This window comes from Vipera ursinii (genome assembly GCF_947247035.1).
Source record: "Vipera ursinii genome assembly, chromosome: 1".
NCBI classification, from domain to species: Eukaryota; Metazoa; Chordata; class Lepidosauria; order Squamata; family Viperidae; genus Vipera; species Vipera ursinii.
In genome coordinates, this window is record NC_139512.1 from 178670498 (window position 1) to 178814676 (window position 144179).

The window sequence follows — 144179 nt, forward strand, 5'->3', positions numbered from 1 at the left end:
CCTCTGTTGTCCTCCAACTGTACAGTAAGATGATTCTCTTGCCGGAAAAAAAAAGATCTTGAAGATGCCTGGCAAATGCTTAGCAGCCAGAAAGGCTGAGGAACAGCCATTCCACAGCTTCTAGGAATGTGCCATTATATCTTGCATGGTGAAATTATCTAGCTTCATATATCATGCTAATTTAATCAGTCAATACAGATTTATTTGATTTAATTATCTGAGACTAAAACATGACCAGTTAAAAGTGCAGAAGAGTTTTAAGCATACAAACTGCAGGTACACAACTATAATTTCAGACAACAGGTTTGCATGATGCATTTACGAAGGTTCAGAAGGAAGTCAACACATTGCACTTCCTGCTTCAGAAATCTTATTTTTACCCTGATGCCAATTTGGCAGTTTAATTATTTCTTCAATTAAATATGGTTCACTGAAAATTAATTTTATTTCAGATTTATTGTGCATATTTGCTTAGTAGTATATCTCATTACATTCTTATCATTTTCTGTCTAGAATATATATGTATTTTGTCTTTTAGAAGAGGTAAAATGCAAGTTTACAAACTACATAATTTATAGCTGTTGGTTTGATTTAGCATAAAGGTTCAACATTCTGCTACTTCTTACTGAAATGGTAAACCTGTTTCCGGAAGAATGAGCTTTATTTCTCTTCATCAATTTTGGTTGAAACCTATCTTTGTTCCAGTTGATTCTGAATTTTGGATGAAAAAACCAAGTCCAGACCCATAAGATATATATGTGTGTGAATAGGTGTATGTGCCACACCCCTTCCTTTTTTTAGCACCTAAACCATTGTCAGTTTTTTATATTGATCTATATTAATATTTTCTTTTTGTTTTCAGCAAATCTAGAAAAAAAGTATTTTCAGACTAACAGCTTTTCATCTGAATTTCTTGTTTCATTTGGTCCTGAAAATGCTAGAAGAGTTATTAAGCAAGAAATCTGGGAAATGGAATTTCAAAATATTCATGACTGATTTTCTGTCATTCCTATGTTGGGGGATCGCCAAAAACAAATTTACCTCTGTCTCTGACTTTTCAATTTATTATAATAATGAAATAATATTGGGCCTCCACATATCTACCTTGTGAATATGGATTTTGCCACTCAAATTCCTTTACATTATCCCTTAACAAGTATGTGACTTTGACTGTCCCACTGCTATGAAGACTAATTTTTGTATGTTATTTATTATTGGATCAGAATCCAACAGCATAGTTAAATTTTGCTCTATTAGTTGCCTTACAGACCAGTTGCTAGTAAAGACAAATTAATGTGCTATACTTGGTAGCAAATTGCATTGGGGGGGGACCTTAAGAGATGAAGCTTGGTTATTTGGAATTAGAAGTTCTTTGCCACCTTTGAAAATCAATTCTTTCTTTGATTAAAACAATATTATATATATAGTATGATTTCCTGAAGTACATAAATGCTCACCACTTTTGTTTCCTACCCTGTTTCCTAGAAATGTTTTACTTGTATAATGTTTCCCATCTGGATTCTTGACATTTTACAAATAATACAAACCTTCCCATGTAAGAATATAAGGTCTTTCTAATTATAATTTCCTTGAATAAAATTATATTACATATGTATGTATGTGCATATGTATGTGTGTAGATGGATGGATGGAGAGAGAGAGAGAGAGAGAGGGGGGGGGGGAGAAAGAAAGAGAGAAGGAGAGAGTGAGAAAGTGTGTGTGTGAGAGAGAGAGAGAGGGAGGGAGGGAAGGAGAGAGGGAAGGAGGGAGAGAGGGAGGGAGGAAGGGAAGGAGAGAAATGTTGTGGCCTGATGGTGAAGACGCTCACCTGCCACTTGGAAGGTTGAGATTTCAATCCTAGGTAGTAGCAGAAGTTTCTCTCCTAGGGCGCAAAGAAAAAAAATCTGCTGCAAGCTGTGTACATCATATATGTGCATGCATGTATGCCTGTGTACATAGACACAGATACACATATAATATAGACAAATACACACACATACATGCACATATATGATTTTGACTGTTCAAAGATGCTGCAAGTGGATCTATTTCTTCATGATAGCACTAAATCAGAGTTTGTCATGTTTTCAAAGATGTTTCTTTCTATTTTTATTTATTGCCATTTTTGCTTCTGTCTATATATAGAAACTAACAACTTTTTAGACTTCATCTTCTTCTGTTTTCAGTTAATGTTTTCAATAATGGGATCTATTTGAATTTCCTGACTGATACTTTTACCCATTTCTACATCTACCACGCGCTCTTTGAGCACTTCCACCACAAATGAAAAGACATGGCCTCCCCTTTGCAGTTATGCCAGGAATTTATAGATTTATTTTTGGTTATACATGCCAGTTTCATTAGTCATATACTATGTGTACTGTGTACATTGAAAGAAAAGATTTTATTTCAGTTCCTTGGAAGGACTCTTTGCAGACCATTTTCCCAAAATTGTTTCAGTTTAATGGGGGAAAAAATCTTCCAAAAAAATAATGTAGAAGTTAAACATACTGTAATTGAATATATACAAATTTAATAAGATAACTGTTGCTTATTTGTTAGGAAGAAAAAATATATTTGTAACAAATAAATCTAGATAAACTGAGGGCAAGACTTTTTTTGTTGTATCTGAAACTTAATGCCCCTCATTCTAATTCCCTGATTACTGTTTGCCCTATCAGGCTCTTCAAAGTCCACAGAAAAGGGATGAACCAGCTCTTCCCAGTGCTAGTATGTCCTCTATTTTGTTTTTACTTCAAACAGCTGCCTCTCAGTTTCTATAATGGAAAACAATTATGTCACAGGAGTCAGAGGACTAGAAACAGACAATCCCTCATTGTCAAGGATCCTATAAGCAGCAGCTGGCTATTTCCTTTGAAGAGCACTTCCTCTGGACCAGACTTTCCAAACTTATGTGCTCAGATGTGGTAGTGTGCAAGCTCCCATAATTTCCAGCAAAATAACTGTGGGACAGCAGGTGATCACTGTGGGAAAATTGCCCTATGTTGACTTCCAGAGGCTGCAGCTCTTGTCACCTTCTCTATTGGGGTCTCTATCCGTTGTAATAACTAAAGACCAAGCAAAAAGAAAGGGGAAGGAGAGGTTAACTACAGCTATCTAGAGAAGCTTAATGACCAAGTAAAAGATTCCTAGATTTCTTATATGAATGTATTCAGAGAATATGCCTGTTAGTTCCTCTATTTCTCCACCAGATAACTCTGCACCTGATTAAGTATCCCTTTTCTTCTTTACAGTAGCCATTCAGCTCACAGATCCAACAGTGAACTCCAGAAGGAGAGAATGGGATGGAATAGAATATTTTGGATTTGATTTTATGAAGTCATGGCATTTCACAGATTTGCTCAGCTCTGATCACTAGAGCAATGTGTTTTGAGAAAGTGCCTGAATCCCCAAGCAGGAAGTACTGACCTCCATGCCCTCAAGTGAGTGGGTGGGCTGTGACGTAACTGCCAATTGTTTTGCAAAGCAATCTGAAAGGTATACTTTGGTTAAAGCTGTTATCAAAGTCAAATGCCTGTGTCTTTGCACAACTACAAGTGGCTTGTTATAATCCTGAACAAGAGATGAAAATAATCTGCAGCCTGCTGTATTAACAGAGGGATAGAATCAAGATCACGTGAAGTGTCAATAGCACTTTACAATGCCTTGGTAAGGCCACACTTGGAATACTGCATCCAGTTTTGGTCACCATGATGTTAAAAAGATGTTGAGGCTCTAGAAAGAGTACAGAGAAGAGCAACAAAGAAGATTAGGGGACTGGAGGCTAAAACATATAAGGAACGGTTGCTGGAATTGGATATGTCTAGTTTAATGAAGAGAAGGGCGAGGGGCGACATGAGAGCAGTGTTCCAATATCTCAGGGGCTGCCACAAAGAAGAAGTCAAGCTATTCTCCAAAGGCAGTACAAGAAGCAACAGATGGAAACTAACCAAAGAGAGAAGCAATCTAGAACTAAGGAGAAATTTTCTGACAGTTAAAACAATTAATCATGGAATAACCTGCCTCCAGAAGCTGTGAATGCTCCGACACTGGAAGTTTTTAAGAAGAGACTGGACAGCCATTTGTCTGAAATGGTATAGGACCGTGGTGGCGAACCTATGGCACGGGTGCCACTGGTGGCACACAGAGCCCTCTCTGTGGGCATGTGCACCGTCGTCCCAGTCCTAGACCTTCAGCTGGGTTTTATAAAACCTTTTTGCTTTATGCCTCTGCCGAGTGCAAAAAAAGAAAAAGAAAAAAGGTTCAATCAATCAATCAATTTCAACTTCTCACGGAAAAAAAGTTCTCGCAAAGTTGGAATTGATTGATTGAACTTTAGTCCCACCCAGTCTGCTGTTACCGCCGCAGCCACGCCCACCCAATTGGCCACACCCACCCAATTGGTCACGTCCACCCAGCACCTGATGATACATAAGAGGGTTTTGGGTTGCAGTTCGGGCACTCGGTCTCTAAAAGGTTCACCATCACTGGTATAGGATTTCCTACCTGAGCAGGGGGTTGGACTAGATGACCTCCAAGGTCCCTTCCAACTTTATTGTTGTTGTTGTTGTTGTTACAGGCTGACATTTCATTTTGTACTATCAGTAGATTGCTTTGGAAGACTCTGTAGAGGCAAAACCCACTGGTATTGGCCTTGAAGTTAAGCCAAACAGAAATTGCAGCAATTTATTTTGGCTTCCGCATGAAATGACCCTAAATAACACCAAAAAACAAGAAGCAAGCAGATGTTCAGCCTACAGCACTGAGATAAAATTGTAGCAGTTACCCAAACCAAGAGGTGAATCAACAGCCGCTTTGACAGTTATGGTTATATCGGTAGGTTGGGTTGTGGAAACATTGGTTCTGCAAATCTTGTTAAATCACAACTCCTGGCATGTCTTAACATTGACTACAGTTTGCTGGCTGAGGACCCTGAGAGTTGTAAGTGACCAACATTATCCTTACTCGTAGACCAGGCAAAGTAGGTTGTGTGCCCTACCAAGAGAAAAAAGCCTTCTCTATTTAGTGTACAGTTTTGTAGCTTTGGGGTACTTTTAATGAATAACATCCTACTCATCATGAAATTTTCATGTTAACACGTGGGACACACAAGCCAAAGTTGCTAGAGTTCTAAACAACATCACTGGCACCAGCCACTTGGTAGACATTTGACCTCATACTGGTGACTTCTGCTTCAATCTCAGAGCTCCAGACTCCTGCTCAGGTTGTCTGTCTCTAGCTTTAATCTTGAGCTATGCTGCAATATAGAGATTTACTTCGCCTCTCCCCTGCTCTAATTCTATGACTTATCTTTCCCGAGGATGAGACAGGCACAAATGATCATTAGAAAACAATGTATACTTTAAAATCTATGATCAACTGTGCAGCGCAGAGAAAAATAACTTGCAAAGGAACTCTCAGAGGCAAACAGAGCATAGCCCAAAAAACTCCATCATCAGCATCTTTGGCTTTCTAACTTCAAAGAGCCAGTGAGGGAAACAGGATGCTCATTTGATAAACGAAGCATTGCTTTGGAGAAGGCTGTTTAATTTTGTATCCCCCCCCCCAGTTCCAAAGCCAATAGCAGCTGGGGAGCAGTTTAGATTGGCTTCTACAAATCACATAAGTAGACCTTTGAAGAAATGGCATTGGGCAGGAATGTGGCAAAGATTTAATCAGAGATCCCATCATGCTTTCTTTTTCTCAAAGAGAGCAGTAGTGAAAAGGTTAATAGCCATTCCAGTTGAAAATAACTTTTCAGAATGCAGCACTGTAAACAATTATTTCTTAACCAATCTCTGAGAAAAAGGAAATGGGAATGTGGCAAAGGAAAAGAAAAAAGGCACTAAAGCTCAGAGAGGTCACTGAAGCACATGAGAGAGGGAATCCCTTCATTTTCATAGGCTGTGAAAGAACTGATCTGACACATGGAGTAAATTTCCGCTAGAGTATCACTTCGGCTGCTAGAGCTCGCTTGATCCCTTCAAGGATTGCCTGCTGCTTACAGAAACTGTTCAAAAAGCTACCTTCTCAGCTTGATTGAAAATGAAAACAACTAGCATAAGGAAGTCAATGCTGGGCAATTCTGTTTTTTGTTTGTTTGTTTGTTTGTTTTTGCAAAATAAGGATATGGGCCATAGCTGCTACTGTCTCAAAAGAAATATGCTTTGTAAAAATAAAGGCATTTTGTGTTCTGAGAATGAAGGGACAATTGGGGAAAGCTTCTTCTGAAAAGGTCACCTTGTAAGTAGGAGAAAGTGACTGCCACCAGAGTGTTTCGGGAAAAGACAAATGGCATTAAGGGACATTCTGTAGACCAACATAAATTTCATCATTAGATTATAGACTTGCCTCCCTCATAAAGTGCCTGAAAGAGCTTCTCTACAGCTAAAGCTAACTCCCATCTGCAAAAACAAAGCAAAACAGAGTAGACTTGGGCCTTCAGTTGAAAAAAAACAACAACATCATTAATTGTGTGGTATGTGAGGGGGAGCTGTTTAGGAATTCCAAACCTGAGAACATAACAATCTTTCCAACAGTCCTGGATGGAAAGGAAGGAAATGAGTCTACTTTTAATCACTGCCTGACTTGGTGGTGAGCTTCCTGACATCTCTTCCTGCTGGTGCTCTCCAAGAATTGCAGGAAATTAAGCATCTACTGTGGAAAGAAGAAAAAGAAACCACACTACACTTAGTGAATAAGTTGTAAACATCTCCACCCTGGAGAGGGAACACTTAGTGTTGGTGAGAAAATGACAAGTGAGATTATTTTAGTAACAGTTCTCACGGCAGAAACATCTGATTTCCACACTGAAAATTCCAGTTGCTTTAATCAAGAGAAATAAAGTAAAATAGATGTTTCAAGATGAGACAAGGTGAGCATCATTGTGATGATGTGTAGTAAGGTAGTAGAAACACAAAGTTCTTTTTTTAAAAAAAAATTCCATGTGAGGGATTTTGTACACTTCAACCATCTACTACGTGAGAAGTGAGACTTGCTCCATACCCATGTTTAACTACTTCTATTTTTTTTAGTTCAAGCTATCCTGATTGCTTTACAATTTTTAAAAGGTCTAAAAATGACATAATCACAACTGTTTATGGAAATTGTCTAAACATCATAAGGCGTAGAGGTATGGAGAAATCATTGAGGAAGATATGGGACAGCCATTAGGAAAATATGAACTTAGTTCAGAACACAGGAAGGAGTGAGAAAGAAACTCAGGACAGGTTAGCCTGACCCTCTTTAATGTAAGACAAGGGGAAAGAGAAACACTGCCAGACTATCAAGAATTTATTTATAACCTCATATCAATAAAATAAAACTCTATTGTTTCTTGTAGCCATTTCTTGAAAAGGTCTGTGTTGAAAGAGTGGCCAACGTTCATGGTTCTGTAGCTCTTCGGCCACTATCTGTGAGGAGAAGGGGATCAAAAAGATCCAAGACGGCAACTGTAACTATGCAAATCACAAGTAAGCAACAAGGGGTTAGGACAGTGATGGCGAAACTTTTAGAGACCGAGTGCCCGAACTGCAACCTAAAACCCATTTATTTATCGCTGGCTGCCGGGTGGGTGTGGCCACCTTGATGATGCTCGTGGGGAGGGACATTGTGGGGGCCAAGCAGGGTTGGGGGAGATCCAGTGGGTGGGGTGGTGGGCCAGAGGCTCGTCCTGTGGGGTGAGGCGAGGTGAGGCAGGGTGGGTGTGCCAATTGCTGTGGTGGAAGGCAAGGCGAGGCAGGGGCCAAAGCAGCTGCTGCCTGACCATCGCCCCCCCACCCCAGAAGCAAGTGCATGGGGGCCAGCAGTGTCCATCAGCAGACACAGCCTGCTGGCTGTCCTGCATCATGGCAGCCCCATTGGCATGAGCGGAGTGTAGCCACATTGGCATGGGCGGAGACGGCTCCAGGACAGATGGAAAGGACCCCTCACCTGGTGCAGGCCCTGTCTATACGGTGGCTCTGACGGGGCGGCTGCTGCTCCTCCTGCTGCTCTGAGCCCCTTGACTAGCCAACCACATAGGGAAGCAGGAGGTGGTAGAGGTGATCCCTGCATCGTGAGCCCAGCCAGAAGCAGAGCTGGAAGTGAAGCTGTGCTACCCATCCTCACGCTGGTGGAGGCAGCGGCAGTGGAAGGTGAGCTGTAGCACACACACACCCCTCCCCACTGCCACGTCCTGCACGCACATCCTGGAGGCGCACACGGGACGATGTGGGGCAGCAGCGGTAAAGGGTGGGCACATGCCAGATCCCACCTTCCCCCACTGCCGCCTCCCCCACCAGCACAAGGATGGGAGGCACAACTTCGCTTCCAGATCTGCTGCCTGACACCATTGGCCCCTGCACACAGAGGCCAGTGAGCTCATGGGGGCCGATGGTGTCTGGCAGCAGCCACAGCATGCTGGCTGTCCTGCATAATGGAGAACTGGCCACGGAGCCCCATTTGCAGAGATGGCTCCAGGACTGCCGGAAGGAAGCCCTTGCCTGGCCTGGGCCCATCCACTCCACGGCTCTGATGGGGGTGGCTTCTGCTGCTACTTTGACCGGTCAACCATGCAGGGATGCAGGAGGTGGAGGGGCAGCTGGGAGTCTGGAGCTGCCTCAGCTGCTTGCTGGCAGCCCGACAAGGCAGTGGATCTCATGCACCAGCTGCCTCTCCTGCTTCCCTGCATGGTTGACCGGTCGGAGCAGCAGCAGAGGCCGCCCCTGTCAGTCGAGTGGATAGGCTGGGCTTCTTTCTGGCCATCCCGGGGCTGTCTCTGCCCCTGCCAATGGGGTTCTGTGACCAGTTCACCATTATGTGGTGGTGGGGGAAGGAGGGATCTGGCATGTGCTCACCCTTTGCCGCTGCTGCCCCACATCATTCCCGAATGCCCCTTCGGGATGTGCATGTGGGATGATGTGGGGTGGCAGTGGGGAGGGGTGGAGGTGCACCACAGCTCACCTTCCCCCACCTCTGCCTCCACCAGCGTGAGGATGAGTGGCACAGCTTCGCTTACAGATCTGCTGCCGGCCGGGCTTGGCGATGCAGGGATCACTGCCGCTGCCTCCTGCTTCCCTATGTGGTTGGCCGGTCAAGGGGCTCAGAGCAGGAGGAGCAGCAGCTGCCACCCCCGTCAGAGCCACCATGTAGACAGGGCCCACACCAGGTGAGGGCTCCTTTCCAGCCATCCCAGGGCCATCTCCGCTCACACCAATGGGGCTGCACTGCGGAAGGGAGATGGCAGCTCTGATTCCCCCCTGCTGGCCAACTCCCAGACCCCTGCCAGGTGCCCCTTCTATGCAATCCTGCATGACCACAGTGTGGATGAGAGGCTTTGGCTGGCAGGGGGAGCTTTCCTCCACAGAGGCATCCTGGCCCTCCCGCCCCCTTTAGCCACCTTTCCTCAGCCTGGACCTGAAGACCCCCACCCTCCTGAACCCACCACAGCCGACCCCCCAAGCAGCCCAGCCCAAGATGGAGGGAAGGCGAGACAGAGAACTGGTTGTTAAATGATTTGAAACCCACCACTGGTTGCTTCCAAAGGCCACTCACTCTCCTGCTAAAACCTGCTCCTTTTATAGGTTTCCCTCACCCCGCTCAGCTCTCGCAGCTGTTCCTGGACTCTGCATGCATGGAGAGGGGGAGGGGAGGATCCCGGCCCTGCATCCCTGTCTGTGGCAATGGCGCATGTGCCCACAGGGACGGCTCTGCATGCCGCCTGTGCCACACATGCCATAGGTTCACCACCACGGGGTTAGAACATTGATTGCACAGTTATGGCTGCTGTTTTGACCCCCACTCCAGGTTTCTCTTTAATTTTCCTACCCTGTCCTGTTTCTTGAAAATATTCTGTACAGAAAGTTGGCACTTGTCTTTGTGATTTGAAAATTACCAAGAACCACAGAAGAGGCAAGAATAGTGTAAATGCCAAAATCTAAATTATATAAAGTGAATATTCTGCCCAAGCGCTGTAATCAAGCTTTATCCAATGAAGGGGCTTAATTTAACATGACACACAAGCTTCTCAAGCAACAATAACCTGGAAGAGAAGAAGTGTTGCTGTTGAGCTACACTACAGAATGAAGTGTCAGAGTTGTTTTCTTTGTATTAACTGCTATTCTTCCACCAGAGTAAGCTATTTCTTTATATGCACAGCTATACTGGTCCTTGAATCATGCCTCTTCCTCTCCCCCCCTCCCCAACATAGTTAGAATGAGATTCCATTAAGAGAAGAAATCTAGCAGCTATAGGAGTCCAGCTATACTGGATTTAATTCATATCCACTGTGTCAATGACATTATCCAACCATGTCATCTCTGCCATCCCTTTCTCCTTTTGCCTTCAAACTTTCACAACATCAGAGTCTTTTCCATTGAGTTGTCTTCTCCTCTCATTTGGTATCCAAACTATTTGAGCTTCAGCTTCACTAACTTTTCATTCCAAAGAACAGTCAGGGTTGATTCCCCTTTAGGATTGACTGATTTATCTCTTTGCAGTCCAGGGGACTCATGTTTCTTCTCCAACACATTTCGAAATCAAGATACATTAAGTACATTGCTGGAAAAACACATACCTAAAGTTGGCTCTAAAACAGTAAGTGAGTGGCCTTATAAAGCATGCAGTGTGGTGGATTTTCAGGGAGTATGTGGCACAATTCATCTCTCCCACAGATACAATAACCTACTCTCCAGAAAAGACCTACAACTGAAACCAAGAGTGGGATGAACCCTTGAAAATAGCAAATATCTGTGTCAGTAAATACATGCCACAGAAACTTTTTCTTTAAAGCTGAACAGAAGAAACCCACAGGTAGCATAGGACAGGTCTGTCAAGAAAGGAAGGGCCGAATAGATAGCAAAGACAGATCAGGAAAGCTGATCAACTACTTCACTTCACCTTATCTACTGTCCAAGGCCATATTTCTTGCTTTGGGGAACTCTCTTTGTCAAACCTTTGTCAAGCTGTCTTAGCCTGCCAAGAAGCGTGCCTGATTATAGAAAGAATTAAGTAAAATTCTGAAACAATTCCTTTCATGTACTGTATTTGTACAATATATGCATTTGTATAGTTCTAGGTGCTGTCCAAATTAAACTCCATGAATCTTCTATTCAAGAATGAGATTTTTTTTTACATTATTTATCAATAAAATTACAAAGAAATGTGAGAAAATGTGTTGTACATTCATCAATGCTTTCAACCAAATCAGTACCTGAAAGTAAATTTGGTATGTTCCTCAAGGGAATTCTGAGACAAGCTAAATATGGTTTACTGTAAACCATTAAACCTTTTCAGAAGGTTTGGATAAATAAATCTATTTCTTGTTTGGAACTTTATTTATTTATAGATTTATTCCCTTTCCTTCTATATTATAAATCCATCAGTATAAAGAAGAATAGGAACTTTGCTCTAGTAGAAAACCAAATGCTACAGCATTCTAAATCCTATAATACAGATTATGAAAAAAGGGGGGTCCTCCTGTAAGAGGGGAGTGCTTTGAGCAGAAGGAGGTTTTCACCACAGTATGTGCTTGAATGGAGGAGCATGTCTGAGGATCCTCTGGTGCAAACAGAAGCACTTTTTATTTGTGGAAGTAACTATTGGATATAATCCAGAAAATTTTGCTTCCTCATTGTTATGAGTTACTGCGAGATACAGCCCTGTTTCTATCTTTATATTAGGCAGTTTTCTCTATGCTTCAACAAAAAATACCCAGGATGCCTTGAACCATTTTCAGGCCAAACACATTCTACTTTTTATTACACATATTACATTCTTAAATAAAAATGCGTCACATAACTTTTTTTGCATAGATATCTTACAATATACCAATTTAAAAAAGAATTATGAAACAGACCAGTAACAAAAATAAATCTTCTTTTTCATTAATAATCTTGTAACATTAACATACCACCATCATATAATACAAATAATATTTTTAAATCTTAAGACTTTTGTACAGCCAAAAAAATGGACAAAGTAATATATTCATATATTTATATTTATATATATATTTATATATATAAAAAGCATAAAAAAAATAAACACCAACCAAAAAAGGGAGAATGGAGGGCTACCATTTTGGGTACTTCTGTGATATACTAGAGCCATGTTTTTCAACTTTGGCAACTTTAAGATGTGTGGACTTTAACTCTCAGAATTCCTTAGCCAGCGAGGGGGATTTCTGGGAGTTGAAGTCCACATATCTGAAAGTTAGCAAGGTTAAGAAACACCGTACTAGAAATACCTGAGAGAACGAGGCTGAAGGTTCCTCCAAATGCACTTGGCAGAAACGTCTGATGAAAGAAAAGCTGTAGTGCAAAAAGAAAGTCCTTCAAGAGTTGTTGGTGGTTACGCAGGTATTGTTTTAAAAGAATGACTGGATTATATATATATATATATAGATATAATTAGAATCCAAAAAAGGATCTGGTGAATCTGTTACAAATACACCAATCCTTTACTTCCCTAAGCAATATTCATTGTACCCATTGTCTAAATTCTGACATGCTTTTCCCTTGATATAACTTTAGAAAGATTTAAAGGGGGTTGTTTCAAGGGAGTAATTTCTCCTACCATGCTCCTGGAACCTCTTGTCAAGGGTTCCAGTTCTGGAGGTAATTAACGTTGCTCATATATATCATCAGTCTTTAAGTCAAGACCAGAATCACTGTGGAATCAACTGCTTGGAGGATCTAACTGTATGATGAATGTGTGCCTCAGCAGATTGAGCACATTACATGTGAAGGATGAAGAACCACTAATCCATGAAACCCAGTACCTCCTTATAGTATGAACTACAGCTGGAAAATTGACTGGAAATGGGAAGTGTGGATCTTTGGACTGATGCCACTAGAAGCTAATCTTGATCACGAGGCAATCTTACCAGGATTGTAGCTAATAAGGGGTAAGACAAGCTTGCCTACTTGATTATTCCTTTGGATATTTTTCTGAACTTTCTTAGAATCCAATTTTTTTGTTTATTTGGCAGAACTGTGGAATAGGAGGGACACGGGTTTAGTGCAGTGCTGCTTGCTAATTCCATCCCTTCCCCAATGAAATTTAGGAAGTAGTTGGGACTGAGAACTACTTCTGGAAAGTGTTACTGCAGACAACAGGATACAGGAGAGATTTTATTTTTTTAACCTGTATGCAGCCCATTTTGCCTAGAAGGCGGGACCTCTTAAACATATTCTCAAACCTTATGTTTTGCCTTCCAATTCAATGCATCATCTCTGCATGTTTCCTCCCTGTCAAAAATATATACTTCACAAGAATAACCTTGCTTTAGAAGCAGCAAATGACTTGATTATGAAGATTGGCAATAAAGCTCAGCTTTGGCTAACCTTGAATTGGGGTGAGATTTCTATTTTTCCTTCCCAATTCAGATTCTGATTGACTTCTGATTGTTGATTTGCAATTTTTCTCACATAGGAGGGTGGAAAAAAGGGCAATTGCTTGACCAGCTGCTCAAAACATCTAAATATTGTTCACTTTGTAAGTTTGTGCACAATAATCAGCAGACGAGCTTATGCATCTGGTAAGGGTCATGTGAGGAAGAGACATGATTCTGGATTTGGGGCAGTATTTCTCTTCATCAGGAATGAAGTATTAACTTGTCCATTCTATCCCCAGAAAAGTTATTTACTTGTTATAACCTTTTCATACATTTGTGCATCCAGGCTTCTAGCCTTGTCCTATTGCCCTCCAAGTGTGTGGCCTCCATGGAATTGGCAGCCATGTAAAAGGCATAATCCCAGCTCTGATGCAGAATTCCTTCAAGTGCAGATGACTCCTGAAGGAACCAGACATGAGCAGAGCCCTACTGTATCCCCACTGGAAGCACTACTCTAAGAGAAGGGGCAGAGAAAGCAACACAAGGCAAGGAAGGAGATGGGCTGAAAACTACTACTACCTTGTGTGCTCAGCCTCTCCGCTCAGCCAATATTTGTGGTATTCTATAGTGTGTTTTTTTAAAAAAAAATCCCTCAAACATTCTCTTTATACAGTGCTCATTTTGGGATAAAATACTGTTCTCAAAATGGTACCACTATAGTACTCTCAATTTGTTGAAGAGACCTTTACCATGTATATACTTACAGTGTTCATTTGCTGATGATACATGCTAGCATAACTGAAGTGCTGTTTAGTTTTTTCTTAGAACTGAGCAACTTCACACAAATTTCACTATCTGTGGAACTAAAAAAATTAAAAAATAATATAATGTCTATCAGGTAGTGAAGGATCAATAACAAATGAGTGCTTAAAAACAGTGTTACAATTTTGGTGTTCAGGGATTAGCAGATACAACGTTCAGAAATGCATAAAATACAAATAACAACGAATAACAATATACTGGATATACTGGACCAGATATATATTCTGGTCTGACCATATGGCCTTCCAGGGAACCATTTATTAGCCACAGGAATAGTAATACAATAAATGAAAATATTAAGTGACAGACCTGTAAAAATATTACTTTAGGAATGGCTTCCCAAATGGACCTATCAACCATGCTGATCTATTTATCCAGCTAATAATCTGTCACACAGGAATTTAAAAAAAGATGTCCAAGAAATTGTATGCTATATTGATAGGTGGTTTTTGCACACTGAAGCCTCAGCAGATAGATAGGTCAATTTAATGTCACTTCCCTCCATGTGACATAAAACTCGGGGTACTTTTGTAAACATTCATTCTGTTTTCTCATGGTATACAATAAAGATACACACAAGCAAAATTATTCCAAATAAGCCAACATTCTTTTAAAATTCACTGTCAATAGTAAGGGCCCTCACTCAAATGAAACAGAAATAGGGATTGTTGATTACTACATCAGGCAGAGTTGGATTTTACTTCATTTACATGGGCTTATATTTTAGATATATTCAGATGTTTTAGCATATGTGTAGATACAGAGACCCTGGGAGTGTACGCTTGCAATTTGGCTGTATGCCCAATCAACAAATTAAAAAAAATATATAAACATAGTTCAATTTAAAAATATGAGTATGCCAACATTAACTTTCAAATCTAAGAATAATTTAGTGTGCTTTTGAAATTACAGCAGGTTAATACATTCTTGATACTTTTCCCCTATTGTTCGAGGGTTTTTAAGAAAAATGAAGCCTTTACTATATCCCTACTGAGAAAGAGAGAGATCCTTGTTGCTGAAAGGGGTCAGGTGTGTGTGTCAATTCTTGCTATTTTTCTGAAGATAGCCCCTATCTTATTTTGGCAAGGAAAGGCAAAATCCTTAACACATATATATACATATACTCACACACATATATACACACACACAAACAAACCCACAGAGATGGCCCTCTGTTAAATGTTTAAAAGAAAACAAGAGTTTTCTTTTGAATCCAATTATCATGGGGTCTACCAGAAATGTGTAGTACAAGTTAGCATGTAGAGTGTGCCACACAATTAACCAAATCTAAATTTTCCAGAGCATATTGTAAACTGGCATACTGAAAACAGGATGCAGCATACACGGCTGCTGCTGAAGCAACAAGAATACTGCTCAAAGGCAGGGCTGCCTGAATCAAATGCCTGATTGCTTTTGCCTGTAGTTTCTATCCAAGCTTCCTTATAGTAGACTAGGAAATTAGCGACTCTGTCTTGCCTTGCCATTTCCTCTCCTTGAGACCATTAATAAAGACTGGGTGGTAAAACCCTGCCATCATTGCTATGTTAGAAAATCCTTGTATAGGATGGTAAAAGCCAAACTAAGGTCTGCTACATGATGTAATTAAGTCCTTGAAATATTTACACACATTCTCCCTCAATTTATGTTGAATTTGTAACAGAAATACAGAACCCACTAAAAATCATTTTTGGTATGGCACACCCATCAGACATGATTTTCTTTTGGTAAGTGGCGAAAAGAAAATCTCAAGAACAAATTACCATTTGTGTTTGCATTTCCCATGGCTCATTGTCCTGAATTCTTCCTCCTCCTTCCTGCCTCCCACGCTTGTGAGACTGTCAGTATGATTAGGATTGCAGACAGATCCCATCACCAACAGAGGATGGGGTGGTTCACTGGGAAGTAAAGAGGCTCCCACTGACAAGTGCCAACAGCCTTACAGACAAACATTGCAAACTAGAGGCAGAGGCAGAAGGCTAAGCTGTGATTGATTTGCTGTACCAAGTTATAGGCTTCTGATTATTTGTTTATTTGGTGGTGCTGGCCAGCTAATAACCATATAATCTACAGTGGAAACATAGCAACCTTATGCATTCACTATGGACCTACATCTCTTCCTGTTTTATCTTCTCACAGGCTGAGAGCAGATCCCTTTCACATTTACTCAGGAAGAGGCCCTTCTTACTCCCAACTAAATCCTATACTTCAAATCTACTTTGAACAGGGAGAAAAGAAACAAGCTTTTTGTTCCCCAGATTATTTCAAGTCCTGTTAACAGAAAATTTTCTGAGACTTCTAATATCAGTAAGAGTTAGATGAACACAATTCCTTTTGGTTTCTCTGGCTTCCCATTCACATCTGCTTCAGATTATTTAAGAAAGCAAGCTTATTTTAAATTTGTCCGTAACTCTTATAGTCTCAAATGAAATTCTAGATACAACAGAACTGAATATTTTAGGCTATGGGTATTACTTAAGGACTATGTCATGACAGATACATATATATATATTTGTGTGTGTGCGTGCGTGCACATACACACACACACACACACATATATATATATACATACACACTTATCTATATACATACACCCATACGCACAGATACATGCATGCACATTATGCAAGACTCTACAAGAAAACAAAAAAATCTTGACAGTAGAGATTTTTCAGCTAATACGTTGTCTAGATGTTCAGTCTTCTCTCTTCTCTGATATTCTAAAACTGTCACACAACAATATTCCAATACCAAGTTACAGAGTTCTCAATTTCCCAGTGAACACCTCCATAGAACAGAAAAGATGCAAACACAGTTAAAGAGAACTACAAGATTGTCAGCAAACAATGCTCCAAGATTTCTTCACCACAAATCTTTGGAATAAAACTTAGATCTTGCCCTTATTCTTAAATCCTAATGTTAATTGCCTCTGTAAAGATTATTCAGGTTTTGGTCCGTATCTCATCCCATCATTAAGGGCTAGACTTTGTATATAAATGGTTGTTGATAGTCACAGTATGTGCAGGGATTATCTGAGCCCGAGGAGAGGACTGTTTGGAACCTCAGTAGCTGAATGAAATTACAGATGGAAAGAAAACCCCAAGAGCTAAATATTATGTATCAGTGTCTGTACTTCCATTATATATTTGAAGATATAAAAAGTTATTTTAATGTTTCTGCATCCTAAACATGAATTAGGAAATTAGTGAACAGTCAACAAGTCAAAAACAGTCCAAAGTAGGGCAGTGAGCTAGTTTAGTGAGTGGAAGAGTAGCAACCAAGAGAGTTACAGGCCATTCCGTTTCTCAGCACATCTTGCAGGGATGGTCCCAAATTAACTATACACAGCCATTCTGAATCACTATCTCTTTACCTGCATGAGAGATAGTTTGAAAAGGCAGTCTTTGGAATAGTGCCAGCTCCAACTAGCTAAAAATAAACGTTATGCATATATAGAGGAAGGAAGAGGTGTGTGTGTGTGTGTGTGTGTGTGTGTGTGTGTGTGTGTGTAGATAAGTACAGAAAAAATAATCTAATTTGACCACAACCATCAAACTATCTACAAGATCCAAGCATGAGCCTGATGCCTTCATTGTTCATTAAATAGTACAACCATTGCTTGAAGTGGACCCATGCATCTACTTTTTTTTGTTTTTGTTTAAATTAGTTGTTTGGAAAGAAGTCCGTGCTTACCAAAAAGCCAATCCTTTCATTTAACTGCATTGTGTTGGACAAGTGGGAATTTCATCACTTTAATAAAATGGGAAAGGAGAATCTAGGTAGGCATTTTCTCTTTTAGAAGAAAACATGTAGGAGACTAATATTAAAAGCAAGAGGTTCTCACTCCTAACTTACATGATTGCAAGTATTCTATTGATCTGCTTAACCCAAAATATTTCTTTTGCGAGTGCCAGACACACATATGTTACCACATATTTCACCAAGTAAAAGGCTAGCAACAACAAACAACCAGAATTGCTAACCATTTTTTGTGGGTTCCCACAAGCATGCTCCCCAGGGTGCAGAAGGAAAACCTGAAGTCAGGCCTGAGTGAGAGAATCCAAGACAGATATCCAGGTGTGTAAATGAGTTCTCAGAAACTTGGAGAAAAGGTTCAAAGCTTCAAATAAGCTTTCTTTCAAGTTTTCATTAAGTAATTAAATAGGAAGTTCGAACTATGGCAATATGGTGATGCCTCCAAAGATATACTGTGATCTTGCTCAGGGATTTCGCTTGTCAACCGTTATGCAATCATATCAGCAGTTTTCACAGTTTCTCTGTGCACGTGATGTGCAATAACCAAATACCAAAATTAAAGGAACAAAACAGTATCTCTCTCTCTCCCTCTCTCTATATATATATATATCTCCTTGACAAAGTCCATAACAGCTGAAGCAAGAAAACTGGTAGGTGTATCCTAGGATCGCTGCAGAGTGTACTGCCAATTAAGGCCATTGGTATTGACTTAAACAGATCTTGACAGCTCAGTTCTACGAAAAAACAAAACAGAGCAGATCAAGAAGTTCTTGAGGAATCTTGATAAATCATTAAGGGTGCCTTAAAACAAAATCAGCAGAAAGGAACCAAGACAGTAATGTTTTGGCTACCAAACTGGAATTTGGTTTTTCTAGGGCATTAGTTTTCCTTCCAAAATTATCTCCAAAGAAAAGTTAGTGCTACAAATATGCAAGTCCAAAATAGGTTTCCCCCCTCCCCAGTCAAGTTGCACCAAGAAGCAAGTTACTATATGCTGCTTCTATGCTGTTCACCTGCAAGGAATCCTCTTCCATCTGCTTTGATTTCCATTGGCAATAAACAGGAACAAAGATTTTCAAGTTCTGAAGTGCTGTAAGCAACTGTGTCTTAAAGACTTCCCCTGCATCCCTTTTCCTAATCACATGTCTTCTGCCTTTCAGATGGGCAAGGCATTGGAAACAGATGAACGTACTGCTGAGTGCATGACAGCATTTACTGCATGTTGTGTGAATAGAGGTTTACATGTGATCAAATTCTCTTCTTTTGGAAGGTAGCAAGAGACAGGCAATTGGGTTCCATGCTTCTCCCCATGACGCTATGGTCTAACTGCATCCGGGTCACACTGTATTTTCCCTATTATTTAGATGTGCCTCTTCATATGGAGGGCAAGATGATCAGACCTTGAAAAACACCTGCAAAGTAAACACAAAAATAAAATCAGTATCAAAGACAATTATATAGTTTGGATTTCACTTCTCACAATGTCCAAGTTTGTAATCAGCTGGAAAACTCTCTACTTATTCCTGCATAATAAAATTGCAGAAATTGTAAAGCACCTGATATGTACTAAAAATGGTATGAGTAATAAATGAATACAGGTTTAGCTGGCAATTTTAAATCTATTACATCTGTTTCAGGATCTACTTATTCAGCTCTCATGGTAATGGAAGAATCCTTCAGAAGAAAAATGGGTGAGATAATCTCATAATTTTGAAATATATATGTATATATATCATATATATAGTCAGTGGCTTATAACTGAAAAGGATGACTGGGGGGAAATGCCCAACTAATCATGGTCCAGCCAGAAGGAAGCACAATAATCATTGAGAAAAAAAAGACACAAACTTGGTCCCATTTATGGAGAAGCCATTCTCAAACAATATGTAGTATTTTAAAGGACCATTGTGTGCTACCTATTTACAGGCAGCTCCTACTGCAATAAAATTTGAGTCCACTAAAATACTTTAAACAATCTTCTACCTAAAAGCAAATCATTCAGAAATATGCATATATTCATAGTTCAAGCTGATATCACTTTTAAGAGTTTCATGTCGCCAAGGATGACCATATTTGGGCTGCAGAAATCCATATGGTCACTAAATAGAAAAGAGAGACATGAAAAACTACGGTATAATTCTTTTTCTCATTCAGCAGTCATTTGGTTTTTGGCAGCCCAGCTATGGTAACCCCAAACAAAAGCACTGTGATAATTTATGTCCTCTTCCTCATTTGCCTCTAATCACAGCACAAACTTTGCCTCAATATCTGCTTTTTTTTCTTCCATGTCTTCCTGACGTTGTTTAAGTCTTAGCCTATATCTGAGGCAACTTAAACTCATCATGAGTTGTTCCAGCTTTAAAGGAATATTTTCTCTCTTCTGTCCTCTCAATAGATTTTTGCAAGAAGTACAATCTGGCACACTTCACTGACCATTTGACTGCTGACAAGGTTGGGAGCTGGGATCAACCCTGCCTCTTTTTAGCCAGTTTAAATGTTGGTGACCACAGCCCTCCGTTCTGGTTTCTTGGCATTGCTTTCCACTGTCAGGATAGTTTAACCTCAGGACAGACAGGTCATCTGACTTCCACTTTATTAATACCTGGCTTGAGCTTCCAATAGGGCTTGTCAGATCATAGGTGGACTCCTTATACAAAGCTGTTTCCTGCTTCTTCTGAAAAGAGCAACAAACTTATTTTAAAACACATATTTCATACTCTTCTGAAAGAGCACCAATCCTTTATTGCACAGAAGACAGAAGTGAGTGCTAGGTACTGTCAGGTGTGTACTACTTTTGTCTCCATTGGGTGCATTGCTGGTATTCATTGCTTCTGCTGTCAAGAGAAATTTGTGTGATCATATTTTTTACCCTTTTTATTATCTCTGATAACTTTTGCACGAGCTCTACAACTATCATACTAATCAGGCAAAGCTTTGATTTAATGGGAATATGATTTTGTCTACTCCATTTTGGCTTTCGCAGCTCCCAGTGCCACAGTGATGGCTGTCGTTATTATTTGCATGGCAACACACTGTCCCAAAGATGTTTTTACATGAAGCAACTGGACTTTCTTGTTTTTCTTTGAAGACGTTTTGCTTCTCATCCAAGAAACTTCTTCAGCTCTGACTGGATGGTGGTGATTGGAAGGATTTATACTCCTTGCAGACAGCTGCTCTTTTGCATTCTTTTAGAGAATCATTGAGGCCACCTGGAGTTTATCTGTGTTGTCAGGGTCAGCTGAATAGTGCAAATGGGTACCAAGCCTTCTTGGAACTGTTGAAAAGACTGTGTTGTAGACTGGAAATAAATGATGTCATATATCTCCCCCTCTGTTGAGAGTAAAAGGTAAAGGTTCCCCCGCACATGTGTGCTAGTCGTTTCCAACTCTAGGGGCCGGTGCTCATCTCCGTTTCAAAGCCGAAAAGCCAGCGCTTGTCTGAGGATGTCTCCGTGGTCATGTGGCCGGCATGACTAGACACCAAAGGCGCATGGAACGCTGTTACCTTCCCACTGTAATGGTCTCTATTTTTCTACTTGCATTTTTACGTGCTTTCGAACTGCTAGGTTGGCAGAAGCTGGGACGAGTAACAGGCGCTCACTCTGTTACGCGGCACTCGGGATTCAACCCGCCAAACTGCCGACCTTCTGATCGACAAGCTCAGCGTCCTAACCCACTGAGCCACCACGTCCCTTCTGTTGAGAGAGGGCTGTTCAATTTTGACATAGATAGCCTCTTTGACCCCTCTTTCAAACCAACGGTTCTCTCTGTCCAAAATGTGGACTTTGCTTTCTTTGAAAGAGTGGCCTTTGTCTTTTAAATGCAGATGGACTGCTGAATCTTGTCCTGATGGGTTTGTTCTCCTGTGTTGTGCTATGCGTTTATGGAGTGGTTGTTTTGTTTCCCCAAAATAAATGCATGGCACAACATAGAACAAACCCAACAGGACAAGATTTCTTTGGTCAAGTTTAACAGATTTACATCTACCTAAAATTTATCTCAGAGCTGCCTACCTTCACCCCAAACCACTCCATTTTGAGGAGAATGAAAGGTGGTTGTTTTCCCATGAACGTTTGGTGGAAGTGAAGCCAGGGGAATCTACCAATCCATTTCCTTAATTTGGCTTGCCCTATGTAGATTATGGCAGTGCCAGTCATTAGTCTTGTTATTATGGCAGGATGAAGTTTGGCAATGTGGTCATACTTTTATGCAGGCATACTTTTTTGCCAGCTGAAGGATGGACGGATAGTGCTTCAATAGTTAGGAGGAAAAAGCTTGTCCATTATTTGTTGGTCCTCATAAAGACAGTGACTGATTTTAGAAAGGATAGAAGGCTGTAACAGTCACACCAAACCGACTACACAAACAAAAAAAATTCTACCTTCACTACCAGTGAATCCAAAACAAAGGAATTAACTATGACTTGTCATGATACTTAGTCATGACCCAGGTGATTTAGAAACGCTTATGCAAAAAAAAAATGTCAAAGCATGCTGAAATGAAGAGTTAGCATGAGCAGCTGAGTATTCACTGAAGTTAAATTTAATTTTTTTAAAAAACACCTTTAATTTTCAATAATAATGTGTATTTACAGTTTCTAAAGTAAAAATAAAACCTGCTTGTGATTTCCACTTGCTAAAATACTATATTTCATTCAGGAGCAAAAAGGATATAAAGTGCTCTCTCTTCCTATTTCCCCACCTCACAACAACCTTGTGAGGTAGGAGAGAATGAGTGGTCGAAAGTCATCCAAGTCAGCCAGTTCTGCACGTTGTTCTGAGGACCAGATGGGGGAGTTCCATACTGGAAGCGGCTGCAGGATTGATGGCAGACTCCAACCCCCTTCCCCTTGCTCTCTGCTCTCCATCCATCCATTTTTTTGTTATCAGATTGATGCATTCTTGTGCTCTTTTTCACTGTTTATTTTATTGTTCTATTATTTTACTTCTGTTCAGTTTACATTCTTTTCATTTCTCCCTTTTTATTGTTGCAAACTGCCTAGTAGCCCAACAGAAAGATAGGCTGCAAATAAATTTAACAAAGAAACAATTACATCCCATAATCTTTTGTGACTGAAAGAGGACTAGAATCTGACTCACCCCACTCCCAATCCGAAACTTTTAACAACTACATTAAACAGACTTTCTATATGCTAGATATAAGATACAGGTAGTCCTCAACTTACAACCACAATTGAGCCAAATCTTTCCTTTGCTAAGTGAATTTTGTTCCATTTTATGAACTTTCTTGCCACAGTTGTTAAGTGAAACACTGCAGTTGTTCAGTTAGTAACACAGTTGATAAATGAATCTGGCTTCCTCATTGACTTCGCTTGTCAGAAGGTCACAAAAGGTGATCACATGACCCTGGGACACTGCGACCGTCATAAATATGAAACAGCTGCCAAGCGTCTGAATTTTGATCACGTGACCATGGGAATGCTGCAACGGTCATAAGTGTGAAAAATGATAAAAAATGGTGAATAGTGTAAATCGAAGACTACTTGTAATTTTTACTGAAGAGATGTAACTGCTACTTCTATAAGGACACATATCTTGCTCCTCACACTTGAATTTTACTGGAAGAAGAAGGAAAAGAACAGGGCAACGTACTAAGTCCTAGCATCATGGAAGAAGCACACCTCACAGTTCTGAACAAGTGGATTGTAACTCCCATTAGAAATTCTGAATGTCCAAGCTGAGTTAGCATCACTGCTGTTATACAGAAAAGTTAAATGGCAGAGACACAGAAAAATACCAAGTTGCATTGAGAGTCTTCCTGACACACATGGTCTACTATTACTCCAATTTCAACAATCAGGATTGATTAGTGCCACTTAACCCTACTTAAAGGTTAGGAGCCTTACCAGAGAACAAAAGTCTCTGGGAACAGCAAGAAACTGGAATAATTTCTATAGCAGATCAACTTTTTATATGGCTGTCTTGATTTCCAAACCATGTTGGTCTACCCAGAAACCTCCATTCTTCATTTGGACCTTACAATGTTTTCTACTCTGCCTTACAGAATTTCGGCCAATTGTAGAAGAATGGCATGACATGGCATGGCATGACATAGAATAGAATAGAATAGAATCTAGAAGGAACCATGGAGGTCTTCTAGTCCAGCCCCCTGCTCAAGCAGGAGAATCTATACAATTTCAGACAAGTGATTGTCTAGTCTCTTCTTTAAAAACTCCAACAATGGAGCACCCATGATTTTTGAAGGCAAACTGTTCCACTGGTTAATTGTCCTCACTGTTAGGAAGTTTCTCCTTAATTCCAGGTTGCTTCTCTCCTTGATTAGTTTCCATCCATTGTTTCTTGTCTTGCCTTCTTTCTGGTGGTTTGGAAAATAAGCTGACCCTCTCAAATACTGGAATATGCTATCATGTCACCCCTAGTCCTCCTTTTCTTTAGACTGGCCATACCAATTCCTGCAACTGTTCTTTATATGTTTTTGTCTCCACACCCTTAATCATCTCAGTTGCTCTTTGCACTTTTTCTAAAGTGTCAACATCTTTTTTGTAATGTGATGACCAAAATTGGATGCAATATTCCAGGTGTGGTGTTACTAAAGTTTTATAAAGTGATACTAATACTTCACATGATTTTGATTCTATACCTCTGTTTATACAACCAAGGATTGTATTAGCTTCTTTTGGCGGCGGCTGACTCATGTTTAAGTGATCATCCACCAGGACTCCAAGTTCCTTCTCACAGTTACTGTTTTTTTGAGCTAGGTTTTGCCTAATCTGTACTTGTACCTTTGGTTTTTCCTGCCTAGATGTAAAACCTTGCTTTTCTCCACATTAAATTTCATGTTGTTGGATAAGGCCCATTGTTCAAGTCTGTCAAGATCTTTTTGGATCCTGAGCTTGTCTTCCGGGGTGTTGACTGTTTCTGCCAGCTTAGTGTCATCTGAAAATTTGATGCGTTCCCCTTCAATTCCCTCATCTAAGTCATTGATGAAGACACTGAAGAGTACTGGGCCTAAGACGGAACCTTGTGGTACCCGACTGCTTACTTCTCTCCATGTGGATATAGTGCCATTAAGAATGACTCGTTGAGTATGGTCTGTCAGCCAGTTACAAATCCATGTGCTGGTGATGTTGTCTATCCCACTATTTTCTAGCTTACCAAGAAATATATGACAATCTTCATGCACAAACTCCCCTCTCCTAAAGATTAAGTTTTGTATCCAAGATTTCTAACATGAAAAAAGAAGCAGTCTGCTTGACTACACACTCTCTCTCTCTCTTCTCTCTCTCTGTGTGTGCATGCAACCATGATCACAAATTGTCATCAAGATGTTTCAGAATCCCCAGAATAAAGTGTACTAGAAGAAATCAAAAGTTTAATGAAGACTTTATTAGAAATCAAACATATAAATTAATATATCCCTGCAAAACAGTAGAAAATTATCCAGCAGTCAACTAGTAGATCTATCAACTGCCCATTATCTGAATGTGTAGCCTTATTGTTAAGAGGAAAACCATCAAGCTTAAGAGCTAGTTTATACTGAATGCTAGCTCAGTGCAACAATACAGAGCCTTTGGACTGTCTTTTGCTGATAAAATTGTACTATTGTAATTCTATTTTAATCTCATTATATTTTCTTTTTAGAGTAGTAATATGACTTTCCTCTCTTGTTTTTATCCATGCAATTCTGAAATATGGATTGGATTCAAGAAAATGTCCTAAGCTTGAAGCTACCAGGTGCCTTCAATGAGGTTTGGATGGCATAACAGATCTGGTGAGCTGCAAAAATAGTTGTGACAGTTAGCACCACTGCCAGTTGTAGTAGTAACATTTTAGATACGCTTTTTATTTGACAAATATGTTGCATGTATCTAACAATAGTGATCTAGCAAGTAATGCGACAAATAAATAAGCATACTCTGATAAAGAGCAAATGTTCTATCAGTAACAACTACAAGTTAATATATGCAGTCTGCCACAGCTGTTGTAGTTTATACAACGGCAGGGTTGAAATATACCACCACAGCAAAGTAACAGTGGTTTAGAAGGCAATTGGAAACTACTGTGCTATGAAAAATCATCATAGTTGAAAACAAGTACAAGTACAAGTAGCATCATGGGTTGTAAACCCCCATTAAGAGGCAGCATTCAAGAAGAAAAGAATGTGTGTCATATTTGGAGCTAGGATTCCCCTGAAAACATGTGGAATTTAATTAACATCACTATGCTCCACTAACAAGGGACGTGGTGGCTCAGTGGGTTAGGACGCTGAGCTTGTTGATCAAATGGTTGGCAGTTTGGCGGGTCGAATCCCGAGTGCCGCGTAACAGTGAGGGCCTGTTACTCGTCCCAGCTTCTGCCAACCTAGCAGTTCGAAAGCACGTAAAAAATGCAAGTAGAAAAATAGGGACCACTACGGTGGGAAGGTAACAGCGTTATGTGCGCCTTTGGCATCTAGTCATGCCGACCACATGACCAGGGAGACGTCCTCAGACAAGCGCTGGCTCTTCGGCTTTGAAACGGAGATAAGCATCAGCCCCTAGAGTTGGAAATGACTAGCACACATGTGCGGGGGAACCTTTACCTTTATGCTCCACTAAAAAAATAATGCAGGAAGATTCTGATCTAGAAAGTGAAATGAAAAAGGGAGCAAAAGAGGGGATGAAGAAATCTTGAGAATAATTGCCTAGCTCATTCTAAAGCAAGTGAAAAGATAAGAACACAAAGTAACTCTCTTACCATATATTTTGGAAAATAGCCTAGTAGTCCATTAAAAATGGAATGTATGTCAGTGGGGAAGGAAAGGACCAATCAGAATAATCTTTCTCTTATCCTCATATCAATCTATGTATCTCTGACACTACAATATAAAAGGACAACTATCCTAAGAGGAAATGTGAGGTATTTTGAATGGCAAATGTGACATACATCCATATCAAGCTGCCACAGTTTCAAATATAAATATAAATATTCACATTGCAGAAAATATTCTTGTTTAATCATATAGATGGAATCTTCCTGGGCATGCAGAATTAGTGGGGTTCTTCCATACTAGTTACTGTGGAATACAGATATCAGTATTATCAACAGATCAATTGCTGTAACACTGTGATAAAGTAATATGGCATGGATTGATTGTAGCAACGAAAAGGTTGGAATGAATCGAATTCTGGATTCCTCTTAAGAATAAAGATTAACAAGAAAGCTCCACTCCAAGAATACAATTTCCTGGCTGTTTCAAATTAATATTATTTCCACCAACATCAATGAAATGGCAATTGTCTGAGTATTCTTCCATTGCTTCTAAAGCAGAGAAAGAAAATATTTCTTTAGTTAACCAAATTAAGCCAAATTCTGGGGTTATGGGAAAACTAAGTATAGTCAAGGATCCAGAGATAAAAAGCAAAGGAAGGCAATGCTTAATTAATTGGTAATGCAAAAAACCTCAGAACAGAGATGTGAAAAAAGATCAGATTTTTTTCCTGTTAAGAAACAGGAGACTGGTTCTTTCAAATGCATCTTCTTCGTGCATGGGTTTTGGCAATCTCATGTGCTTAGGAGGGAAATAGAGCTTTGATTGTATTATAAACATTTTCTTATTATAGCAATGGACTTGAGGCTGCATGAAAAAGGATGGGTAATTTTCTAAAACCTGCCCAGAAAGCTACTTTTATAAATAGGATTTTAAAGCATGTCAAAGCCAGATGTAGCTATATTATTTGATTAGTCCCTCAATAGGACTTTAGTCTTAAGACTGGCATAGTCCATATTTCCAATTAGGTAGTCTACAGCTTGTTTAGCAAAGACAGACCTATTATGTTTTATTACCCCAAAATCTATTAAAGGATTTATTTTATCAGCAATATGCCAAGATAACTAAAGTAAACAATGAAGTAAGTTTTCAGTTATAGATTTCTAAATCAGATTTCAAAAATATCAAGGACTTTAACAGTTGCTTGTATAACCTCTTATCTAGATATGTGAGTTCATACAGCTAAATAATTATACAGTTGTATATTAATATGAGATATATACATCCTGCCTTTTATTCAGCTATTATATAGCTTTCTTACCTCTTTTTTCCTATATGAAATAACCCTACAAAATAGGTTGAGCTGTGAAGAAGTGACTGACTCAAAGTCACCCTCTATCTCTGCTTCACTGCTCTCATAAACAGACCAAGAGAAAATGTGTGTGTGTGTGTGTAACAATTACTTCAATATTAGCTAATTTTTTCCTTTCATGAAGAAACATTCATAATTATTTTCAGGTATTGAAAACAGTTTTGGGCTTTGCTTTTGTATTTTATTATTTTTTCTTTCTAGTTTTGCTTCATACTTCATACTGGAGTTAATTGTTAAATCAGGAATATTTTATACTTTTCCTTTTATTTATTGCAGCATTTCCTATTACTGCTTTGATCAAAATCTGCATCCATGTTAACTTATTCATAATTTTATTTTTGTGGTTGTAGCTATATAGTTAGCAGTTGTTAGTCCTTTGAAGCTTTGCATATCCACACTTGCTATACTGAAACAAGATTTCAGTATTTGCAGAGAAGGTTCTCATTGGATCTGTGGTTTTTGACTACAATGACAGATGGACTTTTGCATAGGTGTAGAATTTTTTTTTTACTATGCATGGTTTGATAATATGCAACTGCAAGGCAAAAGTGTATAATAAGGATGAGCTATAATTCAAATTCGTAACATTTCAAGATGCAACAATTTTAAATATGGCTTTTTATTTCTTTCAGTGCCTTTGATAAAAATAAAACCAAAACGTTTGCCATTTTATGCATCTGATTTGGAGGCTGATTATTTACTTTAAAACTGGTTTGCAATTTGGCTTCATCTTTGATTAGAGGCCAACAAATTTGTTAATACATTTCCCCCCAGTTTTTCACTTTTGCAATCCTGAGCGAAAAAGTAAGCAGTCTTTGGGACTAATGGATATATTTAGAAAGCATGTTATAAATGTTTCATAAGTACCTTATTAGATGAGTATAAAATGGCTGACATTAGGCAGCATTCATAGAGACACACAGGAATAAAAACATCCATTTCCCAGTAAGAGTATTGTGAAAGTTTGTTTTAACCATCACCTCTAGTCATAGGTTACTCTCAGGAAGCTAGCATTTTGTTTTGCAATTTGTGTTGGTTTTTTTTTAGATAATTAAGGAAATGTGTTAAAGACGGCGGGGAGGGGGAGGGGGTAGAATCTGATAGAGAAGTATGCAACATCCCTGGATAGGGCACTGCCTATTCTTGCTTAAATTCATTCCATCCAGTTTTTACATCCATTTGCAACATTTTCAATGTTTCTATAAATACTATAAGGATTTCTCTGAATATCTTTCCCAATATCTGCATTTTTTCAATACCTTTTTCCTAATATATACCATACAAGTAGCTGTTCTTCATTTAATAGATCTTTTCCATAAATATACATTTTATACATATTCCCTATTTTATTAAATCTGTTGTATATTTGTATATGAGCTGTGGTGGTGCAGTGGTTAGAATGCAGTACTGCAGGCTAATTCTGCTGACTGCCGGCTGCCAGCAGTTTGGTAGTTCGAGTTTCACCAGCTCAAAGTTGACAACCTTCCTTCCTTCTGAGGTCGGGAAATTGAGGAGCCAGTTGGGGATTCATGGGCATCTTGACAGATGCCTATTACTGTTTATGCTACTGAATTTTAAATTAGCTATAGCTTCCAGGCTGCTCCATGTATGGTGCATTGCAATAACCAGTTGTGAGGTGATCAGAGTATGAGTTACAGACTGAAGGATCTCCGAATTGAAGAAAGGGTGCAACTGGTGCCCCAGATGAACCAATGCAAAGGCCTCCTGGGCATAGCTGCCACCTGCTTTTGAGCAGTAGCTGTGAATCCAGGAGTTGCAGAATATATTATCTTTTCTTTAGAATCTGTGCAGAGAAGTCATAAAAGTACAAATGTATACAAAAGTATACATTTGAAAGAAAAAGCCAATACATTTTCACAAAAATAAGACAGGTGCTGTATTTAAATAATGATAACATCAAAAAACAGAGGCAACACAATAAAAGAGAAATAACTGGAGAAAATAAAATCAAAGACCTGCAAACGGAAATAGAAAAACTGTGGCAAAAGAAAGCAAAGATAGTACTAACGGTAACAGATATTGTAGGTGCAATGCTAAAACACCTGGAGGACCATCAGGATTGACTAATTTACCATCAGTCAATTGCAAAAGGCAGCTTTACTTGGATCAGCTTATATCCTGCCATAATATCTTTAACGCTACCAAACAACATCTGCCTTTCCCAGTTCCCAGGACTCGATAGGTGGATAAAAATGCCAAATCCAGCCTAATCGTCTGGCTGACTGTGGGACCAATCATCATCATAATATCTTAATTGCTTTGAGAGCACTTCTTGAATTAAGAAGTGGGATATAATGTGAAAGAAAATAGTAACTGTTACCTGTCACAATGGCTGCACTTAAAGGGTTTTGCTCCCGTGTGCTTCCTGTAATGCCGTGTGAGTTCATCACTTCGTGCAAAACGCCACTCACACCCTTCCCATGAACACTTGTAAGGCTTCTCACCTGCGGAGATTACAAAAGTCTTGTTAATGCTGAAAGCAAAATTTGCATTGCAAGACACACTTCCCATTCATACCAACATTCCATAAGCCATTGAAAGTGGTTGCCCCGATGTAATGATTGCTATCTGAACAAGGACATCTGATATGATTCTGTCCTGAACCTGCAACTTATTATAACCACTTCCTGTGCAAAGGTAAATTGAACTTGCAATGCTACGAGCCTTGGTGGAGCAGTGGGCTAATGCCTCTTTAAGTAACACCAGCTGCCTGCAATTAGTGCAGGTTCGCATCCCACCAGGCTCAAGGTTGACTCAACCTTCCATCCTTCCGAGGTAGGTAAAATGAGGACCCAGATTGTTGGGGGCAATAAGCTGACTTTGTAATAATGCCGCTTGGGGAGGGGTGTGAAAGCCCTAACAAGCAGGCATATACATAGAATGAAGGCTACTGCTAAGCTTGTAAGCCGCCCTGAGTCTTCGGAGAAGGGCGGGATACAAATGTAATAAAAATTAAAATAAAATAAAATAAAAAAATAAAAAATTCTAAACCAGGTATTCAGAGCACTGAATTCTCATTGCCATGGCTATCTTATATTTGTTTTTACATATATACTGCATAAGTCCTTGCACACATTTTGTAAGTGATAATTTTTGAGACTGGAGAATTGGTAGCACTTCAACATAGCAGCAAAATCCTAAGTAAGTCTGATGATGATGATGGAACGGACCTTGGAGGTCGACTAGTCCAACTCCCTGCTCCGGCAGGAAACCCTATACCATTTCAGACAAATGGCTGTCCAGTGTTTTGCCATTCTTTATTGTCCATTCCTAAGGCCTCTATAAGTTGTCTGTTTGGATCCGAAAGTCCCACGAGATCTTGACTTGTTCATTTTCAAGAACTTTTGTCAATTTGGTGTACCCAGTAATTTTTGTGGCATTCAAACCCAAACTTCTGGCAAAGCTTCCAATGTATGATTTTGGCAACTTGATTGTAACGTTTGTAGGTAACCACTCTGTGAGTTTTTGCTGCAGCCTCTGATAAGGTGATCCACTGTCTCATCTTCCTTGTTGCACAAGGGACATTTGCTGTTGTTATTGACATGCTGAATTTTTGCTTTCATGGAATTGGTCTGCAGGGCTTGTTCTTAGGCAGCCAAAATGAAGCCTTCACTTTCTTTCTTCAGCATCCCTGACCTCAACCAGCCCCATGTTAGCTTTGTATCTACCTTTCTTTCAATGGCTTTCAGGTATTGACTGTGCACAGGCTTCTTTTTCCAATTAGAAACTCAATGCTCAATTGTTTCCTTTCAATCTCATTGTTTTCAAGATTTTTTACTAATTCACCTCCTTCAGCAAAGGCTCTTTTGCTTTTTTTATGTAGTCATTTAAGCCATATTTTTCCTCTTCCACAGTTTGTTTCACTTATATGAGTCCTCTGCCACCCTGAGATCTAGGCAAGTACAACAGATCAATATCACTTTTTGAGTGCAGAGCATGGTGCATTGTCATTAGTTTACTTGTCTTTCGATCCAAGTTATCAAGTTCTAGCTGTGTCCAATCAATTATTCCAGCTGAGTATGGTATTACAGGCCCTGCCCAGGTGTTAATTGCCTTTATGATATTTCCTCCACTTAGCTTTGATCTCAAGATTTTCTGGACTCACTTTATGTATTTTGTTATTATTTAATATTTAATATTTAATTCAATTCACAGTCTGGAACTAATAAAAACTTAATAGTTCAAGTCCTAACCAAGGACCTATTGTTGTTGTTGTTGTTGTTATCATATCATTATTATTTTCATTATTTGATTAAATTTATTGACCACCCAACTCCAGTGGACTCAAATTGCAAAGGCAGTAAACATATGCATGTACATATGATTTTCATGGAATTTATTAACCTCTGATTTGGACAGATCAGCATCATTACTCAGAAACCTTTTAAGCATTTTTTTCTTTGCAGTTTCTGTAACTCTGAACAAATGATTCACTATAGACAAACAATATTAATCCATGGGAATAAATAATGGTTATAATACAAATTAAGGCTGTGCAATGCCCCAAAGGCACTTTTTACTTTATTTGAAACTCTGATCCTTTTACTGGCTTTTTAAGCATAAGCAAGTAATGAACAGAAGGTACTGTCACTGACTTTGTACATTGATTCTCACTCTTTTATAGGTATTTTTTTCTGATATTCTTTAATCAATTAAAAAATTAAGATCCATTTTAAGCAGTTTTAGATCCACTTTTATAATTTTTAGATCTGGTTTTGGTCCTGAAACTATCCCAGTGGCCCAGAAAAAAACAGTCCTACATATCAAAAACAATACCGTAAAAGATAGATTAGGAATGCAAGTCAAAGTAGGCAAGAAAATGGTAAGAAAACACTTATCCACTCTAGATGAGTTCAAATCACCAGATCCAGATGGATTACATCCCAGGGTTCTGAAGGGACTGACAGATGTGATCTCAGAACCACTGAACCACATTTTTCAAAGATCCTAGAGGGCCTTAGGGAACTACAAGAGGATTGGAAAAGGGAAAAAATGGATCCAGAAAATTACAGACCTATCAGCCTGACATCAATACCTGAGAAGATCCTGTAAAAGATAATCAAGCAACAAATCTGTGAACAGCTAGAGGCAAGCAAAGTTATAACCAGAAGCCAATGTCGGTTTGACAAAAATAGATCATGCCAGTCAAATCTTATTGCAATCTTCAAAAAAGTGACTAAATTAGTGGACCAGTGAAATGCTGTGGATATAATATACTTGCACTTCAGTAGGGCATTTGATAAAGCAGATCACAACCTACTACTTAAGCTAGTAAAATGTAGGATACAGCATCACCACCATATGGATTCGTAACTGGTTAACAAATTGTAAACTTGTAGTCCTCAATGGAACTACATCTATATAGAGGGAAATAAGCAGTGGGGTACCTCAAGTTTATGTCTTAGGCCCAGTCCTCTTCAACATCTTTATAAACAATTTAGATGAAGGAATAGAAGGGGAACTCATCAAATTTGCAGACAACACCAAACTGACAAGGGATAGCCAGAAGATAGGTTCAAGATCTAGAAGGATCTTGACAGACTTGGGCCCTAACTAACAAAATAAAATTCAGTAGTGAGAAAAGCAAGGTTTTAGGTAAGAAAAACCAAATGTGCAGGTATCTGGCACATTAGCAGTAACTATATAAGAGAATTAGGAGTGCTAATGGACAACCAATTAAATATGAGCCAGCAATATTCTGCAGCTGCCATAAAAGCCAACACAGTCCTAGGCTACATTAACAGATAGAATCCAGATCACATGAAGTGCTACTACTGTTTTATAAGGCCTTGGTAAGACCACACTTGGAACACTGCATCCAGTTTTGGTCACCACAATATCAAGACTCTCAAACGAGTGCAGAGAAGAGCAACAAAGATGATTAGGGGACTGGAGGCTAAACATATAAAGAACGGTTGCCGGAATTGGGTATATCTAGTTTAATGAAAAGAAGGACTAGAGGTGGCATAATAGTAGTGATCCAATATCTATGGAGCTGCCACAAAGAAGGGGTCAACCTATTCTCCAAAGCACTTGAAGGCAGGACAAGAAGCAATGGATGGAAACTAATCAAGGAGAAATAAGGAGAAATTTCCTGCCAGTTAGAACAATTAACTAGTGGAATGTCTTGTCTTCAGAAGTTGGGGGTGCTCTATCACTGGAGGTTTTTAAGAAGAGATTTGACAGCCATTTGTCTGCAATGTATAGTGTCTCCTGCTTAAGCAGGGGGTTGGACTAGAAGACTTCCAAGTCACTTCCAAATCTGTTATACTGTTCTGTTCTGATTATCTTTCTTAGGAAAGAGATAAATGAGATGCACCCTGTCCATTCTCTTAAGAGTTCTCTGGAGCTTTCAGATATCCTTCTGAGAAAATTCTTTACATAGGTCAGGATGAACTGCTTTGTAATGGTTAACATATCTAGCTCCAATAGTGGTGCTGGAAGATTTCTACTCAACCTATTGACATTCACAATAGGGGAGATTTCTCCAAGTTTCTCATGTTATAGAATGCCCACAGGGAACAAAGGAACATAGGAAACATCATTTGGAGATGTGGAGTAATGTGTCTTCTGCATGCAGATGTTCTTACTCTTTTTTCAGGAATTTCAGGTAAGGAGATGGAAGTGGTCAACCAGCACTTGACTACACTGAGCGTTTGGATAAAAGCCAAGAAACTGAAGCTCAATCTAGGCAAGACAGAAGTGCTATTACTGTATTCTCATTTTGGGAGGATCAAGTTTATAGCTTCTAATTCTATTTTATCATTATACACACATGTCCTTTGTAGAATAATACACAGTTTAGGCTGCAGTGCTCAGTGTGAAAGGTCTCGTTGCAGTAATCCATATCCTGATAAACGTTTCATTAGGTTAATGCTACATGCTATATATACAGCTACCCTTGAAAACAGCCTAAATTGAGGTTGACTCAGCCTTCCATCCTTCCGAGGTAGGTAAAATGAAGACCCAGATTGTTGGGGGCAATTAAGCTGACTTTGTAATAATGCCGCTTGGGTGTGTGTGAAAGCCCTAATAAGCAGGCATATACATAGAATGAAGGCTACTGCTAAGCTTGTAAGCCGCCCTGAGTCTTCGGAGAAGGGCGGGATATAAATGGAATTAAAATAAATAAATAAATAAATAAATTATTTGGTCCAAAAACGATGCAGTCAGAGCGTTGAATATACTTGGATAACAAGAGTATATTTTGCAAGTTTTATAAGGTTCTTTTCCAGCTCCAATTCATGTTACTGGCATTAACCCATAAAGTTCTAACAAATATTTTTTTCCTTAGTTATTACCAACCATTCCATAAGATCAATATCAGAGGTCCTCCTCTGGGTGCCTTCCCTGCCTGAGATATAGGAATCAGCCACTGGAGAGAAAACTATTCCAGTAGCTAACCAAATACGACCTGGCTCTTCCTCACAATTAAAGCAAACTGACTGAAGGTCTGAAAATATCTTCCTGCTCAGTTACATGTTTCTTCATTCAGTGAGTGGAGTACTACATAATCATCAAGGCTACACAATGCATTTTAACTACATGACTTCAAGAGGATAAAAATTTAAAGGAGGGCACAAAGGAATTTATGTTTATTGATAAACTATTTCTAAGCTGCTGTAGATCAACTGATCTCAAAGTGAAACATGCTCAATAAAATGGGTTAACATAAAAAATAATCTGTAATCAAATAATCAAATGAGTATGAAATGCTGCCGCTACTGCAAAAATTGTTAGAGTTCTGAAAGGCTTTCCTCCATGATTTACTTGGTGAGCTGGATATGTTTTATCTAGGGACATCCTAGATAAAAAAAAATCCTTGAAGTACACCATTCTTTGCAAACTTTATTTTGCTTTTGATATCTCTTTATATTGCTATTTCTTCTATTAGAAAATGTCTGGGTATGTCATATTGGTGGGGCTGCTAAGCCATTTTTGTGATCCATACATTTTGGACTAATGCTTAAATTTGAATGGCACTGTCCAGTGGATAAAAATGGCATGGATCGGTCATAAGACATTCTGCTCATTCCCAAGTGCTCTTACCTACTTATTGTTTATCTGCACCTTTATTACACTGTTCCATTCCTCCATTATCCCAGGATATCCTCCTTAATTAAATGGCATAATTCACAAAAATCCATAATTCTGTGTTTAGGAAACAAAAAGTAATTGCAGAGAGAATTTTATTTAATCCCCCTCCTTCATATTTTTCCCACATTCACTGTGCATTTGATCAGCCAATGAAGATCTAATTTAATGCAACTATGTGATATATTTGTTTCTTTGCCACCATAATCAAAATCAACCTTCTTGGCAGCTCAAATACAGCACAAAAATGCAATATAAAGGACTCCCTAGAAAAATAAAAACATAGAGATTCCAACAATCCAAAGAAGACGGAATAAAAAAAAGGCAACCACAATTCAGATCAAGGGAAGGCTCTCCAGTCTCAAAGAGCTTGCAAAAGATGCACACAGAAGGAAGAACTTCCGGTTTGCCGCGCGGCCACCATGGACACCTGGAAGATGAGTTCTGTCTTCCCCGTCCAGTTTCATATCGCTGGGGGACCCTGAAAAGGGTCAAAGGTCACCCCATAGAGGTGACCAACAAGGAGGGGCCCTCGTTGGATCGGGGGAGAGTGGTAGCTCTCCTGCTACAGCTGGCGAATCCCTCCAAACCGGCAGACGAAAGACCGGCCATAGAAATATGGCTTGTCACTAGGCTGCAGACAGCCGAAGCCCCACTTACCATCTGGCAACTTCAAAGCAGCGTGGAAAAGACTGGGTGAGATCTACCTCTCTTAAATCCTAATTACTCTCTGTACCTGCATAAGCTGCTAAAGTATTTTTCCCCCTGTGGTGAAGGGAGATCTTAGCCGTCCCTCCAGAAACAGTGGAGACGGACTACCCAGGGGAGTTTAAAACGTTGAAAAATAACTAATCAGAATTGTATTTTCTAAAATTTGTGGATTAAAAGACTCTTTATCTTCTATTCCTTATTTTTCTCTAATTTTTATTCTTTACCTTTACTGAAGATCTGGGTTTTTTCTTTTACAATAGAAGAAAAAACTGAAAAGATCAAAATAACTTTGAGGAGACATTTTGTGGCTAAACCTGATATTGCAATCTTTTACTCTAAAAGAGACTTGGCTGACAGTCCAGAAAATAGATAAGATATATTCAACCTTGGACATTAACTTGAGAAATCCAGCTGTGTTCCTTACTTAGTGGACTTCCTGATTGTAAAGCTTTTTGGTTTAAATATACTATTATGGAAGAAGATCAGGAATGGACCTTCCCTATGGAAGAAGAGCAGGAACAAACCCTTTGTATGCTGAAAGCGATTCTTCAAACCCTTTTCACAGCTGGTGACAAAATAAGAAATTATAGAAAAAAAACAAGAAGACAGCCTGGACATGCAAACTCAATTATGATTATAATTAAAGAATCATCTACAGATACTACAGAAAAAATGGAACAATTAAATACTATGACAGAAGATGCGACTGCTCAACAAAGACAGATAATGGAAAATAGAGGAAAGAAACTGACAATAGGGAAAGAGAAAAATACTTCCTATATAAATCAGAAGGAGTCTGAGGATCAAAAAGAAAAACAGATGAAAGAAAAGATAAATAGTTCAGGACAACTATGTCAAGTTGAGAAAACAAGGAGACGGCCTGCCAGATCTGCTAGTCCTCTCAAAAAAATGGCAACTGGATGTTTTTTTTCAACCCCAAATAATAGATATAATAATCCAAGGAGAGCTACTTGATGACTCAAAAGCAAGGACATGGAAGATGGCTTGGCAAAGAAAGAAAGCTAAAATAAGACTGAAAAAGAATGGGGTTGCTCAACAAGATGAGATGTGTACTTTGAACACAAGATATAGTTGTGAGTTGAGATAAAGAAAACTTTGGTCAAGTAAAACTTAGAAGTAAAAATATCCAACAATTAAAATTGAATATTGATGTGTGTTTAAAGGTTTTGTAAAGGTGATTAAGATACTTATAATCTAAACCTTCATTGATGAAAGTAACAAATATGTCTTTATGTCTTCAAATAGAATATACTTAAATAGTTAAGATGTGTACTTTGAATATAAGATGTTGTTATGAGTTGAGATAAAGAAAATTTTGATGGTTTGGTAAAGAAAGAAAGCTAGAATAAGACTGAAAAAGAATGGGGTTTTGATTTATATATGAGATTTATTTAAATAGACAAGATGTGTATTATGAAAACTTAAAATAGGATATACTTGAACAGATAAGATGCATATTTTGAATATACAGATATAGTTATAAGTTGAGATAAAGAAAACTTTGGTCAAGTAAAACTTAGAAGTATAAATACTAACCGTTAAATCTGAATATTGATTTGTGCATAAAGGTCTTGTAAAGATGATTAAGATACATATAAGCTAAAACTGTATTGATGAAAGTAACGAATATGTTTTTACGTCCTAAGATAGAATATACTTAAATAGATAAGATGTGTATTTTGAATATAAGATGTTGTTATGAGTTGAGAAAGAAAATTTTGATCATGTAAATCTCAGAAGTATAAATATTAACAGTTAAATTGGAATATTGATTTTTGCATAAAGATCATGTAAAGGTGATATATATAAGTTAAAACTTTATTGATGGAAGTAATAAATATACGTTTATATAGCAGTAAGGAAAAAATATTAGTTTTGAATATGAGATAGTAGATATAAAGAGGAAAAGAGCGGAAGCATTAAACAAGGCAATAAAAGAAATTTTGGTTATTAAATTTAAGATTTTAGGATACTTGAGAATTATTAGAAAATAAGAATATTATATAGTATTATTAATTTGTAGATGTAGATGGTGAGAACCTATATAGATAATATGGGTACCCTGAACACCAGACTTTGGGAGTAATTGTGATAAAGGAATTGGGATCATTTAAAACTTGAAAATGATAAACATTAAATGTTAATTTTAAACATTAATGAAAAATTAAAACTGAAAAAAAATTATTAGGTCATTGAGTGTCTAAAAGATTGAATGTTAAAACAATTAAGATATACATAAACTAAAACCTATTGATAAATGTTAAAAAGTTACTTTTTATTCAATCGCTAGAATAAAAATTGTATTAGTTTAAACATGAGACAGTATATATTTATTTATAAGGGGGAAAAAGAGGGAATGGTTATTGTAATAGTTGGAGATTTGTACTAATGATATCTATATGTAATAGAATTATTGTACTCAGTTGCCACATTGCTTTTCAAATATGTATATGTAATATTAGAAAATCACTAAAAAATTTACAAAAAAAAAGATGTGCACAGAAGGAGACTGCCTGATCCATAGGGATATTCTTCCATAATGTGTCGGCACCGCAACGAAAAGGCAGCACCTCCTTGCTTTAGCTCCCCAAATGTGAGAATTGTTGTAATTTCTTCCTGCAGAAAAGAATTTTGTACATGCCATTGTGAATTCCACATAGGGCTTCTGCACTTACACAGTCATCTATTTTAAATGTTCCACAACAAAGATTCTGGAAAGGAGTCTCACCTGCTATGCAGCATTCCAATTTAGCAACTGAAATGACTTCAATTTCTGTCCTGGTGCTGAAGTATGTCCAATCCAAACAGGGAAGATTCCTAAATTGGGTAGTCAGAAATGACTACTCAAAAAGCCACAGTTGGGGGGAAGGGTGGCTCTTCTGCACTGTGGTGTTTCTTATTCATGCATAGGGGCAATTAAAGGGCAATGTTGCTTAGTGGTGGGAAGTACTGGGAGAGACCCAACGGCTCCTTTGCAAATGAATATCAAGGAATATCAATCATAATGAGAGAGCATATCACTGGCGAAGTCAGGTCTGGAAAAACTACAGGTAACATAAACTCTTGCTGCAGAAAGAAACTCTGGTGCAACCATGGAGTGGAAGGAAATACTCATTTATAAAACCACCCTATCCTTGTGAAACATCAAATATCTGAATAAAAACATCCAAATGAAAGATACATATTCCATGGACATGTGCTGACATTGGCAACAGGAAATGCTGTTTTTCAAGTCAGTAGAGAGGAGAAAGAACTATGGGACTGAAGGGCTTAGATATTAACAGCTAGTGACAAGCTCCATGTTGAAGTAGCTAATTACCTGGAAAGAAAGGAATTAAAAATTTCCTTTCAAAACCTACTTAAAAATAAGGTGGGAGAAATACAATGGACATCTCATATTGCTGAAACTTATTATCAGCAATGTTAATAAGTGGTGGTGAGGAAAAATAGGAGAAAGATCAGATCTGGTGGACAAATGGAAAAAGACAAAAAAAGACAAATCTGGCAATGGCAAAACAAAAAATGAAGTGTAGTGAGGTACCCACTCTGGTTCTGCCTAAGAAATGTGGCTTAAAAAAATACCTGACAAAATATTGTTCCAACCTATCAGGTGGATCAATATGATAAATACTTGCAAGACATACACCAATCCCAAAAGTCAACATGGCATAGAACCATAATACAAGTATCTGTTCCAGAATAGTGCCTGCAATTGGAAATAACCCTTTTTTTAAATGGCAGATATTGTTCACACTTTTGCAAAAGGTTTATTGACTGACAGATTCTGCCATGAATTTAGAAGCACTGACACCCGCATGCCTGACTGTATTAATTTGCTGCTTAGCAATATGAATAGCCTCATTACAAAACACACTGATGACCTCTTACTTGTCATCTGTCAGATTGCTGAAATGGGGCAAAGCTTTCACCCATAAGAAATTGCTAATATTAGTCAGACAGGGCTGGTAAGTGGCTAGTCTGAGTCTCCAGAAGAATTAAGCTTCTGCCCCATTGTGTTGCATTTACAAACTGCTCTATACAGGGAGGCAGAATACTGATGTGTTTCACATAGACTAAGATACTTTCATGCTGGCAAAATTAGATTGTGGACGTTGAAACCACCTTTGTCTTGGACTCTATATAAATTATCAAGATGCTGCAATGTTGTATAAAAATGTTTTCATTCAAGAGTGCAAATTTCTGAACAGACATAAGCATAAAGACAGGATAATACAGTAAAATACAGGCTGGTTTACTTCTATGAGGGAATGTGCTGTAGGTAAGACTGGCTTGGTATAGGTTTAATTTTTGTCTGAAAATCTCTCAGCTCAGATCAGCAAACGAGTGTTGATTATTCTGATGAAGAATCAGAGATATAGGAATCTCCATCCCAAAAAGTGATCTAAATGCTACGTGGGAACCATGCCCAGATCTGAAGTCTGTACTGGTTCAGAGCTGGGCTATAAATAGTTGCCACTGCAGTGGAAATATATCAGAATACACCTGGACAGAATATCAGATTTGATTGCTAAAATGTGGAGCACATAAGATCCTGTAAAAGCAGATAGTTGTTTTAAAGTACTGAAGAGTGGTGCCATGATCACAATCTCCACATGCTCATCAAAGAATGGAAGAGCCAAGGTGCAAGTGGGATTATTTTAGGATGGAGATTGGTCCCATCATATTTGCTTTTGAGAGAGAGAGAGACCCCTGAGTCTCTCTCTGGAAACAGACCTCAAAACTTAAGGAGAGTTAAGAAGTTAGCAAGAGAAGCAGAAGCAATAGTATCGAGATTGGTAGAACAGATGAATCTTTGATATAAAGGAAAGCAACACTCAAGGGAGGTTGGGTAGAAGTCAACATTGTTTTAGTTTTTCTCCCCCCTCCCCCCAGAAACTGATCATTGGGCGTAGCAGAGCTTGAAATTGAAGCAGAAGGCTTTCAGACACACAAGATGGAAGATGCAATATCAGGTGATCTGCCAGGTTCAACAAAATGGAAGACTGAGAGGAAAGCACTGGCAAATTTGCCTGTTTCTTGAATGTTGAAAATAATGCAGTCCATTAGCTTTAGAAATGAGTGATGAAAAGGTTCAGCAGGATCCAGAATTACCAATGAACAGTCCTGGTGAAGGACTGTTACACAAAGACATATTATAGAAAGCCTTTTAAAGAAAAACTTGACAGTAAAGATAAGATTTCACTACATGTCCTTCCTCATGACAAAGGATAAAGAATGTCCATTTAAAGAATGCTGCTTGTTGCTACAGTTTTGACTGATACACAAAGGATCCTTAACGCCAAAAACACTCTCAAAGAAAACATAAGCAAAACATACTTCATTATCTCTGTATCTCTGTGTGTGCATCTGTCTGTCTCTCTGTCCTTCGCTCTGTACTTCCTTGGATAACTATGTAAAAAGGTAGCTCTAGTGTATAAAGTTATTTATAATGTATGTCTTTTTCAGTAGGAAACGAATGTAGAAAGCAACTGTTATATAAAATTCAGCTGCAAGACTGCCCTTGGAAGGATGGGTGCTAGGATAGGACTGAGCTTGCCATCTAGATAAATGATTAAATATGTAAATGTACTCATACTGATAGACATTAAAAAGCAACATTAAAAAGACAGAAGACTTAGTTCTCAGTGCTACGTTAAACACAGCACGTAGTTATTATCTAAGCAGAACCATTATTGGATAAGGGTTTGTTGGCATTAGGTTGGAAAGAGGTCAGCATTCCTCCTGCACTATTTTGTCTCTTTGAATTGCATCTTCACACATACTCCCACACTTGATTTGAATGTAACTAGGCCAAACCTGTTTCCTGAGATACAAGTAAGTTAACTATAAATTGATTTTTTATGAGAATGTTCTGCCTAGTTCTAGTCCAAAAGTGAAGAAACCATGTCCCTCCAGCTGCTGCTCAACTACAGTTCCCAGCAGCCATTGATTATGGTGAGAAATGCCCTCCCCACCTCACAGCCCTGCAGCTATGGATCTTCTGTGAGGGAAAATTCTTTGTTCCCTACAGCAACCTGAGTTTTTAACACGGTAGATAAGGGATGGGGAAATTTTGCATTCTGGTTGTCATGGTAGTAATACATTCCCTTGATGCCCAATTCAAGTTAAAATTTAGCCAATAAACCCAATAACTTGAATGCATTAATTAGAAGGATTTCAATTTTGCTAACCAAAAAAATTTATAATCCGTGATTTGATATGCTTGCATGGTAACCAACCATACTTTCTTTTCTCAGTTTCTGGTAAACCTTTAACATCTATGATATCTGAGCTCCAGGGGCAAAATGTCTTTGCCAAGCAAAGAGACTAGTTTCCTATTCAGTCTTTTTCTTTGTTAACATGAGCCGCTTGCTGCCAAATGTCAGAAAATGTCTCTGTGTTCCGGGCTCTGCAGGCTTACTTAAAGGATATTGTATAGAGACAAAAATGTAAAGACAAAGAAAAATGTGTCCTTTAAAAGGCATTTAAAGGAGTCCTTGACCTACAGATTTCAGCAAAGCCTAATTTACCCCTATCAGAGCTGTCATTACACCAAAACAAAATGAAGAGAAAGAATATCTCAAAAGAAAGGGAGAGATGAATATTTAGAGCACTAATGAGAGCCCATTTGGTGTAGTGGTTAAAGTACTAGTGAGTTCCAGTCCCTTAGGCTTGAAAGCCAGCTAGGTGACTTTGGGCCAACTCACCTCACAGGGTTGTTGTCACTGTTGTGAGGAAATAGGAGAAAATATTATGTTCACTGCCTTGAGTTACTTATGAAATAAAAGCAGTATAAAAGAAATCTAATAAATAATGTATTATCTATCTTTGATGTGCTTAAATGATTGCATTCCTACTAACTCTGTAGCCTCATGGCTATGCCAACTGGGTTTTATGAAATTGTAATTTGATGTACCTAGAGGGCATCAGTTTGGAAGAACTACTATACAAGTAGGTGCAAATCATTCCAAGGAAGTAGAAAGAGGATTAAAGAATCCAGATGTAAGCTCAAATATGGGGAATATTAAAAAGGATTGATACCCTATACGGGGCATTACTTTTATATCGTCATGGGATTTATTTTTTAAAAGCTAGGTGGGCACATATGTTTATAGTGTCACCGATCTTGTAGCACCTTTCTCTGGGAAGCTAACAGTAGTGATAAAACACAAACAAGGAAACCAATAAAAAAGAAAAGAAAAAAGAAAAGAAAAGCCTTCTACCATTGAAAGCTGTACATTCTGAAAGCGGTGGTTGCTTTCAGGCAAAACTAAGTTTGAATGTCACAGGATCTCTTGTGGAAATGGAATGCAACATTTTCTCTTTATTTATCTTATTTCTTTGCACATCTATTTTTTCTAAGGCTGTAGCAGATTAATATCTCATACAACAAAATTAGTAAGCTTGAAAAAGACAAGCCACCTTCAAAATCAATTTGCATAACTATTATTATTATTATATTATTATTATTATTATTATTATTATTATTATTATTATTATTATTATTATTATTATAATTTCTATACCACCCTTCTCCCGAAGGACTCAGGGCAATAAAAATACAATATACAAAAGTTAAAAATAAGATTAAATAGAACTAGCCCATTACAATAAATAATTAAAAATTACTAATTAAAATACCCCAAACCCATTAGACCAGGCCGGCTTGTTCAAATAGGTAAGTTTTCAGATCACGGCGGAAAGAGCGAAGGTCAGGAGCCATCCGGAGCTCAACCGGTAATTGATTCCAAAGGGCTGGCGCGCCCACAGAGAATGCTCTCCCCCTGGGGGCCGCCAGCCGTCACTCTCTGACCGGCGGCACCCTGAGGAGGCCCTCTCTGTGGGAGCGCACAGGATGAAGGGAAGTTGACACCGGCAGCAGGTGCTCCCGTAACTTTATAATTTATAAATGCTTTCAATTGGAAGAGTACTTGTGACACTGACACCTCAACAATTTTTGTAAGGGACATCCACCATTAATTCCATCCTACACAATGTGGGTAGTCCTTGATTTACAATCACAACTGAGCCCAACATTTCGGTTGACAGTTGTCAGAAGGTCACAAAAGGTGATCACTTGACCCCAGGATACTGCGATCATTATAAATACATGCCAGATATCAAGCAACCAAATTTTGATCACATGACCACAGGGATGCTGCAAGAGTCATAAGTGTGAAAAATGGTCAGAAGGAAACAGCTCAAATAATAATTAATGGTAGTTTGACAGAAGCATGTAACATTGAAAAGGGGACAAGACAGGGGTGTCCGCTGTCACCTTTGTTGTTTGTTTTAACATTGGAAATATTATTGATTAAGATAAGACACTCAAATAAAATTAAGGGAATTAAAATAAGAGGTCAAGATTATAGATTGAGAGCGTTTGCGGATGACTTGGTTATTACTTTAAGTCAACCGACCTACTCAGTTGTAGATTTGATGGAGAAAATATTGTTATATGGAAAAGTTTCTGGATTTAAGATAAATACGCAAAAAACTAAAATATTGTCTAAAAATATGACTACAGAACAAAAGGTTGTTTTAGAAGAACTAACTGGATTTGAAATAGTTAAAAAGACTAAATATTTGGGGGCATATCTTTCAGCTTCAAATGTGAAATTATATAAAAATAATTATGAACTGTTTTGATTAAAAATACAAAAAGAGTTAGATAGTTGGAAAAAATTACAATTATCTTTATTGGGAAGAATTGCAGCAGTGAAAATGAATGTTTTGCCAAAGTTTTTATTTTTGTTTCAAATGATACCTATACTTAAAAAGGATTCAAACTTGGAGGAATGGCAGAAAGGTATTAATAAATTTGTTTGGGGGAACTTCCGGTGGCTCCGCGGCGACGGAGGGAGCCTTCCCGGGCTGCCCGCGGCTCAGCTGGTGCTTTTTCGCCCGAAACAGCGCCGATCAGCTGTTCGGGCGAATCTGAAGCCCCCTCCTCGGGAGAAGAGGAGGGGGTGAGCCCCCAGGTGGGGGTTGAGTTCTCCGGGGCCGCCTGAGCTTGGAGCTTGGGCGGCCGAAGGATTGAACTCCCCCGTAGCCTGGGCTGCTCCCAGCTGACCAGCGTCTCTGCTCCGGACTTTATGGAGCAGAGCCAGGCGTCTGCGACCATCCCTGCTTGAAGGAGAGACTATGAAAGGGAAAGAGCAGGCAGAGCAGTACAAGAGGGAAAGATGAAGAGATGAAGAAGATTTTATTTTACTCTCAAGCTTGATGGACTTTGTTTAAAACTTAAAGTGAAAGTGCGTCACAATTGTAAGTAAAAGATGGCGGCTAAACCTCCCCCTAGAACTTTTCGGAGTGCTGGAAATTCTCCGGTGCAACAACAATCATTGCTGCAGGCGTTGCATTCTCCTGATGTATTGACATCGAAGGATCTTGAAAAACATACCCAGTTAATTTTGGAGTCAATGGGTGTTAAATTTCTACAGATGGAGGAGAAATTGGAGAAATTGGAGCAGAGAATGGAAGAAAGGATGGAACAGAAACTTAGAGAAATGAAGGTAGACATTTTGTCCTCAGTGCAAAAAGTTGCTAAATGTGTGGAGGTGCTGGATGATCAAGTGCAAGACTTGATTCAAAAGAATGCTTTATTAGAAGCAAAAGTATTGGAAATTGAAGATTTAAAAGACAAAATTGACAGTGAACAGAGCTTGGCCCAATTTTACCAGATGCAGTTTGCTGTGAGAATTAGAGGCCTAAAAGAGGATATTAAGGAAGATTTAAAGCAGCTGGTTTCTGAGGCTTTTGAGGGAGTATTGAACCATCCAGCATCTGAATTAAAACAAGGTATGGACAAAGTGTTCCGTGTGAATTTGTGGATTGCTAAACAGAGAAAGTTGCCTAGAGATGTGGTGGTTTATTTTGTAAAAAGGGAAATTAGAGATGAAGTTATACAAGCTGCCTACGATACCAAAGTTGTGATTGCTGGTCAACAAGTTTTGGTTTTAAAAGAAATTCCTCCAAAGATTTTAAAGAGAAGGAAGGATTTTATATTTCTTGTGCAAGAGCTCAAGCAAAGAGATATAAGGTTCAGATGGGAGATCCCAGTTGGGTTGAGCTTCATGTATGATGGCAAAAGATACTGTTTGAGTAATGTGAAGCAAGCGCATGATTTTTATAATAATGTCTTGGAAGTAACCCCATCAACACTTCTGGAAGCTGCAGAGGGATCTGGAGAAGGAGAACATCAAGAGGATGAAGATGCACAGATAGACGAGAAGGGTACAGGAGGAGTTCAAGCTGCAACTCTTTTGGATGATCTTAGAGAACAGAGGGTGACGCGTGCTGCCTTAAAACGCTCAAAAAAGAAAAAAAAATAAGACCAGTAGAAATCTATGGAACTTCCACAAAATATTTATAGTTAAGTGGTAGTTGTGTTTTTTTTTAAAAAAAAAAAGTTTTGGGATGTTATGTATGGTAATAGATTTTTTTTTTTTTAATTTGGAATTAATGGACAACTTACTACAGAGGAAGAGGAAGAAAGTTTTGTGGGTTAATGTGGGTTGATTTGTGTAAGAACTATTTATTAATGTGCAAATGAGAATATGTTAAGGTAATAGTGAATTGTGGAAGAACATAGATGGGAATGATGCTAGTTTTCTTTTATCTTAGTTTTTTATATATATTTAGTATTATTAAGGATTGGTTTACTATATACAAGCTAGAGAGTGATGGATTTTAGAGTTTATAATTGTTAGTATATGATTGTTTATGATTGCCTTTTAGATATATACCTTGTATTTTGCTCTGGGAAGTCGGGGGGGGAGGGGGGAGGAGGGGAAGTGGAGGGGGGGAGGTAGGGGAGGGAGGAGGGGGAGGGGGAGGGGGGGAGATAGGGGGGAGGTAGGGAGGGGAGGAGGGAGGGGGAAGGGGGGTTTTTTTAAAGGAAAATTGTATTTTATAAAACTTTTCAATAAAAAAAAAAATAAATTTGTTTGGGCAGGGAAAAGACTAAGAGTAAAATTTAAGATAATGCAAGATGTACGTGAAAGAGGTGATCTTAAAATGCCCAATTTTAAATTATATTACGAGGCTGCTGCTTTATCATCAATTAGTGATTGGTTTAATTCAACACAAGGGAGATTATTGAATATTGAGGGTTGTGATTTGTTATTTGGTTGGTATGCATATTTATTGTATGACAAGAAGGTGGATAATGTTTTTAAGACACATATATTAAGGTATGCTCTGTTGCGAGTTTGGAAAAAATATTGACATAAGTTAAATTATAAAATACCAATTTGGGCAATACCTAAACATGCAATAGAAAATATAAATGTGGGATTTAAACATGATGTGACTACATATAAAGAAATTCTTAGGATGGAAAGGAATGTGTGGCAATTGAAGCCATATAATATTTTAAAAGAAGGGAAAATAGTACAAACTTGGTTCCAGTACGGGCAGTTACAAGCTAGATGGAAGGAAGATCAGAAAGTTGGTATTTCGATAACTGATGAAAATTTGGTTAAACAAATTAGAGATCAAGGTCAAACACATATAAGAAGGATATATAATGCATTGATAGAAATAGACTCAGAAACGGAACTTGTTAAAGATTGTATGATAAAATGGGCCCAGAAATTTCAGTATGTCATAACAATGAATACTCGGGAAAAGATATGGGTTAGAAATGTAAAATTTACACAGGCTCAAAATTTAAGAGAATTTTTATAAAATGTTTTATAGATGGCATGTATGTATCCAAACTGTCAGCCTAAATGTTGGAGGTGTGGTTGTGATGATGAAACGTATTATTATATATGGTGGACTTGTAAAAAAGTCAAAGCTTTTTGGATTAAACTTTGGTGGAACATGCAGAAGATATTTAAGAAAAGGATAAGGTTTTCTCCACAGTTATTTCTGTTGGGTATTATTACAGATTGTACTGTTATAGATACTAAATTGATGTTGAATTTAATTACGGCAGCAAGACTTTTAGTAGCGCAATATTAGAAGAAGGAGGAACTGCCTACTATAGAAGAGTGGACTTTGAAAGTTTCAAACCTGGCGGAAATGGCAAAGATTTCAGCATATTTGAAAGAACAATCGCAACAGAGATATATTGTGGAATGGAGAAGATGGATCGAGTATATTCAGAATAAATATAGGACTAAAAAGTTTCATTTAGCATATGAATAAATATTAGTTTTATATGATGTATCATTAGGTATTCATTATTAGTTAGTTATTTAGTTATGTTTAAGGGGAGTCAAAGTGCGATAGAATTTAATATTTTTTTTAGTTAATTAGCATATTCTAGCTTTAGTTTGTAAAGGTTAATACCCTGTATTCAGCTCTGGGAAGTTGGGGGGGGGAGGGGGAGGGAGGGTAAGTTGGGAGGGAGGGGGAGGGATGGAGTTTATGTTTTTAAAATGTATTCTAAAACTTTTCAATAAAAAAAGTGTGAAAATGGTTATAAGTCACCTTTTTCTCTGTTGTAACTTCAAATGGACACTAAACAAATAGATGTAAGTCATGGACTACCTCTATGTAAGTCCAACTAATTCTGTTTGCACACCTACTGATTCCTGCAAAGAAACAGTCACATAAACAAAGTTACAAGCTTCCTAGCTCAGTAATCTTTTGCACAAATTTGGTCGCATTTTGGTAGAATTCTAATTAACTGCTGGGTTGAATATAAGTACAGCAGATTCATATGTTCAAATCGAGGTTATCACTGCTTAGCAAAAACATGTTATCACTGCAGTTAAAAAGCAAAACTGCCTTCCAAAAGATAACAAAATATAAGTTATTTAACTTGCTTGAATTTTGAAGTTTTTTTTTCCAACTTGGCATACCCTAATATATAATGATATATATTGTTAACTTTTATGCTTTTCCCACTATCTAAGGTATATTGATGGAAATATATTAGATAGCCAGAAACCTCTGAATTCAGAGTTTTATTTTCAAACATCAACTCTAATGGCAGGCCCTGGAAATGGAAATAAATACATGTTTTATTGACATAATGACTTATAATGCAATCCTCTCCTCAAAGAAATATTTTCTCTTCTAAATGTATAATGTGCTTTCTTAGATAAAAGATACCTGAATCCGTTGCTTTCTGACTGGATGTAGGGGGAGAGAGAGGAAAGGCACAACTGATGAATATATCCCACACTTAAAAATCAGAAACAGAGCCTCAGCATGGGAAAATATGATTATTGAATCAATTATACAGAAATTAATTTAAGAAATCTATTTCAGTTTTATTTTAAGAACCTTTCCTTTCTAGATGTACCTTCAGTTCATTTCAATAAAAAATCCTGGGATGTCTTAATAAAATAACAGATGCAAAGTAATGATTTATTGCACAACTCTTATTTTCTAACTGCAAGAGAATTTTAGCATTATTGCTTACTTTATTATTTTAAAAATGAATTGTTCTTTATTGATACAAAAAAGAATTCATTTACTTTGTTTTCTATTGTCTTTTATATTTTTGTTCCAAGGAAAAAAATGGCATTGTCATAGGCACCTAAGTAAGAAAATAATTCAGAATCTGACACTCAAATGATAAAATAAATTTAAAGCAGTTTCTTTTGTCCTTTGAAAGCTTTTGAGGAATAGACAAGCAGAATCTACACAAGGAGATGACTAACTTCAATACATATGTCAATTTTCACCCAGCCTCAAGCTCTAATTTGCATGTTGTAAACAAGCAATTAAAAGTCAGACCGATTTTTTTCTATCACATTATGCTACCTCAAATGCAGTGTCACTGGAGTTTGAATGCACATTTAGATATTCACATCAAAAGATATACCTCTTTCTATTTTTCTATTTGGGCTGACTGACAAATTACTTTTTAAAAAAAAAATATCTGATGAGTTACAGTAACAACAATCTCCTTTGCTACTTAATCAGAATAGCATTTCAACAGTTCTGTTAGAATGTCCGATTGCAATGGGAAATTCTCATGGCTTGAATTGCCATTAATCCAATGGTCACATCTCACAACGGTTATGATACTCTTCACTATTTTGAACATTGAGGATACAGGATCTGTGTAGGAATATACATCCTGAGGAAAAGCATTGTCAAGATGACCTTGGTTTGCTTTTCATCTGCATTAGCACCTTGTTTTTCTTTTTTTTAGCCTATCTTAATAGTCCAATTAGTTGTACTTTCAATGGTTTTTCACAGAGCTGTGTTTTAAAACATTACTTTCTCCCCCATCCCTGCCAAGCAGGCAGGCAGAAATCAATGAATAAAAACATGAAGACAAGTGACAGAAAGTGTCCTGAGAAAAGAATATTATCCTTCAATTGTCTCTGCAAGTCCTCATTTAAAGGAACAAAGGTTTCTCAATTCCAATATAATTTTAAAATGTATCCTTATGGGCTTAGCAAAAACTAAAGCTGGAGGCACCTGATGTATGCTTAGAACAGAAGGATTTTTGAGGGGGGGGGGAATTGCTTAGGGGACACAGGTGCCAGCCTTCTGTAGAATGTGCACTCCTGCTCCATTAATTGCTGACATATCCTCTACCACCCCCACTTCCATCTCTGACCCCTAGGGAGAACAGCAGAGCGGCAGGCCCAGACTGGTACCCAGCAGCAACACCAGCAGCAAAAGTAGACAATTAGGTGCCAGAAGCAAAGGGAGGGAGGGAAAGAGGGGGTAGAGGATGTAGTTGCTTAGCAACCAGGCGGCAGAAACAGCTGTGTAGCAGGCCCAGGCTGGTACCCAGGCACTGACAAGCTAGCCAATTAGCACACTGTATTTAATGCTGATGTTTCCTAGCAACAGGATGCACAAGTCTGCCTGCCACACTCTCTCTCCTCACATTCCTCCCCCACCAGCATTCAAACCATTACTTGTCCCCCTTTTGACTCAATGACTCTTATTTTTTGTCCCAGGAAAGATCAGGAAACTTTTAAAAATCCTTGGAGTATTTAGCTTCCATTTCACTTAGCATTAAGAACTCCATATGTATGACATGGTAACAAACTGCAAAACCCTCTGAGGAGTATGAGAATATCACAATTTGAGTTCAGTAAGATTTTCTTAGATTTACAGTAGCATCATTGCATTTCATTTGTGTATGTAGAAAGGGTTAATTTTCTAATTCTGCTAAGCAAAAAAGAAAACATTAATATTTTGTACATTTGCATCTAAAAAAAGATGCTATCAATCAAAAATAAAGTTCTATTACTGTTTCTCTGGATAACAAAAAAACAGAAATACCCTAACTACTGCTAAACTGAAAGCATCAGCAATATGGAGAACCGGCTCAACAGTATGTTCTACAGTATAGAATGTGACATTTGTATGCATCTTATCCATGTATTATATCGGTCATGTCCATGTGGTGCCACAAAATTGTAATCTTTTAACATTATTACATGATTTGTATACATTGTATTATACATTTCGTATGTGGGCCAAGAGAATTCCTCTTCACTCAGTGCAGTCCAGGCAAGCCAAATGCTGGACATGCATGCATTAGATCAGGCATGTCACACTGCCAGCCCACAGGCCGGACACGTCGTCCTGAAAATACGCCCACCCCATTGCCGGCAATGGGGAAAAAGTCGTGATACGTCGTGCAATGTCATGTGACATCGTGAGTTTGACATGCCTGCATTAGATGGTTCACCCTTGAGCCTCTTGATCTTGACACAGACTGCCACTTGCCATGGACTGATTTCAGTCACATGAATGTATTATATCAGGTCCAAAATCCTTATTTATTTGCCTAATATAGTTATTCTTGATGAGATTATGTTTCACCTTGTCTAATGCTGTTTACTTCAGCAGTGGTACAGTAGCATTCATATGGCTGAAACCAATGCACAACATTCCCACATATTAGGGAGACAGATAACATGATCTTGGCATTGAAACATACATTATGTGCTAGTATAAAACTCTGTATTTTTAAAGATACAATCAAGACAATCGTACCTCATCATCACTTAGCTACATTTTAAAGTATAAAGACCTTGTATCAATTCTTGATTTGTTTAGCATTCAAAACTGTGTTTACAGCTTTAAAGGAAAATATGGGTTTCAGCACTAGATCTAATATATTGGAACCCTTACTTTGATACTACTGTAGTCAATTAGATTTTTCTCACCTCATTACTGCTCTTAGAAAGTAGAATTGAGAAGAAATATACCTTCTTCTTTCATGAGGCAAAATGGCATTTTACTCTGCGTGAATAAAACTGAAAAAAACTACTCTTTTAACATTAGAAAATGTGCTTAAGAAACATGCTTTTAATTTAGATAGTAAAAAGCCAAGTTAAAACTGTTGAATAACTCCATATTATCACTTAATGCAATTTCCTTCAATTCCCATCTTCAACTGAAGAGCTTTAGACCATTATCCTGTTAGAGATCCTAAGCCTATCATTTTGTGAATTTCCACATTTTTACTGGTATCACCCAAACACTTCTGTAGGATTTCCCATAGTTGCATGAGAGTCCTCACTGCTTTCTTCACTGTCCTCCATCTTCCCTCTGAAGACGAGCACTTTTTCCAGATGGTCAAAGGGAGAGCCCACTACTATTAACAGAATAGCAGAATAACTCCCCCCTCCCAAAGCAGGAAATCCTATTTCATTTCAGACAAATGGTTGTCCTCTTCTTAAAAACCTCTAGTGTTGGAGCGCCCACATCGTCTGGAAGCAACCCGTTCCACCGATTAATTGTTCTAACAGGAAATTTCTCGTAGTTATTATATCAGTCTCTTCAATTTCCTACTACAAGTTGCTGATTCTGAATAACAGAAGCCTTTGCCCTAATCTGGATTTCCTTTCTATCAAATTCTGCAATAAAAAATTTGCTCCCTACAAGTTTTTGCTTAATGATTACATTAAGATAGGAGACAGACTAATACTTCCACAAAAAAGTCAAATTTAATTTCTAATATAATTTTTTTTCCTTTAAAGCATCTGCTTCCAATCTTGGATAATGACAAATTTATACACTTCCTCCTCCCGTTGTTCAATCTAAATTAATTCTCCTTCTGTCACTTAACTCACTGGCATTTGCTGAGATAGGTCTGGAAAAAAAAATCCCGTTTCCCTTTCCAGAAGTGGAAGTGTCATTCCTTCAGAAATATTTGCCATGCAAATGTGTTAAGGCTGAGTTTATTTCCTCACATCATTAAATATATGTTTTATAACAGATCCTTCACATAACTTATGAAATAGGTAATCTTTCTCCCAATTGCACACCTCACCTTTTCTTGCACCTAGTTCTCTTTCACACATATCTTACCATGTACCGAATGACTTCTCCATTTTACTTTAGGCCAAAATCTGAATCTATCTTTTGTCACATTTCTTTTTAACAGGATGACTTTGATGCTACATAAAAAAGCACCAGTTCTTTAAAAATCTTTTAGCTTATGGGGAAGAAAACCAAATAGCTTCTTGCTTTTTCTGAGTTAATTTCCTTTCTGTACCAAGGGGTTCACTCTACCAGACAAATTTCAGTTTTATATATATGACAAAAATCACATTAATCATAGGAAGCTATTGCTTGTGGAATACATTTACAAAGAAGTGCACTAAATGAGTTCCAAAGAGGAGTTTTCCTCAACCATAAATGGAGATGTGTTCTGGGTTAAACCTGCCACTTTTAACATGCAAAACAAGTATTCTTTAACACACACATCTCTGTCTCCCCAGTATGCTGTCCATCCATTTACTGCATGTCATTCCAGAGATTAATTGTGTCCTCTTTCAATTTTGCCTATGAAATTCTGTGGCTTTTTCCTTGAGATAATGCAAGCACTTTTTCCACAGACTGTCCAGCATGGAAAAACAAGTGTCAGCAAAACAGGATTAGTCCCGATCTTACTAGTGGTCAACCCTTGCTTTTCTCAAATCTAATCGAGTTTTGCTACCTTGTCTTCTCACATTTGAATTACTGTATCTAGCTCTTCATTTGTTGCAAGCAGCTAATGGGAAAAACAAAAATCTCAGAAACTTTTCAGACCTTCAGCTCAGCAATCAAGAGAGCCAAATGGCTGGCAGCCATTGACACTGTGAAGCTTGTTCACAACTGAATAAGGGGCAGTTCCAAGAAACTAAGCCTGTGTTCAAAGACAAAGGATCCAACAAAATGACTGCTTTATGCCTATAATCTTGGCCTTGGGACTCTTACAATACACATCAAAACTTCCAAATCCCACCCCCTTTAATATTTTTCCTTTTGGGGTTTTGGAGCCAGTTGAAATGTCTGCTTGCATAAATAAAGCAACATTATTGTTTAGAGAGATAAGGCAGTATGAACTGTAAAAAGCAAGCTAGGTAAACATAAGAGCAGTTGTTTGGGGTCATAATCTGAATTCACCCAACTCAGTATCTAGACTCCAAAAGTGAACTGCAGGAGGAAATAATAGCTCATTTGGAGATACCAAGTATATCCTAATGAGTAGTATAATTTTGTGGCAAAAGACTCAATGTGTCTCCTTTTCTGGTTCCAGATGTTGGTCATAAATTCCTTGCAAAAATAATTATGCCCAGCATTCTACTGTCAATTGATCATTGGTAGTCTAGATGGGGCGTTGTCTTACCTGAACGCCTTTTCAGAGCATGATGATGGAGAATCCGCGAATGGGTTAACTCTGTCTTCCTGCCCAATTAGACTAAGTCAGTCAAACTTGCCATGCCTCTCCTGGGCCAGGACACATCCCAGTCACGACGAAAGCGAAGCAAATGACGACAGTCCAACATGTTGGCTCCCATACCCCTGACACAGGACTTGGCCAGTGAGGTGCAACAAGTATCACTTCTGCCCGCTCTTGCAGTAACTTGCAGATGACTGCCGGGATCAGAGGGAGAGGCGGAAAGGCATACAGCAAGCCCCCGGGCCAAGGGCTGCGGAGGGCATCTGTCCCCTCTACCCCCGGAGGGGGGAACCGGGAGAAAAACCTCGAAGCTGGGAATTCTCTGGAGAAGCAAACAGATCCAGTACCGGCCAACCGACTTTGATATCTCCTCAAAGAGACCGGGATGCAGGCGCCATTCGGAGTGATCCACTGTCGACCTGCTGAGAAAGTCTGCCTGCTGATCTGCCTCTCCCGAGATGTGCTCGGCCCTGAGTGATAAGAGGTTGGTCTCTGCCAAAAAGCCCAACAGTTGGGCCTCGGCCATAAGGGACCTGGAATGGGTACCCCCTTGCCGGTTCACATGGGCTTTTGCCGCTATGTTGTCCATGAGGACCAGGACATGTTGTCTCACCACCCTGTTGTGGAAATGGCGTAGGGCCAGATGTATGGATCTGAGCTCCAACCAATTTATGTTGTGCTTCAGGTCAGACCAGGACCACCGGCCCTGAACCAACTGAGACCCTAGATGTGCCCCCCAGCCAAACAGGCTGGCGTCCGTAGTCAGGGTGATCCCGGAACAGAGAGCCCCTGGCTACCGCTGGCGAGGTCCACCACCGGAGGGAGTTTAGGGTCCGAGATGGAACCCTTACCCTTTGGTTGGAGGAGCTGGTGCCAAGTCTCTGAAATGGGAGCAAAAACCATTGCAGGTCCCTGGAATGTAGTCTGGCCCATGGGATTATTCCCATGCAGGAAACCAACTTCCCTAACAGTTGGGAAAGAACGGCCAAGGTGACTACACGCTCCCTCTGGACCTGAAGGACCAGGGCTCTGATGCTGTCTGACGTTCCTGAGATAGAACCTGCACAATTCGGTGTCTATGACCGTGCACAAATGAAGTAGGCGGGTTGAGGGAACTGTCTGGCTCTTTTGAAAGTTCACCGAGAACCCATGGTCCTGGAGAGTCTTGATAGACAAAGCCAGGTCCAATTGAGCCGCCTGGACTAATAAGAGACTGGATGAGAATGTCATCCAGATAGCACCGGATGCGTACGGGGACGGACCTCAAATGCGCGGTCAGCACCGCCAAGATCTTGGTAAACACTCTTGGGGCCGATGAAAGGCCAAACAGTAAGGCTCTGTACTGGTAATGGTGAGTCTTGTAGCAAAACCTGAGGAACCTCCGGTGGGTGGGAAGGATGGGAATGTGAAGATATGCATCCATGAGGTCGATGGACGTTAGGAAGTCTCCCCTCCTGATGCTGGCCAAGATGGACTGTAGTGTTTGCATCTTGAACTTCTTGTATGCGAGATGAGCGTTCAGACCCTATAGACTGAGTATTGCCCTCCATCCTCCAGACGTCTTCGGAACGACGAAGAGGATGGAATAGAACCCCCTTCCTAGCTGCCCATCCAGGACTGGTTCTATGGCCCTTATTTCTAAGAGGTGCTGAAAATCCTCTGACATGAGAGCCTTCCTGACCGCATTTTTTGATAGCGGACAAGGAATGAAGCACTCTGGGGGGACGGGTATGAATTCTAGGGACAGACTGCTCCTGATAGTGTTGAGGACTCAAGCATCTGTGGTGGTGGTCTCCCATTTTTGAACAAACGTCAGTCTGTCACCAATTGGGGAGACTGCCCTGAAGTCATTTAGACTTTCTGAAGGGACGGCCCCCCTGTGCCTCAAAAGGGCTGCTTTGCTTGGAATTGCGACCTGGGTCTGTCTCTGGTCCCCGGTCGGTCGAATTGACGGTCAAACCTGGGAGGGAAGGAACGGGAGGGCTGAGCAAACTCCGATCCTGACCCTGACTGCAAAAATTGTCTGTAGACGTACGGGGTAGGCCGTCTATCTGCCCGTCTAAGAAGATAAGACATCACCTTATGCTTGTCCTTGTTTTCCACCAAATAAGGTGTCAAGGCCTCCCCAAAAAGCTGACCAGCACGGTAAGGGGCAGCCGCCAAGCACCACTTGGATTTAACATCCGCTCACCAGTTTTGAGCCACAGGAGTCTGCGAGTGGTAACATTGGAGGCTATGGCCCTAGAAGAGAACCTGGCAGCATGTAGAGATGCGTCCGCCATGTACTCCCAAGAGCCACTAACTTGGCTAAGTCCTGGTGCATTCGGACTTCATCCAGGGGTACTCTGGTCTGAAGTTAGCGGAGCCAGAGAAGGGAGGTTCTGGCAAAGAAAGAGGTGGATGTGGCCGCCCTCACTGCCCATGCTGAGGCCTGGTGGGTCCTGTGGAAGTAAAGTTCAGATTTCCTGTCATCTGCCTTCAAGGTCTCAGCCATATCACCAGACACCATGGAGGAGGAGAAGAGTGGGGTCAGAGGTTCATCCACAGAAGGAACCTCTAGCACTTCCGACAAGCCTGGGTCAACATTAAAGAGCTTCTTGTCCATCCCCCCTGGAGAGGGAAAAGTGCCAGGTGTTCCCCATTGCTTCTGTACCACGTTGAGGAAGAGAGGGGGACAGGGGACGTGACGCTCAGTGACCACATGTTCTGAAAATACCAGCCTTGTGTGTTGGCTGGTGGACGGACCAGGATGGGGAACCTGTTCAGGATCAATCTTAGCAGTATCGCTGGCCTTATGAAGCAGAAATTTAAAGAGCGCTGGATTGAATAGACCAACAAAGGGAGGAGGGTCCGTAGTAAGATCCTCATCCTCCAAGAGTGGCATTTCTATCGGGTCGTACTCTCCACTGCGAGGAGACCGGGTGGGAAAAACAGGGTCAGAATATTCTGGTGCTCCCAACTGGGGAGATAAGGTGGTGTCATTGAGGCCACTGATTCGGGTGCATACCTTTGTTGACCTTGTAAGGCCAATCCCTGGGCGACTGCCTGGGAAATCAGAGCCTGAAACTGCTCCGGCGACCACACTCCCTGCGCCTCTGAGGGCCGAAGACTGGCTGCTGTGGGCCTGGATTGCGTTGCTCTGGGGACTGGAGGCATCAGTCAGATACCTGGTCCCTGGGTAAAGGAAACCATCTCCTCTTGCTCAGCCCTGGGAAGATAAGGTTGGTCATCATCATCCCCCTCTGAGACCAGACCCTCTGGGAAGATGAGGAGCAAGCTGTGGCCCAAATACAGAGTCCTCTGCCAGAGGAGAAGAGACCTGTTCAGCGCCCATCATGCCCTGTTTCTAGGCCTTGGCAAACTCTCTTTCTAAGACCTGGTGCCTCCTGCTGGCCTCTTTCTCTGCCGCCTTGGAGGACCTTTTGCCAGAGATGGCCTTGGCTTTGGCCTTGAGCTTTCCAGCAGCCTCCATTTGGGAGGACTTATGCTTTGATTGTGCAGGACTGGTAGGGTCACCGTGTGAAACCTGAGGTGTAGTGTTGTCTGCCATCACAATTGGGAGATATCTCAGTGGAATGCTGAGAGGGATCTCAAACAGAGGAGCAGAGTACTGATCTGAGGCTGTGTGCTACTCCCAGGGATCAATAAGTAGTCTATGGCAATGGTGGCTGCAGGACCAACTTAATGGACAACTGGCACACCTGCAAAGCTCCTGATGGCCTTAAGACTAGTTGAAGCACCTTTGGAGCACAGGCCAAGTCTACTGTGGCGGCAAGATCACCTCAGTGATAACAGCCAGCTCACCAGTCCTAGTTGGTGGCAGCGAGGCCAAGAAGGGCACGGCCAGCACACTTCTTCTGTTGGAATGGACAATGAGACATCTAGGTTGAGGCCTAGAGCTATAGTTAAAGCCTCCTGTACCTGACCATCTACTTTGAAAGGTTTTGGGCAAGGTAAACAATGATTGTGCTACAGTCAGAAGGGATCTGAACTCAGAACCCTCTGCAATGATTGGGAGAGGAGGACCCTGAAAAGGGACCCCTGCGACTGACCAGAGGCTCAGGGACCAACTTCCCTGAGCTGGAAGGCAAGGTAAGCCCCTTTGAAGTCTGTTTTTTTTTGGGGGGGGGCTGAAATTGACCCCTCCCTTCTCAGAAGCTAGCAAAGAAGGCTACACACGCCTTTTCAGAGTAAAAGCAATGTGATCGTGGCACCCAAAATGGTGGCTGCTACTGCTGGTAGTGAAAAAAGAAGCAACCTGTCCTTCCCCCTTAATTCTGAGAGAGGCAGTTCTGACAGTCTTCACGTGCCTCTGGTGCTATCGGCCCGCTTAAAAGGCAGCGGAGGCTTTCTGATGAAGAGCCTTCTCTTGGCCAGCTGCTGGTAAGCTGGAATTCAAAATGGCAGCTGCAACTAGAAAGAACAGCCTGGGGCTTCTGAGAGAAAGAGAAGGAACTTTGATCCTGAGAAGAACTACAACGAATGCTATCTAATTGAGAAACCTTCCCCACAGACTTGCAACAGTGAAACAGTCTGGGAGCCAAAATTACCACATCTATTCTGGGCACAGACTAAGTCATGACTGGGAAGTGTCCTGGCCCAGGAGAGGCATGGCAAGTTTGACTGACTTAGTCTAATTGGGCAGGAAGACAGTGTTAACCCATTCATGGATTCTCCACCTATCATGCTGGAGAATTGATCTGGACTAGGTTTGAATCAGAGAACCAATACTGACACCAAATCCAAACATTTTAAAACTCCTCATACCTCAATCCATGCCAAAGATACCACAATTACAGAACTGTATCACATGAAAGTATTGGATGGAGACGAACCCTCCCTTGAAATCCACTAAGAATAAATGTAAAAAAACCTATTTAATCTATTAATATCTTCCTGATATAAGCAACCATTTTAAATAAACAGAATATTCACAGGATAATTATGGAATAAATAAGAAACCTTAAAAAGTTGTGAAATTTGGGTAATTTAAACATTTTGTTTACAATTCTAGGGTTTAGTAGGCCTAATTGGTGACTCCTGTGTTATACTATATTATATTCAGTAATCCTTCCAATTCTTTTAATATTTGAAATAATAAATCGCTTTGCAACATTTAGCCAAACCAAAATCAGAACTTTTGCAAAGTACACTATAATTTGATGTCTAAACTGACAAGTCATATTTTTGTTTTTTATATTGTTCTGATTTAGTTATTTATTATTACTATTTTGTTTTGTTTCTATTTGATACTGTATGTTGCCAAGAGTCTTTGGAGATTGGGTTTAAGTATTGCAAAATACATTCATTCTTACACTTACCTGCAAGAAAGATAATTTTGAATTTAATTTAATTTCCTTCTTCTCAGAGGAAGAGTAGAAGGGGGGGGGAAATCACAAAAACTTTCCACCCCTAACACGTCTTCATGTGATGTATGTTCATGTGCATATGCCTTTGTGCAAAAACGGTTGGCCACAAAGAAGTATACTCACTGAATAATCAGAAATGGATTAGGAAAGAGTAGAAAAGGAAAGATGAGAAAACAAAACTGTGTAGAGAAGAGGCAACTGGAGAGGTAAAGAAAATAAAGAGAGAAAGAATGCCAGTCAACAGTTATCCAAAGTTCATAACCCTAAAGTTTTCCAACCCCGCCCCCATACAATCTTCTCTTAAATAGGCTATGATACTTGCAACCATTTTTAGTTCCATCTATTTCAATAGTGAATTCTTTTAAGTACACCCTGCCAGTTTATAATTTTTGAGTAAAGAAACATGATGGCTATAGGCACAGCTTTATCACTTCAGATCCTTAATAAGGTAGAAATTCATCTCTAGGAATTGTCCTTTATAAAGGTAGGACAATTGGCACTATCATCTAAGGCTGTCTTTTATAGAAAAATTGGAAAACTGACTCAGCAGTTTTGATGGAAGCAAAAAACAGCATAGCATTCAGGAAGTCCTATCATCCTAGCAAGAAGCGAAAAAAGGGAAGAGACTAGACAGCTCATGCCCCATTAGGTTATTGTTTTGGAGATATTCCATACCTAAACAGGGAAACAGAATAACAATTGCCAGAAAATATGCATGGAGCTCCTTCCTCCCTCTTCCTTCTACTTCCTTGTTCCTCCTTCCCTTCCTTTCCCAGAAGGCATGTGTCTGCTACTGGGTGCGGGAGGGAAGAAGGAATTGCAAGATTGCCTGGGAAACTGTCACAGAATGCTGAAAATGAAGATCACATAACTGTAGCCGCAGCCCAGCAGTACTGAATAACACTGAAATAGCCACAACTTCCTGAAATTTCATTCCCTCAGGAGTCATGGCCCTGGATTTTGAATATATTTTGTAAATTAGTCCATTTCAGATACCTCTATTCAAAAACTGTTGCCCTGTGATTTGATGTTTTACCAAGTTATAGGTCATAACAAGAGTTTTAGTACAGATAGGAGCTAATTGCAAGACTATAACTTTTCATAGGAGTATTTCATACCACAGCTACCATATATCAGGTCAAAGTAAGAGCACAGAATATAGGTTTTTTGACCAGGTGAATATTCAGATTGTAAATAAGCGAATAGTTAATTGACTGTGGTTCACTGTTATTAACTAGAGTTAATCAAACTTTGTTCTATCAAAATACACAACTATCACCATGTTAGGCATATAGAAAGATTCTGAATTTCTAGATATTTCTAGATAGGATGGTATTTTAGTGCTTAGTGCTTATTAAGGATTTCTTAAGGATCTTACATGTTCAATGTGGACATCAGAAATTGGTTCAAATGTGATAAATATATAATGTAAAGGTAATACAGTTGAAAGAAAATTCCGTTTTGATTACAATACCTAGTTTCAAATATCTGTTCAGCTGAGATAACTTTAATCAAAACATTCTTTCTCTGTGATACACGAAAATAGCACGAACAGTGATATATCCTACAAAGCTGTCCCTAAATAAAACTGACTGAAGTTGAATATGTTTCACACATATTCACTAAAGGAGATTGACTGATTGATTGATTGATTGATTGATTTATAATTAAACTGACAGCCTAGAATAAAAACAGCTATAACAGTAACAATAAAATGTGGCAGGCGCCCCATAAACATATTAATTCTAGAGCTGGGAACAGAGCCAGGATTTAAAAGGGCCTTCCAGAACCCCAGGAGTACAAGCATCTGGGAGCTGTTCCAGAGGGCAAGAGCTGCAATGGAGAAGGCATGCTTCCTCAGTCCCACAAGATGAAATTCAATTGAGAGGACCGTGTGGCAGAAAAAATGAAAATAGGCTGATCCTAAGTTAACCAGGTTCTAAGTCATGATCAGTAATAATCAGTAAAATCAGTAATAATGTAAAATTAACAGTAATACTTTATCTTTTAGTATGAGTAAATATAGGTGAGGGTATTTTTTTTGCAAAAGTAGGGGCAACTGAAACGCTTATGTGATAAAATTATGACCCCTTTGATGAATATGGCTTGATCTACAGTGAATTATAATTCTTTGAACAGGCTGGCTGGCTAACAAACAACAAAACTAATAAAAATTTGGCTTTCATTTCTAAACTTAATTTCATTCCACCAAATAACCTATAGAATTATAAAGCATCTGTGACATAAACACCATCATCCCTCATTGATAGGATCTCTAGGAGCATTAATCTGTATAAAAGGAGAGAATTATATCAGAGATGCCTTCTATGCTCAAGGAATGTAATTTAACTTCCTCAAATAGTCAAACACAACCTCCCTAATGAAAACTTCCTATGTCAATTATTATTATTATTATTATTGTTATTGCTATTATTGTTGCTGTTATTATTACATTTATTTGCCACCTATCTCACTATGAGGCTACTCAAAGCAGCTCATAACCATAAAAAAATGAAAATAAAAAGGAAGTTCAAACAAAAGTAAAATAATAGAACAATAAAACAAAATACGCTGTAAGATTATTTGTATTCTCAGTAATCTGAGAAATTCTGACAAAATGTTACTAATATAGGAATTATAGAGCTATATGATTAGCATTTTCATTCTGTGATAGCAAATTCTCAAACTCCTTGACAATACATGGAACACAATGTTCCAACCCAACTTTTTATACCAAGCCTGTAATTCTTATCCTCTAAAGCTTCATTTCAGTATATGATAAATAATAAATAAAAGGCGTAAGTTTGGTTAAAGAAAGCCAAGCATCTAACACAAGTACCTGTGTGAGTCCTCTGGTGCGCTTTTAGGTGTGAGCTCTTTGTATATACTTTACGGCACCCATTAAACTGACAACGATGAACCCTCTTCTTGTTTTCTGGGGATGTATCAGCCCCTGACCCTCCTTGTTCACTGTCACTGAGCGCACACTTTGTTGTGTTAGCTGGTGTTATTACACCAACTTTTACTGAGCTGAGGGTGGATTTCTTGGTCACTAATTTCAGTGTAACTGTGCCATCAACTGCAGAGATAGTTTGTGAGGTTTTTCCAAGATGGCGACCAAGTTCAGGAGAGGAAGGAGGTGTTAGTGAGGTCACTGCATTGAGTTGGGCCTGGTTAACAGCAGCATAGCCCTCTGTAGAGGAGCTGGTAGGTTGCAGGCTGAGACAAGTCTCAGACAATAGTTTGTCCCTTGAGAGAATAATGTCCATGTTGGCATTTTTGTCACAGGTACTCATATCTACAGGTAATAACAGTGAGTCCAATGGCTGAATGCTGTCTTCTGTGCTTTGAGCAGAAGAGGCATGAAGAAAACAGTCCAGGTCCTCCCCGAAGCTTTCTGAGTTCTTCCTGGGTTCTGTCTGAAGGTAGCGTTCCAGCTCAAGGCATGTCTGTAGAAACAAAAGGGAGAAACAAGCTATCACTAGACAGTCAGACCTGGTTGCAAGCACTGCCAAGAAGAAAAGAACATCTGAATAAAACAAGCTGCTATAGTAAGAGATAATAGAAAAGCAAATCAAAGTAACCATAAGACAAAAGAGGAAGAATGTGTCTGTAGCAAACATTTCAGAAATGAATTCTTGCATAGAATAAGAATACAATGGCTATTCAGCTCTGGTGTGTAGAATCTGGAAAACCAGGTACAAATCTATTGTGCAAAAATACTCAGATTGCGAAAAGGAAGGCAGTTGAAAGCACAGGTTGCTAGTTGCCTAGCAACTATAAGAAAAATCACTTGCAAATCAAGTGATTCACAAATATTACACAAGCACAACTTGAACTCTATTTGGTTAACTACTTTGGGTATTCATACTAGAGAGCAGTGTTATAAATGTTTCAAATGAATAAATAACTAGAAACTGAGAAACAAATATATAATAAATTTCTACACTTTCTTTACAGATTAATTCAGACTACAACTCAGAACTGAAACATGACTATGGCACTGATAAAATCTGTAAGTTCCTAGACCTCTAAGGAATTAATTTTATGAGTAAGTCTATCCATGCAAAACATGCCAGTAATTCCATGATCTTGTATCAGCCATTTAAATCCAAGGCAGCCTAAAATTTTACAATGGGAGGTAGTTCACTCATTTCCTTTTCTCTTCCCAATGTACCAAAGAACAGTATTGTGGATTTTCTCACACATACCATAGATCACCTACGCAACTACACTATATCACTGAGAAATAGAGACTGCTTGTGGTTCTTTCCGATGGATAGAATCAGGAGACAATAAAATGCAGTGATGTCTGAGCTGTTGGCTAGAGGACTGCAAACATCTAGCCCAGGCAAGTAGGAAATTTAACTATCCATTTACATAGATTAGTCTTTCACACTTGTTTAATCAAAGCCAAATTATATATAATAGAGAATTCAGTTACATCATAGAATTTGTCATCTCCTAAACTGCCAGTGAATAAATAATAAGCATGTTATTGTTTTCTCCAAGCTTAAGTATACTTTCACGGAATTTCTTCTTGTCACAATAGAAATACCAATCAGTCTGTATCATCTTGATTTACGCTCCTTAAAAGAGAAACCATGAGGCTCACACTATAAATACAAAGCCCATGAATCTTTGGCTAGCAAGATGGAAAAAAGATTTTCAAAGGACATTAAAACCAGCACAGGTCTTGTGAAGTCTCCAGATGATACAAGGCTGTGTTGGGTCAGCTAATATCCTGTGGAGAAGGCAGGAGGGAGCTGTCCCTGTAAGGCATTACTCCTTCTCTGATGACCACAGTGATCCTGACAGGCTTTAAGCCTTGTCATTAATTTTCCATAAAGAACCATTTCTGCAAGACCCCTTTTGGGCAAGGCCTGATGCTTCGAGAAACATGCAATTATTCTTGGATCCCACCCCCTGCAGTCTTTGCACCTGTGTCAGTTCAAGATACCAGCTGGTCAAGGCCTGCCTTCTGCCTCAGAAATAGAAAGGCACCTCATCAAACTCACCTCCTCTTAGAAGGGAAAGGGAGGGGGAAGGTGGCCCCAATCATGAAGTATAAGTAAGCAAGCAAGCTTCCAATAGAAAAAAAACTTACGTCCCTGCCCCCCCATCCCCCGGTCTGCCCAATCCCAATCTAGCAAGATTTCAGTCTGAACAACAGGGGGTAATGATGTTTAGTTTGAACAAACCACAAATTGCTCCCAGTAGCTTCTGGGCTACTGGCAGGATACAAAGAATGCTAGGGGTTTTTTTTTTTAAAAAAGAAATAATAAATTAAAAGTTACATATGTTCAAATACATTATATGAGACACCAGAATGCTAATTAAGAGAGAACAAAATACCAATGTCTTTTTAATCTTATGATTTCAAAATCCAAATTTCAATATTTTTCAGATTAGTAATAGAAATATATTACTGGGTAATAAACACTCTTGGACATCCCTAACATACAGGAATATATTTAAGTAGGAAGCTGAATAAATCTACCAAGTTCTTAAAAGTCATGTTAGTAATACCCAAATACAATGTAATACACAATATCCAAATATGCTATGCAATACAAATGTGATTATGTGATTATTATTTTTCTGTACAACACTCTGAATTTTATATTTCCCCATCCTGTCAGACAGGAATCCAGACAAAATATGTGTAATGCAGAAAAATAGAAACATGCATTGTGATAGCTTAAATTGGCCATCTTTAGGATGATGAAGCAGGATTCTTTTCAAACTGATCACAACCAAAGTCTGCGAACAATTACCTTTGAAGACTATAGAAGACACTGGAACCTTCTGTGGATTACCCATTCTAGTCAATTGGGAGATAAAACAATTCTTAATTAGTTGAATCCAGCTACCTTCCATATCACTGAGCTGACTGGCACATTCTGAAATTGACTAAATAGTTACAATGAGAACATCTAAAAAAAACCAAACTGAAATGAAGTGGATGTGTGTGTGTGTGTGTGTGTGTATGAGAGAGAGAGAGAGAGAGAGAGAGAGAGAGAGAGAGAGAGAGAGAGAGAGAGAGAGAGAGAGAGAGAGAGAGAGAGAGAGAGATTGATTTTCGCATTTCTAAAAACCACCCAATTTCTCAATAATTCCAGGCAAAATATAAATTGAAAATCAAAGAAACAAAACAACCAAAAAAGATGGTCATCCCAGTGAGCAGACATAAGAAAGCCTCATAAAAAGAGTCTGCACTCAAAGACTAAGGGAAGAAACAGGTTTTCAGGATTTATTTAAGAAAGTTGGGGCTATTCAAGTCTTAGGGAAATGGTTTTAGAGGACAGGTGCCATGACTGAAAAACCTACTTTCTGGGTCCCTTCAGTTTAATTGATGAGACTCGGAGCGTGACCACTTTCTCAGAACTTAGAGAAGAACTACTGAAGATAGGCAATTCTTCAGATAACAAGACTCTAGGACAAGGCCCCTAAACCAACACTTTGAATTCTACCTGGAAACCTACTGGTAACTAGGCAGTTCACAAAGCAGAAATGCCCATAACTGCTTGTGCCCCTGAATTCTGGATCAGGTGACCGAATGGTTTTCAAGGGCAGCCCCCAAACAGAGTGGCGTAATCATATACAGTGGATCTTCCTCTTTGTGTTAAATCAGTGGTACAAACTATGATATCATCTAATCCTTTTTTATATGCAAGTTCCAATATGCCTATTTAAAATCTCAGCTAGTCGATAAGCAATGTTGCTCAATCTATTTACCACAGCTGATAGATCTAGTTGCTCGATTTTGGTTCCTTCAGATGTTAATGGCCTACATTTTCTAACATCTTCACTAGGCCAACTGAGGCTATTAGGAGTGGCAATTTAGCAATATCCGAGGTGCAATGCCTAAATTATTCCTGTACTAAATTATGGAGTGTGATGGAAAATTGCCTCTGTATCCAGTTCAGAGATTAAAATGTTAATTATTGAATTAGTTCATTCAAAGTGAACTGGTGGTTATCTGTTACTTTTTCCGCATAATCTCTACTGTATTCAGTCTTACCTTTACTTGGTTTATAGCAACATCAAACATCATTAATATGCTTCTGTTTTGGAGAATTGGTTTTATACAGTCAGAAACTCAGTTTGGTGGTTCAGTGCTTTAGACCCAACCTTATTAAATCAAAGCTGATTCTTAAAGAGTGGGGGGAGAGAAGTTCATACTAAATGCTATTGTATTCTCACAACAAAGGCACACAGCACAGCAGGAAACAGACACACATACAAACCTAAGGAGAAGGAAAAGAAGCGCTGTTATTAATACAAAAGTCAGTACTGAACAAAAGATCCCTTAAGATAAATAATGCAGCACAGCTGCTACAGTATAAAGAGAAATTGATAAATGTTATTCACTGCCAGCCACTATTTGAAGAGATGGAGAAGATGGTCCAATAAAGAGAAACGATAATTGGGCTTCTTAATTTCCTAGCCAAAAAAAAAAGACCCTTAGCTATTCTGGAGTATATTAGAAATCTATCCAATTCATCTTCTCCATCAGGGATGCAGTATTGGAAGGATAATCTATTCCCACTCTCTGCTGATATAGGAAATCCACTCTTACTGTATTCGGTAGGTAAGCTATTCAACCTCTACTTAAAAACAGGGAAATAAGGGAAAATCCACCGCCTTCCAGGACATTGTTTTCCTCTATTAAAAGAATGTGTACCATCAGAAAATTCTTGGTTCTAATTTTTTTTACTGTAACTTGAATCTTTCACCTGAGATGTTTCTTCCTTTTAGATAAAAAAATATTTTCTACATAAACAAGCCTTTCAAATACTTTAAAGTAGTGCTTATTTCATCTATTAATCATATCCCCTCCAAGCTTTTTCAAGAAATTTCTTCTAAAGCTTTCTTGATTATATTAGAGCATCAGGCTTTCACATCTTTGTAACTCTCCCCTAGATGAATATGTTGTATTATGCTAGAACTAGACACAATACTCCAGCTGAGCAAATGTTGTACAACTGAGTACTACAACAGCTTCTCAATACTATATTATTTGATGTAGCCTTGGATACTTTAGTCTTTTTAGCTGCTGGAACATCCATTAATTCATATTTAGTTCTTAAAACCTCTGGGTCAGATTTGTATACACAGCTGTCAAGTCATCCTGCATTTGCACATTGATATTTCCTAGATCAATCTAGACCTGCCTTATCTCTGTGAAATTTGTTTTGCAAATTTTGCCCAATTCTGGAGCCATTAAAAGATGGTACCTGATGGATCAAAGCCTGAAGCCTAATATATCATATAATGTGTAAAAAGTACAGGTAGTTATCATTTGGTAACTGCCTGGTTCAGCAACTGTTTGCATTTAAAGTAGTGATGAAAAAAATAACTGTGACCAATCTTTGCACTTATGACCTTTGCTGGTCTGTAAAGCAAGGGAAAGCTGAAGTAAAATGGTAAGTACAGCCATGGTTTCACTTATCAAGTTGCCAGTCCTAATTGTGGTCACTAAATGAGGATTACCTGTACCTGAAAAGGGAAAAGAATGACAATATGCCCAATTGAGGGAAGAATCTTTCTGAGTCAGGACTTAAGATAAACTCAAGTTCAGGATGGAGGAAAACCAGATGACAAACTACTGATCTTGAAAAAATAATTAAATTTTACAATATTTGCAGAAACTAATAATAATATCAATTAGGATTATCCACTGAATTTATAGTAAACATTAAAATCACCATCAGAAAAAACACAATGCAACAGAAATCAGTACTAAAAAAGAAACAATACAAATTAATCTCTCATCTCTTCCATGAATCATGGGGAATGGCTAGATCTACAAGTGTAAAGAGGTAAATGGCATTGGTCATGTTTTTGGAAGACCTCTAGCATGTGTGGGATGGTGGATGTGCATCCATTCTTGCTTTACATGACCTCTCGGTGGCTTTCAATACCATATTTTTTATTTTTATTTAGTTATTAAATTTCCCATCTCCCCTATAAGGTGACTCTGGAGGTCTTGTTATGCTTCTTCTGGATCAACTCAGAGGAGGTTTTAGTTTTTGTGAAAGCCTCCCTAGAATGAGACGGAGCCAAATTATCTGTATTTTTGGAGACCATGATCTTGAAGTCAATACCCAAAGTTCTGAATAGGGTTCTTCATCCCAACAACTTCTGAAGGCATCTTTCCCAACAGGGGCTGCATCTTCTGTAATACTGTATTCCACAAATTGCAGCCCTGTAAGTTTGTCCAGCATTTCATCATCATCTACTCCATTTCCAGCACATCCCATCCATTAAGCCCATTCTGCTTTTAATTTGGGTTCCAAAGTGAAGCCTGAGTTTGAATGAAGCAGCCAGACAATAAGTTTCATTCAGAAAAAAGCTGAAGTCAAGAAAGTCCAGTTGCCTCATGAAAAAGTATTTTTGGGATAACTATGACCTGAATGACTGAGAATCTCCATAGACAATTAGCCAGAATGGACAAGTCTCAAATATATAAGTTGTTGTTGTTGTTAGTTGCAAAGTCGTGTCTGACCCATCACGACCCCATGGACAATGTTCCTCCAGGCCTTCTCTACCATCTTCTGGAGTCCATTTAGGCTCACGCCTACTGCTTCAGTGACTCCGTCCAGCCACCTCATTCTCTGTCGTCCCCTTCTTCTATTGCCTTCAACCTTTCCCAGCATTAGGCTCTTCTCCAGTGAGTCCTGGAATATGAATACTTTTCTCCAGTCAGCTTCAGAGCAATATGGCCAGATTTCAGCATAACAACTGTGGCAAGAAACGTAAAATGGGGCAAAATTCACTTTACAAATGTCTCAGCAACAAAAATTTTGGGCTCCAATGCGGTCATACGTTGAGGACTACCTGTATACACACAGTTGCCAATATCAGTCATTTCCAATTGCTGCTAAACTACAGATCAAATTTTCTGAAGGGAGTATTTTTTCACATCAATTTGTTTGCTGATTCCATCTTCCCTGGAATCTATGCAATCATCAGAGGATTTTAATATAGTTATCACTTAACATAAAAAAATGTTATGCTGAAATCTGGCCACATTGCTCTGAAGCTGACTGGAGAAAAGTATTCATATTCCACTTTATTTTTAAACACTCCTATTGTGAAGCAAAATCTGAATATAACCGTATCCTGACAGTACAATTATTATTAATGCACAGAGAACATCAAATGTGGAGAGGGTTCATATGGGCAGTCTTAAAAGATGTGATCCAAAAACCTCTGCTATCAATAAAGTGTCCACTTCCCATTAACATATTTTAAAGGTAGATGTTAAATGGATTCTTGTTTTCTATTCAGTTAGTAGCAATTTTAACTTTTAAATGAGGTAAGAATCATACTTTTCACCTATGTATTTGCTAAGATGAAATTCTTGTATAGTTATCAATATATTTATTTTAAGTGGAGGACAGAGCAATTTTTCTTTACACAGGATTGACTCATTTTTTTTGTTCCCTTGTGCAAAGATTTCTTGTTACATTCTGCCAAACAAAGAACTGGGAGAAGTTATTCAGAGAGAAAATCCATCATCCTCATACAGCTAGAAGCTCAACAGAAATAGCTTCTATTATCAGCACAGCATTCATTTATGTTTTAACAACACTATTTCTATTTAGCTTTTCAATTATCTTAATAAGACATTCAATGTAAGACTCCAGGAAATTCTCACATCTTAAAAATTTACAATTTACCCATTACAGAAGATTTTACTGAAGTGTTAACTATAATTTGTAATACAAAGCTCCTGAAAAACAAATGTTTCCATATGATTTGGTAGCCATACACAGGCTTATAAAACAATTGCCTAATGGTTTTGTTTTGCTTGGATAAAGTTTTTATATCATCAACCTCATGGCTTTTTCACATCTCATAAGTTCCATTTTATCACAACTTTCTTCTCAGTTGAGACAATTAGTAAATCTAACCCAAAGTTCACTTAGATGAAGTTTCTAGGAAGCTTTTATCATGAACGTGACATTTGTATCTTAAATATCCCTAGGAACTGCCCAATACCATTCTTCCACTGCAAATGTGCAGAGTTTGAAGTTGCTTGTCAGAAAGCCATCAACTGTAATCTTGTAATCACCCCAAAATTAAAATTACTAATAATATCCCAAAATTAAAACTACAAATAATAAAAGAGAGGAACTTATAGAGGAAAAACAGGAGAAGAATGCAAGTGTATGCTTTGATTTAGCTCTTTGTAGATCACCTTTCCCCAATCTGGTGCCCTCTAGACATATTGAGGTAACTGCATTGTGACTGGCTGGGAATTTTGAGAGTCACAGACCACATGCCTTTAAAGAGTGTTAACTGTGAGAAAGGCTGACATAAACATTAACATATTTTTAAAATTTCTGGGTGCGAAATATGAAGAGGGACATGGCATCTAAATAGGTTTGGACATTACACTTGACCTTTCTCTTAAGTAACCACATTTTCTTTCTCAACACTTGTCTAACTTTCGCCAGCGTGACTGAGAAACAGATGCAGAAAATGGAAAAAAGCTAAGACTCTTTTGCTCTTGTATCCAGCATGAGGATGCAGGCCTTAAGCACCTTGGAGAGCTGCAAATTTATATTCTTAATTTTGTATTGCGTCTTTACCTTTGGGGTGACCAACAGGTGTCATGGTTTCAAATGCTTAAAGATGCTAAGATGGAGAAAATAAATAAATTGCAGATATCTAACTACTGCAGACAGATTTAATAACTGCCTGGAATTCTCAGTTTATCAAGCATTTTACGTATCTCAAGACTGTTCCCAAACCCTCATCTGGTGCATCCCTTAAAAATTCCATCTGAAAAGTAATGGAAATTACATTATTTCTGCAGGATTCATAGAGTATGGTTATATACCTAAAATTCTATAAGAGCAGGTAATGGAGGATTAACCATTTTCTTTTTTTAATATACAAAAGTATACATGGGACAAAAAATGTTCCAGAAAATAAACTAAATCCTTGGATTTTTTTTTAAATTAACTGCAAATGTAACATGTTGCAATTAACATTTTCTAAAGTTGATCCAAATATATTTCTATTTCTAAAACCAAAATGGAAATCAAAATCTTTCAATAAACCTAAGGCTTTCTGCTTTGGGAAACTAGTCAAGGAGAGAAGCAACCTAGAACTAAGGAGAAACTTCCTGACACTTAGAACAATTAACCAGTGGAACAACCTGCCTCCAGAAGTGGTGAATGCTCCAGCACTGAAAGTTTTTAAGAAGAGACTGGACAGCCATTTGCCTGAAATGGTATAGGGTTTCCTGCCTGAGCAGGGGGTTGGACTAGATGACCTCAAAGGTCTCTTCCAACTACTTCTTCTTCTTCTTCTTCTTCTTCTTATTATTATTATTATTATTATTATTATTATTATTATTATTATTATTATTATTATTAATTATCATCATCATCATCATCATTAATGTTCTTGATGATGTCTATGTCCCCCCAAAAGTAGTATATAGTTATCTGGGGGGGGAAATCAACCAACCAACCAACCCCCCCCCCAATAAAAGCAGTTTTCTGTAATTATTTGGCTTTGCTTTAACATAACCACCCAAATGGGTCTTTAGGCAATACTATATTTCAGCAACCTTCCTTCTCTGTTTAAACAAAATTTCCATATTGTAGAAACCCAAATATGTGTTCATGGAGGCAAGCAAAAGACAAAATACATAAACAAGCATTCTCAACAGCCCTCTTGCTCATTTACCCCACTATCCCTATTTTTCAGCTTTACATTTCAGAGCCTAATAGTCCATTTTAAGGCAATAGCTTTTGTCAGTAATGGCACAAACATTTGTTCTTATGAGAAATGCTGCAGAACACATTAATTATGCAGGTAGAGTATATGGAACCTCTATCTGCAAATTCTCAGATCATCCTGCACAGTAATATGACCAAGGGCATGTTCATCCAACCCATGGTAACAATTATCTATAGCTTACCACAACCACCTTGTGGCTGGTAGTCGTACTTACCTTGTTTTGGGAATGAAGCCAAGGCACTCAAATGGGTAAAGGCAGAGATTTCCCAAGCTTTTTCTCCTTTGATTTTAGGAAAAGCTGAGGATTGTTTTTGGGTTTTTTTAATTCCAAGCAATCTCACTTTGGAGCTTACACTAAAGAAAAAATTGGTTATTGCACTGTTGAAATATGAGTGATAAGACGATTCTGTAAGCGATTACAAGGAATAGTGGGGTCTCATGCAAATCTGAAGTCCCAATGTATTCCAGTCTTAATCTGTTGTAGGAAGCGGGCTTTAATTATAACTAAACTAGCTTCAACATTGGCTTAAATATACAAACCTACAATAGGAATAGTATCACATTAAAAGATTTGACCATAACTATTTTCCCTTCCGTCTTGCAGATAAAGAGATCTGCTAAACAGTGTTATGCTCAACAGCTTTAAAATAAAGTATCTTGAACATTCTCTTACCCAATTTTTCTTGTCTTTATAAGAAGCTCAGTATGTCCTTTACAAGGCTACATTTATTCACATTCTTGAACCAGAAAGCACCCACCAACTACCTTCTTGAGATGCTTCATAAGAATGCAAATCATATTATAAATTTTAGAAGATAAACACCAATGAAATAGAGACAGTTTATTTAGGAGCCTCTATTCTACTGTCCTTCCATCCAGATCCTCCCCACTGGCATAAGCAAACCGATCGTTCTATTAGTATTATAAAAATACAGGTAACATATGATATTTGAGCAAAAAAAATTTCTGGCAGCAGCTGTATAAATGGAAAATATTAAAGTCATTACAATGCAGGAAACAATAAAAAGCAAAGACAACAGCAAGATCTTTAAAAATCACAAAAAAGGTAACTAAAATTAACCTTTTAAAGTCTGGGCAACATGAAAAGATGCCTGCCAGGCATCAACAGGATAACTGTTTGGGTTCCAGTTTCCTCAGGAAACTTTCTCCAACTGGAACATATCCATATTAAACAACCCCTCCTTTTCTCCTGCCTTGTCTCATCTGATGGAGTTTATCTGCAGGAGGCCATCTGCTGAAGATATTAAGCTATTGGATGTGCTGAAAGACAGGTAAATCCCTCATTCCTTACATTATAAATGGTGCTTAAGGTCATACTGCTAAGCTTGTAAGCCGCCCTGAGTCTTCGGAGAAGGGCGGGATATAAATGTAATAAAAATAAATAAATAAATAAAATAAACAGTACTTGAATTGAACTTGGAGCCAGTCCATTGGCTCCCAACTGAATGTGATGGGAATGTTTAGTTCCAGCTAGCAATCTAGCAACTACACCCTAAATTAATTGCATTCCAAGCTATTGATTAGATACTATTTTATTCTGTAGAAAAAAGAAGGATTCAGATGTAATTCATAACTTCACTTTCAACTAACTGCTGTCTATGGTTTATATTCTAACTTGGCAACTCCAAGCATGGCTGGCTGAGGAATTCTGGGAGTTGAGGTTCACAAGTCTTAAAAGTTGCCAGTTTGGACAGCCCTGTTCCAAATTACTGAAGCAAATAGGTTATCTCATTGTAGCACTTAGTGTATATAAATTGTATATAATACACAAAGCCATAATGCTTTCACATATTAATTGCTCAATATGTTGCAGTTGCTAAATATTTTTTCCTTAATGCTTCTATATAGGTGTTTCTGAAATATTTAGTTCAAAGCAAAAAATAATAATAATCAGTAACCAAGGGATTTTATGAAGAAGGGTCAAGAGTATCAGAAAAAGTATTAATTCATGTCAGTTTGCACCTCAGCCCCCCCCCCCCCCAAATCCATGCAGTCAAATAATTATTTAAAAATCAAAGCTTGTGACTGGAACCACCAGTTAAGAATCCTTTCAGACACCATCAGTTGTTTTCATTATCATTGGAAAAGCATGTTAAAGATTAGGTAGTGGTAAAGATAAACCCCAAGGTGAAAGCAAGATTCCTCTTATGTATATCTGCCATCAAATATGGGTGCCTCTAAGACAGAAATCCTCAAAGAACATGTGCTCCATAGAGAAAATGCTGTACTGCTAGTTATGGGTAATTAGATTCCAGGAATGTTAGCAACAATCAATAGAAATGACAGGAGCTTCCATAGCAACCATTTCTTACAGCTGAACTTCCCTACGTAGCTCCTGCAGACACCTCCCTTGGTGATCCTCAGACTCCATTTTTAAAGCATTCTTTAATCAATAAATAAAATAAATGGAAAATTAACAAAACAAAGGGCTATCTTTTAGCATTACCCTTATTTCAGGAATTTGTCTGAACTCATGGAACTGAAGAGGATAGCCCAATGTTTCATTTGGTAGCTTAGCCACTTGTTCAAAAAAGGAAAACTGAAAGTGAAGAAAGTATATTTTGGGGGGGAAACAGGATGGCAAGGACAACTTATGAAAAATGGACATTTTGTGACTAGCCTTGGTCTCTATGGCAGCCATTCTGTGACAGCAACTAAAATGTCTTCATAATATTTCAAATGTGTGCATTGGTCAAAAAGAATGGGAAGTCTTGATGTAACCTTGCACTAAAATCAAAGGGGAAACTCTGTTGACAAATAAGATAACTAAAGAAAGAAATAGCATATATTAAAGATTACTTCAGTGACATGCAACTAAGTCAGTATATAGACCTAAAATGAATTCCTGTATTTACTTACCTACAATTTAGTGAGGCATACTTTAAGTTTATTATGTTTGTTTGTATATTAGTTTCACATTTTGAAAAGTGTTGTAACTTGTTGTTAGTAGACCACAGTTACTGTGGCAACATGGGAGGTCATATGAATCTACTATAAATAAATAAACAGGACTGCACAATGAAAGCTACACCTTGTTGTTAGTTGCGAAGTCGTGTCCGACCCATCGCGACCCTATGGACCATGTTCCTCCAGGCCTTCCTGTCCTCTACCATCTTCTGGAGTCCATCTAAGCTCACGCCTACTGCTTCAGTGACTCCATCCAGCCACCTCATTCTCTGTCGTCCCCTTCTTCTATTGGCCTCAATCTTTCCCAGCATTAGGCTCTTCTCCAGTGAGTCCTTCCTTCTCATTAGGGGGCCAAAGTATTTGAATTTTAGCTTCAGGATCTGGCCTTTTAAAGAGCAGTCAGGGTTGGATATATTGTAAATCTATATAATGTGAGGAGTTTCAGCGTCAATATATTCAGCTGGGTTAATCCTACAGAAGAATGTTGGTCCACATGTCATTGTGGTATCTATCATACCAAGCATATTTTGATTAGAGAAAGTTCTTGTATTAAGCAATCCATCTGAGACATTATACAATGAACATAAAGATTAGATCTGTTATGGAAGATTATAGATAATAGATAAAATACAGAAGCAGAATGCTAAAATAAAGCAAACACAATGCTTAATATTTTCCCAAGTCTCACATGTTGTAAAAGATAAACATTTTTCCTCCCCTCCCAAAAAAGATAATTTGTAGGGTTTATTAGAGAATCTTATAGTATCTTAAAAGCTTATTCCCTACTGCTGATACTGCTGATTTTGTGGAAAGCACTAGAGAAAGTGTACGCATCTTTTGGTGCAATGCCAGAGTGTGGTTGGTATTTTACAAGCATCTTGTAAATTTTATTAGAATAGCCTTCATTAATAGACTATGACTTTATATTTAAAGAACAATTCTAGAATTTTCCAATAATAATTCTTTGACAAACTACAGGGAGGCCATCATTCACACCACATTGATCATGAAATGAATGCTGTGACATAAGTGGAAAGAAGGGTGTATATATAATATATATAAGCCCAGATAATTAGATGCAGCTTGTAGACCTGATAGTAAATTAGAGAAATAAGGAAAAATAACAAATTTGAATAAAATCCAGCCTGCATTTCTGTATTATTACAGAATTATGTATTATGTAGTTTTCCATAGTGAAATGGGAAATGTTAGGTCTTTTTACCATTTATGTCACAATTTAATGATGTATTTCAGTATGAATATCTTTGACTTGAGCCTCTGAATTTTACATAATTATGTAAGCCTTTGAAGACTTCAATTAAAATTATATTAAAATATTTATACAGTAGCTAAATCTATTTTTAGTAACTTTCAATGTATACATTTTCCCATAAACTAATAGCAATCATTAGATGAATTAGGTAAATTTATTTTCCTGTATCTTTCAACAAATAAAAGATTTCTATTAAGGTAAGCTAAATAATATTCATTATGGTCATTTTTACTATTTGGCTGGTTGAAAAAAATCTCAGCTTCCAGCAGAAATAGTATAGGTAAACTTCTATAACTTTCCAATAATTTTAATTATTACGATACATTTCCTCTGATGTTCTGATATACCTTGGACAAACTTTGATATCATCAGATATTCTAGACAGTGACATTGCCCATCTTAGGGTCACAACTGTATGATTCCAAATTAAAATGAATTGTGTCTTTGAGTATCCACCATATTCCAGGGTTTATTATGCTAATTCTATTAATTATATTGCTATAATAATTATTATTTTGTCATAAAACAATCTGCATCCCACCCAGTTCAAAGTTCAACCTTAAAATTTGAAGCATTAAGCTTCTTCTACTTAAAATAGATTTTAAAACTGCTAAAGGTTCTCTTTCTTCTTCTTGCTGGCTAGGCATCTCAGCAGCTGGAAATTTAACAGAAAAGGATGCAGTTAAATTTATAAAAATAATTATTCACAATTGTATTTCACATTACACTTGGATATCCTTTTCTGATGATTAACCGCTAGCCGATTTTATAGTTATTTACAATTCCTTTGAACTCTCAACTGCTCCAGCTAGATACTAAATGGGAATCAATGTGTAACAGGGAATGGATACCATTATCATGAGTCCTATGCTGTTCTTATACATTCTGCACTTGCTTGGTTTTTCTATTCTGGAATACTGTTTGTCTGGCAATTAAATTTACATGAGTGGGCTAGATAGTGACAGCATCTTCGTCACTAACTGGTAGTTCACATGGACAATTTAAAACACCAAACAATGTCTACAAATAATTTATATCAGCTACATTTAAGGAGACCAGGTCTCAATATGTCTTGGCCTAAACAATGCCAGATCATTGATAGTTTTTACTTTTACACTCCAGCATGGAAAACTAAGATCACCATCTTCTTTTCATTGCCTTTATTAGCTAACAAAGTCTTGTAAAGTCTCTATTTTTGACTCGGTGATGCAATTCCTACTCTGCTTACACAGAAACTGAGAATATCATTTAAAATGGAATACACCCTTTGTGAATACTGTTTATGAAAAATAGAAATTTGGAGATCACCATGTCTAAAGCCAATAAATAATTTTAAAAAAGGAAATCTAGGATAAATGCCAACATCAAGAATTATCTCCCTGCACCTTTGAGCGCTATATAGCACCATTTAAATACTCACTGAAACATTAGGTTAAGAGAGTTCTAGACTATCCACCATGCTTATCTCTGACTTTTTATTTTCTTCTGCATACTCTATCTCTCCTTGGGGAGGAGACAAACAAAAGATAAATAAAATGTAAACAAAAATGGGTAGGTTTTTGCTCCTTCTCTAGGATTTAGGCACAATCCCTACTTACTCATCTAGCAGCATGCCCCACTAATCTCAGCCAGCCATCCTTCTGATTTATATATTACAACTTTAGATACAGAAAGGCATGAATGCTGGACTTCCATGGAAAGTATGATGAATTAAAGGCAGCTCTGAGAAAGCAGAGCGGACAACCATGGCAAAAACCAAGGAACTGGTGAGCAGACTAGTTCCTTGGAACCTCTCTGACTAAGTTGAGGAGAGGGCACAAGATCACTCACAAGTGTTTCAGATGCTGTTCTTCATGAATAGACCAAAGATAAAGAATTGGAAAGAAATCAAATACTGTGACAATATTTAAATGAACAAAAGACTAAAACTGTTAGAAGTAAAAGAAAGGAATATAAAGTTAGTTTATTTGATCAAGGTTAGAATAAGGTACGGTATGTAATTACAAAGCCAGCAAATCTTTATGGACTTTCTGCTGATGTCTGGACTGAAAAGTTGGTGCTTTATGTAGTGGTCTATAGATAAGGGAAGGGATATAGGATGAAGAAATTTTTGTTTGTAACCTTACAGGGGGTGGAGATCTCATAAATGTGTCTATAGTAGTTCCGATGAAGGTTGGAAATAACTTATTTACATATTTTTATTATAGTTTGTGTTAATTTTTACCATTTTAATAACAATAATAATTCTATGAGTGAATGAAAATATAATAAAAATATTTTAAAAGAGAAAAAAAGGCCTGAATTCTATTATCATTAGCTGGCAAGCCCAGTCTGTAAAATAATATACCCTACAGTCTTAGCTAACATAATCTAGTGAGTACAGTCATAAAATAACACTGTGAAAATGGTCTTGCTTTTTACTTGTCCTTGTCTGCAATACTATAATCAAAATTGTGCACTTCATTGCAGAGTAAAGATCTTGACAGGCTGGCAATCATCCAGGAAAGATCAATAGAAATTGCTGAGGCTAGGAAAACAGCTATTTCTAGAGAAATCGTAAAGCATTTTATAGTTACCTTGTGACAATGCTCAGAGATCTCATTGCAGTTCATTTCCTGACCACATTAAAATATTGGTCCAAATTCTGACAGCCCAACAAAATTCATGTATTCATGTAAGTCATATTCCTCAGGTTAAGTTCTATAACAGAAATCCATAAATTTAACCAAGACCCACCTAGGTGAATAAGAGGCTATGTCTCATAATGGTTACTGGATTAAAGCCAGAGAGAAACATCCCCATAGAATCAAACTTAAGTTCTAGAGATCACATGGGCATGACTGCATTGTTTTCTTGACAGAAATCTGGAAGTGATTTGCCCCTGCCTTCTTCTGGAATATTATTCTACTTTCCGGTCTAGGTCACATCCTCAAGTTTTGTGGGGTTTGTTTTCCGTAGCTCCCCACCATGACCAGATCAAGCAAAGTCTTTAGGAGCTGCTGCTTGCTATGTGAAGACGAGAAAGACTTCAGGTGTTTGGACACCAGTCATGAAATTCAAAGGGGAACTCTAAGCCTATCACTGTTTTTCACTACAGCTTACGACCTTGGTTTGTGATTAAAACAGGTAAACAACACTTTGCATGATAAATAAACATGAATACATGTATAAAACCTTGGACATTGTTCCCATACGTTTTTGAGTATAAATATTGTAACAGTGGCAATCTACCTTAGTAAGTCCTTTCCATTTATCTGAAACCATGTTTCTTTACAGATTAAACAGCATTGGAAATTAATCTGGATAACATTAAACAGATATTTACCTATCATTTTTTGGGTTTGTAGATACAGAAAGAGAGAAGGAATCAATTTCTATAACAGAGTTCTCCCAGATTGCCGTCACAGCAATTTGTTTCCCAAAGATCATTTCCTACCATATTATTAATTATAGCACATCTGATCATTAGTATGCATGCTTGTTAACATAAGCAGAAACCCCAATATAGGGAAATTCAGAACAAAGTAAATGAAGAAGCCATAAAGGAAGAATAGGTGTGAAAATTGCATATCCTTAACTTTAAGCCAACAGCTTTTCAAATCTTATCTAATGTAGACAATACAGATTTATTAGCCTGAGTTTCCTTATCAACATTCACCTTATCAACATATAATTTAAAGAGTTGTGCACATCACAAAGGGAAGGGAAAGATCCTTTAAAATCAAGAAGCCAGATTTTTTTTTAAAATCTCATGTACATTTTACAAAGATTATCAAATTTTCAGGTACTTTTTCCCAGCCCTAGAAAAGACACTTCTTTTAAATAGATTTGATCAGATTTGATAATTGTCTTGAAGCAAATTATGATTTAAGGGTACTGTATGCACCCAGCATTTGCAGTTATTTAGTTTTTAAATGCAGCTTTTTTTCAAAAGGAATTTACATCAGATTATCACTGCCATATCAGTCTGCTTAGTAACGTGCAAAATTTGCCCTTGGTGGCACTCCTCCAGATTTCCATTAGACAGCACCATTTTTCTACCAGCTATACATCAAAGATAAAGCATTATTTGAAGGGTGCTTTTTAATGCATCCAATGTTACTTTGCTATCTTTCTTCCCTTCTCCCCCTTAGCATGGCAACTTTTTCTTTTCCAGAGTAATTATAACATTGCATGACAATAAACACACAGATTTCAAAATATTATTTCAAAGTAATTATTTGATTAAAATATTTCAAGATAAGCTCTGGTTAGGTACCACAAAGAAATAGCCCCCATACAATCATAGATAAAGCACAAACAATGTTGACATAAGAGCTCTTGATGAAAAAGTGCACAAGAGAAACATGCACAGCGCTGAGCCAACTATGGAAAATAGATTTCAAATACAATCAGAAAGCCAAGACAAGGCAACAAAAACGGCCTTGTTAAGGCTGACAGATGCTCCAGAGGTCCAATGTTCATATTACTGAAATTGGTGACTAATCTGCCATTGATTCTAATGCTTATGGATTGCACCACACACACACACACACACACGTGTGTGTGTGTGTGTGTGTATAGAATTGTCCCTATCTGCTGTGCTGCTGCATAGTATGCATCATACTTTTATGGTGATTATAGAACCCGGGAAACCCCACTGAAACAACAATTCACAATAAAGTGGTCCTATACAACTATATTTACCACTGTATTCACTGTACTGAACACTAAATCTTTCTTGATGATTACATGAGTGAGATTTAGAATCATAAACAAAACTGTACTCATAAAATATGTGCATTAGAACAACTAGTCAACTGTGAATGATTGATACTTAAAACCAGATCTTTTAGGCCTTGCAGTCCTTTTTGTAAATATTAGAATCTACGAATATATATATATATATATATATATATATATATATATATATATATATATATATATATATATATATATATATATATGTCAAATGTTAACTATTTAGATTACCTTGCTAGGCCCCAAACATGGGGCAAATCTTTATTTCCTGTTTTCAGCCTTATCTCAAAGGCTATCGAACAGGCTGTAGTCACACCGGACAGTTCATATATTTGTGTAAATTACTAACAAAGAATTAAGGGAGACTAAGATGCATTTCTGACTCTTTAGTCTTCATCAGTCAGTCATACCCTTCTGAGATTCGAACCTGGGCTGATTGCATATTAGGCAGTTTTTTACCTCTTGAGCCACAGGTTCTCTCTCGCTCTCTGTTAGTTTTTCTGCAAGGGGAGATATGAGTCAAATGTTAACTATTTAGATTACCTTGCTAGGCCCCAAACATGGGGCAAATCTTTATTTCCTGTTTTCAGCCTTATCTCAAAGGCTATCGAACAGGCTGTAGTCACACCGGCTGTAGTCACACTTATAATATATATATATATTATAAGTTTTATTTATATTTATATAAAAGCATTCAACATTAAAACACATCTTTGCTTTATATATCATTACAAGACTACAAACCATGATGAGCATAGTCCTATGTACATGACACTGTTCTGTACTTAAAGATGGTTTTCTAAAATAATAATCTATTTAAAATCATTTTTATATAAAACAAAGAAAACTGCTAAATACATCAGGAAGATGGCAATACTTCCATCTTGCTTTAAAAATATATTCTTACTTTGCAAAGCTTTTGTTTCCATTCCTATTTCATAAGTAAGTCTGAATCTGAGCGAGTATGTTTTCAGGCTAACTGGAGAATCTTACAAAGATCTCATGTGTACCAACCAAATAAAGGGGCTGCTTAAATAAGACATTTTAATTCAAAAATCATATCGTATCTTTAATACATATCAAGAGAAATAAAGCAATATGAGGAAAATAATGCAGTCTGGGTGAGGGGGAACAAAATTACTCAAAATGGGTCAAAAGACTGTGCTAGGGAGGTCTTGCTCCCCAAAGCATACCAACAGAAAAGACAACCAATGGGGGTGAAGTACGGGAGGGGGTGCATTTCATTTGTGTTAATGACCAGGCTAAATCAGCCATTCTCCGATTCTTCAAGCTTATGAATAAGAGGTGTGATACCACTTTCTCTGTATCACACCTAATTCAACAATTTTCACTAGCAACTTCACATAACCTATGAATAACAATTAAACGATGGCTCCTGATGCACCTGAACACTGAAAGAGAAGATATGAGAAGGCAGCGTTCTCATTTTCTAGCATCTGAAAAGATAGTCTTCCATTATCATTTCTAGCATGGTCTCAGCTTAAGGCGTTAGCTATTTTATGGCTGAACTCATTTTCATGCAGTTTCATCCAAGCAGTGGTTAAACTTTGAACACAGTTTTAAATGCAGATAAAGTCCTAGGATGAGACTGCCTTTCTGTTCATAAAGACATATTTCATCACCATGATTCTGGAATGAAAAGTGGAAACACTTCTAAGAGGGCAAAGTATCTGAACTCTCATTCTTCTCATTTTAGAAGTAAAATATTTTTAACACAAATCTTCACTGAATAATATGGGGCTACTCAATGGATCAAGATGAGGCCCCCCAACCTAAAGCCCTCCACATGTGTAAGAAAGACCATAGCTTCTACAATCTTCAATCAACAAAGATAATGTCCATGTTCAGTGGGATAATAAGTACCGTAGCCCCATATAGTCAAGGAATATTCTGTTGGGATTTGACAGACATTTCAAAAACAAACAAACAAACAAACAAAAAAAGAAATCACAGCTGCAGATCTGCCTTTATTTGATAATAAAGAGGAGACAAAAAAGCAGAAAAATTTATCTCTTCCAATGATTTCCAGTAGCATAAATACAAAGGAAGCAGGCTTAGGAAAGGGGTTGTTACTATGACATAGGCCTGTCACAACAGCCTGCGCTGGAATCATCACTAAAGAAGATAAGGGATTAAGCACAAGGTCTTGTTTGCCACTATGACACAACTGCTCCTGTCCAATATCATCTGCTCTAGCAGCTTTTTGATCAGAGCTGCATGGGTATGGCATTACAATTTATCTTACATTTTATTGCTGGCCAAGTGGCATTAACAACTTTATAGCATCCCCTTTATGCTACATTTGGCTTCTAAGTTGAATTCATTCCTATATGCACTTGCATTCACACAAAGCAAGCAAAGCAGTAGAAGTCTTCACTAAAAGATTTGCCAGCTGGATTCACAGTTGGAAAACAACCACCAGCACTGAACAAACCAAGGTTTTGTATTTATGAATATCCTTTCAATCCTCTATAGTTTTGAGAGAACAAAGTCTGCACCATAGGGCTGTTAAGGCACTCCTGCATTTTTCAGGCAGTCATTAGCTTTATGCCATACGGCTCCTGTACTCATCTCTATAAAGATCTCTGAAGCAGTTAAATAAAAAATATTAGCAAGTCTCTTTATGCCCCAGATTGTACTCAACTCTTTGCTACATTTGGAATCAGGCCTGGCTTCTATAGAGGTTTTATATGGGTTTGACCATCCTAAAGTCTATACTAAACTGATTTTCACAGAGGAATCTTTGGCTGCTGTAAATCTCCCAAATGGTTTTTATGCATCTTGAAAAAAAGGCATTGAACGTAAGACAACATGGCCTCTTGCTTCAATATCTGATTTCACTAGAGCCTGAGGGAGCCTATCAGAAATTGACATCTTGCTTTTGATGCATCTTCATAGTGACCAGAGTACTACTATCCCACTCTGCCTGGATAGAAGCCTTTTATTCCAACAAATTACCTAACTAACATTCTGAGTGTATCACATCAAAGAGCTTTGGCAAAATTTAACTCCCTGACTCTTGTGCTACCAGAAGGGAGCTGGAATCTTCAAGTTTGACTATGTTCTTGCCAACTAGGGAGGAACTAGGGTCTGTTGCCCATATTTTATTGCACTCTCTTTTTTATATACAGCTTGGCACACAGACTTAATAGCCCCCCAGTGAAAAATTGTTCTGGCTGGTTCAATGAGAAGTAAATTCAATTCTGGCTGATGGTTTTCTGAAACATCCAACTATCCAAGGTAGCCAAGTGCAATTGCCGTTAGGAGACTAACCGTTTAGATTTTTCAATGATTATACAGCAAACATCTGAAATGCTTATTTTTCCCATGCCACGGATAACATTAATCAGAAGCTACTTTCCTAGTTTATCTAGTTTTCCATTTTGTTTGTTTCGTCTTTATTTTATTTCATTTACCTGTTATTTTACTTAATGGATTTTTTTGTTGAAATATATAATTACATTGTTATTTGGTCTTAAACCATAAGGAAGCTATTGTTATTAACCATGGAATCATTAGGGAGGGTGAGACACAAAGGGAGCGAGCCAGGAAGATGGCCTGTCCTACAGCTGAAATTCCCTCTTGTTTCAGGTAAAAGCTTTTAGCAGTGATTACAAATGCTGGGCAGGAGCTGTCCCTCAATTTCAGGAATGCAAGCAGAGAAAGGTTGGAAGGGAATATAACCTTGTTTTAGAATAATAGGAACAAAGAGATGTTCTATATTTAAGTGATGATCTGGAGAGCAAAAGCGAAGGTGCTACAACTATGCCGTAATCCTTACACTTCTCAAATTTTCAACAGTCCTTTTGGAGCCTGAGGTAAAGAATTATATTTTCACAATGTCAGAATAACCGAGGACTGAATGCTAGGGGTTTTTTTTTAACTGGAAATCATATATAATTCCTTCTATGGAAGAATAGCAAAGGCGTATGCATCAGTCTCAAAAATATTCTCATGTTTTAAAAACAAGGTTGATAAAGAATTTAATTCAATGGAAACTATTTATGGGTTATAATATTATACACATTCTTGTACCACATCCAAATGTTGGGTTTTTCTCAATATGCTTTCATAACTAAGCTTTTGTTTCATTTATCAGATAGGGTCTTAAATTAGACATTTTTAAATTTTATTCTTCATCCTGACATGATTTACATTATATTGGCTATTGTTAATTATTGACTATCAACCTGACTTTAATAATGTTTGGAAGGCTTAAAGTGGTACAGGCTACTTTCCACCATTATTGTAATGTTGTATCAATTTTTACCTTACCATGTTTGAAAATCTCTTCTATTTTCTTTTACTTTTCTGCTTTTCTTAAACAATGCTTTAAACACATACACAACCATTGCTTGGTCATCAGTATAATTCCAGGCCTGGGTAATATTTCTTTTAATATACAATAGAACTTCGGACCTGCTATATCCTTGACTCATAACTACAATTGAGACCAAAATTTCTGTGGTCAATAGGCTATATAAAAAATTTCAATTTTTTTAAAATCAGCAAAGCTAAAAAGGAAATATAGTAATATATACTTACTAATTTCTCAGACATATGTATTTGAGAAAATAATACATATTTGCTGGTTAACAACTATGGTAGAACCTCCACTTCTGAAGAGGGGTTTGCTCTGAGCATCAGCAGATTTAATTTTTCAAATCAAAGACAGCTGTCTTTTGAGGAAGTGAGGGAACAGTTCATGGTTCAAGGCAAGGATAAAAATTTTAACTGAACCCACCAAACCCTCACTCTGCTCATTAAAACAGTTTCTATAAATTTCAAATGTCTCCAGACTCTGGCTCAAAAATGCATACAAATAGTACAGGGGAAAGAAGAAAAAAAAGTGTGCATAAATCATTTAAATGTTCATTTAAAAGTCATATGAAAGGTATTTCTGGCTGAACACACACAAAACTGAAAGACCGGAAACAGAGAGATCCTTCCTTCCCCCTTACTTTGAGGACGTTTGCATGGAGACACCCCTTTGAATTTCCCAGCACTAGCCAAAATTTCAGCAAATCAATTCTACTTGCACTGTACTTAGCAAATAGGTTTGCAGTGCAGAAAAAAATACTACATTAAATTACCGGTACATTTGTAATTTAAAGATTTAGTGGGTTACTTCTACTCTACCATTTGTGCTATTGTGAAAGAAAGCTTTTTTACTTACTTAGTCATTCTTTCTCACTGTATTACACAAATGGCATTTCCTGGAAGTTGATTCTTCTTGGAAGCTATCTACTACCAAGGCATGATGTACAACGAGCACTTAGAAATGTGTTTTGCTTTGACTGGAACTAAGATGAAATAGCAACATTGTAAGAGATGAGTTTCATTTATGGAGGAGCCAAGTATCCCATTATTCTAGAACAATGAGAGATTGCAAAAAGAAAGCAATGTCCTACAGTGTGATTTATTCCTTTCCAGTTGCAGTAGAACATTTCTGACAGACCAGCAAAACAGCCCCATCTGCCAAAGTAAGTCTGGGTAAAGGCTAACACTGTTCTGCTATATTATTTGTACCACAGTAATACTTCTGCAGCACCAAGATTTCAGAATACTTCACAGGCATCATCATCCTTTCAGTAGCAGCTCTGAAGCTTAAAGAATGCCTCCAAAATCAACACTCTATATCACAAAGCCTGGCAGAACAAATTTATCCTAATCTGACAATCTGAGCAGACATTTATTTACATTTAGAAAAACTAAACAGGAGATTATTTAGATGAGAGATTTCTAGAGAATCTCAAGACTTTAGTCTAGATTGAGAATTCCAAGTATGTCCAAGCAGTCATCAGTAGAACTCCAAGGAAATGTGACTTCTTTAGATTCACTACCACCACCCATGAGATTTATAAATAAAGAAGAATCCAGGCTCAAGAATTGCCCTTATAGGAGAAGAAAGACCTTTGTTTCCAGAGCTTTTGTTTTGCCTTCTGAAAAAACAGGTAAGCACACAGGTCCAGATATCTGCCTCAGGAGAGAGGATCATTGCATATACTTGGCAAAAAAAGTCCAATATTTAATCAGAATACATATTAAAAACCCAGTAGAGAGAAGATAAGGAATGGTCAATTGCAATTTAAAGTAAAACATATCATAGTCTTTACTAAGAAAAAACAGGCCAGACTAGGTCAACTAGAATTATCCAGGACCTTAATCCTTTTTCTTACTGGGCAATTCCATGAGACTCCACAACAAAACTTCCTTCTATCTTCTACCAACCTCTTAAAGGCGAGTGGAGTATATTCCAGGGAAGGAAACTCTGACCAAACAGTATCTTGGATGGCCAGGTTTATTCTTACCATTCATGTTTTGCATCATGCTGAGTCAGAGAAAAATCACCTGGGATTGCCTGAACATATCTGGGCATTTTCTTTGTTCAATGGAAGAGGGGCGCCTCAATCCACTGCCCAATAATAGTGCATGTTGTCTATACCAGTGTTCACTTCTAATTGCTCCAAAGTCAGTTTGGCAGCACTAGATAGCAGACATTTGTCCATATTTAGGCTGGGGTTGGGCCCAACTCAACAGCACTTAACTAAATATAGATTTTTAGACAACTAGAAGGCTCTGTGTAGATCTTCTTCTCCCCTGTGAACTACATGTGAGAACAAAACCAAATTTTGTGAAAAGTGAGTTCACATATGAGATGTACTGAGCAGGCTGTGGTATCACAGGAATGAAAAGAACATGGTTGAAAGTAGTCACTGCTTTTCCCAGGGCCAGCCTACACAGAGAGATTCCATGCATGTAATTATCACAAAGAATGTGATCACAAAAGACTGGCAATTGAAGTATACAACCAATGACCCTCTTTTCTCTACATCATCATTCTAATGGAAACACTTTGTGCACTAGAACTTTTCATTGGTTAGATCTTTCTTTTCTTCTCTTTTTTCCATACATAGGCTCCCCATGTGGTCTTATTTTCATCACCACCACCACCACTGATAGTCAATCCAACCCCAATTCAAGGTAACACAACAGTTAAGCTGTTGGATTTAGTTTGCATTTACAAATACTGGTCCAGCTGAAAAAGTTTTCCCACCCATTTATTTATTTACTTGTTTGTTTGTTTGTTTGCTTGTTTATTTATTTATATAGCTGCCTACTCACTCAGAATGACTCTAGGTGGCTTATAAACAATAAAAACACAATATAAAAAAATTATTTATTTGGGAAATAAATAAATTTGGGAAAGTCTGAAAAATCTTCCAAATTCAGAACAACAATGATCAACGTGGTTGGATAACTACCATGCTAGAATTCCATTTTCCCCTACCTTAGTCAAGTATAGGAGAAAGCAATATTTGATTAATCAGGGTGATGTATGATAAACAGAGACATCACAGTAGAAGGATAATTTATATATTATTGCTGTCAAGATGGTTTCAGTAAATAGGAGCATTTACTGGGGGGGAGGAATCCAAATATGACAGAAAACAAATTCTTCTTTCCAGAAATGACAAAAATATGGAACTCCCATGATTCTTTTAAAAAGGCAATTGTAGTTGTACTCATACTTCAATGCTAACCAGAATCTTCATTTCCACATGTTCTCCATAATCTGAAGATCAAAAGAAAAATCAGTGTGTGCTGGATGATTTGCCAAATCCAAATCCAACAAATTTTTCATTTACACAAGCAGAATTTTCAGATATATCTGCTTCTCCCCGTAAGGTAGAAAGTATATTCAATTTTTCTGGGTTTAGCCATTTGAACATATTACAGAGATGCATAACTAGCTTTGCACATTCTTTATCATATTCGTGCAGGGCAAACTAGATAAAACATACAATATAAACAATTAAGTGGCTACAAGAAACACTACAGTTATCTGTAATACCCAATGAAATCTCAAACCATGAAAAGTTGCATCTATGTCACTCACTAACCCAGGACAACTTATTCAAAAAATGTTAAAGCCCTTAATTATACTTTAAGGGTTACCTAAATCCTATGCTAAATTCAGCAACTATTAAGAAAGTGTCTGCAGTAAGCAAATGTATACTTAACAAATCTGGATATATTGTCCTGTTTCATTTAATTTATTTTATGCTTACACAGCCAGGTGAGTTATGGAAGTCACCTATGAATGCTGTTTGGTACCAGAGCACCCGCTTCACAAGCAAAAGGCCTGAAAGTCAGAACCAATTCCTGGGATCACCAGTTTAAAAAGATCAGTGGTGACAAGGAACACCCCTGCCTGGGATGACCAGGCTGAATTCTTGTTGCATTGCTGTTTGCCTCTCAACAAGTTACATTTCTGTATGTCTTGTGAAATTTTCTTCTAACAGCTCTTAGCAAACTTATACCAAAGCACACCATGGTAGTCAAGCCATCTCCAAGAACCTTTCCAAGATCCACAGACACAGGGTATAAGCAATGTGTGCAAAGGAAAGTAATTTCTGTTTGAACAATGCCCAGTGTCCATGAGAAGGGGACATTTTGACTAGAAAATATATGTGAAAGCTATGCTTGTTTATTAGATAGCAAACAACATAACTATATATGCCCAACTCTAAACATACATAGATTCAATAAATAGCATTCTAAGCCAAACTACCTCAGGGGGTTCATAAGATCTCCCCTGAGTCCAGATGGTAAAGACATGTAAATGGACAAGATATAAATTATTTCTTCCACCTCTCAAGCCACTGCAAGCAATAACTTCAGATTCCAGTCATCATTTCTAGTCATTTCCAGCTTTTGTTTATGTATATTCTAAGCCTGAACCTTGATATTTTTTCAGTCATAAAGGACATAGCTATGCTGCGTGGTAAGCCTAAAGTAATGTAACAGATGCAAAAAACCACCTATTTTTTCACACAGGTTCATTTAAAATCCTAGTAGATCCCAAAATGTCCATTACCAAGCAAGACAGCTGTTGAGTTTTGCCCCATTTTACAACCTTTCTTGCCACAGTGGTTAAGTGAATCACTGCAGTTGTTAAGTTAGTAACACTTAACCATTGTTAAGTAAATCTGGCTTTCCCATTGACTTAGCTTGTCAGAGGGTCACAAAAAGTGATCAGATGACCTGGAGACACTGCAACCATCATAAATACAAGCCAGTCTTCTGAATTTTGATCATATGACCATGGGGAAGCTGCAATGGTTGTTAAGTGTGAAAAATAGTACTAGGTCACTTTTTTCAGTGCCATTTCAAACAGTTACTAATGAATGGTTGTTAAGGCAAGGACTTTTTATTGTATTTTATTGGTGTACATACATGAGTTTTCAAGAATGGGAAGGGGGAAACAACACACACTTTGGCTATCACCAAAGCAGCTAAAATGGCACATATATCAAGAGTTACCTTGCTCACTTTCATGCTAAGAATGCTTTGCTCCAAAAGGGATTTCTAGCCGTATAGCTCCATTTCTAGGACCCTCCAATGTTTCTAACCAAGCATTTCTAGCCATATATCTATTAACACAGAAAAGACAGACGCTACATTGATACTTGCCATATTTCTTTGACCTAAGAGCAACATGGTCTTTTCTCCAAAAACTCTGAGCTGTGTAGGAACTTCCTTATAACTTTCCATGCAGCTAATTCTCAGAAGGACTTAACAACTTCCTCTTCCTATAGCACCAGGGAAGGAGGACAACAAGGAGAATGAATGGCAGCAAGTGTTTACTTAGCAACTGACATGAGTTAGGGCTGCAGTCAGTACAGTAGGGTTTTTGTTTATGACACTTGCCAACTACATGCAACTTTTCCTGTTCTGAATTCACCAGTCACAAAACTATAGACTAAGATAAGGCAGGAAGGAAGGCTACTAAAGCAATATCATCTTACTATATTAGTTTTCTACAGCTGTCACTCACACCAAAATACATGCAGGGACATCAAAAAATCTTCCACTGAAAGCAATGAGACCTATTTCCACATAATATTACCAATGGAAGTGAAGGACCATGAAATCCCACTAAATTCAGTGGGAGATGTTTTAGCAAGTAACTTTATCCCGTAACTAAAATGCCCAACTTGGTCAAAGAGTACACCATCAGTAGTTTCATATTGAGTCTCAGGGCATCTCGACATATGAGTAATATCAATTATTGTATAACATCTGTGTAAATATGAGTTTCCTGGTAGATCACTCTTGCGATAAAGAATATTATGCTATTCTGTCTTAAGGATTGCATCTGAGGAAGAAGTTCCAAATTGCTGAAGTCATCAATGTCAAGTGGTCTGTTCAACAGAGCTGTATCTTTACCTTGTTTAGGAATTCAGAGGAGAAGCAGACAGAAGGGGGGGGGATGTGGAAATGAGAAAGAATTGTGCTTTGAACAAAATGTATCTGGAATCCATTGCCAATGCTACTCACTCAGCCTCTGAAGCCAGTTTCTCAAATGTTGCTGTGATCGGACAAAGGGGAAGGGAAAGCAAGTTGAGCCTTTCTTGCTCTTCTTTCATTTGCAATATCTCCCACATGTTTTGCTAGATGGCATTTCAATAAAACAGAACACATATTTTTTTTAAAAAAAATGAGTGGGGGGGTCTAAGATTCCTGGGGCTATTCTGCTGCTTCCCAAAGCTAGCAAACTCATTTTTAGAAGCAAATATTGTTTCTACGATAGTGCTTCCTCAAAGAAATCATAACATTGGAAACTCAATTGTCTTTATAATTACAGACGTATTTCCAGAAATTACAATGTCTGGAGTAGAGTGAGAAAGCAAAATATATCCTTTGTAAAGTTAATTTAGTGTAAGTGAATTCATGCTCATTGTTTCAGGGCACTTTCCATTCACCCTCTTCCTTGTCCCATATAAGCAGAGTTTGACTGAGGTGTGTACCCTTATACTTGGAACGAGGCTCTATGGGATGGGATGCAATTGGAATTTCTTCTGAGGAGACGTGTATACATTCAGTATATTGGAGATAATTTTTATTCATTTGCTTTTAAGATTTATAAGCCACCTTAAAGCAGTAGCCTTAACAACCCAAGGGGGCCTACAAAGATACATGAATATTAATTAAAACAATTTAAGTTTCAGCCACTTCACCAGGAGGCTTTAAGGGCATGATGTTACTGTTCAGCTCCTCCCCCAGCACACACAATAGGAAGATAAAACTGGCTATCTTACAGGGATTATTTTTTAAAAAAATAGGGACATGTGAACAGAGTGCTCTACACATTGGCTACATAAATATCAAGTTTCTTGAATGTGACTTGTTCACATGGCAACCAAGATTTAACAAAAAAAATGCCTGCAAAACCTAAAATTGGTATTTAAAAAAATCCTTTCCACTTTGATTTCAGAACAGAATGCTTTTATATTGAAAAAAACAGGCAGTTTCCTTTTTCTATAGTAGAAAAATCTCCCAAAACATAGCAGACAATATCAGTGTTAGGTTGCTGAATGTGCCAACATATTATCTTGCCTAGAACGGTCTAGACTGTTATTAATATGCAACTGATGCACCAGCAAGACCACTGTTGGGAAGGAACTGGAGGAATTGTTAAGGCAAGAATTATTTGCCACTCCAACTGGATCAGCTGCCGAAAGTAGAACCATAAAGAAAACCATATGTGACTCATTAACCAATGTGTGTAACAAGCAAGCCAAACACAGGCTTCTGCCTTTCACAACCAAGAGGACCTGAATGCTTCCACCATGTATTTTTCTTTTTTTAAAAAAACACACATTCAAAAAGAAACCTGGAGCTAAATATTATACGTTAAATTTTAGTGAGAGTTGTTTAGCCATTCCAGAGCAGTAAGATCCAAGGCCCCCTTCTAGAACTGAGCTAATCAATAATATTTGGACCACAAGAGAATAAAATACAGCAAGTCATTAGCTTGTTCACCCTGTATCAGTCATGGGCATGGAAGTTACATGACTACCACATGGTGCACGTCCCTTGTCTTGTTAACTCCACAGGCCAGGGTTCATCTGCCTCTCACTTGCTAAGGACGGGAGTTTTCAGAATATACCAACAAATCATTAATCAAACCCAGCCATAAAACTCACACTACCACCTTAGGTGTCATCTTGCCCTAACAAGGGGTCTCTTGGAAGGGCTGTCCTCTCCAGCTACATTTCATCTTGCCAGCTGATAGTTAGACTGCTAAGCATTCCCTCTCATCTGGATAAGTTGGGCTAATCAGGGATTTGATGAAAGTCTCTGATCTCTCTCTAGATTCCCATCTCTCCTGACAGTATTGTCTACCAGCGCAGTTTTAACCTCGTTACCCAATTTTCGATTTTGGTAATATTTCTTAACTCTTCTAGCATCTAAGCTCTCTCTGTTGGATGTGCAGAAATAAGCTTGAGTGGCATTGTTCTAAAGCAGTATCGCTCGTGCAAGTTTTTAAAAATAAATAAAAATGAAATACAGCATGTTCCTGCAGACTACTTTTAGTAAAAACTGGCTTATTTTTATGCACCAATTACTTTTAAAAGAGGAAAATACATTATTCCATTTCTATCAGTTGTCAACACCAGTTAAAAGTGATCCCTCCTTATTCACAAAGAAGAAGGGGGGGAGGGCAATACTTTATTCCTTTTTAAAAGGAACTCAAAACATAAAAGACCTCCAAATAACTTCCACCAGTCCTCAGGATGTTCCCTTTTTTATTACTATTATTTTGATCTCGGATTTAACGCAAGCAGCTTTCAACTACATCGCTTTGTTAATGAAACTGTAACAGTGCAGCTTACTTTAAAAGGGGGAAACCAAGGCGAGAGAAAATGAGAAATAAAGGCAAAAGAGAGGCTTTGATTCATCAATGCCAGCATTTAAGAGATGTACAGGAGTAAGGTAAATGGTTCACCTGCTGCCAGTTCTCCTCCAAGGATGGCAAAGCTGAGAAGTACCCGGTGTCGTGGACAAGCTGCAGTTCCTGGAATATACTATAACTAGCCAACACATCCATGTTGTTGTTGCTGCTGCTGCTGCTGCTGCTGCTGCTGAGCAAAAAAACAAACCACAACCTTTTCCTTTTAGATTTGTGTTTGAAATTTCGTGATGGGGTTTTAGTTCTGTTCATTAAAAAGGAGGGGGGGAAAGACTCTTAGGCGTAATCAATCCAGATGTCCTTTTTTCTCTCGTTTTGCTTTTGTTTGAGAGAGACAAGAAAATATTTGAAGTCACACTTTCAAAGATAGGGGGGGAAAAATCAAGCAGGAACAAGAGTGGAGGAAGGAAGAAGAAGGAAAAAAAAAGAAGGAAAAGAGCCCCATCAACAACCCGGTAAGAAAGGAAAAATGCTCCCAAACATGTACAAGGCGAGCCGTCAGCCAGGCAACCAAGAGGGGAACTTCTCCACTTGTAGTAAAAAGCAATTGCCTTCAAGGGCTCTGTTGCTGACTCCAGCGCTTGGACCAGAGAAGGGGGGGGGGGAATGCAAACTCACTGACACGAGACTGCCATCTATTTCTGCATTGCTGCTCGCTGCTGAATGCAATCTTTGCTCTCTATTGGGGGGGGGCTCGCATTTTCTCCCCTGTGCGCGCTCCCCGGGCGCGCTCCCCACTCTCCCCCCTCCCCGTCCCTTCTCCGCGCAGTCGTGGGCTCTTCAGAGGAAACCGTCCATTAAGGCAGCGCGTGACCATGTAAGGTAAACAGGGGGAGGGAAGAGAGGGCCGCTCATGAAGTCACTGAGGCCCAATCCAGGCCTTCCTGGAGGGAGAGGGGCGGGGCCAGAGCACGGAAGAGACGGAGGGATTGGAGGAGGGTTTCATCCGACTGCCGCCTTATAAGGCAGTGTAAGGGGAGCTATTTTTAGAGAACTATATAAGCGGGTTGGGCTGAGTGCTGTGCGCCGAGGCTTGGGAGGGCTAGATGGCGCGGTAGCCGAGTTCTGGTACATGCAAATTTCCAGGGGATGTCTTTGCAGGGCAGCCAGCCCGCCCGCCCGCCTGCCTTTTGCATGACAAGGAGAATAAACGGCCGCAAGCTGGAGAACGGGGATAACGCAGGATGCCTGGCCCGCAAGGACGGCTGCGGAATCGGGGATGGACAGGAGTGACGAGGAACTGGGGCTCCTTTCTTCCTTAGCTGGTCGTCGCTCTCTTTATTTCCCTGTCAAAGGCAGGGTCCTCCTTTGAATCTAGAGATAGATCTGTATAACTGAAAAAAAGGCAGCGGGAGCTCCACGCAGAAACGGTGGAGGTTGGGGGAGGGAGTGGGGAGGGAAAGGAGACACAGCGAGTCCGCGAAAGAAGCTAAGCATCCCCGCGGCTCGCCGTTCTTGCTGGCTTCGCTGGCTACAAACTAGCAATCTAGTGGGAAGTGCGCGATACTTCCCGTTACGTAGGATTTGAGATTCACTGAACTCATCCGGACGTCCTTCTAAGTAAAAGCTGCCCGGGATGGGGCCGCATCCCTCTGCTGGCTAACGGTGGTTGACCTTGTAGCACCAAGTAAGGCGGCTCGGAGTTCGGACGCGCTTCCTTGTAGCAGAGCAGCGTAGGCGGGCTCCGCGCTGTTGCAGAGCCAGCTTGGCTCCCAGAAAGAAAATAATAGTAGCTAAGATTTCAAGTAAGAATAGGTGCAAGAGTTTTATATTAATGTTTGGAGTACTGGACAACGCAGCGATGGATAGGAGAGCAGCTGAAAAGAGATCAAAACCTTGGGAACATAAATGAAATCCTGATTTAAGGTCTTGAAAATGTTGCAATATAGCGCATGAATCCATTTGCTATCAAAAACAACAAAAAAGCAACCTACTGGCCTCTTTGTGAATTACATTTTACATAAACATCTTGACAGTTTTTCCATAAAAGGTTAGCCTGGTGACATTGTCTTTCCAAAAGTTTTTCTGGAAGGGGGGGGGACAGTAATGAGCTTTTGCCCCCAAAATACAGAGAGATTTAATTACGATGTAATTACTTCTCCACACTTCACAATATTATGTGTTTTATACACATGATCTTTGCAATGTAACGTTTAGTGAAAACTAAACTAAAGTGTTTTGCTTACCAACCCAAGTTCCTGGTGAGCTGTCTGTAATGCGGCTGGGTTTACACACATTCAGCTGAAAAAAGCTGTCTAGTTTTTGTGGTTCAATGAATTGTGCAAGCTCAGCCGGTGTGGTTATTTTATGGTTCAGTGTGTTATGCAAACTCAGGCAATTTGATTAATTCAGTAAGCCATGGTTCAGTAACCATAAGTTAGAGTGAAGTGTGAACACACTTTCAAAAGATCATATTCCTGCCATTATCTGTTTCAAACAGCAGCTCTCAATAAAATTTCGGTTATATTTGTCAAAATGATGATCAATTGATCAACTTAATAACCACTGGAGGGGAGCCAAGGATTCATTCCTCCTAGCTACAGCATAGAGGTGATGCTGATAGATCACACAGTAGAAGCTGCTGTAGATAAGTTGTTAGGTATTTCACTGGACTTATATACTACTACAGTTGAAGCTGATCTGGACTGACATACATTTGAAACATCACAAATGCAGCTAAAAACATAATGCACATTAAAGTAAAATAATAATGTATACCAGTATATAGTACAAGGAATCATTCAACAGCCATCATCAAGTAAAGGAACACTTCCAATTCTAGAGGAAACAGTTCATACCATTTCAGTTCTGAAGTCCTTATAAAATACCTAGTGCTAAAAACGGGGGGGGGGGGGTCAGTATGGATATTCAGGGAGACAGTAACTGAGGAGGCTTGCCTCCAGGATGTCTAAAGATGGGAAACCCTGAGCAAAATGACAATGTCCATCCTAACTGGATCTTATTGAATAGGAAAATATTATCAAGAGAAGTCCTGCAGATAATTGTGCTTCTGAACCATGGGAGGCTTTAAAGATTTACCACCTACACCTTTAATTGCTCCAGGTCAGATGCAGACAACTGGCAACCAGCACAGCTCTCAATATGGTGGTGTTATCCAGATGAATTGGGAAGCACCCATAACTTCTCAGGCCACTGAATTCTGGAACAAATATGGTTGCCAAATATTCTTCACTGGCAATGCAATAGTCCAATAAAGATGACTAAGTCATAAGTGACTATTTGTAGAGGCTCCCATTCCAAAACCAAGTGTAACGACCAACTAGTTAGCTACCAAGTAGGTAAAGTAATTAAGATCATTGGCTGATCAGGTACAAAATAGCCAGGGAAATCGTTGAAGCCTTGGAAACATCCCTCTTGTCAATCAAAGGAGTGCTGATTTACCACCAGCATAAGGAAACAACAGCCAATGACTTAATAGCCAGCCATCAACATCCCAATCAATAAGAAGCCACACCCAACCAGGCACCACATAAATACAATACATAGAATAGCCCAAAGTGCACATTCCAGTAGAGAGAGAGGTTCCCTAAGGATGGGGGTCCAGCACGGGTCCAAAAGCTCTGAAGACTAAACCTGTGATCCCAGTGACCTATCCAAATTGGATTCTGGAACATTATCCTTGGTCCCATTTATCTGCTTTCATTCATGAAAGTAACTACCAACCAGGTAAAGCAACCAGAACTGTATAATTAAGATGCACCTACTTGCATTAACACTGTTAAGGAGCTGGGGTAATTACTCTTCTGTCAAAACTTGTATTTGATATTTCTGTATCACTTTTAATTTCTAACTACAAGCATCAACGTGATTTACAATAAAATAACAAAATGGAATAAAAGCAATCAGTTAAAAAAATGATAAAACATTGGTAAGTTACATTGGGCAGCTAGCAATACTGGCAACCAAGATATTCACAGAAAACTCTCCACCGTGAGTCTATTTTCAATAGGGACACAGTGAGTACAACCATGAAGAATGCTCTTCTTTCCACTATTGCAAAGTGAATATTATCAAACTGGTGTCAGAAGCAAAATGTGTTCCACTGAATGTAAAGATGGAAAAAATCTTTAGTAAAGACAACTTTTCCTTACATTGCCTATCCCTTTTCAGTGTTGTAAACAAACATGAATGTAATTTGATAGCTAACAGAAAGCTAATGGGGACCAGTCTGGTCTAGTGATTAAGGCATTGGACTAGGAGCAGGAAATCTGAATTCTAGTCCCACTTTAGGCACAAAAGCCAACAGGATGACTTAGTCACACTCTCTCAGCTCTAGGAAGAAATCAATGATGAAAACCCTCTGAAAATATTGTACAGAAAACTGCAGAGAACTAACTGACCATGTAGTTGCTATGACACTTAAAGGCACCACCTCCCAAACAAGGAGAGCAGCTAATACATCCCTTTGAGCATGTGAGTAGGAGTATCCATGGCACATAGCTGCCATACTTTGTGGCAGCTCATAAAGAAAGGTTTCTCATTCATACAATGCATTACTGTAGTTCAATCTGGTTATGAATCCATGGGTCATCAGGGTCTGGCTATTTCTATCCAGGACAGATGAGAGTTGTAGCAAAAACTGTTAATTACTGTCAAGGTCTGCCCAATTTAGGAATGTGTTCCTGCTGATGAAGTGAAGTAATTGATAAATTGCCCAATTCCCAGACTTGGAAGCCATTTACCCACTGAATTTTAGTCTCAGCCCTGTATCTTAACCACAGGAATATTTTTTTAGCTACTGTATCTGTACATGTCTCTTGTATATACTGTAAAATATATGATTCTGAATGCTAAATAAAGGGGGCAAACTGGAAAAATTCTCCAATACTATTCACTTTTTGTTAAATATGATTTTATCCAAAGCATGTATTTAACAAAGCAAATATAGTCTAGTAATAAAGTAAATAAACAGTGGCATATAATTCAAGGAGCAAGCAAAACTACTTAACCAAAATGTTTTCAGAATATTTTGAAGTCTACAACTGCATTTAGCATCTAGTCATGAAAAGAAAATTCAACAATTTCATCTGAAGTGGCAATTTTCTTAACATAAAAAGTGCAATCTGATGATGTGTCTGATATTTTGCCATCTTTTTAAAAAAGGAGTGGAATATAGGTTAGGATCTGATCACACAGATTTTTAAAGGAAGTAAGGGGCACAGAATTAAGGTTAAGGAAAAAATTCATTAATTGATAGTCGCTACTTTGAAGTTGAAGATGGAAGCTAATAAATCAGTTAAAATAAGCCATACTTTGGGATACGAGCCTAGCCAACCTTCTAAATCAAACTCTTTTATTGTTTTTATCTCCAGAAATAGCCAAGAAATACAGGTAGTCCTTGACTTATGACCACAATTGACCTCAAAATTTCTATTGCTAAGCAAAACATTTGTTAAGTGAGTTTTGACCCATTTTACAACCTTTCTTGCCACCATTGTTAAATGAATCACTGTAGTTGTTAAGTTAGTCAAATGGTTGTTAAATGAATCTGGCTTCCCCATTGACTTTGCTTGTCAGAAGATCATAAAAGGAGGACTTCCAGTTAGGCATCACAACGTAGCAGACGCAGGAAGATGGGGCTCCATCTTCCACATTCGTTTTTGCCCTGCTGGGAACCCTAAAAAGGGTCAAAAGTCACCCCAGAGAGGCAACAAAGAAAGAGGGGACCCTTGTCAATCACAGAGGTTCAGTGACCCTTCTGCTGGATCTGAGAAAGCCTTTCAAACCAGTGGGGGAAAGACTGGCTATATTCATGTAGCCAATCAGAACCTGCTGACAACCAAAGATAAGCACTAAGTAGCAATTTTTGAGCAATGTGGATGGAACTGGGTGAGACTTTATCCTCTTTTTATGACCTTAATACTACTTTCCTGGAAAAAAGAATGCCCAAAGCAAAGAATCCTCCCCGATGAGAGAGGGAAGTTTTTGTCCTTCTCCCTCAGGAAAAGAAAATTAATTGCTTTGGGGGAAAATAGAGAAAACTACAAGATCAATTTGGAATTAATACAGATATATAGCTTTGAAATTTGGGGGCTAAAAGTACGTTTGAGACTTTTTTTTAGAAAAGATATTTGAAAATCTGTAAAATAGGCTTGGATTTGGAAGATGATGTCACTGACATCTAGTGGCAAATCACGGCACTACAATTTATTATGCTTAAAGGAAACTTGGCTTGAAGTCCTGACTTAGATAAGACTCTGTTGTTCCTGGAATCTTTCACTTTTGCAGACTGCAGCTGGGAAAAGGGGGGAAAAACCCTATTGGGCTACTTATCTGTGTTAGGGACCCTATTGGACTATAAAGACTATATACAAAAACAAAATGGGTGTTTCATACTTAGCCTCAAATGGTAAAAAACCATCTTTAACACTTGTCTCTGAAGCCCCCAGCTTGATATACCAACAAGAAAATGTTAATGAATCTCAGAAAGAAATTCTTTCTATGCTGAAATCAATCCAAGAGACCATTGTTTTATTTCATAAGACTAAAAATAATGCAAATGAGATAAAAGAACAATTTTCTAACCTAAACTTACAAATCAAGACAATGACTACAAAGAAGGAACTAGTAACCCAGAAAACAGAAGGAAAATTAGAAGAAATGGATCCAAAGATGGAGGACCTAAAGGAAGGAATTAACAGACAGCTACAGACAAATGAAAATGGAAAAGGTATCTTACTTAGCAAGATCTCAGAACACATTTGAGGATAAGGAAGAAGAGCTGATCGAATGGATGATAAAGCTGTTAGGAGAAATGCTGAATATTGACAAAAAAGAAAAACTGAAGAAGGATGGAGGCTGTTTTATAAATGGGTTGAGTGTTCTTCCAAAAATACTTCGATCAACTTCTCTTCCTCATTCCAAACAATATATACAAAAACAGAGGGAGAATTACTTGATGACTTGGAAAGCTATTTGGCAAAGGAAGAAAGCTAGAGTAAGACTGAAGAAAATAGAGGTTTTGACCTATTAGATGGGATATAAGGGTGGCAAGAACCAATTACTTTTCCGCCCTCATCGCGTCCGCAGATAATCGCCCGGCTGCCCTGTTTAGAGTGACTCGCTCCCTTCTGAACCAAGAGGTGAGGGAGGAGCCCTTACAGGGTCGAGCCGAGGAATTTGGTCAATATCTGTTGGATAAAATCGCTCGGATTCGAACCGGCCTGGACTCCAACTGGGCAGAGTCTGAGGAACAAGACATGGGCAGTCTTGTCGACGTCATCTAGGAGGAGTTTGATCCTGTGACTCCAAAGGAAGTGGACAGGATCATGAGGAGGTTGAGCTCCTCCACATGCTTATTGGACCCGTGCCCTTCCTGGCTGGCTTATGCAGCTCGGGAGGGGACACGAGGCTGGTTTCAGGCGGTCATCTCTGCTTCTCTGAATGAGGGTCACTTCCCCGTCTCCTTGAAGGAGGCGGTGGTGAGACCTCTCCTCAAGAAGCCCACCTTGGACCCAGCTACATTGAATAACTTCCGTCCGGTCTCCAATCTTCACTTCCTTGCGAAGGTTGTCGAGAGTGTGGTGGCGCATCAGCTTCCTCAGGTCCTGGATGAAGCGGATTATCTAGACCCGTGCCAATCGGGCTTCAGGCCGGGCTACAGCACGGAGACGGCATTGGTCGCTCTGATGAATGATCTCTGGAGGGCCCAGGACAGGGGCCATTCCTCTGTCCTAGTCTTATTAGACCTTTCGGCGGCTTTCGATACCATCGACCATGGTATCTTGCTGCGGCACCTCAGGGGATTGGGAGTGGGAGGCACGGTTCTGCGGTGGTTCTCCTTTCTCCTGGGACGCTCGCAGTCGGTGTTGGCAGGGGGACAGAGGTCGACTCCGAGGCCTCTCGTTTGTGGAGTCCCTCAGGGGTCGGTCCTCTCGCCTCTCCTGTTCAACATCTACATGAAACCGCTAGGTGAGATCATTTGTGGTTTTGGAGTAGGGTACCATCAGTATGCTGATGACACCCAGCTTTTCATCTCGACTACAAACTGCATCAGTGATGCCCTCGACGTGATGTCCCGTTGCCTGGAAGCGGTTCGGGAATGGATGGGGAGGAACAGGCTTCAACTCAACCCGGACAAGACTGAATGGCTGTACATACCGGCATGCCAGGATACTCAGAGCATTCCATCCCTTAACATAAGGGGTGAGTTATTACCCCCTGTTGATAGGGCCCACAACCTGGGTGTCCTCCTAGATTCACAGCTATCCTTGGAAGATCACAAGGGAGCTGTGACCAGGGGGGCCTTCACTCGGGTTCGACTGGTGCGCCAACTACGCTCCTATCTGGACCTGGATGCCTTACGTACAGTCACCCATGCACTTGTGACCTCTTGCCTTGACTACTGCAACGCTCTCTACATGGGGCTGCCCTTGTGATCCACTCAGAAGCTTCAGCTGGTGCAGAGTGCAGCTGCACAAACACTTTTGGGGGCTTCCCGATACTCCCATATCACACCTCTCCTCCGTGAGCTGCACTGGCTTCCAGTTGCCTTCCGAGTGAAATTCAAGGTGCTAGTGATGACATACAAAGCCCTACATGGCATGGGTCCGGATTACCTACAGGAACACCTACTGCCAGCATCAACACCCCTCCGTCCTGTGCGCTCCCACAGAGAAGGCCTCCTCATGGTGCCACCGGTCAGAGAATGCCGGCTGGTGGCCCCCAGGGGGAGAGCATTCTCAGTGGGTGCGCCAACCCTCTGGAACTGCTTGCCTACCGAAATCCGGATGGCCCCCGACCTTCGCACCTTCCGGCGCGACTTAAAAACTTACCTGTTCCAGCAGTCCGGCCTGGCCTGATAGCTCTTGGGGTTTCATTTGTTTTTTACTATTGTTTAACTGTATACTTTCCTTGCTCTGTACACCGCCCTGAGTCCCTCGGGAGAAGGGCGGTATATAAAAACAAACAAACAAACAAATAAATAAATAAATAAATAAATAAATAAATAAATAAATATTATACTATTAAACAGATGTTTGAATATGGTTAAGAAAATAGATAAATGTTAGAAATAAAAGTATTATTATAATTAGGATAGGATTTGTAACTAGAATATTATACTTTGTTATGAGATGGGAAAAATGAAAATTCTAAAAGGGTTTGAATAAGGGAAGCTTTTGGTTACCCAAATATAATTTATTATGAGAGAATTATAAGCGATAGAGATATTTTGAACATTGATGGGAAATTAAAATTTTTAAAAACAGGATATTGATTGAACAAATGGATTTTAAGTGCAAATGCAATTGAGATATATTCTAGCTAGAAAAGATATTATAAACTGACACTATCGATATTACATATAATAACAGAAAAATTGATGAAGATGTCTATATTTAATTGTATACATATTAACAGTAACAAGAATTGTATTTGCCCATTGTGGAAAAATGCGTACCACCGGAAGAAGAGAGGATCAAGGAAGCACTGGATTGTGTAGTATTGGAACTAGACTGAGAAAGTTAATATGTACGAAGGATGATTTAGATTTTTTTATAAATCAAAATAACATACCGTATTTTCTGGCGTATAAGACGACTGGGTGTATAAGACGAACCCCCGACTTTTGAGAAGATTTTCAAGATTTTTCGTCTTATACGCTGGAAAATACTTACATGCCAGTTGCCAAGTGTCCGACACAAGCCCGATTCAGCCCCGTCTGATGCAGATGGTGCAAAGCCTCCCTTTTGAAGCCCAAAGGGGCTTTTCCTTCCACCCACCCTTTGGAATAAACGTTCACATGACGCGCTCTTCCAGGCCAGACTCTGCAAACGGCACGCCAGAAGCCGCAACCATTGCGGGAACTCAGAGTCCCCGCCTTTCGGCAGCCCGCACAACCAAATGCAATCCGGCTTTGAGAGTACATTTGCAGACGGAGCAGCCGCCTCATCTGGAGCCAAGCCCCGCCCAGGAGGCGGTTGGCCAGGCGGGCCGGGAAGACGCGCTGGAGAGATGGGCTTGGGGCGGCCATGCCGAGACCGGCTGGTGAGGGCTGCTGCTTGGTCTGCGGGCGAGAGGGGCACCAGGCCGCCAAGTACCGCTGTCCAGACTGCCAGGAGAGATAGCGGGTAGCAGGGCGCGCTCTGCTTATGCTCAGATGCCGCTTGGGTGAGGGGGAGGGGCTTCCTGCTGCTCCCAGGGTCTGGCGTTTGCAAGGGGGAGGGGAAGGGGCTTAGAGGCTCTTGGGGGTGGGAAGGGAGTCACGTTGGAGGGGGGACTGGACTAAGGAGGCTTGAAGTTGCTTTGCAAAAATGGGGGCGCTCGATTGATTTATGTACTATTTTCTGGCGTATAAGACGACTGGGCATATAAGACGACCCCCCAACTTTTGAGAAGATTTTCATGGGTTAAAAAGTCATCTTATACGCCGGAAAATACGGTAGTACTGAAATTGTTTAAGAAAGCTATTTAACCAACTGAGGCTGGGGCTGTGTATTTTCGGAGGCTATGCATATTCAAAAGCAACCTCTTTTGAAGTTTGAGAACAGCCAAGCCACATACTAAGCTCAAGTTCAAACAGAGTGACCCTTTAATGCCAGAGCTTCCGCCTATGGCAGAAAACCTAAAGAGATTCAGGGTAAAACAGCATATGCATTTTCATAATGATGGTTGGGAGATATAGATATTTCATATGCCTAGATTTGGCGTGAATTTTGCAAGAAGAGAAAATTAAATTAACTTGACAGTTTGTCTTAAGACAAAACAAATGACAAAAGTGATTAAGCAATACTGCTTAAATTTAGCAGAATAATTTTGAAAGGTCCTAACTAAGACTATCTCCTGTTTTCTCATTGCAAAATAACAGGAGAGTCAGGCTTTATAACTTATTACCTTTAATTTGTTTCTTTATTCAAAGAAAGAATAAGTTCAGCTCCTTGTATTTGAGTAGACAACTAAAATCTCGATAAACACTATAATGTAATAAAGGCAGAATTTCCTTTCCTGGAACCCTTCTTCTTTTTAGGCTTTTAAAGTCTTTCTAATTTCCTTGTGTATTTTGATTGCTTCCTCTTCGACTTCTCACCTCCTTGTCAAACTTCCCTCCCTTCCCTAAATAGCATTCTTATTGAAGTGAAGTATTTATTTCTCTTAGCATTGAGAATTTTTTGTGAAATACCGCACACTTTTGTGTCGGGTACTTTAAAATACATTCCTAAAGCTCTTTGTAATATCTGCAAATGCACTACAAAGCTTAACAGGCAGAAAGGGGAAAAACAGCAATAAGCTCCGCCATCTCATTACCTGAGTTGTAAAAGTGGGGGAGGGAAAAAGGCTTCCTTTTCTAGGGCATGGAAATCCTTGCCAGACCCTATTTTTAACTTCCTGGTTTTTAATTGAAAGCTGATCTCTAGGGTATTTTTTTCATGCATGTTTTCACCACTGTAAACATTTCTCTCTTTACACCAATCTATCAGGTGAGAAGTTCATCATTCTGAAAGGGGCTAATAAGTAAGGGAGGGTCTGCTAACTAAAAAGTTTCAGTTTGCTTCTTTATTCTGCTTGAGAATACTCCAAAAGTCTTAGATAAGATGAATGACTGGGACTGACATATCACAGAAGTACTGCCTTCTTTTTATTATTCCAGCATGGGCCACTTATTATGACTTCCAATCTTTGCAGAAATTGTGCCCCATTCTATTTCTATTCCTTGGGTATTTTGATATCTCTTTTCTCCATCTCTCTATGAGCACAGTCCAGGAACAATTATTGGAGAGGAATGCAGTGACATCTGGACGTGTGTTGCTGAGATTTTTGCTCTCGCAAGGTCAGTTCCCATGTTGCTCTGGGATCTCAGCATTTGTATGTGATAAAATTGTGAAAATCTCTCTCTCTCTTTCTCTCCCCCCCCCCCACCTCCCTGCACACCTTTGAGTTAGTCTTGACTCCTGGCAACTGCCTGAATGAGCCCCTGTAATGTTCTTGGCAACTGCAAAACTTAACATTGACTTCTTCCTAGAGCTGAGAAAGGGACTGCCTTCTCAGTTGCCTAGCACTGAACAAGGGGCAAGGAATAAACAGCTGTTCTAGGAAAGAAAAGAGGTAGGGGCTCTCCCATCAAGCCTGCAGTTCCCCACATTGCTGAAATACCCTGTCTTTGATAGCTAGGCTAGTGGGGGTTTGTTAGCTGCCATGTGCCCTTTACTTATCTTCCCTTTAATTGCCTCTTTGTTTCATTTCTACAGCTTTGGTTGCAGAGCTCATGTATAATCCTTTATGAATTCAATGCCAGTTGACTGATATCTTAAGGCTGATAGCGGCCACCTTAGGAGGTTGTGACAGAATTTGTTTATTCTTCCAGGTAGGATAATACAGCAGTTAGAGAAAGGCAGGACATCTATGGGGGTTACTCAAAGACAGCATTTCTTTCTAATCTAAAAAGCATGTGATGTTTGAAGATGTAGTTTAGTTCTTAATTCTCAAGTGTGCCAATGATGCATAAGGGACCCAGGTGGTAGGGATGACCAAACCACTGCTCCAAGTGAACAGGACAAGAAATTGGCTTCCTTGTCTTCAACTCCCCCCCTCCTCCCCCCCATGTTTTAGACGCTCTTTTTAACCCTATGCTGTTGTGTTTAATGAAAGTTAAAGGACCATTTCACCCAGCATTGGTGTCTGCTTCTTTATTGTCATTACCATTGCCTTATTACTGGAGTTTACGAGAGACTGCTACCAATCTGTCTCCATATCCTTCAGCATTTTCACCCTCTTCTGTTCATGGTAAATTGTTGAAGCGCTCTGAAATTAAAGTAAAGAAAATGCTCTGAGAACAATGAAGGCAGGACGTTTTCCATCCTAGATCTTTTTTCTTTTCCAAAGAGGCAGACTGTAATGGCAAGAAAAGGCTTAGTCTGGCTCTCTGCTGCCTAGAAATCAACCTAGTTTTGCTGCTGAACATTTCAAGGACCGCCTTTTGCAGGCTTCTCATTGCATAAGCAATGCTGTGTTTTCTTATGTGGGAAACTGCCCTGTCATCTGCCATTTAATACAATCTCCTTTCCTTAGTCTTCTTCAATGCAGCAGATTGCTGGGGTCTTTGCCTCTCAACTTCTCATGGAGAAAGCTGTGTGCAACTCAGTATGTATGCAAATAAAGAAGTGTGGGAAGTCAGCCCTTGAGAGAAGGAAATATAAAAAGGGCAGAAAAATATATTTCCTCAAAGGATCTTAAAGAGGCAGAAAAGCATGCCCAGTTTTCTTAATAGCCCCAAGCTTAATAGCCCCAAGACTCCCTACCCCAAGCAGAAACCAGCTCTATAGAAATGTAGGCCATTCGGGAAGGTTGAAGCTAGAAGATTAAGAAGACAGACACCTAAAATCTACATACCCCACCCAAAGTTTAAGACAGAACATAATAGGATTAACTCACAGATGCCAAAGGGACACAGGTCAAAATACATGACACAGGAAATACAAAGCCTCAAAACAGGAACAGGAAACAACTCCAAATAAAAGGCTCAAGAGGGTATAAAAACCCACTCCCTACATGTGCTCAGCCCTTTTCCCTCTCTTCTGCCAGAGCCATCTTGCTGTCTGGCTCTCCTCTTCAATAAAACACAACCTTCTTCCTAAAGCAGTCACCATATTTATTCCCAGCTTTGACTGAACCACGATGAAGACTTCTCCTTCAACAATTTGGCACCCCAGAATGGGACTCCAAGCTAACTTCTCCAATGGACTGAGACTGGTAAGCCCCATCTTGCCGGCAGCAGACCCCTTGTGTCTGTGGATGGGTTTCCCAGGCCCTGCCCATGTGGAGCCAGGGTAGTAAAGGGAATTTTGAGTTTGAGCCCAAAGGCTGCTTTGGAAACAAGGTTAAGGTGGGTACCTCTAAATTTTAACTTTAAAGCCCAGGGGAGCAAAGGAAATGTGTGTATGTCTCTGGGTGAGAGTGAGAAGACCCTTTTTCCCAATCACAGTTGGATTTTGCTCCCTCTGGCCTTTCCTAACCGCAGAAAGGATCTGTTCAAGTGGAAGACCCTGGAAAGCATGGGGGTTTGGCCAGAGTGCAGGACCTTTTGTTAGGGAAAAGGGAGAGGCTGTGTGCAAATGGAATAAGTGAATGAGAGAATTAGATTTTGGGTAACCAGCTGGTAAGGCCTTATAAGCAAAGCCCACCTGTAGGAGGGGCTCATACTAGTGCACAAAGCACAGGTCCTCCCAGACTCCTCCTGAGTCTGAAAACTGAAGGCAGGGTGATAGAAGGAGGCCGTGTACCTGTTGCAGTAGGTCCTCCTTGGACCCCTTTTGGTCTGCAAAGTGACGGGGAGTTCCCTAGGTAGGAGGGTCCTGTACTTCATTAGGGAACCAAAGTCCTCCCAGGCAATTTTTTAAGTGCCCCAAAACTGACAGGAGGGGCGGCAGAGATAGTGTCACCAAGAGTGGCTGGGAAGTGCCACTAGGGACCTGACTAAGCCAATTGAACCCCACATTGGAAGGGGAACATGGTTAGCTGTAGTTCGAGGGTGGGAATTAGGTCACATATGGTGATTTGCTCGAGGTGTGGGACAAGGGGCGAGTGCCCATCCTGGATGGTATGAAAAAGGAAGTGAGCAAGACAAATTTGTAAAGAATGGGCTTTGCTTAGGGTTTTTCTAGGAAACCAATTTGGCTAAATAAAGGTACTTAAAGGGAAAATAAGAAATAGTGATTCTCTCTCTCTCTCTCTCTCTCTCTCTCTCTCTCTCTCTCTCTCTCTCTCTCTCTCTCTCTCTCTCTCTCTCTGCAACCACATGGTATGTTTAAGATTTGTGCCTTCCCTAATTTGAGTTAACCGAGATTTATGGTGGGAATGACTAGGATGTGTAAAACTAAGACTTCTGTTTCCCTTTTCTATTCTCGTTTCCTTGTCTTTGTGTGTATATGTGTGTCAAAGTCTTTGTGTGAGAGGTAAATGTGACTGTTAACTGTCTCTAATCCAAAGAGAAAAGAATTTTAAAATTCTGCTAGAAATTCTGCTTAAAATAAGCCACCAAAAGGAAATACCCTCACTCTGTTTGGCCAACAAATAGAGTGAAGAAAATTGTTTTTGTTTGGTTTTTTCTTTCTTTTTCCTTTTTCTCTCTGTACTCTTAAAAACAGCCGAAAGTTAGCAGGAGGGAATGTTTTAAGTTCATCTTTTTTTTAATCCCATTTATATTTATCCCATTCATCTGCTGGAAAAGTTTCACTCTTGCATTTATTGTAAATGGGTTTTATCTGTCTACCCTTTTCCTGAAACATGAGGTGTGTCTAGCTGAAGCTCAAGTTTGCTTGTGTGGGGAAATAATCTTCTTAAGTTACTTTTCTTATCCTATCACTAATTTGTCAAACTACTATGAAGCTAATCCTGGAATATATAAGCATTTTTCAATCTCTAAAATAAAGTTGTCTATTTTAGAATAAATGTTAAAGGTAGATTCTCCTGCCCCTGGCAAATTGCACACCTTAAAATATTAGGTTTTTAAATTTATTTGGAACTTTCAGCATTCTCAAGCTGCCCAGCATTTTTCAAGTTGCAAGTCCTTAAGTCTTTAATATGTTACAAATGTTCAGTTCAGAAATGAGACCTTTCATTTATATTCTCTTACCAGAATCCAGCCTTTCTTTTGTTCTCATCTGTGTTGTCCCCATCTTCTCTGTTTCTTTAACCACTGCAGTATTTTCTTTTATTGAAAAGTTTTAAAATACATTTTTTTAAAAAATAAACTCCCTCCCTCCCCCTCCCCCCCACTTTCCCACCCTTCCCCCCTGACTTCCCAGAGCTGAATACAGGGTATAAACTTTAACCAACTTAAGCTAAAATATGCTAACCAACTAAAAAAAGACACTTTAGATTCTATCGCACTTTAACTCCTCTTAACAACTAAATAACTAAATAATAATAACTAATAATACATCATATAATACTAATACTTATTCATATACTAAATGAAACTTTCTAGTCCCATATTTATTCTGAATATAATCGATCCATCTTCTCCATTCCAAAATGTATCTCTGTTGCAAGCGTTCTTTCAAATATGCTGAAATCTTTGTCATTTCTGCCAGGTTTAAAACTTTTAAAGTCCACTCTTCTATAGTAGGCAGTTCCTCCTTCTTCCAATATTGCGCTACCAAAAGTCTCACTGCCGTAATTAAATTTAACATCAATTTAATATCTATAACAGTACAATCTGTAATAATACCCAACAGAAATAACTTTTTCTTAAATATCTTCTGCATATTCCACCAAATTTTAATCCAAAAAGCTTTAACTTTTTTACAAGTCCACCATATATGATAATAGGTTACATCATCACAACCACACCTCCAATATTTAGGCTGATAATTCGGATACATACATGTTAATTTTTTAGGATCTAAATGCCATCTATAAAACATTTTATAAAAATTCTCTCTTAAATTTTGTGCCTGTGTAAATTTCACATTTCTGACCCATATCTTTCCCCAGATATCCATCGTTATGGGCTCCTGAAAGTTCTGGGCCCATTTTATCATGCAATCTTTAACAAGTTCTGTTTCTGAATCTATTTCTATCAGTGCGTTATATATCCTCCTTATATGCACTGGACTTTGATCTCTTATTTGTTTAACCAAATTTTCATCGCTTGTCGAAATACCAACTTTCTGATCCTCCTTCCATCTAGCTTGTAACTGGCCATACTGAAACCAAGTCCGCACTATTCTTTCTTCTTTTAAAATATTGAATGGCTTTAATTGCCACACATTCCTTTCCATTCTAAGAATATCTTTATATGTAGTCACATCATATTTGAATCCCACATTTATATTTTCTATTGCATGTTTAGGTATTGCCCAAATTGGTATTTTATAATTTAGCTTATGTCAATATTTTTTTCAAACTCACAACAGGGCATACCTTAATATATGTGTCTTAAAAATATTACCCACCTTCTTATCATACAATAAATATGCGTGCCAACCAAATAATAAATCAGATCCCTCAATATTCAGTAATCTCCCTTGTGTTAGATTAAACCAATCACTAATTGATGATAAATCCGCAGCCTCATAATATAGTTTAAAATTGGGCATTTTAAGACCACCTCTTTCACGTACATCTTGCATTATCTTAAATTTTACTCTTGGTCTTTTCCCTGCCGAAACAAATTTATTAATACCTTTCTGCCATTCTTCCAAATCTGAATCTTTTTTGAGTATAGGTATCATTTAAAACAAAAATAAAAATTTTGGTAAAACATTCATTTTCACTGCTGCGATTCTTCCCAATAAAGACAATTGTAATTTTTTCCAACTATCTAACTCTTTTTGTATTTTTAACCATAACAATTCATAATTATTTTTATATAATTTCGCATTTGTAACTGAGAGATATACCCTCAGATATTTAATCTTTTTAACTATTTCAAATCCTGTTAATTTTTCTAAGACTACCTTTTGCTCTGTGGTCATATTTTTAGGCAATATTTTAGTTTTTTGCGTATTTATCTTAAATCCAGTAACTTTTCCATATAACAATATTATCTCCATCAGGTCTACAGCCGACTGAGTTGGTTGACTTAATGTAATAACCAGGTCATCCGCAAATGCTCTCAGTCTATAATCTTGATCTCTTATATTAATTCCCTTAATTTTATTTGAATCACGTATCTTAATCAATTATATTTCCAGTGTTAAAACAAACAACAAAGGTGACAATGGGCACCCCTGTCGTGTACCCTTTTCAATATTACATGCTTCTGTCAAACTACCATTAACTATTATTTGAGCTGTTTGCTTCTGATATATTGCTCTAATAGATTGTAAAAACTCATCCCCAAACTCCATCTTCTCTAATACTTTAAATAAAAATTGCCAATTCAATTGATCAAAAGCCTTTTCAGCATCCAAAAAGATCAGCGCTGCAGAGACCTGGTTATTTCTCTCCAAAAATTCCAATAAATCTACAATATGTCTCACATTAGTTTTCATTTGTCTACCACTTATAAATCCTGTTTGATCACTATGAATCATTTGCTGCATAACCTTCATTAATCTATTTGCTAAAATTTTTGCAAATATAATCAGTATTTAAAAGCGATATTGGTCTATAGTTTTTGGTTTGGGTAAGATCTTGATCTTCCTTTGGAATCAATGATATAAAAGCTGTTTTCCACGATGGAGGCACTTCTCCTCCAGATTGAATTGTTCTAAATAACTCTTTCAGAAGTTCCACCATTTCTAACTGTAATTTTTTATAATAAATGGCAGTCAAACCATCTGTTCCTGGTGCTTTACCACTTTTAATTGTTTAATTGCCAAAATAATTTCTTCAGCATTTATCAATCGATTCATCCCTTCCCTTTGCTCTTGTGTGAGTACAGGGATATTAACTTCTCGTAAATATCTATCTATATCTAAACCTTGAATTCTATCCCCGGCATATAACTTAGAATAAAATTCAACAAAAGCCCTTTTAATATAATTTTGCTGAAACATCTCTTTACCCTTATATTCTATCTTATCTATGTTACGTGACCTTTATTTTTTCCTTAACAAATAAGCTAGCCACCTACCGGGCTTATTAGCATTACAAAAAGTATTGTGTTTAACATACCGCAGGTTAGATGCCACTTGATCTGCCATCAACATATTAAACTGACCTCTTAACAAAGTAATTGCTTCCTTCACCCTCTTATCAGATGGGTTCAAAGTTAGAGCCTTCTCTTTCCTCTTGATTTCCTCTTCTAACTCTTTACGCTTGTATTCCAATCTACGTCTATACTTATTATTCAAATAAATTAACACTCCTCTCATATAAGCTTTACTTGCATCCCAAACCATTTCAATAGGAGTACCCTTATGCATATTTATATTAAAAAATTCTGTCAACTGTTTTTTACATTCATCCACATTCTCTTGATATCTAAACAAATTTTCATTTAATCTCCAAGATCTTCTATCTTTCCTCTCCTTATCCAATTCCAACCATACTGGACTATGATCTGATAAAGTTCTTGGACATATCTTAATCTTCTTAACCCTAGGAAAAAAAATCATTAGTAGTTAATACAAAATCAATCCTGGAAAAGGATTGATGTTGATCAGAAAAAAAGGTAAAATCTTTTTCTTCCAGATTTCGTTCTCTCCAAACATCTCTCAATTCCAAATCATCTTTCATCTCAAAAAAAGATTTAGGCAATCTGGCATGATTCGGAGTACTTTTAAAAAGACCTTTTTTGTCTTTCTGTGCGTCCAAAACTCCATTCCCATCTCCCATCAAAATACACGATTTATAATCCCATTGAGTTATTTTATTATGTAAAATTTTATAAAATTCTCCTTGTTGTTGATTAGGTGCATATAGTCCAACTAAAAGTATTTCCTTGCCTTCTATTAAAAGTTCAATTATAACATATCTTCCTTGTTTATCAGCTTCAATTAAATGGGCTGTTAAATTCTTCTTTACATAAATAACTACTCCATTTTTCTTATCTAAAGCAGACACACTAAACTGTACACCCAGTCTGGAATTTATCAAATATTTTTGGTCTGTTACACGAATGTGCGTTTCCTGTAAGCACACAACATCATTATTAAATTGTTTCAAATGCTGAAATACTTTCCTTCTCTTTTGCGGGGAGTTTAAGCCATTAACATTCCAGGTTAGAAACTTTGTCACCATCTTTTGCGACCTGAAGCTTTCGGAGCGCATCTTGCAAAACCACAAGCACCTGCCTCTTCGGTCTCGCTCCTTCCACTGCTTCACTATAAGTAGATTCTTGAGATATAATTGTAGATTTCTGTTGTTCTTGTTCTTGTCTGATTCGTCTGGTTGCAGCCCGTGTCATTCTTTGTTCCTTAACCTCTTCTAACGAGGCCTAGGGCTGCACAGTTTCTGAAGTTTGCTGAAGTTCTTTAACCATCCGCGAAATGACTTCATCTCCCTGTGTACTCTCCATGTGTGTCTGTCGCCCTCCATCTTCCGTCCTTCCTTTAAATTCTGGGGATGGCGGAGAACCTGCTTTCAATATATTAGAATAAAAGTCTCGTGCCTTCAAAACTGTCTTGAGATGGTATCTCGTGCCTGAATAATTCACCACCAAGCCTATTGGTATCTCCCATCTGAACTGAAGCTGACGTTTCTTTAGTTCATCTGCCAAAAAAGTAAATTCTTTCCTTCTCCTTAAAATTCTCGGTGGAATTTCTTTCAAAATTAAAACTTCTTGATCAGCAACTTTAAATCTATTGTGATAAAAAGCTTGGATAATCACATTTCTGATCGATCTCTTTGTAAAATAAACAACCACATCTCTAGGTAGTTTCCTTTGCCTGGCAATCCAAGAATTAACATGAAATATTTTATCTATATTTATTTATTTATTTATTTTATTCAGTTTATATACCGCCCTTTTCCCAAAGGACTCAGGGCGGTTTACAGGGCAAAATTAAAACAATACAATATAAAAATTAAAATTAAATTAAATCAATAGCCCCAAAATTTAAAATTAGAATTTAAAAACCTTAAAACCCCTCAGTCCAGGCCAGCTAACTCAAGCCAGGTTTTTAGGTCCCGGCAAAACGAACGAAGGTTGGGGGTGATCCAGAGTTCCATCGGCAATTGATTCCATAGGGCAGGCGCACCCACAGAGAACGCCCTCCCCCTGGGGATCACCCGCTGGCATTCCCTGACTGGCAGGACCCTGAGGAAGCCCTCCCTGTGGGATCGCACAGGACGATGGGAAGTTGATGCTGGCAGCAGGTGCTCCCTGAGATAATCCGGACCCATGCCACTTAGGGCTTTATAGGTCATCACCAGCACCTTGAATCTCACACGGAGAGCAACTGGAAGCCAATGCAGCTTGCGGAGAAGAGATGTTACACGGGAGTATCGGGAGACTCCCATCACAACTCGCGCGGCTGCATTCTGCACCAGCTGAAGCCTCTGTGTGGTCCTCAAGGACAGCCCCATGTAGAGAGCATTGCAGTAGTCTATCCGGGAGGTCATGAGCACATGAGTGACTGTGCATAGGGCATCTCGGTCCATATAGGGCTGCAACGGGCGCACCAGGCGAACCTGGGTAAAAGCCCCCCTGGCCACGGCTCCTATATGATCTTCCAAACTGAGCCGTGAGTCCAGGAGGACACCGAAGTTGCGGGCCCTATCAACGGGGGGTAACACCTCACCCCCCCATAGTTAGCGATGGAGAAGACTGGTTCATTCGAGATGCTGGTATGCACAGCCACTCAGTCTTGGCGGGATTGAGTCGAAGCCTGTTACTCCCCATCCAAACCTGGACCGCCTCCAGGCAATGGGACATCACGTCGAGGGCATCACAGGGTTGGTTCGGGGTGGAAAAAAAGCTGGGTATCATCAGCATACTGATGATACCCCACCCCGAAACCACGAATGAGCTCACCCAGCGGCTTCATATAGATGTTGAACAAGAGGGGAGAGAGGACAGACCCCTGAGGAACTCCACAAATGAGAGGCCTCGGGGCGGACCTCTGTCCTCCCATCAACACCGACTGCGAGCGGCCCAGGAGGTAGGACGAGAACCACTGTAAAACAGTGCCACCCACTCCCAACCCCCTGAGACGCTGCAGTAGGATACCATGGTCAATGGTATCAAAAGCCGCTGAGAGGTCTAATAGGACTAGGACAGAGGAACAACCCCTGTCCCAAGCCCGCCAGAAATCATTCACCAGCACGACCAATGCCATCTCTGTGCTGTACCCGGGCCTAAAACCCGATTGGTGCAGGTCCAGATAGTCAGCTTCCTCCAGGAACAGAGGAAGCTGACGTGCCACCACGCTCTCAACAACCTTCGTAAGAAAGCGAAGGTTGGAGACCGGACGATAGTTGTTCAAAATAGCCGGGTCCAGGGCAGGCTTCTTGAGTAGGGGCCTCACCACCGCCTCCTTCAAGGCAGCAGGGAAGATACCCTACCTCAAAGAAGCAGTTATTACTGCCTGGAACCAGCCTCGTGTCTCCTCTCGAGCTGCATACACAAGCCAGGAGGGGCACGGGTCCAATAAACACCTGGTGGAACTCAGTCTCCTCATGATCCTGTCCACCTCATCCGGGGTCACAGTATCAAATTCACTCCAGATAATATTCTCAAGACCGCTCAATTCCCCCCCCCCGTCAGTCTCTGCCCAGTCAGAATCCAAACTGGCCCAAATCTGAGCAATTTTGTCCATCAGATGATGGCTAAACTCCTCAGCCCGCCCCTGCAAGGGCTTCTCCCTCACCTCCTGATTAAGGAGGGAGTGAGTCACCCTAAACAGGGTGGCTGGGCGATTATCTGCGGACGCGATGAGGGCAGCGAAGTAGTTAGACTTCGCCATCATCATCACCGCGAGATAAGACCTCGTAGAGGTTCTTAACCACAATCGGTCAGATTCAGACCGGCTGGATCTCCAACAGCTCTCTAGACCCTGTCTCCCATGCTTCATCTCCGGGAACTCCACGGAAAACCATGGAGCCCACCGGGATCTGCGCCGGGTCAGGGGTCGCAAGGTTACAACACAGTTGAGCGCCTCGGTGGCAGCCCTTTCCCAGGCATCCACCAAGGCCCTTGCACATGGGCACGGTGATCACCAAGGCATCCACCAAGGCGTCGTCCGGGCTGTGAGTGAGGGAGATAGGTATAGACCGAAGCACCGTCTGGAACCGTTCCGGATCCATTAGGCGCCTGGGGCGGAACCACCTATATCCCTTATAATTTCTTCTGCTTGGCAGCCCAAAATCAGTTCCAGAGCTTCTGCCAGTAACACTTTCACATTTTCCTTTGGATCCTCTTATCCTCAAAGCAAACTCCATATTTCTATATTGTATCATAACCACCTCGTCCTCAGTCTTATCTATTTTGTTCTCAGCTTCTGACATTTTAGCATCCAATCTCAAATTATTTTGATACACCTCTTCCACACGTTCATCCAAATGCTCAATGCAAACTGCCAGCCCCTGAAAGGCCACTAAAATGTCCTCCTGTATTTCTTTATTCTTCTCATTAATAAGTTCAGATATTTGCTGAGATTGATTTTTTAAAGCATCTTGTAAATCTTTTAATGTTAATGCAGGTGCAGGTACTGCAGGGGGTGGCATCAGTGCCTGTAATGAAGAATGTTGAACTGGTGATGCACCAGTACTTCTAGGAGCAGAAGCTTTAGCTGATTTAGAGGCCATTTTGACACCCAATTAATCTTCGTTGCGCACTTTCACTTTCCCACTCAGCTTGCAACTTTGTTTCTCCCCTATTAAATACACAAATCCTTAAGTGCACTTTTAAACCAATTTCAAATATTTTCCGCAGAATGACTTTAAAAAAACCGATTTCTTCCTTCTCAGTCTTTATATTTTATAATATATTCCTTGTCTTTTTATTTTTCACTAACAATTCACTCCTGCGCCATCTTTCTTCCTTTCTTTTAGTATAAACCGGAGTTAAAGATCATATACTTGCTGTTTCAAAATTCTCCTGCACAGCTCTACCTGCATCCAAGTAATCCAAAATACAATGTTGATTGCAGGGATGGTTGCAGCGTCCTGCTGTGTTCCAAAGCCTTGGAACAGAGGAGTCCCCAAGTCCGGAGCTAATTCAGGCTATGGGGGGGCTCTCACCCTTCAACCCCCAGAATAATAATTCTAGGGGTCTAGGGGAGCTCTACCCCTACCTGAATGCTCCCCCTCCCCTCTTTTCCCGAGGGGGGGGTTTCCGAACCACAAAACAGCTGATTGTCGCTGTTTTTGCAGTTCAACAGAGAACAACGGGGCTGACGGTCGGAACGGCCACCATCGACGGAGCCTTGCCACCCGGAAGTCCTCAACCACTGCAGTATTGATGCCTTTTCAAACTCTGCCTGCATACATGGCCGCCCCCTCCCTCATGTACTTTTCCTTTTCTTATCTCTGTTGTCTGCCTCTCCTGGGAGAATCTACCCAGAAAGGGGGGAGGAGATCTTGCTCTCATGTCTTTCAGCCCTACAGAGAGGACCTCCACCCACCCTTTGGAAGCAGAGCACACTGACCCAGACACTGCCTCCATCCATTTGAATCATGGAATTGGGTTTTGAATCCAGCCATTCACTGAAAAGCCACCATGCAACCTGAATCGAACAGATCTTCCCAAGTCCTACCATTCCCCCAGATGCCTGTGAAAGTTGCAGAAGAAGGAAGGAGACCTGGAGCCATTGGTCCTCACATGAAGCCTCAGAAGAAAATTAGGAAGACTATGGGGGGAGGGTGGAAACTGAATGTAAAGTTTTCTTTCTTGCCCCATTTGTATTGCAATAAGCCAGTTGAATGTATTTATGGAGTGATGGCATTTGGGAATAGTTGGCACAGCAAGTACTGAACACCTTGGTACTTCTGTCTGGTGGGAGGGAAAGTTTATCCAGAATGTTTGTATTCCCTGTTTGTATTAGTAGCTGCACACACACACACACACACACACACACACACCATTGCACACCTTAAACTATTAGGTCTTCTCCACCTACCTTCAGTAAAGCTCCAGCCTGATTCTTGCCCTGTGTCATTAAAACTTTGTAGGAACAACTTCCAGCAAATTCCAAGGGGGAGGGAACCAGGCCCCCTCAGATGATTTGCAATTCATATACCCTGACTGAGGAAGTATCAGGAAAAAGATCTCCAAACCTAAGCCCTGAATATCTTGCACTGGTGTACTCAGATTGGGAGTCCTAGGGCTCACTATGTGCAATTTAAGAAAAATTTGATAGTATGGCTTGCATACTGGCTAACCTCAATTGGACATTACAAACCTGGAGGCACTGAACTAAGAGCTAAAGCAGGAAACAACTCTTGAAAATGGGCAGCCAGTGGTTATGTACTGAGGCAAACTATGGCTGTGAAGAATTTTGGGAAGAATGTACAAACCTGACTAGAAGATCAAAGTGACATACAACATTTTAAAATTATTGGCACAGAATATTGGTAACTATAAATTTCTTTTCCACCTAACAAAATTTTTGCCCTGACTTTTAGAACTTTATGGGTTGGAAGCTCCCCTTTTGGGAGCCACTACAGAGATCTTTTTCTGCTTGCCTCTATTAGTGTCTTCTTCTTTGCTTAACAGTTTAAAGCTTGTTTACCAAGGATCCCTGATCAGATCAATTTTAATCTTGTGTGAGTAAAGTGTCACCCACACTATTATGGCACAAAGGAGGGATTGTGGGAAGTCAGCCCTTGAGAGAAGGAAACATTAAAAGGGCAGAAAAATGTATTTCCTCAAAGGCTCTTAAAGAGGCAGGAAAGCATGCCCAGTTTTCTTAATAGCCCCAAACCTAATAGCCCCAGGTCTCCCTCTTCCAAGCAGAAACCAGCTCTATAGAAATGTAGACCATTCAGGAAAGTAGAAACTAGAAGATTGAGAAGACAAAGACACCTAAAATCTACATATGCCACCCAAAGTCTAACACAGAACGTAATAGGATTAACCCACAGATGCCAAAGGTACACAGGTCAAAATACATGACACAGGAAGTACAAAGCCTCAAAACAGGAACAGGAAACAACTCCAAACAAAAGGTTCAAGAGGGTATGTGAACCATGGAATTGGGGTTTGAATCCAGCCATCCACCGAAAAGCCACCATGCAACCTGAATCGAATAGATCTTCCCAAGTCCTACCATTTCCCCAGATGCCTGTGAAAGCTGCAGAAGAAGGAAGGCTTTTCTCCTCTTTTCTGCCAGAGCCATCTTCCTGTCTGGCTCTCCTCTTCAATAAACTACAACCTTCTTCCTAAAGCAGTCACCATGTTTATTCCCAGCTTGGACTGAACCACGATGAAGATGTTTCCTTCGACAGAAGGTTGGTTTTAAAAATGGCAACTTGAAATTTTGACTCTTGGGTCAAATGTTTTTTCTCCCTTACCCTTCATTCCTTTGATTCCTTCTGGACTTTTTAATATGTAAACTCTGTGTCCTGCAATATCAAACAATCAAACTTGGTGCACCAGCAGTAATCCAAACTCTGCACAGGCTGAACAATTTGCATACATTATGCATGTATAAATTAAATTGTGTGCTATTTTGCATTATTTATTCTGCTTCAGTTAGCCATAGCAAAAGGCAACAAAGGGCATTATTGAAGCCTTATGGGGTTGCCTGGGATTTCAGATTCTCGGGAGAGACATAAACACAAAACAAGTCTTTTCAGTGGCCGATCTGAGATGCTGGGATTTCCTGCCATCTCTCTGGTTCTTTCATTAGCAGGCAAATTATTTCTACTCAGGAAGGCCTTTGACTTTAAAAATGACTTGTTGCTGAAGCATGTATTATTCTGGTGCATGCAGTTATTTATTTCCTAATTATGTGTTTTTATTTGAAAGGCTTTGATGTTTTAAATGTAATGGAAACTCTAATGCATGCTTACTGGTGGTGTTTTTTTTTTACTTATTGTCAATGTGGATTTGGAGTTATAATAGTGATTTTATCTGTATTTAATTTTAGCCATTATGAACACTATTTTTTATGGAAATGAGATATAAATTAAAGAAATTCATCTTTATTCAACATTATTTTAAGTGGAACTAGCTACATTTAACAAATTGCTCTGTTTTACAGAAGAAAATATTGCTCATCCATGATGGCTATAAATAAACTTGGCATGTAAATAAAATTTGATAGATTAATTTTCATGTTATAAGGCAATTAGCCACATATTTCACCTTTTAATATTTAGTTTTAATTTGTTTCTTTATTGTACTCTATGAAATTTTTGATCTGTGATTCTGGATCAAATGTACTCTGGAAACAAAATTCAGTATCCATTGCCAATAACCACACTAGCACAATTCATCATGAGATGCTCTAATTTTGTCTCATCGTTTTGCTAGGTAACCAAGACTATTTTTACAGAGTTCTTTTTCCATCAGCTGTTGCTCTACAAGCTTTCCTTAGGAGAAATGCAAATAATTAGAGGAATGAAAGACCATGTTTTATACATTTCTTCGCTTCCTCACCTACTGTAGAATTCTGTAGGATGAAAGCTACATTTTTTACATTACATCTACATGCAAAATTCATGTCTGGCAGTTTTCCAAAATAAACAAATTAAAAACTCATATAGGTGGCAATCTGAAACAAAGATTAATGTCAGTCAGATTTCTGTATAGGATAGCACTGGAAATATTGTAGAAAGGAAAAGCCATGTAATCTTTAAGAAACAATTGTAGATACGAAGACATACCATACTGAAATATTCAACCTGTACACAGACCTCTTCTTTCCAATCAGTGGATATTTTCAGAGAAGAGACCAGCTGCTTCCCCGTAATCATAATTCCAAATCTGCAGCTTTGTTTCTTAAAACAATAAGATTCTAAAGCTTCCAGAATCTGAGAGGCGAGGCAGTTAGAAAGCCCTGGTTCTCCTGATGGGGAGTGCAAAATGTTGGCGTAGCAATACCTTGATTCAAGCTCAAAACTGTCCCACCATGTCTGGCATGGATCATTTGGGCTTGAAATAACTGACATAGTCTCAACTTGAAATGTTTCAAGTCTGAAAAGTTTTTTGTATACTCCTAATTCCTGATTTTTCATATTCATAGCTAACTTAAATATACAGAATAATAGAGTTGGAAGGGACCTTGAAGGTCTTCTAGTCCAACCCTCTGTTCAAGCAGGAGACCCTATACCACAATGGGTTGTCCAAACTATTCTTAAAAGCCTCCAGTGATGTAGCACCCCTAAATTCTGAAGGCAAGCTGGTTAATTGTTCTCACTGTTAGGAAATTTCTCCTTTGTTCTTGGTTGCTTCTCTCTTTGATTAGTTTCCATTCATTGTTTTTTGTCTTGCCTTCTGGTGCTTTGGAAAATAGCACCAAACTAATTCATAATAACAACCAAACTAATTAAATAATCATACATACTGGCAGTGCTTTTTTGTAAAAGAAAAAGGTGCCGGAACTCACACATGTCATGAACCCACCTTGCCTACCCTACAAGGTTCCATCCAAAAAAGGTGCCGGAACTCCGTTCTGAGCGTTCTATGACAAAAAAAGCCCTGCATACTGGAAATGAAAGCTCCTGGTTTATATTTCCACTGTGGGAAGTAATTGTAGACATATTTTTTCAAAATTAGAAATCCAGGTTCCATGCCAAAATAAAGGATTGGAGGAGATATACCTCTTGCTTAAAATAGATGATAAAATATGCTACTAGCTTTTGTAGATGACGTTTGAGTGGTGTGATGGCCTAGTGGTGAAGATACTCATCTCCCACGTGGAAGGTTGAGAGCTCAATCCTACTTTTTTCCCAAAAAATAAGATCCGGTCTTTTTTTTCCCCTCCAAAAGAGGCACCAGGTCTTATTTTTGGGGAGGGGGGGGTCTTTTGCATTCACCCCACAGCAATGGCACTAACAGCCCTGCCCACCTGGCCCACTTCTTCTGCAGCCAAAGGAGCAACTTCATTCTGCAGCTGAGAATGGAGCTCCAGCCTGCATTTCACAGTCAGAGGCCTTCTGGAAAGGCCTGACTACGAAATGCAGGCCAGAACTCCATTCTCAGGAGCAGAATGAAGCTGCTCCTTCGGCTGCAAAAGAAGTGAGCTGGCGAGGCAAATGTCAATCCATGAGAGGCCTGGCTGCAATGGTAAGCTCCAACCCCCCACCCCGGCCCTAGCTTGATTTTTAAGCATGCACCTCACCCCAAAACAAAGGCTTATTTTTGCAGTAGGGCTTATATTAGCGCCCCCCCCAAATCCAGCTAGGGCTTATTTTCAGGGTAGGTCTGGCTTTTTGGGAAATATGGTAGGTAGTGGCAGATGTTTATTTCCTAGAGCACAAAGAAAAAATATATGCTGCAAACTCCACATAGATGTCAGGAAGGGCATCTGGCCAGTAAATGCTCAGCTTCATCCAGTCACTCCGATTCTACCATGAATTAAGGAACTACAGGGTTGTAAAAAGAAAAAAAATGCAGATGAAGTTCATTGCTATTATATGATAGGACTGTGCAGATATCTGATTTGAAGAGAAGTATGATTAATGGAGTGCAGCACATAACACCTGTAAACAAATACCATAAACCAAACAGGTCTACAACATGTGACGGTTGTGGAGGGCAGCTGCAAAAAAATGTTGCTGAATAATGCTGTTCCCAACAGATGTTACATGTTTGCCCCGAGAGGCAAGGAATTAGAGAAAACCAAGGATGATGGGAAGGAATATCTGGGTGCACCTGGTCTCTGCATTAAACACTTGTTATAAATAACTGAACTTTTATTTTTTTCCACACGATAGAAGGGGCTCATGACTCTCTTTATACATCTTTGAAAACAGCATAACAGGACTCAAGTGATAAAATGGGAGAAGCCATCAAAAGAAAAATTTAGTCAAAAATGGGCTAGATCTAGTTAGAATCCATGGATAAAATAAAAATTCAGACAAAATCCCCAATTGGGCACTAAAATGGAATAAATATAATCCCAAGCTATACCCCCAAATACCTTTATTGGCTTTAGCACAAGAAGCATTTTACAGGTAGTCCTTGACTTACAACATTGACAACGGCACTGAAAAAAGTGACTTATGACCGTTTTTCACACTTACAACCATTGCAGCATCCCCAAAGTCTCCATCTGGCTAAAAAGTGTTTGAGCACCTATGGAGCAGTTTGAAATGCTCCGTTTCTGCAAAAGAGGATGGGTGCCTGAACTCGCATGATATTACATCTCCCAGGAGTTTCCATTGATTCTCCTCTCCTTCAAAGGAGCAGAGAGGAGAAACAATGGCAGAGAGGATTTTTGCAAGGTAGGTGAGTCCAGCATGGCAGGGAGTGAGGGAGAAGCATGAGGTATTTTAGTGGGTCGGGGAGGCCTTGGGGATCTGTTCTATCACTAGGGCCCCCCATGGCCTTCCCCACCCTGAGATACCTCATGTGCACTTAACGAACTGCACATTCACCCACGCATTTGATTAGCGAATGGTTGGGTAAGAGCAGGGAGTGATCTCGTTTGAGATACAAGATTCACTCCCACAAATCCTCGAGTTACGAATGGAATGGGCAGGCTCCATTATGTTTATAACTCGAGGACTACCTGTATGGGCTAAGATTTTTGGTAATAATATACAAATGAACTAATGGGAAAGAATGTGGCTAAGAGGTCTGAAATTCATTTTGCATTATAATTTTAAGAAATAACTTTTATTAAATGTTATATTGTTGATATATGACACCAGAGAATTTTAGCTGTATAAAGATATTTCTAATCAATGTTGGAAATGTATAAAACCTGAAGGGACATTTTATCATACATGATGATTTTGTGAAAAAGCAAAAAAAAAAGGATACAAACACACATGATGATGTAAAGAATTTTAAAAATTAATATTCAGATGAAACCAGAATTATTTTTATTGAAACTTATGGACAGCCAATTAGAAAAGACATATTATATATGGTAACTGCAATTAAATTATATGCCCAAATATGCATATTTATTGCTTTATCTCTAATCAAACAAGTGGCAATAAATATTTTTGTAGAACACTGGAAATTTATGACTTTTTGCAGAAAATGGGGAAAACTGAATTGGTGATTTCTGGATTTCCTGATTAAAAGGAGTTGAATAAGGAAAGAAAAAAATAATGTAATCTTAGAGAGGAGAGATAATATGGTTTTTTGGGCGGTTGTACCTGCTTACAATCTGATTTGCTCAGTAACTGTAACCAAATATATGAACTGCTCTCATAGAAAAATACTAAGCATAATTTAAAATACCATTTTTGTATTTTACCTCTGAGGGATGACATACATGAATTGATGGTGTGCATTAGTAAATCTTTTTTTTTTTGGTCTTTGTTGTTTGCTAGAGGTGCATAAACAATCCTACAAAAGGCTATTGTTTGCATGTTAGTTTGTGCAAAATGTTATTAAAGTCTAAATATCACAAAAGTCCATGCCACTGAAATCTCAGATCAGATCCTTTTAATTCCAAAACCTTCTATTCATCCAAATCAAACAGCAAGTTGCAAAGTACAATTTCAAGTCTAGTAAACCCAGTCCTCCTCTTTCATTTACATCTTGTACAGTAATACTTTATATTTATCTCATGTTTATTTCCCCTGCCACACAAATTTGTATATATCCTTCTGCTACTATTTAAATGGTGCATCAGTTGTCAAAACAGGTATTGTCTGAAACCAAAATACCATTCTAGACAAGACATTTTTTATCGCAGAAATTCTCTCCAGCAATGATAGTTGTAATTTCTTCCATCTTAACATATCATTGTAACTTCATTCCATGTCTTAATATAGTTTTTTTTAATAATATACAATTCGTATTTGTCATATCCATATATTCAGGTATTTTATCTTCTCAATCTTAAAACCTGTTTTCATCAATTCTGTTTGATCTGCTATTATCACACTTTTTTGTTAATATCTTCATCTTCTATTTATTAATCTTGAAACCTGCTAATGCACCAATTCTTTTGCCCATTAATATTTCAATTTTCTTTAAAGGATTTTCCAGAACTAACACCAAGTCATTGCAAAAGCCCTTAAGTTAAACATTTCTCTTTTAAATCTTTACTCCCTCGTCTTATATCTATACTCAGTATTTCAAGAATTAAAATAAACAAGAGGAGACATTAAATTAGACATGCTATATTGAGAATATGGAATACATACAAACACAGATTGTACCCAAAAACACCTTTCTGGAGCAGAGCACAAGAAGCATTTTATGGACAAAAAACATGATAGATGAAGACAAATAGCTAACTTATCACAAAACACTAGAATTTTGTCAAGGGTAATATAAAATAAAATCAAGAGACTAACTGGTGCCGAGTGATTCTCTTATTTACAATATTAGAAAGATCTAAAATAGCCCCAAAATATAACTTTGAAATTTGCAAGATTGAGTTTGAAATAAAATTATCTACAAATGATAAACATGTATTGTTAAAATGTATAAACTTTTGTGGAAATTTGAAACAGAAGAACTTGAAAAAATGTATGATAAAGTGGGCTACAATTTTTGGTTATACAGGTGGAACGGTGAGAAAACTAAACGGCCGAAAGGTTTGCCATTTATATTACAATATGCTGTAATCTTAAAAATATACTTTTTATAATATTAAGTACCATAGATGTATGTCATCACTGAAATTGTTTAGAATCTTAAAAAGGCATTTTATTTTTTGGTTGGAAAAGTAAACAACAAGAAGGGATATTTTATTGTGTTTGGTGGATATGTAAAAAGTTAGAAAATTCTGGATTCAAATACCTTCACTGATTCAAGGAATTTTAAAAATTAATATATAGCTGAAATCAAGGTTTTTCTTTTGGAATTGATGGACAAACAATTGAAATATAAAGTCATGGAACTTTGTTTTTATGCATGATAACTGCAGTGAGTTTATTGCATCCACAAAGATAGAAAGATTCACCACTAGGTACAATGGAGAAATAGTTGGTGAAGATGATGGAATGGTTAAATTGACTACTTTGATTCGAAAAAATGCAGTAGCTAGATAACCTCTTATAAACGTTTTGCATGCCACAGAAAAAAATGAACATGATTTATGATTTTGATGATTAGACAGAATAGATGTTAGACAGAAGAGACTTATGTTGCAAAGTAAGAGATAAATCTATAATACTACTTATAACTGCTTTAAAGAAGATTTGAAACTAATCGTTTGCATCTTTTTCCTTTTGCTATTTTTCTTCTACTTTTTTCTTTCTGCACTTTTAGATTTCTCTTTGATTTCTTTCATGTTCTTCTTTTGCTTTTACTTTATATTTTATTATTATAGTCCTTTTCTGAACTTCTTTAATTATATATATATATATATATATATATATATATATATATATGTATGTATGTATGTATGTATGTATGTATATGTATATGTATATGTATATGTATATGTATATGTATATGTATATGAAAAAGTTTAGCAAATTTCTATGCCAGTAGATCTTTAAATGGAAAAACATGGTTGATTTCAGAATAGGAAATAATGATTATTTTATCTATATCTAAAGTAGGCTACAATATATAATCTCTTTGCTGTGCATGAATATAATTAGTGAAGTGGAAAAAAATGACCGATTCCATAATGAAGACCAAAATTTTCCACTTGATGCTGAATTTTTCCTATAAGCATCCTGATGATTCATTGTATGTCATCACATTGTGTTGTGATAGCAGCTCTTATATGTTAGAGATTGCAGATGCTTTTTATTGGCTTAATGTGAATATTATTGCCACAGTTTATTACCAAGACCTATCTTATAGTAATTGAAATACAATATGGTGCCATTTATCACTCTGAATACAAAATATTAACTTTAGAGCATTCACAGAGTGCATTATTAAATGCTACTCAAAACATAAAACAATTTAATTTGCAACGGAACAGTTTAGAAAACTGCATGGTGATTTGCAATGAAATCCTACAGGCAAATGCAATGGATATGACACTTTGCCATAATATTTTACAAATTGCCTAAATTTTACATTTTTCATTGTAACTGAATGCTAATATCTTTCAGGAAGAAAATGAATTAGTAAGCATTAAAAATATTAAAGAGTATATAAATGTAGAGCACCTAGTATGATTGGCTTGATGCCTTAGAATCAGTAGTCCTTTAGCAACCACAATTGGGACCAGCTACAACTCAGTCATTAAGCAAAGTGGTTGCTAAGTGAAACTGCAACTGTACTTGTGATCCTTTGGTTTACAGACTTGCAAAAGTTATAAATATGGTCATAAAGTTATTTTTCCATCACTATCGTAATTGCAAACAGTTGCTTAAATGAAGCAGTTGCTAAACAAAGACAACCTTTAAACATTGCAATAATCAAACAACAATATCTCGCTACTTATTTCAGTAGTCTTTCTTTCAATATGCTGAGATCTACCCCTTTAGCGCCAATCAGTGTTCTTTCTGCAGCTAAACAGTAGGAGGGCATTAAGAATATTATTAAAACAAGACCTTACCCAAGGAAGTTTCACCTCTGCTCTGCAAAAAAAGAAAAATGGCTGGTGGCTATTTTCATATTTTCAGTACATTAATGGTCCAATTAATACAATAATGGTCCAATTGTTTGTAAAGCAAATACATAATGGATATTTTCACTAGAATGAAGCTACTGCTGATTGAACCATGGTTTGTCTGAAATTAGAAATCCCATTCAGAGTTGTGAAGGTGTCACACAATAATTTGTATCTCGGGGTTGGACTATATGGGATCCTTGGTGCTCTCTGAGCTTGGTTGTTTTCTTGCAGACGTTTCATTACCCAACTTGGTAACATTATCAATGCTAGAAAGGAGCAGGGTTTGCTCTCTGTTTATATGCAAGGGGCTTGCCCTGTCAGTGTTGGTGAGAGTGTCCTTGGTGGTTCCTTGATTAGGTCATAGAAACTACCTACTCAGACAAACAATCAAATAGCCTGTAATGTCTGTTAAAAAAAACAAGCTCAGAGAGTACTAAGGACCCCACACGTTATACAATGCCAGCAATTTTGTCACCAGGTGCTTTCCCCAATATCTCTTACCCCACAGTTAGTTCCAGCAGTGCCTGAAGTGCAGAACAGAGAGAAGCAGAGAAGAGGAACAGTGCTCAGAGTCTTTCCAACTGGGGCAATATATAAATATCATTAAACATACAACTGCTATATGAAATATTGTACCTTGTAAGGAAATGTCTGCAGGATCTTGCTGATTTTGCCAAATGAAAAATCCAGTGTCACACTACAAGCTGGACCCTTTTCATGTGTGAATATAATGCCATGACATATATACAAAAAGGACGGGGTTACGTCACAATAATGCTGCTTTTGCCATTCTTCCCTTCTTCACAAATACTACTAAGAATTTCTGTATCATCACCATTTCCATCCAGTTGGAATAGCCAACATTCCTTAACCGTTCCCTCCCTCCACTCAAAAGGGAGAGAAAAGGACCTTTAAAGTTACCCAGGCTAGTATACTGCATGGCACTTGTCAGCTTCACCATTGCTAAATTAAGCCAGCATTCTTTCTGAAGTGCCTGGTAGATTTATGAAGCTAAAAAACTGGAATCACAAGAGGCAGGGCTGCTTCCAGTGGGGAACTGAGCCTCTTTCCCCCTCCCCACAAGGCCTGCAGAGCATCAGTACTGCAGATAGCAAGACCACTTTTGTTCAGCAATTTGGGCAATACTCTAGTGAGGAATAAATTGTGTTAGCTGGCATGTGAGATCACAGAGGTCCATAGTAGTTTTTGAACAGCAGAGTTATTGAGTAGAAGCATGCAAAAAAGCTGTGAAACCCAATCCTTTGACATTATTGAAACAATATCATTTAATTCAGATAATAGGTTAAGCATATTGTTATATACTGGGTTCGTTGCTTAACTGACGAGACAAGGCGAGTGAGTTCAAGCAAGAATCATTCTTTATTTGCTTACAGGAACCAAACTGAGAAAAAGGGCTGTGAATGTAGCTATTTATACCCTGGCCTATAGGTGGCAGCCAATAGGTTTAAAGCAACCTATTGCCGCCCTAGAAGCAGCCAATGGCGGAGCTGGAGACGGGTTGTCTGAGGAGCTGAGAGCCGTTAGCCAGCGACTTGATTTGCGCAGAGATAGCTCTCAACCCTGGATAGATACGAAGACCATCTTTCCGGGTGAGCTATATCAAATTCTTCCAGCTTTTCGACCTTTGCCATTTCTGCTGGTCTTCACAGCTGGGGCTCGATGTCTTCTTATCCTGCTCCTCCGTATGCCCAGGGAGTGGTCCTCTGGGTGCGTGATCGCTAGCATGGCTGTGCTAGGCCGACCATAGGGGCGGATTGCTTTTTCTACCAGGCGCGTTTGGCCTCTCCCCTAGTGACTCTCAGCTCTGTTGGAGAAGCAGGATCCCACCTTCGTCACCAGTGTTATATACTGGGTTTGTTGCTTGATTGACGAGACGAGGCGAGTGAGTTCAGCAAGAATCGTTCTTTATTTGTTTACAGCAGACATGTAAAACACAAGGCCCAGGGGTTGGATGCGGCCCGCAAAGTGGTTTCATGTGGCCCGCGAACCCATCCTGGAAACAGTGAGGGAACGGCCCCTGCTTCCTTGGCCCCAGCCCAGGCTGGCTGGGAGCCAATGTACAATTTTGTGGTGGCCATCAATGCTGAAATGCAGTCTTAGCTCCACAAGGCTGTCTGGAAACAGTGAGGGACCAGCCCCTGCCTCATTGGCCCTGCCCCCTGGGCACGCGCTGGGGAGGTGTCACCCTTTGTGGGGAATGAAGAAATGCAACATTGCCTGGAAGTGGCCAGCCCATGGCCCTGCCTACTTTGGGCAGGCTAGGGGCTAGGAAGCGTTGCGCTTCTCTACACATTCATGCCACCCAGCTCAGCCTCTTGGCACTGTGAGGAGAGCACCTCGCTGCCTGCCAAAACCGGGCAGGCTGGGGGCTGGGCAGCATTGTGCAGGTAACATCAACTCTCATGCTGCTCATGGCATCCCCTCCCCCACCAAGCCGGATATGTGAAGTAGGCGAGGGCCATGTGCTGGCCACTTCCAGGTGATGGTGCATTTCTTCAATCCTCACGAAGGATGACACTTCCCCAGCTGCGTTTCTTGCCTGTTTTTCTCCCTCCTTCATCTCAAATATTTTCCTACGACTTGAAGGAAGGAAGGAAGGAAGGAAGGAAGGAAGGAAGGAAGGAAGGAAGGAAGGAAGGAAGGAAGGAGAGGAGAGGGAGGGTCTGAAGGAAGTCCTGCCTTAGTCCTTCCCTGCTGCCTTTTCACCATCCCCTTGCCCCCTCCTCCTGTCTTATCCTGGGGGTCTCCCATCCTATTGCTAAGGAAGCTTTGGATACAAAGCCAGGTCTCCTCACATGGACAGGGAGTGGGCCTCCCTCTTGACTTTGCCCTTATACACATCATGAGCAACCTGGCTAAGGAGAGCAAGGACAGCAGCAGCAGCCTTGAGGAGGTAAGTGCATCTGGGCGCCCCCTTGGGGAAGTGGGGCTGGGCTTAGTGCCGTGGGTGCTTGAGGGCATTTGACCTCCGCGCCACCATCCAGCCCCCCCCACATGGCCTGAGAGGAACAGTGAGGCTCCTCCAGTGGACCATGCCTTGGCACTTGCCTGGTCCCTTCTCCTTCTGCCAGAGACCCTCAGATCTGTCCCACTCCTGCCCAGGCCCCCACAGCTACCCTTGATGCGAATGATGTAGAGCTGGCCATGCCCACCCAGTAGGCCACATGCACTCCAGCCATGCCCACCCAGTAGGCCATGCCCACCTTGGCCACACCCACCCGTCCCCCCAATGGCAACCACAATGCTGATGTGGCCCTCAATGAAATTGAGTTTGACACCTCTGGCTTACAGGAACCGAACTGAGAAACAGGGCTGCGAATACAGCTATTTATACCCTGGCCTACAGGTGACGGCCAATAGGTTTAAAGCAACCTATTGCCGCCCTAGAAGCAGCCAAGGGCGGCGCTGGAGACGGGTTGTCTGAGGAGCTGGGAGCATTAGCCAGCTTCCCTGCTTAAACAACCTTCCAGCAATTAACCCCACGTGATACTCTTTAGTAAGACAAAACCCAATACATTACACATATGCTTAAACCATTCACAATATATTGAAGGGATTTTAAAACAGTTTGATTTTGGTTTGTTAATCAAGGTGGTAATACAAAAGAACACATGGCAGTAAGGCCCACTATACATATGAGGATGGGGGAAATACTATTTTTGGATTCTCTACACAAATTTTTACAGGCAAATATGAGTGTATGTGATATGAAATGGGACTCCATGGGAGGTATTCACCTGTTGTTCTTAATGTCAGGCATGAAAGAAGGAGCAGCCATACAACCCCCAATTATCCTGTAATGCTTTTTTCTCCCCACCTTAACAGCAGCATGTTTTGAGTCATTTTGATGAGTTTTAGTGATTTTTACTTTTCTGAACGCTATTGTATGGTTTGATACAACTCAATAACTTAGTGCTGGGAAATCTAATAGAAAACAGAGTGTGTTGTCCTAAGGAAACCATCTTCAACTCAGTTTCAATCACATCTACCCATCTATAATATGAAGACATATTTATTCTTATCAAGTGCTTTCATGAAACTTCTACCATGAAATTCTAAGTGGTATATTGCAACATCATACTACAATAAATGTACTACTAGAAAAAAATCAGGAAAATAACATCCACAGAATCTAAAATCAATGCCATAATCCATATTAATGGTGCTCTCTTTCATGTTCTCTTTCATTTATTTCAAGCACAATCTCATTTTACCATCTGGAATGCTCTTTGGGCAGACACATTTTTAACCAACTTCCTAAATGATCTTACAACTGGTGAGGAAATTCTCTACAAGAATGGAGCTTCTGAAAAAAATGCTCATCTCTAAATCCTCTCTCAACATACCTCATGAAGGATAAAGGGTTCCTAGGAAGTACTCTCTATAGGTATGTCTTGGGTGGGCAAATTCTATTTGGAGTAGGTGGTCTTGCAGTAATTGGACTCCAAACTGTATAAGACTTAAAAGTGATCATCAGCATCTTGAACTGTGTCTGTAAATAAACTGGTAGCCAATGGAGCTCAGGAGCATTCTATATTAGCTGCAGTATCAAGATGTACTACTACACAGTACATTGTAGCACTTCCATTGTGAAATTATGAGGCCATAAATTACTCTTACCAGAGCTTTCTGTTCCAGAAACAGTTATACCAATAATCACAATTATGCCTTTCACCTGCTATTTTGGCAGTACCTGGGAATCTAGGCTAACTCTCAAATTGCATACTGGCTCTTTCCTAGGAAACACAACACAGTTGTCCAAAATGTAATTGGCTTCAGTACCAGACGTGCCTCCATCTTCTAGGGTTAAACTTCAGCTGGTTCCTTTCCCACCAGACGCTTACAGCTTCCAAATCGTGGGATAAGAATTGTACCTCATCTTCCAAGAGACGATCTGGAGCAGAGATGCATAGCTGAGTGTTGTCTTCATACTAATGATACCATGCTCCAAACCCCTGAATGTCTTCTCTCAGCAGCTTGATGTAAATGTTAAAAGAGATGAGAGGTTCATACCCTGAGGCACCTTGCACTGGAAGAGCCGTATCCCCCAGGAAGTTTTAGATGACTCTTCATTAGAGGTGCTTTTATGAATCAAATGTGAAAGTCATCAATTCAATTATCTTCATAATATGATTTATTATTGTTTGGTATTATTAGCATGGAATACATATTATTTATTACTATTTAGTATCAAATACCAATACATAATTGGTTAAATATATTGCTTCTTTGACATACTAGAATAGCAAAAAAAATGACTGAACTTCTTACCTTTTGGGAAACATCAATAAAGACACGTGTGAAATTTTGGAAGTTGCTGCAGCATATGCATAAGAAGTCAGTAGTTATTTTGACTTGGGATATTGATGAGGCTGGTTCCCAAACAAAAACATTAAGGCCTGGCAATGTTAGTACAGAAGGAGGAAAAAGGATTTGGGATTATGTCTGATTGACCTATTACTTTCATTTATGGAACAGTTTCCATAGCTTTCAATTGGTATTCATTCATTTCTTTGTGTTTTGATTTGCCAAGAAAGATTGCAATCTGTTGCAATGGCTGCCCTTGCAAAGAAAATCCTGTCTGAAGGCAGGATGCTGTATTATTGATGGGGTGGGGGGTGGGAGCAAAAAAAAGTCTAAATCAAATAGAATAAAATGATTAATTTGCTTCATTATTACATGCTGCTATTTTATTCCATATTCTACTCCCTTAGGGGGTCTTACTGAATCCTGCCTTTATCCTCCACCAAGCGTAAAGAGCAAGTACATCTGAGACACATATATTTCACACTACACGTTTTTAATAAATTACACAATAAAGGCCAGGAGTCATCTCAGAAAGCATCTCACTTTTTCTAAATGCACCTTTTTTTATGTGCAGCTGCCATATTGTTTGCACATTTGTTTTCTATAGCCGAAATCAAGGGGATGAATATATATGGGAAACGCCAGGAGGAAAGGAATTGTAATTGTGAAAGGCAGCTTGCTTGTTTTTGGATGTAGCTTGGTGAACAAATATCATTGATCTACAGTGGCATTGTTGGCTGAAATTGGCTGATGTGGGATGTGAATGGGCTTCAAAGAGAATGTGTTTAAAGAGTGAAACACCTGCACCAATCTAGAATGGTGGTTCAATGATTTTAACATTAAATTCAAGATTGCCTTGCAGTCATTCATTGCCTCAAGAATAACCACTGCACTAGTATTGTTAACAATGCAGTCCTACATGTCTAGTCAGAAGTAAGCTCCATTAAGATTAGTGGGGTTTACTTCCAGGTAGATCAATATGATTGCCACCTAAAATATTTATTCCCTTAAAAGACGTTCTATTTAGATACTTTAATATTCATTCATATCTGTGAGCACTGGGGGGAGGAGTTTCAAAACAACATGAGTTTCCTAATGGGAAAACCTCTGGGCAAAATTCTGCTGTCAGCATTTTAAAATAGGATTTCTCTAAATTATTGATCGTATCAATAAATAAAGTCTTGGAGGAAGCAGAAGAGAATTCATAGGACTCTTGGTGAAAGGAATCTACCAATGTACTATTACTATGGGATAAATTAAACGTTTGATGGTGATGGCTGGCACATTAAATATACAGTTTCCAATATATACTTTCTCATCTGTTTTTGTCTTTATTTTTTCAATAAAAACTCACAGCTCAGGCATTTTTGTTCCCAGTGGAGCTTCAGGAATTATTTGCCCTCCCTTTGCCCCCTCCTGCTCAGAAACAGCTGTTCGTCACTTATCATTTCAGGAGGACAATTGACATGACTCTCACAGCTTCCATACATCGCACATAATTCATTTTGTGACATATTCAGTTTCATTATGGGAATCAAGATGTATTAATGGAATCTGGAGCAGATATTCATCTTCTGCTTCACCAATTATCTTCTTGTAGATGTATCTACTTTGCAGGGCTGTTGTAGAGGTCAGATCAGGTAATCTATTTGTTGTTCTAAGCTCCTCAAGAAAGGCAGAGTCCATCTGATATATTCATGGCAGACAATTTTGAAAGAATCTGAAGTTTATCTTTTGAAAATAGGAAGCAAGGCCAGGGCACTGGGTGTCCCTTGGTGTCCTTCATAATATCCACATTAAAATATTCTGTTAAGTTAGAAGTGCTTATGACCATTGTGCTCCTTTTCATGCCAAGGAGCAAAGTGGCATTGTTCAGGTAATGGCAGAACCCAACAACATCTACAGTACTTGTGATTCTGAAGGGTAGCAGGCATAGTCCATGTGAATAATTGGGGCAGGGGAAGAGAGAAAAGGTAAGTTCTCCAGAGATTCGCCATCTCAAGGGAGGATGTGACGTTAAAGGCCGTTGTTGCCATGTGCTTTTCCGTAACCCATAGCAACAGCCATCCCCATAGCAGCTGTTAGGTATTGATTTGAAGGAATAATGTAGGTTCTGCCCTTTAAAAATAGCCCCATTGGACACTCGAATGCCAGGGATCACTTTCCATCCTGCATCTGAGATCTCCAAAACATAGCTTTGGAAATTGCAAACATTTTCCCTAAATAAACACAGGAAAGCAATTTCAGAATGGTGATAGTATAATTGAATGCTCCCAGGGGATAAAAATTGCTTCCCCACCTCCCGCATGCTGCTAATTAGGAATGTATAACTGGAGACAGTAATACTTTTTAAAAGGAAATAAAATGTTTGTAAATAATTGTAGGAAAAGCCCTCTTAAAAAGTGTTTGAGTGCTCACTAGGAAATCTCAAAATAAACGACTGGATTCAGACATCATGGAAAGCCATATTCATTTTCATCATATTTGTGAAAAAGCCCAAAGGTTGGATTAATAGCACACACTTGAATAAAACCAATCATATAATGGTTGAATCCTCTCAACCTGCCCTTCCCTTCCTAAGCAGGACACTAAGAGATAAGGAAGGAAGGAAGGAAGGGTAAGAAAGTTACTCCTGACTTTCAGGATTGCCTTAAAAACTGAACTATTCAGAAAAGCATGGTCAGATACAAGCTAGATGGAAAGAAGATCAGAAAATTGGTATTACAATAGATGAAAATTTGGTAAAACAAATTAGAGATCAAAGTCAAGCACATATAAGAAGGATATATAATGCCTTGATAGAAATAGATTCAGAAACGGAACTTGTCAAAGATTGTATGATAAAATGGGCCCAGAATATTCAAGACCCAATAACGATGGATATTTGGGGAAAAATTTGGGTCAGAAATGTAAAATTTACTCAGGCTCAAAATTTAAGAGAGAATTTTTGTAAAATGTTTTATAGGTGGCACTTAGATCCTAAAAAATTAGCATGTATGTATCCAAATTATCAGCCTAAATGCTGGAGGTGTGGTTGTGAGGATGCAACCTATTATCATATGTGGTGGACTTGTAAAAAAGTTAAAGTTTTTTGGATTAAAATTTGGTGGAATATGCAGAAGGTATTTAAGAAAAAGATAAGGTTTACCCCACAGTTATTTTTATTGGGTATTATTACTGATTCTACGGTTATAGAAACTAAATTGATGTTGAATTTAATTACGGCAGCAAGACTTTTGGTTTCGCAATATTGGAAGAAGGAGGAACTGCCTACTATAGAAGAGTGGACTCTAATAAAAGTTTCAAACTTGGCAGAAATGGCAAAAATTTCAGCATACCTGAAAGAACAATCGCACCAGAGATATATTCGGAATGGAGAAGATGGATTGAATATATTCAGAATAAATATGGGACTAAAAAATTTCACCTAGCATATGAATGAATATTAGAATTATAAGATGTACTATTATTTATCTATGTATAAGTGGAGTTAAAGTGCAATAGGATTTAAAGTGTATTCATAGTTGGTTAGCATATTTTAGTTTAAGCTTGTTAGAGGCAATACCCTGCTTTCAGCTCTGGGAAGTCGGGGGGGGGAGGGGGGATGTGGGGGGGAGTGGGAGGGATGGAGTATACTTAAAATGTACTGTAAAACTTTTCAATAAAAAAGGGGGAAAAAGAAAAAAAAGAAAAGCATTCATTTACAATCCATCATTGTTGTTTTGGCAATTAGTTCCTGGTAATAATAATTTATGAAAAGTTTGGGCAATTTTAAGGATTATCATTTCTATATTATTCTGTTTTCTATTATGATCAATTTTTTTTTATTTTAACAGAAATGAGTCCATGTGAAATGTGCAGATATAATAAACAAAAAAGAAATGAGCAACATCAAGGAGTCCGGCTAGCACGGTGCCACTGGGGATATTAGAAGGCAATCTGGGATCTACATAATCTTGGTTTAATGGTTGGCTTAAATTCAATGGGGATTGGCTTCTTTGATGAATAGGACAAAGTTAATCCAACTATAGGAATATGTTTCCAAATCCTCCAATGTCAAAGCTTCCCCAAGTTTTCACTAAGTTTTTACTGTTATCATGTGTGTGGGGGAGAGACATCTCACATGTCTTCTTGGACTGCAAGTTCTATAGGGACATCAGATAAACATACATTCTCCATCTATTAGAGAGTGTTCTAGAAAGATTGGATACTTTCTGTGTAAACTATCTTCTTTGGGACTCAAATCCAGCCACCAATCATGCAGTAGACAAATTTTGTGTTGTTGCGATGATAATAAGGCAAAACCACTTACAGAAGTAAAGACTTACTTTATTTTAAAGGTAATCAACCAGCTTTCTAGCCTCTAGCTTAGAGGCAATTTAACCTTTTCCCTGGAAGCTTCCGAGTCTCAATCTTTCACCTCCATACTCCAGAAAACTCCACTATTTACCTCTCCATTGATCTGCAGTCCCACTCTCTGCTCTGCAGACCTGGGCTGTTCTCCACCTTTCTGGAGCCTTTGGGGTCTTCATCCAAAATCTCTCCCTCAACTTCATTCTTCTCTCTTTTTTTAAGCTACATCTGTCAATGCTTGCTCTCTCAGTTCCTGTCAGTCTCTCCCACATATCCCATGACAAAGCATTTTAAACAGAAAAGAAGGCACTGAGGAAACTCCTTTTGTTCAGGCAAATCTCTCTCCTTGCCCCCCTCCCTTCTTGAGATTAAGGTCTCATGCACCCAAATGTTTGGTTTCAAATCAAAAGGGAGCACCTAGGAGTGTGTTATCAGGCATATTTTACTTCAAACACAAAGTGTTAATTCCAGGCATATTTGTATAATGGGCACTGATGAGTCTAGCATCCCTCCCGCCTTGCCTACATGCAACACATTCTGGAGTGAATGGGGTTTTGCCCATTTCCTACACAAAATCTCTGAGTGGAGTGCTTTCAATCAGAGGTGATGAAATTATTACATCCCCACCTTGATCCTTCTCTTACTAGTAGTTGTTAATGTGCATTTTTAGTGATGAGTATATATTTGTAACAATATTTTGGAAGGCATTTGGTCCATTGGGTTGATCTATATTGGGGAAGAAATATATCACACTTGTGGCATAAGCGGTAAAGGATCCATGAGGGATCCTGGGATGGGACCTCAATCAAGCACCAGAACAGCTTAGCATCTACTGTAGCTGCTAGGTTGATTCTTTTGTCTGTGTTTTCCTTTGCCTATCTCCTTTCACGTTTAGACTATTAAGACAAAACAAAGCTCTCTCACCTTGAACTTAGAAATCCAATAAGCAGCAACAGTTTGGAGTGGAAAGAATTTGAAGGAGCTACTGCAAAGGAGTAATACAGCTTACAGGAAATACAAGTAGAACAATTCTTTCCTATCCTGGAAACAAGATGCTGAATTCATAGAATCACAGGACTGGAAGAGAATGTGGAGGTTTTCTCACCCAGTGCAGGAGTCCTTAGTCCAATCCCAGGCAAATGGCTATCCAGTCTCTTCTTGAAGACCTTCAGTGACAGAGCACCAACAACTTCCAAAGGTAAGCCGTACCACTGATTAATTGTTCTCACTGTCAAGAAATTTCTCATTAGTCCTAAGTTGGATCTTCTACCCCTTACATCTTGTCCTGCCTTAGGGTGCTTTGCAGAATAAATCAATCCCTTCTTCCCTGTGATAGCCCTCCAAGTATTGGAAGATGCTATCATGTCATCCCTGAGCCTTCTCTTTGTTGGGCTAAACATACCTAGTTCCCTTAGCCTTTCAGCGTCCAGACTCCTAATCATTTTGTTGCTGTTTTCTTAACTCTTTCTAGGTCTTCAGCATCTTTATTTGTATCATGGTGAACACAACTAGATGCAGTATTCCAAATGTGGCCTCACAAATGCAATATCAAACAGCAGTGTCACTTCTCATCATCCTGATGCTATCCCTCTGTTGAAACAGCCTAGGACTGCATTGGCTTTTTGAGCAGTTGCAGCACATTGCTGACTCATACTTAAGTGGTGGTCCACTAGGACACCTAGATCCCTCTCACAGTTACTATTATTGAGTCAGGTACTGTTTATTCTATATCTATGCCTTTGGTTCTTCCTGCCTAAGTGCAGGATCTTACTTTTCTCACCACTGAATTGTATCTCAATGGAACCTTCTTCTAATCCAGAAAACTCAACATTCTGAAGCTAAATCTATCCAGACGAAGATCAGTGAATTTCAAGATCAGTTGAAATCCCTTTCCCCTCCTTTTCCAAGAAAAAAACGAACCTGCATTCCTCACTGAATGAGATAGCTATTCCTGGTCTTGTTACTATCCTGTGGCTGCGAAGATATTATTTGTCAGAGGTAATATTAAGTGTACAGCCATAGCCTGGAGATTGCTTTGTCAATGCTGATGTGTAAATGTGTATCTATACTTATTATCTGCATTGAATTTATACAGCAAGCCATTATGGATTTTCGCCTTTGCGGTCATATGCTCCCTATTGCTAGTTTTCTCTTCACAGCAGAACAAAGATTGTAATGACTTTAAAATACTACTTTAAACCTGTAAAAAACAATTTAAAGAAGAAATAAATAAAATATGCCTCATTAGAGAATAAGTACTATCTTGCCCCTTATCCCTCCAAAATTCATTTTCCCTGCTGAGATCATGTATGGGAAACCGCTTAAATGTGCTACATTATTTACAAGTTCTCTTATTATTCAGTTAATGTTACCCGTTTATACTTTTTTTCCTTTTGAGACAGCTGTAATTTGAGTATCACATTAATCCACTCTGAATCTATGGCTCCATTTGTTAGTGTGCTAATATGCTCACTCAGCCTCCCTCTTGCACATCTGTTGAATTCCTAGATAATATAAAAAGGCTGGAAATGCCACACACAAAAGCAAATCAAAGTAATGTGGGCTTTTTTGTTGCTGTTAGGTGGTGAAGGGTGAGTACAAAAACAACAGCACCATTTCTGAAATCAGTCGTACTTAATATTTTGCAAAATCCCATAATGGTTAGATGTAGTTCTTCTAATTGCTTGTTTGTCTCTTTGCATTATATCCTACATTTCCTCCAGGAGCTCAGATTCTCTCTTCCAGTTTTTGCTTGCAAAATCTAGGAAGTTTGTTGGCTTGCAAGAGAAGGACAAGCCTAAAATCACCCAATGTTGGAAAGCAACTAGTTGGGAGAAGGGCTCAAGTGGGGAATTAGTCTGGAGTCATTATGTAAACACAAGAGAGCAAGGTCTGACTCCTTCCCCCCCCACCACCCCAAAAGCCTTTGAGAGTCTTATTTAGTCTTTCCGAGATTAAAGCTGCCAGTCGGGGGAGATTCCTGTGAAATAGGCATAGAACAATAAAATAGCTAGTTTGAACTTTAAATGTGTGGGCTTGATTATTCGTGCCTGACACCCAGTAAGCTTCCATGGCTGAGAGTAGACTTGAACCTGGTTCATTCTATACCAGTATTATAACTACCGCACCCCACTATGTCATCAACTGCATACTATGGAATGGGGTAACTGCTTATGTTTGCTCACAGCCATTACTATTTATTTATTATTGTAAGGCAGTGGTCCCCAACCTTTGTGGCAGCATGGCATAGGTAGGGAGAGGAGAACTGGGCTGTGTGAGTGGCGGGCTGGCACACGCACACGCACAAGCAGCTCAACTTGTGCGAGCAGCGGGCCAGCACACATATGTGCCTGTGCAGCTCAACTTTTGCAACTTGAGTTGCCCATGCACATGCATGCTCACCCAGTGTTCATGTAAGTTAGGTTTGACATGTGCATGTGTGCAAGACTCGCCACTCACCCAGTCCAGTTCCAAATAGGCCACAGCCCAGTAGTACGCCACAGCCTGGGGGTTGGGGACCCCCATTGTAAAGGACTTCAGATGTATGTCCCAGTCAAATAAAGCTCAAATTATCTGGTCATTCATAGCTAGATGGGCCACAGAAGTTATGATGTCCCCTATTTTTCTTTGCTTCAAAATGGACATCAATCCACAGAAACGAGCCTGCAAAAGCAAGTTGTAGCCAACCCTGAGAGCACCAACTGTTGAAGGAGGTATTACTTTTAGTTCACTAGAGGTTCAAGAGTGAATAGAGCTAGAGTAGAACTGAAGCAATGTGACTGCAACAAATGCCAAAGGCTGGTATAAAATCTCTCTTGAGGATGAAGCAAAGGGAAATCTTTCAGTGGAATCAAATATGCCTGGGGTCCTGGCAGTGAAGGCTAAGCAAACAGGGCACCCCTCTCAGTTGCTTGAAGCAATGGAGATGAAAAGCAGGGAAACCTCCTGCTTTAAATGGCTAGTATTGCTCTTTGAAGGTGACTCTGAAAAAGAGCCAAGATACACTTTGGTGTCTACGACATAATGTGTGTCCTCTTAGGATTTACAATACTCTGTCAGAATACGAGGCTGGATAGCAGGCTCACATCTTCCCCGTAGCAAAAGTCCCCTGCCTGTACTGAGGCAGCATATCGGAAAGGGAGATTACAGTTGGTCTCCTTAAAAAGAGAAAGTTGTCTTAGGCATTTCTCCATTCTCTTCAGCATTACAATGTAGTGTAGACCTAGAAGAATCTTTGGTAGGTACTTCAGGTCTACAAACTAGTCTGAGCTCTACAAGAGAATTGAATTTCTTCTTATGCATATGCATGTATATATGCATATATTTATCATACAAGAGAAAAAGCAAATGGTAAAAGATGTGCAGAAAGATGGAATGGAGGAAATAGTTTATTGGGGAATGAATGGCGCTGGTGAAGGTGATGGCATCCAGGAAACAGGAAGTACGAGTAAGGAAAGTAGGTTAAGATTAGTGGAAGTAGCAGTTGGAACAGCATGAGCAGCCAGAATACAGTCACTGCTTACTTATTTTGAATTTGTGAACTGCATCTAAGTAATAAATATGCATCAGGTTTGCCAAAAATATTGTATTTAACTTTGTGTCACGCAGAGGCTGTGGCAGCTTCAGTTCACATAGATATTAATTGACATATACAATTTGACTAAGTATTTTTAAACTTTGGCTTGCAATTGTCAAGCCTCCCAAGTGCTGATGACTGTTTAATCTACACAATCCACTGTTAGGCAGCAGTGAATGCAGAATTAGTTTTGCAGGATCTTGGTTTTAGTTTTACATCATGATTTGTAATTCATTGTGAATGATAACTTCATTAAATGTTTCCAGACAGTGAGATAACTAAGGAAATCTACCTGTGGGTTCACTAATGCCAATGAGTTTTTTCAGTACCTTGGAAAACCATCCAAAAGCGGTTATCACAAAGTTCTATGTGTGTACAAAAAAAAACCTTCCCACTGATAAGAATCACCATTTATTCCCACTTGTCACAAGTTATCATGTTTCAGTTAGGACTCTGCTGGGGCTGAAGTAATGGGTCAAAACATGTAATGATTTTAATGAATCATTTGCTGTAATGATCAACAAGCACAGTGGTGTTATGATATTCTTCTGGAGTAAAGAAGAAAGAAAATGGTGGGAAATTTTTAATGTATTGATTACACATGCTATTTAGTGTAT

At 39.0% G+C, this 144179-nt stretch overlaps 1 protein-coding gene across 1 annotated transcript; it reads right to left on the reverse strand.

The window, feature by feature from the left end:
* Positions 1-11633: 11633 nt before the first annotated feature.
* On the reverse strand, positions 11634-95989 carry KLF7 (KLF transcription factor 7). The gene is made up of 5 exons (XM_083354935.1): positions 95920-95989; positions 95338-95467; positions 63654-64263; positions 30333-30456; positions 11634-19302 (listed from the first exon to the last, which is right to left on the reverse strand). The coding sequence occupies exons 1-5, from the start codon at positions 95934-95936 to the stop codon at positions 19251-19253; spliced, it is 933 nt and encodes a 310-aa protein (XP_083211061.1). The 5' UTR covers positions 95937-95989; the 3' UTR covers positions 11634-19250.
* Positions 95990-144179: the final 48190 nt, after the last annotated feature.

Coding starts and splice junctions, on each gene's coding strand:
- KLF7 (XM_083354935.1), bottom strand. Junction 64,264..95,337: donor TGGAGGAGAACTGGCAGCAG/GTGAACCATTTA, acceptor TTGTTTCTACAG/ACATGCCTTGAGCTGGAACG. Junction 19,303..30,332: donor AAGTGCAGCCATTGTGACAG/GTAACAGTTACT, acceptor TTTACTTTGCAG/GTGTTTTTCAAGGTCTGATC.